The 144179-nt window shown below is 44.4% G+C and overlaps 5 protein-coding genes, 1 long non-coding RNA gene and 1 pseudogene across 13 annotated transcripts in view; all 7 read left to right on the top strand.

Annotated features, from left to right (window-relative positions):
• Positions 1-20019: 20019 nt before the first annotated feature.
• LOC106593855 (prolactin) lies at positions 20020-30206 on the top strand. The gene is made up of 5 exons (XM_082977226.1): positions 20020-20044; positions 21156-21499; positions 26560-26667; positions 27101-27280; positions 29235-30206. The coding sequence occupies exons 1-5, from the start codon at positions 20020-20022 to the stop codon at positions 29433-29435; spliced, it is 858 nt and encodes a 285-aa protein (XP_082833352.1). The 3' UTR covers positions 29436-30206.
• Positions 30207-30357: 151 nt separating this feature from the next.
• On the top strand, positions 30358-33308 carry LOC123743832 (prolactin-like; annotated as a pseudogene).
• A 15539-nt stretch (positions 33309-48847) lies between these two features.
• On the top strand, positions 48848-61838 carry LOC106609753 (uncharacterized). 3 transcript variants are annotated; one of them, XM_082977841.1, is made up of 6 exons: positions 48848-49122; positions 50268-51465; positions 51668-53005; positions 53205-53331; positions 53549-53629; positions 60014-61838. In XM_082977841.1, the coding sequence occupies exons 1-3, from the start codon at positions 48957-48959 to the stop codon at positions 51828-51830; spliced, it is 1527 nt and encodes a 508-aa protein (XP_082833967.1). In that variant the 5' UTR covers positions 48848-48956; the 3' UTR covers positions 51831-53005; positions 53205-53331; positions 53549-53629; positions 60014-61838. The 3 variants fall into 3 exon arrangements, with proteins under 3 accessions (XP_082833967.1, XP_082833966.1, XP_082833968.1); XM_082977840.1 differs by having other exon boundaries at positions 51668-53331; XM_082977842.1 differs by lacking the exon at positions 53549-53629 and having other exon boundaries at positions 51668-53331.
• A 4681-nt stretch (positions 61839-66519) lies between these two features.
• On the top strand, positions 66520-71135 carry LOC145850187 (uncharacterized). Of its 2 annotated transcripts, none has more exons than XM_014208745.3 (2): positions 66520-66811; positions 68818-71135. In XM_014208745.3, the coding sequence occupies exons 1-2, from the start codon at positions 66646-66648 to the stop codon at positions 69678-69680; spliced, it is 1029 nt and encodes a 342-aa protein (XP_014064220.1). In that variant the 5' UTR covers positions 66520-66645; the 3' UTR covers positions 69681-71135. The 2 variants fall into 2 exon arrangements, with proteins under 2 accessions (XP_014064220.1, XP_014064221.1); XM_014208746.3 differs by lacking the exon at positions 66520-66811 and adding an exon at positions 66825-67231.
• Positions 71136-73856: 2721 nt separating this feature from the next.
• LOC123743790 (uncharacterized) lies at positions 73857-88333 on the top strand. Of its 5 annotated transcripts, none has more exons than XM_045722359.2 (4): positions 73857-74401; positions 75731-75857; positions 76278-76334; positions 80582-88333. In XM_045722359.2, exons 2-4 carry the CDS (start codon positions 75851-75853, stop codon positions 81541-81543), a joined length of 1026 nt encoding a protein of 341 aa, XP_045578315.2. In that variant the 5' UTR covers positions 73857-74401; positions 75731-75850; the 3' UTR covers positions 81544-88333. The 5 variants fall into 5 exon arrangements, 3 of the variants coding, with proteins under 3 accessions (XP_045578315.2, XP_045578313.2, XP_045578314.2); XR_006770688.2 differs by lacking the exons at positions 73857-74401; positions 75731-75857; positions 76278-76334 and adding an exon at positions 78357-78649 and having other exon boundaries at positions 80582-81637; positions 81937-82020; positions 82154-88333; XR_006770687.2 differs by lacking the exons at positions 73857-74401; positions 75731-75857; positions 76278-76334 and adding an exon at positions 78357-78649 and having other exon boundaries at positions 80582-81637; positions 81937-88333.
• A 306-nt stretch (positions 88334-88639) lies between these two features.
• Positions 88640-118118, top strand: LOC106609682 (NUAK family SNF1-like kinase 1). Its single transcript, XM_045722353.2, has 7 exons — positions 88640-89412; positions 99366-99486; positions 104756-104907; positions 108286-108351; positions 108519-108638; positions 112861-112993; positions 113407-118118. The coding sequence occupies exons 1-7, from the start codon at positions 89104-89106 to the stop codon at positions 114528-114530; spliced, it is 2025 nt and encodes a 674-aa protein (XP_045578309.2). The 5' UTR covers positions 88640-89103; the 3' UTR covers positions 114531-118118.
• Positions 118119-142115: 23997 nt separating this feature from the next.
• Positions 142116-144179, top strand: part of LOC123743856 (uncharacterized) — a 3579-nt gene continuing 1515 nt past the window's right edge. The window contains exons 1-2 of the long non-coding RNA XR_006770723.2: positions 142116-142318; positions 142486-142605. This is a non-coding gene — a long non-coding RNA (uncharacterized LOC123743856). The remainder of the gene's footprint in view (positions 142319-142485; positions 142606-144179) is intronic.

Genomic DNA, 144179 nt, shown 5'->3' with positions numbered 1-144179 from the left:
GACTCTTGTTGGCTCCAACAAACGGGACACTAACCAGCTTACTGTACAGTTCACTGAACTCAGATGACACACCCCTCTCCCCTAATCCTGGGGCTGAAACCACCTCATACTGTAGACGACCTCAAGTGACCTGCAACAAAAACTGTCCAGAGGTTACCAGCACTACACAGCTGGTTCAAATGATCAAAGCTTGACGATGAGTTGATCATTTGAATCAACTGTCTAGTGCTAGGGCCAAAACCAAAATGTACACCCTTTTGGTCCCCAGGGACCAGGATTAAGAAAGACTGCCGTAAATTACAATTGCCACAATGTAAAATCCAGGAGGAGAACCATGCGTTGTGCCTCGTGCCTCATCTGACCTACAGCGAAAATGAAGGAGTTCAGCTCATCGTGCCACATGGATCATGTACCAATCTGATACCAGAGCCATGACTACATTGCCGTGACACCAGAGTGGCCCTTCCTTGAGACGAAAGGAGGCAACAGGAATTACAGGTCAATAACAGGTCATTGTCTCTGTTTAAAGGGTCTGCTAGTATCACAGCTAAATGCCAGACTAAATGGACTCATTAGATGTACTGAGTACAGGTACATTTAGTTTGTGACATTTTGCCAAATCTAGTTTGTCCTTTACATTTTTATGTTGTCAGTTTGTTCTCGTTCTGTCCTGAAAAACCAAAGTTCCAACCTTGGGTCTCCTGCACATCACAAGACTGTGTTAGCCATGCGTCGCAAAAATTCACAGGCATTATATCGGGGGAGCCAACCAGTTTTCAGGTCTCAGGCTATAAATGACACACAAAAAAACTCTCAAATCGTGCTGAAAGTCCCCTGCGCCCTAAGGCATAGGTTCCCAAATGATTTATGCTGTGACCTGCTTTAGACTTTTGGTATTTATGCTGTGCCCTATAATATAGCAAAACACATTATTCTAGACATGACAAAAATGTCTGGTCTCACATCCCTTGCCCATGACATGACCCAATAATAGGCAATCGGTCCAGAGCAGGGGCGGACTGGGACCAGAAATCTGCGAAGGCATTTCTAACATACCTGCGCTTGTTTTTTTACTCAAGGACCCCACACTGCTCCGTGTTCTCTTGAGGCCCCCATTATTAGGCAAATAATGATCCTTTTTGCACCAAAAAACTATTTAGACAGGTCTACTGGGCAAGAGATGGACCAGCCCATCTGGCATTTGCCAGAGTTTCCCATCTCTGGTCCAGACCAAACATTTGGGATTCCTCAAATATTTCACCTACTTTTGATACATTTATATTTTGGATAGTTAGTGACAAAAGTTGGATACTTAGTGACAAAAGGGGGGGTACCTAGCAGAGGAGACTGTCCATTATCATACCACCTCCTCCACCCAACCATTATCATACCCCCTCCTCCACCCAACCATTATCATACCCCCTCCTCCACCCAACCATTATCATACCCCCTCTTCCATTCTGGCCATTATCATACCCCCTCCTCCACCAAGACCATTATCATACCCCCTCCTCCACCCAGAACATTAACATACCCCCTCGTCCACCCAGACCATCATCATACCCCCTCCTCCATCCAGACCATTATCATACCCCCTCCTCCACCCAGACAATTATCATACCCCCTCCTCCACCTGGACCATTATCATACCCACTCCTCCACCCAGACATTATCATACTCCCTCCTCCAACAAGACTATTATCATACCCCCTCCTCACAGGCCATTATCATACCCCTCCTCCACCCAGCTCATTACCATAACCCCTCCTCCACCCAGACCCCCTCCTCCAGTCATACCCCCTCCTCCACCCAGCTCATTACCATAACCCCTCCTCCACCCAGACCCCCTCCTCCAGTCATACCCCTTCTCCATCCAACTATTACCATAACCCGTCCTCCACCCAGCTCATTAACATAACCCCTCCCATACAATTATCATACCCCTACTCCATCAGTCCATTATCATACCCCCTCTTCCACCTCGCTCATTGCCATAACCCATCCTACACATAGACAATTATCATACCCCCTTCTCCATCCAGACATTACCATAACCCCTCCTCCACCCATCTCATTTCCATAACCCCTCCTCCTCCCAAACCAAGCCACTGAAGAGGAAGAAACATAAAAGCCAGAGGCAGATATTTATCTTTCTTTAATGAAGGAGAAAATCTCATATGAATGCAGCCGTCTGCATCCCTCTGGCACGTGTGTGTGTATGTGTGTGTGTGTGCCGTCAAAAGGATAATATTTATTAATTTGGGGGAATATTTAGGAATTTGTTTTGGGTTGAAAAGCTTCTTTTGACATTTCATAAAGCGAACAATAAACAAATTCAAAGTGATGTGAAATTATTTGAGGAGTAATATCTGTGTGTGTGCCTGTGTGTGGGGGATCTAGCGTGTTTGTGAGTGGTTGTAATTGGCATATGATCCAATTGTGTGCAAACGTGCGTTCAACATCAAATCCAATGTAACCAGTTAAGCTCCTCCACATTGGGGAATTCACGCGCTGAATTCATGTGCTGCAAAATAAACAGGGAGTGATATGATTTTAATAAGGAGGAAAAGAGAGGGGGAGAAGGACAGAGAGAGAGACAGACAGTCAGACAGACAGACAGACAGAGAGGGAGAGAGAGAGACAGACGGAGATAGACAGACAGAGAGGGAGAGAGAGACAGATGGAGATAGACAGACAGAGAGGGAGAGAGAGACAGACAGAGATAGACAGACAGAGAGGGAGAGAGAGACAGACGGAGATAGACAGACAGAGAGGGAGAGAGAGAGAGACAGACGGAGATAGACAGACAGAGAGGGAGAGAGAGACAGACGGAGATAGACAGACAGAGAGGGAGAGAGACAGACGGAGATAGACAGAGAGGGAGAGAGACAGACGGAGATAGACAGACAGAGAGGGAGAGAGAGACAGACGGAGATAGACAGACAGAGAGGGAGAGAGAGACAGACGGAGATAGACAGACAGAGAGGGAGAGAGAGACAGACGGAGATAGACAGACAGAGAGGGAGAGAGAGACAGACGGAGATAGACAGACAGAGAGGGAGAGAGAGACAGACGGAGATAGACAGACAGAGAGGGAAGAGAGACAGACGGAGATAGACAGACAGAAAGGGAGAGAGACAGACGGAGATAGACAGACAGAGAGGGAGAGAGACAGACAGAGATAGATAGAGACAGAGACACTAACACACTGAAGCCTCAGGACCAGAACATCCAATCAATCAGAATAAAACAAATTACAACACAGTCAAAACAAAACTATATTGCTTATTGGGAAACCCAAGCACAAGCACAAAGCAAAATGCAGTGCTCTCTGGCCCTAAATCGACAGTACACCATGGCTAACTATTTGACCATGGTTACTGATCAAAACCTTAGAAAAACCTTGGCAAAGTACAGGCTCAGTGAGCACAACCTTGCCATTGAGAAGGGTAGACACAGGAAAACCTGGCTCCCTGTAGAGGAAAGTGACGCAGTGATGATGCAGTGATGCATGTGCCACTATCACGTGTAGCAGCGGGGATCTCTACACCTGCAGACTAACATGACTATCAGAAAAATCATGATCCAATCAGAACCGTAACACTGGCTAATCTCCATGGTTACCAAGGCTCAACTGTCACCAAATGTCAGTCAACAATCAATTGTGTTTTGATGAGATCAGAGACAAAATACTCAGGAAAAACTGGACAACAAGGGAACATGGACATGATATGAGAAACATACTGTATTTTACAAAATAGTCTGGTTTAAGGTCAGAATTGAATAGCTAAATGCCAGTACAGATACCGATAGAGGTGCTGTATTGAATTACCCCTCACAGCCCTTATCCTTTAGAAAATCTTGCATTGTTCAATATGCAATACAAAGCTTGTTGTCTAAAGTGTATTGGTTAGATAAGATGCCCCATCAAGAATGTCATAGGGTCATCCTTCAAGAAAATCTTGTGTGACTTTATTCGAATTTGACAAGAGACAACAGTAACTGACCACAGCCTAACTCTATCTTACACTCTCAATGTACCCCTCTCAACAAATACCTCCTCCAAGGGCCACCTCCTCAATTTTAGACCTCCTCCAAGGGCCACATCCTCTACTGGTGACTTCCTCCAAGGGCCACCTCCTCTACTGGCGACCTCCTCCAAGGGCCACATCCTCTACCGGCGACCTCCTCCAAGGGCCACCTCCTCTACCGGCGACCTCCTCCAAGGGCCACCTCCTCTACCGGCGACCTCCTCCAAGGGCCACCTCCTCTACTGGCGACCTCCTCCAAGGGCCACCTCCTCTACTGGCGACCTCCTCCAAGGGCCACATCCTCTACTGGCGCCCTCCTCCAAGGGCCACATCCTCTACCGGCGACCTCCTCCAAGGGCCACCTCCTCTACCGGCGACCTCCTCCAAGGGCCACCTCCTCTACTGGCGACCTCCTCCAAGGGCCACATCCTCTACTGGCGCCCTCCTCTAAGGGCCACTTCCTCCAAGGGCCACTTCCTCCAAGGGCCACCTCCTCTACTGGCGACCTCCTCTAAGGGCCATTTCCTCCAAGGGCCGCCTCCTTCAAGGGCCTTGTGCCCCTACATGCCATGACTTCATAAATTCTAAATTGCCTTTTGACCCTTTATGACCCACACACAATAGTGTCTTAGTACAAATGTAGCTCTCTTAGGCTACCATGAAAACTACCAAATACCCCCTCTATACTGTAACACAGTGGGCCATGTTCAGCTCAATACCTCTACTATACTGTAGCACAACAGGCCATGTTCACCTCAATACCTCTACTATACTGTAGTACAACGGGCCATGTTCAGCTCAATACCTCTACTATACTGTAGTACAACAGGCCATGTTCAGCTCAATACCTCTACTATACTGTAGTACAACAGGCCATGTTCAGCTCAATACCTCTACTATACTGTAGTACAACGGGCCATGTTTAGCTCAATACCTCTACTATACTGTAGTACAACAGGCCATGTTCACCTCAATACCTCTACTATACTGTAGTACAACGGGCCATGTTTAGCTCAATACCTCTACTATACTGTAGTACAACAGGCCATGTTCAGTTCAATACCTCTACTATACTGTAGTACAACAGGCCATGTTCAGCTCAATACCTCTACTATACTGTAGTACAACGGGCCATGTTCAGCTCAATACCTCTACTATACTGTAGTACAAAGGGCCATGTTCAGCTCAATACCTCTACTATGCTGTAGTACAACAGGCCATGTTCAGTTCAATACCTCTACTATACTGTAGTACAACAGGCCATGTTCACCTCATTACCTCTACTATACTGTAGTAGAAAGGGCCATGTTCAGCTCAATATCCCTACTATACTGTAGTACAACGGGCCATATACACCCCCCTACACACAGACATATACACCCCACTACACTCAGATATATACACCCTCCTACACACAGATATATACACCCTCCTACAGACAGATATATACACCCCCCTACACACAGACATATACACCCCCTACACACAGATATATACACCCCTCCTACACACAGATATATACACCCTCCTACACACAGATATATACACCCTCCTACACACAGATATATACACCCCCCTACACACAGATATATACACCCCCCTACACACAGACATATTCACCCCCCTACACACAGATATATACACCCCTCCTACACACAGATATATACACCCCCCTACACACAGATATATACACCCCCCTACACACAGATATATACACCCCTCCTCCACACAGATATATACACCCTCCTACACACAGATATATACACCCCCCTACACACAGTCATATACACCCCCCTACTCACAGATACAATTCACCCTCCTACACACAGATATATACACCCTCCAACACACAGATATATACACCCCCCTACACACAGATATATACACCCCCCTACACACATATATATACACCCTCCTACACACAGATATATACACCCTCCTACACACAGACATATACACCCCCCTACACACAGATATATACACCCCCTACACACAGATATATACACCCTCCTACACACAGATATATACACCCCCCTACACACAGACATATACACCCCCCTACACACAGATATATACACCCTCCTACACACAGATATATACACCCTCCTACACACAGATATCTACACCCCCCTACACACAGATATATACACCCCCCTTCACACATATATATACACCCTCCTACACACAGATATATACACCCCCCTACACACAGATATATACACCCCCCTACACACAGATGTATACACCCTCCTACACACAGATATATACACCCCCTACACACAGACATATACCCCCCTCCTACACACAGATATATACACCCCCTACACACAGACATATACACCCCCCTACACACAGATATATACACCCCCCTACACACAGATATATACACCCCTCCTACACACAGATATATACACCCCCCTACACACAGACATATACACCCCCAGACACACAGACATATACACCCCCTTACACACAGATATATACACCCCTCCTACACACAGATATATACACCCCTCCTACACACAGATATATACACCCCCTACACAGACATATACACCCCTCCTACACACAGATATATACACCCCCTACACACAGATATATACACCCCCCTACACACAGATATATACACCCCCCTACACACAGACATATACACCCCCCTACACACAGACATATACACCCCCCTACACACAGATATATACACCCCTCCTACACACAGATATATACACCCCCTACACACAGACATATACACCCCTCCTACACACAGATATATACACCCCCTACACACAGATATATACACCCCCCTACACACAGATATATACACCCCTCCTACACACAGATATATACACCCCTCCTACACACAGATATATACACCCTCTACACACAGACATATACACTCCCTACACACAGATATATACACCCCTCCTACACACAGATATATACACCCTCCTACACACAGATATATACACCCCCCTACACACAGATATATACACCCCTCCTACACACAGATATATACACCCCCTACAAACAGATATATACACCCCCCTACACACAGACATATACACACAGACATATACACCCCCCTACTCACAGATATACACACCCTCCTACACACAGATATATACACCCCCCTACACACAGATATATACACCCCTCCTACACACAGATATATACACCCCCTACAAACAGATATATACACCCCCCTACACACAGACATATACACACAGACATATACACCCCCCTACTCACAGATATACAGAGCCCCCTACACACAGACATATACACCCCCCTACAAACAGGTATATACATCCCCCTTACACACAGATATATACACCCCCTTACACACAGATACATACACCCCTCCTACACACAGATATACTGTATACACCCCCATACACACAGATATAAACCCCTACACACAGATATTCTGTATACAACCCCCATACACACAGATATAAACCCCTACACACAGATATTCTGTATACACCCCCATACACACAGATATAAACCCCTACACACAGATATTCTGTATACCCATTACACACATACATTGGGAAGAATAAGTATTTGATACACTGCCGATTTTGCAGGTTTTCCTACTTACAAAGCATGTAGAGGTCTGTAATTTTTATCATAGGTACACTTCAACTGTGAGAGACGGAATCAAAAATCCAGAAAATCACATTGTATGATTTATAAGTAATTAATTTGCATTTTATTGCATGACATAAGTATTTGATACATCAGAAAAGCAGAACTTAATATTTGGTACAGAAACCTTTGTTTGCAATTACAGAGATCATATGTTTCTTGTAGTTCTTGACCAGGTTTGCACACACTGCAGCAGGGATTTTGGCCCACTCCTCCATACGGACCTTCTCCAGATCCTTCAGGTTTCGGGGCTGTCGCTGGGCAATACGGACTTTCAGCTCCCTCCAAAGATTTTCTATTGGGTTCAGGTCTGGAGACTGGCTAGGCCACTCCAGGACCTTGAGATGCTTCTTATGGAGCCACTCCTTAGTTGCCCTGGCTGTGTGTTTCGGGTCGTTGTCATGCTGGAAGACCCAGCCACGACCCATCTTCAATGCTCTTACTGAGGGAAGGAGGTTGTTGGCCAAGATCTCGCGATACATGGCCCCATCCATCCTCCCCTCAATACGGTGCAGTCGTCCTGTCCCCTTTGCAGAAAAGAATCCCCAAAGAATGATGTTTCCACCTCCATGCTTCACGGTTGGGATGGTATTCTTGGGGTTGTACTCATCCTTCTTCTTCCTCCAAACACAGCGAGTGGAATTTAGACCAAAAAGCTCTATTTTTGTCTCATCAGACCACATGATCTTCTCCCATAACTCCTCTGGATCATCCAGATGGTCATTGGCAAACTTCAGATGGGCCTAGACATGCGCTGGCTTGAGCAGGGGGACATTGCGTGCGCTGAAGGATTTTAATCCATGACGGCGTAGTGTGTTACTAATGGTTTTCTTTGAGACTGTGGTCCCAGCTCACTTCAGGTCATTGACCAGGTCCTACCGTGTAGTTCTGGGCTGATCCCTCACCTTCCTCATGATCATTGATTCCCCACGAGGTGAGATCTTGCATGGAGCCCCAGACCGAGGGTGATTGACCGTCATCTTGAACTTCTTCCATTTTCTAATAATTGCACCAACAGTTGTTGCCTTCTCACCAAGCTGCTTGCCTATTGTCCTGTAGCCCATCCCAGCCTTGTGCAGGTCTACAATTATATCCCTGATGTCCTTACACAGCTCTAGGGTCTTGGCCATTGTGGAGAGGTTGGAGTCTGTGTGATTGAGTGTGTGAACAGGTGTCTTTTATACAGGTAACGAGTTCAAACAGGTGCAGTTAATACAGGTAATGAGTGGAGAACAGGAGGGCTTCTTAAAGAAAAACTAACAGGTATGTGAGAGCTGGAATTCTTACTGGTTGGTAGGTGATCAAATACTTATGTCATGCAATAAAATGCAAATTAATTACTTAAAAATCATACAATGTGATTTTCTGGATTTTTGTTTTAGATTCCGTCTCTCACAGTTGAAGTGTACCTATGATAAAAATTACAGACCTCTACATGCTTTGTAAGTAGGTGTCACGGTTGTCGAAGGGATTAGACCAAGGCACAGCGGGTTGCGTGCTCATCATTATTTTATTTATAGGTGAACACGAAAAAACAAACAAAGTACGACAGTTTCGCAGGCTATACACAGCAGTGCAAAAACAACTACCCACAAAGGGACAGGTGGAAAACAAGCTCCCTAAGTATGACTCTCAATCAGAAACAACGATGTACAGCTGTTCCTGATTGAGAGCCACACCAGGCCAACAAAGAAATACACAACATAGAAACCCTAGAATACAAAACAAGAACATAAACCAAAAACCCCGGAACACATAAATCCAACACCCCTCTACATACACACACACCCCGAACCATATAAAACAAATACCCCTCTACCTAAATACATAGCCCAAACCACATGAAACAAACACCCCCTGCCACGTCCTGACCAAACTATAATAACAAATAACCCCTATTACTGGTCAGGACGTGACAGCAGGAAAACCTGCAAAATCGGCAGTGTATCAAATACTTGTTCTCCCCACTGTATATACTGTATACACCCCTCTACACACAGATATACTGTATACCCCCTACACACATATACTGTATACACCCCTCTACACACAGATAAAGCATATACACCCCTACACAGATATACTGTATACACCCCCATACACACAGATATACACCCCTACACAGATATACTGTATACCCCAACACACATAAATACTGTATTCACCCCTCTACACACAGATATACTGTATACCCCCTACACACATATATACCGTATACACCCCTACACAAATATACTGTATACATCCCCTACACACAGATATACTGTATACCCCTACACACATATACTGTATACACCCCTCTACACACAGATATACCGTATACACCCCTACACAGATATACACCCCTACACAGATATACTGTATACCCCCTACACACATATACTGTATACACCCCTCTACACACAGATATACTATATACCCCCCCACACACACATATATATATATATATATATATATATATATATATATATATATATATATATATATATATATATATATATATATATATATATATATATATACTGCTCAAAAAAATAAAGGGAACACTTAAACAACACAATGTAACTCCAAGTCAATCACACTTCTGTGAAATCAAACTGTCCACTTAGGAAGCAACACTGATTGACAATAAATTTCACATGCTGTTGTGCAAATGGAATAGACAAAAGGTGGAAATTATAGCCAATTAGCAAGACACCCCCAATAAAGGAGTGGTTCTGCAGGTGGTAACCACAGACCACTTCTCAGTTCCTATGCTTCCTGGCTGATGTTTTGGTCACTTTTGAATGCTGGCGGTGCTTTCACTCTAGTGGTAGCATGAGACAGAGTCTACAACCCACACAAGTGGCTCAGGTAGTGCAGCTCATCCAGGATGGCACATCAATGCGAGCTGTGGCAAGAAGGTTTGCTGTGTCTGTCAGCGTAGTGTCCAGAGCATGGAGGCGCTACCAGAAGACAGGCCAGTACATCAGGAGACGTGGAGGAGGCCGTAGGAGGGCAACAACCCAGCAGCAGGACCGCTACCTCCGCCTTTGTGCAAGGAGGAGCAGGAGAAGCACTGCCAGAGCCCTGCAAAATGACCTCCAGCAGGCCACAAATGTGCATGTGTCTGCTCAAACGGTCAGAAACAGACTCCATGAGGGTGGTATGAGGGCCCGACGTCCACAGGTGGGGGTTGTGCTTACAGCCCAACACCGTGCAGGACGTTTGGCATTTGCCAGAGAACACCAAGATTGGCAAATTCGCCACTGGCGCCCTGTGGTCTTCTCAGATGAAAGCAGGTTCACACTGAGCACGTGACAGACTTGACAGAGTCTGGAGACACCGTGGAGAACGTTCTGCTGCCTGCAACATCCTCCAGCATGACCGGTTTGGCGGTGGGTCAGTCATGGTGTGGGGTGGCATTTCTTTGGGGGGCCGCACAGCCCTCCATGTGCTCGCCAGAGGTAGCCTGACTGCCATTAGGTACCGAGATGAGATCCTCAGAACCCTTGTGAGACCATATGCTGGTGCGGTTGGCCCTGGGTTCCTCCTAATGCAAGACAATGCTAGACCTCATGTGGCTGGAGTGTGTCAGCAGTTCCTGCAAGAGGAAGGCATTGATGCTATGGACTGGCCTGCCCGTTCCCCAGACCTGAATCCAATTGAGCACATCTGGGACATCATGTCTCGCTCCATCCACCAACGCCACGTTGCACCACAGACTGTCCAGGAGTTGGCGGATGCTTTAGTGCAGGTCTGGGAGGAGATCCCTCAGGAGACCATCCGCCACCTCATCAGGAGCATGCCCAGGCGTAGTAGGGAGGTCATACAGGCACGTGGAGGCCACACACACTACTGAGCCTCATTTTGACTTGTTTTAAGGACATTACATCAAAGTTGGATCAGCCTGTAGTGTGGTTTTCCACTTTAATTTTGAGTGTGACTCCAAATCCAGACCTCCATGGGTTGATAAATTGGATTTCCATTGATTATTTTTGTGTGATTTTGTTGTCAGCACATTCAACTATGTAAAGAAAAAAGTATTTAATAAGATTATTTCTTTCATTCAGATCTAGGATGTGTTGTTTAAGTGTTCCCTTTATTTTTTTGAGCAGTATATATATATATATATATATATATATATATATATATATATATATATATATATATATATATATATACATACATACATACATACATACATACATACATACATACATACATACATACATACATACATACATATATATATACACACACACACTGTATACACCCCTTACACACATACTGTATACACCCCCCTACACACAGATATACTGTATAGACCCATGCCCCAAAACCAAATACAACACACACACACACACACAAAACACCGCAGACACCACGCACACACCATCACAAAAACGCTTAACAATCATTGTCAGAGGCACGCACTGCAGGCTCCAATGACGCTGGTGGTTGATGTCATAAGGCTGTAGTCACAGATCTGAGTTAACCTTACAGCCCTTTTCCTGGAGCTATCGAGCATTTCACTTGACATTCTCACCCATGACTGTCTGACTACTATTGACATGTAGCCAATGCTGCCTCCAAGTCATGTCTGGTCAAACTTCTGTCACACTGCTTGTACAGCCGTGGCCAAAAGTTTTGAGAATGACACAAATATTAAATTCCACAAAGTTTGCTGCCTCAGTGTCTTTAGATATTTTGTCAGATGTTACTATGGAATACTGAAGTATAATTACAAGCATTTCATAAGTGTCAAAGGCTTTTATTGACAATTACATGAAGTTGATGCAAAGAGTCAATACTTGCGGTGTTGACCCTTCTTTTTCAAGACCTCTGCAATCCGCCCTGGCATGCTGTCATTTAATTTATGGGCCACATCCTGACTGATTGCAGCCCATTCTTGCATAATCAATGCTTGGAGTTTGTCAGAATTTGTGGGTTTTTGTTTGTCCACCCACCTCTTGAGGATTGACCACAAGTTCTCAATGGGATTAAAGGTATGAGGAGTTTCCTGGACATAAACCTAAAATATCAATGTTTTGTTCCCGAGCCACTTAGTTATCACTTTCGCCTTATGGCAAGGTGCTCCATCATGCTGGAAAAGGCATTGTTCGTCACCAAACTGTTCCTGGATGGTTGGGAGAAGTTGCTCTCGGAGGATGTGTTGATACCATTCTTTATTCATGGCTGTGTTCTTAGGCAAAATTGTGAGTGAGCCCACTCCCTTGGCTGAGAAGCAACCCCACACATGAATGGTCTCAGGATGCTTTACTGTTGGCATGACACAGGACTGATGGTAGCGCTCACCTTGTCTTCTCCGGACAAGCTTTTTTCCGGATGCCCCAAACAATCGGAAAGGGGATTCATCAGAGAAAATGACTTTACCTCAGTCCTCAGCAGTCCAATCCCTGTACCTTTTGCAGAATATCAGTCTGTCCCTGATGTTTTTCCTGGAGAGAAGTGGCTTCTTTGCGGCCCTTCTTGACACCAGGCCATCCTCCAAAAGTCTTCACCTCATTGTGCATGCAGATGCACTCACAAGCTCTGTACTGGTGGTGCCCCAATCCCGCAGCTGAATCAACTTTAGGAGACGGTCCTGGTGCTTGCTGCACTTTCTTGAGCGCCCCGAAGCCTTCTTCACAACAATTGAACCGCTCGCCTTGAAGTTCTTGATGATCCGATAAATGGTTGATTTAGGTGCAATCTTACTGGCAGCAATATCCTTGCCTGTGAAGCCCTTTTTGTGCAAAGCAATGATGACGGCACGTGTTTCCTTGCAGGTAACCATGGTAGACAGAGGAAGAACAATGATTCCAAGCACCACCCTCCTTTTGATGCTTCCAGTCTGTTATTCGAACTCAATCAGCATGACAGAATGATCTCCCGCCTTGTCCTCCTCAACACTCACACCTGTGTTAATGAGAGAATCACTGACATGATGTCAGCTGGTCCTTTTGTGGCAGGGCTGAAATGCAGTGGAAATGTTTTTGGGGGATTCAGTTCATTTGCATGGCAAAGAGGGACTTTGCAATTAATTGCAATTCATCTGATCACTCTTCATAACATTCTGGAGTATATGCAAATTGCCATCATACAAACTGAGGCAGCAGACTTTGTGAAAATTAATATTTGTGTCATTCTGAAAACTTTTGGCCACGACTGTATAGTTCCATGATTGTTGGTTGTTATTCTGGTTGCATGTTGGATGTTGCACGTTTTCTTATACAAGTACTTTCCACCTGTAGGTACAGCAAATTAATCATATGTCTAAACAAGGCTTCCAGACAAGGTGTTACGGCAATCATGTATAATAAGGGAAGCACAGCCATGAGCTGTCTAGTGAAACGAACCTACCAGACGAGCTAAATTACTTCTATGCTCTCTTCGAGGCAAGTAACACTGAAACATGCATGAGAGCACCAGCTGTTCCGGATGACTGTGTGATTATGCTCTCCATTGCCGATGTGAGTAAGACCTTTAAACAGATCAACACTCACAAGGCCGCAGGGCCAGACGGATTACCTGGACGTGTACACCGAGCATGAGCTGACAAGTGTCTTCACTGACATTTTCAACTTGTCCCAGACTGAGCAGACCACCATAGTCAAGCAGACCACCATAGTCCCTGTGCCTAAGAACACTAAGGTAACCTGCCTAAATGACTACTGACCAGTAGCACTCACATCTGTAGCCATGAAGTGCTTTGAAAGGCTGGTCATGGCTCACATCAACACCATTATCCCAGAAACCCTAGACCCGCTCCAATTTGCATACCGCCCCAACAGATCCACAGATGATGCAATCTCTATTGCACTCAACACTGCCCTTTCCCACCTGGACAAAAGGACACCTATGTGAGAATGCTATTCATTGACTACAGCTCAGCGTTAAACACCATAGTGCCCTCACAGCTCATCACTAAGCTAAGGACCGTGGGACTAAACACCTCCCTCTGCAACTGGTTCCTGGACTTCCTGACGGGCCACCCCCAGGTGGTAAAGGTTGGGAATAACATATCCGCCAAGCTGATCTTCAACACGGGGACCCCTCAGGGGTGCGTGTTAAGTCCCCTCCTGTACTCCCTGTTCACTCATGACTGCATGGGAGGCACGACTCCAACACCATCATCAAGTTTGCCGATGACACAACAGTGGTAGGCCTGATCACCGACAACGATGAGACAGCCTATAGGGAAGAGGTCAGAGACCTAGCCGTGTGGTGCCAGGATAACAACCTCTCCCTCAACGTGATCAAGGCAAAGGAGATGATTGTGGACTACAGGAAAAGGAGGACCGAGTCCTCCCCCATTCTCATTGACGGGGCTGTAGTGGAACAGGTTGAGAGCTTCAAGTTCCTTGGTGTCCACATCACCAACAAACTAACATGGTCCAAGCACACCATGACAGTCGTGAAGAGGGCACGACAAACCCTATTCCCCCTCAGGAGACTGAAAAGATTTGGCATGGGTCCTCAGATCCTCAAAAGGTTCCACAGCTGCACCATCAAGAGCATCTTGACTGGTTGCATCATTGCCTGGTATGGCAACTGCTCGGACTCCGACCGCAAGGCACTACAGAGGGTAGTGCGTACGGCCCAGTACATCACTGGGGTCAAGCTTCCTGCCATCCAGGACCTCTATGTTAGGCGGTGTCAGAGGAAGGCCCAAAGAATTGTCAAAGACTCCAGCCACCCTAGTCATAGACTGTTCTCTCTGCTACCACACGGCAAGCGATACCGGAGCGCCAAGTCTAGGTCCTAAAGAATTCTTAACAGCTTCTACCCCCAAGCCATAAGACTCCTGAACAGCTAATCAAAGGGCTTTCCAGACCCCTCTTTTATGCTGCTGCTACTCTCTGTTTATAATCAATGCATAGTCACTTTAACTCTACCAACATGTACATATTACTATGTACATGTTGGTAGACTAACCAGTGCCCCCGCACATTGACTGTGTACCAGTACCCATAGCGTCGCTATTGTTATTTTACTGCTGCTGTTTAATTATTTGTTACTTTCATTTTCTACTTTCTCAATAATCTGTCATCTACTTTCACTTAATACTTTTTTTCTTAACTTCTTAAAGCATTGTTGGTTAAGGGCTTGTAAGTAAGCATTTCACTGTAAGGTCTACACATGTTGTATTCGGCGCATGTGAAATAGCATTTGATTTGATTTGATTATGCCTTTAAATTATTTATTTTTTTACTAGCTCTGACTTTGCTGAGAGCTTCTTTATTGAGGAAAAATGTACTTATTATGACTGAGATATGTGCTTGTCCCACCAAGCTATATTGATGAACTGACTGTAAATCGCTCTGGATAGGAGCGTCTGCTAAATGACTACAGGGTAAGTGTACACTGAGTATATCAAACATTAGGAACACCTTCCTAATATTGAGTTGCAGAACAGCCTCAATTCGTTGGGGCATGGACTCTACAAGGTGTCGAAAGCGTTCCACAGGGAGGCTGGCCCATGTTGACTCCAATGCTTCCCACAGTTGTGTCAAGTTGGCTGGATGTCCTTTGTGTGGTGGACCGTTCTTGATACACATAGGGAACTTTTGACCGTGAAAAACTCAGCTGCATTGCAGTTCTTGACCCAAACCGGTGCAGCTGGCACCTACTACCATACTTCATTAAAAGGCACTTCAATATTTTGTTTTTCCCATTCACCCTCTGAATGGCACACATACACAATCCATGTCTCAACTGTCTCAACTGTCTCATCTACACTGATTGAAGTGAATTTAACAAGTGACATCAATAAGAGATCATAGCTTTCACCAGGATTCATCTGGTCAGCCTGTCATGGAAAGAGTAGGTGTTTTTAATGTTTTGTCCACTCAGTGTAAATGTAATCATCAAGTACATGTAAAAACAAATAGATATAATCATGTCAGTATCCTTAAAGTCACAATCTATGATTGCTACATCAATGTTTTATTTGTAAATTAATGATATAACTAAACCAATTGGGTATAGTAGAATATACCTTATAAATGGCTCGTGTTTTACTAATTTGTTTGTAAACAATGTAACTGTTATCAAACACTGTTAACTTCAAAATATAGTTAAAACTATAATTTTGATCGCATGGATAGACATTCCTTGTATCCATAGACCTGTCTATGAATTTGAGAGTGGTTACATTTATCCAGCCCCATCCCTAGGCTGTTTACACAAAAGGGATGCAGGGTGAGGCTTTTTTATAATTTGACCTACAGATTGCCCCTTTAAAGATCAATACTGCATTATTTCAGTCCACCAACAGCTCACCTAACTGTCACACACTCCAGTACACTACAGAACAGTACAGTACAGTACACTACAGAACACTACAGTACACTACAGTACACTACAGAACAGTACACTACAGAACACTACAGTACACTACAGTACACTACAGAACAGTACACTACAGAACACTACACTACAGTACACTACAGAACACTACAGTACACTACAGTACACTACAGAACAGTACAGTACACTACAGAACAGTACACTACAGAACACTACAGTACACTACAGAACACTACAGTACACTACAGTACACTACAGTACACTACAGAACAGTACACTACAGAACACTACAGTACAGTACACTACAGAACACTACAGTACACTACAGTACACTACAGAACAGTACACTACAGAACACTACAGAACACTACAGAACACTACAGAACAGTACAGAACACTATGATACACTACAGAACACTACAGTACACTACAGAACAGTACACTACAGAACACTACAGAACACTACAGAACACTACGGTACACTACAGTACACTACAGAACACTACAGTACACTACAGAACACTACAGAACACTACAGTACACTACAGTACACTACAGAACAGTACGGTACACTACAGTACACTACAGAACACTACAGAACACTACAGTACAGTACACTACAGTACACTACAGTACACTACAGAACAGTACACTACAGAACACTACAGTACACTACAGTACACTACAGAACACTACAGTACACTACAGTACACTACAGAACAGTACAGTACACTACAGTACACTACAGTACACTACAGAACAGTACACTACAGAACACTACAGTACAGTAAACTACAGAACACTACAGTACACTACAGAACAGTACACTACAGAACACTACAGAACACTACAGAACAGTACAGAACACTACAGAACAGTACAGAACACTATGGTACACTACAGAACAGTACACTACAGAACACTACAGAACACTACAGAACACTACGGTACACTACAGTACACTACAGAACACTACAGTACACTACAGAACACTACAGAACACTACAGTACACTACAGTACACTACAGAACAGTACGGTACACTACGGTACACTACAGTACACTACAGAACACTACAGAACACTACAGTACACTACAGAACACTACAGTACACTACAGTACACTACAGAACACTACAGCACACTACAGTGCACTACAGAACACTACAGTACACTACAGAACACTACAGCACACTACAGCACACTACAGTACACTACAGAACACTACAGTACACTACAGAACACTACAGAACACTACAGAACACTACAGCACACTACGGCACACTACGGTACACTACAGAACACTACAGTACACTACAGAACACTACAGAACACTACAGAACACTACAGTACACTACAGTACACTACAGAACACTACAGTACACTACAGAACACTACCGTACACTACAGAACACTACAGTACACTACAGTACACTACAGAACAGTACAGTACACTACAGAACAGTACACTACAGAACACTACAGTACAGTACACTACAGAACACTACAGTACACTACAGAACACTACAGTACACTACAGAACACTACAGAACACTACAGAACAGTACAGAACACTACAGAACAGTACAGAACACTATGGTACACTACAGAACACTACAGTACACTACAGAACACTACAGTACACTACAGAACACTACAGAACACTACAGTACACTACAGAACACTACAGAACACTACAGTACACTACAGTACACTACAGAACAGTACGGTACACTACGGTACACTACAGTACACTACAGAACACTACAGAACACTACAGTACACTACAGAACACTACAGAACACTACGGTACACTACAGTACACTACAGAACACTACAGTACACTACAGTACACTACAGAACACTACAGTACACTACAGTACACTACAGAACACTACAGTACACTACAGTACACTACAGTACACTACAGAACACTACAGTACACTACAGTACACTACAGAACACTACAGAACACTACAGTACACTACAGTACACTACAGAACACTACAGTACACTACAGTACACTACAGAACACTACAGTACACTACAGTACACTACAGCACACTACAGAACACTACAGTACACTACAGTACACTACAGAACACTACAGTACACTACAGTACACTACAGAACACTACAGAACAAGGACAGAGATTATACTGAAAACAATCAACAACAAGGTTTGCTTTCACTTACTGATCAATACATTGATCATTTAAATCAGGGATGTCAAAATCATTCCACGGAGGGCTGTGTCTGCAGGGTTTTGGTTTCAGTTAAAACATAGACTACCAGCTGAGGGGAGTTCCTTACTTATTAGTGACCTTAATTTATCAATCAATTACAAGGGAGGAGTGAGAACCTGCAGCCACTCAGACCTCCGTGGAATGAGTTTAACACGTGGATGAAGTCATCAGCATGTGAAAAACATGGGAGCTGGTCAGTGTGAATGGCAGTACCATACTACTGTACACTCTTAGAAAAAGGGTTCCAAAAGGGTTCTTTGACTGTACCCATAGGAGAGCCCTCTTTGGTTCCAGGTAGAACCCTTTTGGGTTCCATGTAGAACCCTCTGTAGAAAGGTTTTCTACATGGAACCCAAAAGTGTTCTACCTGGAACCAGAAAGGGTTCTTCAAACGGTTCTCCTATGGGGACAGCCATAGAACCCTTTAAGGTTCTAGATAGCACCTTTTTTCTGAGCATAGCCTATGCACTGAACTAGCCTAATGAATGACAGTGAGACTGGTGAAGGGGCTGGGGGGTGAGCTGAATGAGCATTTTCCCCTGTATCTGTCCTGATTTGTCCCGACCGCTTTGGGCTGTAAAGCCGACTTCCATCATGATCAGATGAAAAAAAAGAGAGAGAAAATTGAGGGCGAATGAAAACTCATGCAAACCTCTGTCTCACTCTCCTCCCCTCCTAAATGAGTGTGGTCATCACATGATGACAGAGAGAGAGACCCTTTCCTTAATACTCCTGGTCCCTTTAAATAGCTGAGTGTCACTGTACATCCTCCAGCTTCAAAACTACCACCAAGCAACACAGAATGTCCAGGAACAACATCAAACAAGGTAGCTACCTCTAAGAACAAGCCAGGGCAGTGCATGTATAGAGCAGGGATCAGGGATCAGGGATCAGGGAGCAGGGAACAGGGAACAGGGACCAGGGACCAGGGACCAGGGAGCAGGGAGCAGGGAGCAGGTAGCAGGGACCAGGGACTGAGGAGCAGGGAGCAGGGACCAGGGACCAGGGACTGAGGAGCAGGGAGCAGGGACCAGGGACCAGGGACCAGGGACTGAGGAGCAGGGAGCAGGGACCAGGGACCAGGGACTGAGGAGCAGGGAGCAGGGACCAGGGACCAGGGACCAGGGACCAGGGAGCAGGGACCAGGGAGCAGGTAGCAGGGACCAGGGACCAGGGACTGAGGAGCAGGGAGCAGGGAGCAGGGACCAGGGAGCAGGGAGCAGGGACCAGGGACTGAGGAGCAGGGAGCAGGGACCAGGGACCAGGGACTGAGGAGCAGGGAGCAGGGAGCAGGGACCAGGGACCAGGGACTGAGGAGCTATATATGCATGCCTCTGCCGGTGGAACTAGATCCTCTCCTCTGTTTACCACCTCTTCTTCCCTTTCTCTTTTCCTCTTCCTCACTCAACCTGTCAGTCACTATCCAGTGTCAGTGTTGTGTCTCTTCATCCTCTTCTCCTTCTATCCCTCTGTCAGTGTTGTCTCTCTTCATCCTCTTCTATAGGCTGGTGAGACAGGATCCAAAGCTCTCCCTCTATCCTGCCCTTTCCTCCTTCTCATTGCTCTTCTCATTGTCCCCCTCTACCTCCTGTCCTCATCCCTTCTCCCTCTATCTTTCCACCAGTTTGAGTGCTGCATCTGCCTTGTGAGACAGGATCCCATCCTCACCTCTCTCTGTTCCTCTTCTCACTCTCTCTCTGCCAGCTGCTCCTGACTGGCTGGCTGGTGAGACAGGATCCCATCCTCACCTCTCTCTGTTCCTCTTCTCACTCTCTCTCTGCCAGCTGCTCCTGACTGGCTGGCTGGTGAGACCGGATCCCATCCTCACCTCTCTCTGTTCCTCTTCTCACTCTCTCTCTGCCAGTGCTGCTCCTGGCTGGTGAGACAGGATCCCATCCTCACCTCTCTCTATTCCTCTTCTCACTCTCTCTCTGCCAGTGCTGCTCCTGGCTGGTGAGAGGATCCTGTCCTCTCCCTCTATTGCCATCCTCTCTCTCAACACCTTCAACCTCCTCTCTATTTCTCTAGTCCCTCTATCTCTCTCCTCTCCTCTTCTCATCATCCTCATCCTTCTCCCTCTCTCCCTCTCTCTTTCAGTGTGGGCTCTGCTCCTGGTGTTGGTGTGTGTGGAGCTGTGTGGCAGTGGCAGGGCGAGCGCGGCGCCTATCTGTGTCCACGGCCAAGCGGGGTGCCACTTCCTCTCCCTGGCAGACCTCTTTGACCGGGTCATCCAGCACAGTGCCAGGATGCACAGCATCTCCAGTGACCTGCACTCTGAATTCGTAAGTCCCCTTACCTTTCTCTAGTATGCTCAAGGTTACCTCTTTCTTTCTCTCGTTCTCTCCCTATCCCTCTCTGTATGTCTCTGTCACTAATGACACAGTCCTAGTCTCTTTCTCTCTCTCTCTCTGTATCTCTGTCACTAATGACACAGTCCTAGTCTCTTTCTCTCTCTCTCTGTATGTCTCTGTCACTAATGACACAGTCCTAGTCTCTTTCTCTCTCCCTCTCTGTATGTCTCTGTCACTAATGACACAGTCCTAGTCTCTTTCTCTCTCCCTCTCTGTATGTCTCTGTCACTAATGACACAGTCCTAGTCTCTTTCTCTCTCTCTCTCTGTATGTCTCTGTCACTAATGACACAGTCCTAGTCTCTTTCTCTCTCTCTCTGTATCTCTGTCACTAATGACACAGTCCTAGTCTCTTTCTCTCTCTCTCTCTGTATGTCTCTGTCACTAATGACACAGTCCTAGTCTCTTTCTCTCTCTCTCTCTGTATGTCTCTGTCACTAATGACACAGTCCTAGTCTCTTTCTCTCTCTCTCTGTATCTCTGTCACTAATGACACAGTCCTAGTCTCTTTCTCTCTCTCTCTCTGTATGTCTCTGTCACTAATGACACAGTCCTAGTCTCTCTCTCTCTCTCTGTATGTCTCTGTCACTAATGACACAGTCCTAGTCTCTTTCTCTCTCTCTCTGTATGTCTCTGTCACTAATGACACAGTCCTAGTCTCTCTCTCTCTCTGTATGTCTGTCACTAATGACACAGTCCTAGTCTCTTTCTCTCTCTCTCTGTATGTCTCTGTCACTAATGACACAGTCCTAGTCTCTTTCTCTCTCTCTCTGTATGTCTCTGTCACTAATGACACAGTCCTAGTCTCTTTCTCTCTCTCTCTGTATCTCTGTCACTAATGACACAGTCCTAGTCTCTTTCTCTCTCTCTCTCTGTATGTCTCTGTCACTAATGACACAGTCCTAGTCTCTTTCTCTCTCTCTCTCTGTATGTCTCTGTCACTAATGACACAGTCCTAGTCTCTTTCTCTCTCTCTCTGTATGTCTGTCACTAATGACACAGTCCTAGTCTCTCTCTCTCTCTCTGTATGTCTCTGTCACTAATGACACAGTCCTAGTCTCTTTCTCTCTCTCTCTGTATGTCTCTGTCACTAATGACACAGTCCTAGTCTCTCTCTCTCTCTGTATGTCTGTCACTAATGACACAGTCCTAGTCTCTTTCTCTCTCTCTCTGTATGTCTCTGTCACTAATGACACAGTCCTAGTCTCTTTCTCTCTCTCTCTGTATGTCTCTGTCACTAATGACACAGTCCTAGTCTCTTTCTCTCTCTCTCTGTATCTCTGTCACTAATGACACAGTCCTAGTCTCTTTCTCTCTCTCTCTCTGTATGTCTCTGTCACTAATGACACAGTCCTAGTCTCTTTCTCTCTCTCTCTCTGTATGTCTCTGTCACTAATGACACAGTCCTAGTCTCTTTCTCTCTCTCTCTGTATGTCTCTGTCACTAATGACACAGTCCTAGTCTCTTTCTCTCTCTCTCTGTATGTCTCTGTCACTAATGACACAGTCCTAGTCTCTTTCTCTCTCTCTCTGTATCTCTGTCACTAATGACACAGTCCTAGTCTCTTTCTCTCTCTCTCTCTGTATGTCTCTGTCACTAATGACACAGTCCTAGTCTCTTTCTCTCTCTCTCTCTGTATGTCTCTGTCACTAATGACACAGTCTTAGTCTCTTTCTCTCTCTCTCTGTATGTCTGTCACTAATGACACAGTCCTAGTCTCTTTCTCTCTCTCTCTCTGTATGTCTCTGTCACTAATGACACAGTCCTAGTCTCTTTCTCTCTCTCTCTCTGTATGTCTCTGTCACTAATGACACAGTCCTAGTCTCTTTCTCTCTCTCTCTGTATGTCTGTCACTAATGACACAGTCCTAGTCTCTTTCTCTCTCTCTCTGTATGTCTCTGTCACTAATGACACAGTCCTAGTCTCTCTCTCTCTCTGTATGTCTGTCACTAATGACACAGTCCTAGTCTCTTTCTCTCTCTCTCTCTGTATGTCTCTGTCACTAATGACACAGTCCTAGTCTCTTTCTCTCTCTCTCTGTATGTCTCTGTCACTAATGACACAGTCCTAGTCTCTTTCTCTCTCTCTCTGTATCTCTGTCACTAATGACACAGTCCTAGTCTCTTTCTCTCTCTCTCTTTATGTCTGTCACTAATGACACAGTCCTAGTCTCTTTCTCTCTCTCTCTGTATGTCTCTGTCACTAATGACACAGTCCTAGTCTCTCTCTCTCTCTGTATGTCTGTCACTAATGACACAGTCCTAGTCTCTTTCTCTCTCTCTCTCTGTATGTCTCTGTCACTAATGACACAGTCCTAGTCTCTTTCTCTCTCTCTCTGTATGTCTCTGTCACTAATGACACAGTCCTAGTCTCTTTCTCTCTCTCTCTGTATCTCTGTCACTAATGACACAGTCCTAGTCTCTTTCTCTCTCTCTCTTTATGTCTGTCACTAATGACACAGTCCTAGTCTCTTTCTCTCTCTCTCTGTATGTCTCTGTCACTAACGACAGAACCCACTATCAGGGACATGTTGAAAATGTCAGTGAAGACACCTGCCAGTTGGTCAGCACATGCCCAGAGCACACGTCCTGGTAATCCGTCTGGCCCCGCAGCCTTGTGTATGTTGACCTGTTTAAAGGTCTTACTCAAGTCAGCTACGGAGAGCATGATCACACAGTCGTCCGGAGCAGCTAATGCTCTCATGCATACCTCAATGTTGCTTACCTCGAAACGAGCATAGCAGGCATTTAGCTCGCCTGGTAGGCTTGTGTCACTGGGCAGCTCGCGGCTGTGCTTCCCTTTGTAATCTGTAATAGTTTGCAAGCCCTGCCACATAAGACGAGCATCGAAGTCAGTGTAGCATGATTCAATCTTAGCCCTGTATTGACGCTTTGCCTGTTTGATGGTTCATCGCAGGGCATAGTAGGATTTCTTGTAAGCTTCCGGGTTAGAGTCCTGCACCTTGAAAGCGGCAGCTCTGCCCTTTAGCTCTGTGTGAATGTTGCCTGTAATCCATGGCTTCTGGTTGGGGTATGTACGTACAGTCACTGTGGGGACGACGTCCTCGATGCACTTATTGATAAAGCCAGTGACTGATGTTGTGTACTCCTCAATTCCATCGGAAGAATCCCAGAACATGTTCCAGTCTGTGCTAGCAAAACAGTCCTGTAGCTTAGCTTCTGCTTCATCTGACCACTTTTTTATAGACCAAGTCACTGGTGCTTCCTGCTTTAATTTTTGCTTGTAAGCAGGAATCAGGAGGATAGAGTTGTGGTCGGATTTACCAAATGGAGGGCGAGGGAGAGCTTTGTACGCGTCTCTGTGTGTGGAGTACAGGTGATCTAGAATTTTTTTCCCTCTGGTTGCACATTTAACATGTTGATAGAGATTTGGTAGAACTGATTTAAGTTTCCCTGCATTAAAGTCTCCGGCCACTAGGCGCGCCGCCTCTGGGTGAGTGGTTTCCTGTTTTCTTATTTCCTTATACAGCTGACTGAGTGCGGTCTTAGTGCCAGCATCTGTCTGTGGTGGTAAATAAACAGCCACGAAAAGAATATCTGAATACTCTCTAGGCAAGTAGTGTGGCCTGCAATTTATCACAATATACTCTACTTCAGGTGAGCAAAATCTAGAGACTTCCTCAGATTTCGTGCACCAGCTGTTGTTTACAAATATGCACAGACCGCCCCCCACCCCCCGTCTTACCGGAGTGTGCTGTTCTATCTTGCCAGTGCAGCGTGTATCCCGCTAGCTGAATATCCATGTCGTCATTCAGCCACGATTCTGTGAAACATAGGACATTACAGTTTTTGATGTCCAGTTGGTAGGATATTCGTGATCGTACGTCGTCTAAATTATTGTCCAATGATTGCACGTTGGCGAGTAATATTGACGGTAACGGCAGCTTTCCCACTCGCCTTCTGCGGGTCCCCACGAGGCATCCCGCTCGGTGTCCCCTGTACCTGCGTTTCTTCCTCTTGCAAATAACGGGGATGTCGGCCCTATCGGATGTTTGGAGAATGTCCTGTGCGTCTTGCTTGTTGAAGAAAAAATCTTTGTCTAATCCGAGGTGAGTGATCGCTGTCCTGATATCCAGAAGCTCTTTTCTGCCGTAAGATACGGTTGCAGAAACATTATGTACAAAATAAGTTACAAATAACGCGAGAAAACACATAATAACACAATTGGTTGGGCTCCGTAAAACCTCTGCCATTTCTTCCAGCACCCTTTTTTTACTGGTTTCAATTTAGTAATAGGAAATTGCATGTTTAAAGTGATAGTTCACCCAAATGCCAAAATAACATATTGGTTTCCTTACCCTGTAAGCAGTCTATTGCCAAGGTAAGACAGCAGTCTATTGCCAAGGTAAGACAGCAGTCTATTGTCAAGGTGTAAGGGCTGTCTGAGGAAGTGGACCAAAATGCAGCAGAGTTAGTGTTCATCATCATTTAATAAAGAACGAACACTATACAATTTACAAAACAAGAAAACTGACATCCAAACAGTCCTGTCAGGTGAAACACACTAAACAGAAACAATTACCCACAACCACAAGGAAAAACACACACTACTATATAGGACTCCCAATCAAAGGCAACTCAACACACCTGCCTTCAATTGGGAGTCCAACACCCAACTCACATGTAACATAACAATCTCTGCCACGTCCTGACCAAAACTACTACAATTGCTCCCTCTGCTGGTCAGGACGTGACACAAGGTAAGACAGCGGTCTATTGTCAAGGTAAGACAGCAGTCTATTGCCAATATAAGACAGCAGTCTATTGCCAAGGTAAGACAGCAGTCTATTGTAATTTTATCATTTGGGTGAACTATCCCTTTAAAGGTTCTACAAGCTTTTTGTTTCTTTGCTTTCGAAGGCTTTGCTCTTCAGAGATGCAGCTCCTTTGACTCTCTGACCTTTTACTTTCTACCTACGTTTTCCCTGTCAACTCAATTCCTCTTTCGCTCCTTTCTTCTTCCCTCCTTCAGGAGCAATATGTTCTGCCAAGCAGAAATCATATTGGCAGGATAAACCGCCACTGCCATACAGCCACCATACTAACCCCTAATGGCAAAGAGAACGCGCAGAGACTGGCTGTGAGTCTTACAACTCTGTTTAATCAACTATTGTTTACCATAGTACTACCCCTCTCTGCTTCCTGTAATAACCTTGTCTGTTCCCTGATGGTACTACCCCTCTCTGCTTCCTGTAATAACCTTGTCTGTTCCCTGATGGTACTACCCCTCTCTGCTTCCTGTAATAACCTTGTCTGTTCCCTGATGGTACTACCCCTCTCTGCTTCCTGTAATAACCTTGTCTGTTCCCTGATGGTACTACCCCTCTCTGCTTCCTGTAATAACAGTGTCTGTTCCCTGATCGTATTACCCCTCTCTGCTTCCTGTAGTACCCATGTCTGTCTCCAGATGTAGACTGCTTCTATGTCTTTGCTTGTGTCTGTCTTCTCTCTTTCAACACTCAATAACCAACTCAACAAGAACATACAATTCTACTCTCTCTCTCTCTCCTCAGAGAGAAGAGTTAACAGAGGTGATTCTGAAGCTGTTGGTAGCATGGAAGGATCCTCTGTGGCAGTTCCACCAGAACATGGTTCACCAGGATGACTTCAACAACTTCAGCTCCAACAAAGCACTGGAGATGAGCTACATGGTGCACGAGCTCCGCAAGGGAGTCGAGAAGGTGGCTGATAGGGTAAGAGGAAGATGGGGGAGAACGTGGCTGATAGGGTGAGAGGAAGACGGGGGAGAAGGTGGCTGATAGGGTGAGAGGAAGACAGCAGGAGAAGGTGGCTGATAGGGTAATAGGAAGACGGGGGGAGAAGGTGGCTGATAGGGTAAGAGGAAGACGGGGGGAGAAGGTGGCTGATAGGGTAAGAGGAAGACGGGGGGAGATTGTGGCTGATAGGGTAAGAGGAAGACGGGGGGAGAATGTGGCTGATAGGGTAAGAGGAAGACGGGGGAGAAGGTGGCTGATAGGGTAAGAGGAAGACAGCAGGAGAAGGTGGCTGATAGGGTAAGAGGAAGATGGGGGAGAAGGTGGCTGATAGGGTAAGAGAAAGATGGAGGGAGAAGGTGGCTGATAGGGTAAGAGAAAGATGGAGGGAGAAGGTGGCTGATAGGGTAAGAGGAAGATGGGGGGAGATGGTGGCTGATAGGGTAAGAGGAAGATGGGGGGAGATGGTGGCTGATAGGGTAAGAGAAAGATGGAGGGAGAAGGTGGCTGATAGGGTAAGAGGAAGATGGGGGGAGATGGTGGCTGATAGGGTAAGAGGAAGATGGGGGAGAAGGTGGCTGATAGGGTAAGAGGAAGATGGGGGAGAAGGTGGCTGATAGGGTAAGAGGAAGATGGGGGGATAAGGTGGCTGATAGGGTAAGAGGAAGATGGGGAGAAGGTGGCTGATAGGGTTTGGGACGGTTGAGCTAGCATAGGCTAATGCGATTATCATGACGTTGTAAGTATCAAGAACATTTCGCAGGACATAGACATATCTGATATTGGCAGAAAGCTTAAATTCCTGTTAATCTAACTGCTCTGTCCAATTTACAGTAGTTATTACAGTGAAATAATACCATCCTATTGTTTGAGGAGAGTGCACAGTTATGAACTTGAAAAGTTATTAATAAACCAATTAAGCACATTTGGGCAGTCTTGATACAGGCAATGGTTCATTGGATTACTCTAAAACTTTGCATAAACACTGCTGCCATCTAGTGGGCAACATGTAAATAGCGCCTGGACTGGAAAAATTCATTATGGCATTTCTCTTGCATTTCAAAGATGATGGTAGAAATAAATACAAAAAAACGCATGTTTTTGTCTTAGTATTATCTTTTACCAGATCTAATGTGTTATATTATCCTACATTCATTTCACATTTCCACAAACTTCAAAGTGTTTCCTTTCAAATGGTATCAAGAATATGAATGTCCTTGCTTCAGGGCCTGAGCTACCGGCAGTATGTCATTTTAGGCTAAAATTGAAAAAAGGGGCAGATCCTTCTACATAAACATTTCTATTGACTGCAGCTCAATTCTAGAAAATAATCATCACTTAAATCCATCATTACTATTTGTTGTTTGATGATTACGTTGAATATTACCTATGGCTTTATGGAAGAGTTATAATGTGAAATGTCTCACAGATGACGAAGTGTGTATGTCACTAAATGAATCACAGAGATGGGGGGAGAAAAACAGAGAGACAGAGACAGAGACAGAGACAGAGAGAGAGAGAGAGAATACAAATAAGGCATAGTTAGCCTTGAGCATACATACTATAGTGACAGTGAGTGAGTGTGAGAGAGAGAATTAAAGAAAGATATAGATAGTGGGGGAGAGAGAAAGCAAATTAAAGCAAATAAGACAGAGTTAGCCTTGAGCATACTACAGTGAAAAGAGTCCTATAGCAGCTTGATCCATAGTGACATTGTGTAGACTGATGTTGACACCATCACTGAGTCAGTGACGAATGCAGATGCCAACCAGGATGTCACTAGACAATCCTCACTCTGCTACTGGGTTGGCATGTGATAGCTCACGAGAGAAGGCACACACACACACACACAGACACACCTCATAATGCAATATGTACAGAAAGTAAAATTCCTTGTCTCTGACAATCCACTGTCTGTGTCCCTCTCTCTCAGATGCAGCACCTGGGGATGATCAGTAACTCCCTGAGTGGCCTGTCCTCCCCTGAGGCCTTGGACCCCTCGTCAGACACCAGCGGAGAATCCCAGGCCATGAGCGACCACGACCTACTCTACTGCTTCAGACGGGACTCCAACAAGGTCCAGAACTACCTGAAGATCCTCAAATGCAGGATCGTACCTGAGAACGGATGCTGAGATGTTAAGACAAGACAAGAGGCGTGACTTTCACAAGCTACCGTGTCAATCAAGGAAATGGGACATCATCATCATCATCAATAGACATGATGATAAGACCGAGACAAGAGACTGGGACTGTGGCACTTTCCTCCTCCTGACAAATCCAACAATAACTTCCACCAGCGACAATCTCTTAATGTCTTCTATGTACTGTATATATTTCATGACACAGAGAAATATAGTACAGATGTAAAATCTTAATCTGATCACCCTGTTGAAGGAGAATTTTCCTGCAATGCAGCCAATTTTAAACATGTAGTGTATTTGAGGTTTCAAAAAGGCTTCTGAAGTTCATAATTTCCACTTTGAAATTTCATACTTGATTTTCCCTTACGAAAAATGTGTCAACCCCTACAAAAATTATCATTAATTATAATCCACATTTCCTGTTGCTGCAGGATTATTTTCCTGCTGTAGAAGACTGGCTCAAATGAAATCCTACACCTGTATGTAACTTATCTTGATGATGAAAACTTGAATTTTCTCTCAGAGTTTGGGGGGCAGAGCCACTGGAGTAGAATATCATAAATACTGCCATGACCATATTACCTTTAGGTTTAGAGTACATGCATGTTTCATATAATGAATCCATTTAATGTTTTAAATGTACATTTTCAAGAGGGAGAAGGGCTGTAACTCAGAAAGAAATTGATGGAAATTAACAAATATGTTGTTTATTTTTTATTCCTAAGACCAACTAGACATGAAATGTTCTTTAAAATAAATAAATCGTGCTAAAATCAGAACTCAGAACTCTATTGTGTGTGTGTGTGTGTGTGTGTGTGTGTGTGTGTGTGTGTGTGTGTGTGTGTGTGTGTGTGTGTGTGTGTGTGTGTGTGTGTGTGTGTGTGTGTGTGTGTGTGTGTGTGTGTGTATGCGCATGAGGTTTACTGGGTTTGACGTACCAAGACGACCACAGTGGTTTAAATAGAGTAGATGGTATGCTTGATGTCATATATGACATTGTTACACAGTATGTGCTAGTTTCTAGGCTATACGGTTTGAATGGTATGGAGTCATGAACCTACGTACATGTCATCTTGTTACATTAGATATACATAGGCCAGTGTTAGTTCTTCCATGACTTGTCTTCTCTCTCTCTCTCTCTCTCTCTCTCTCTCTCTCTCTCTCTCTCTCTTCCAGTGTGGGCTCTGCTCATGGTGTTGGTGTGTGTGTAGCTGCAGGGACAGGGGTAGGGCAAACACAGCGCCTATCTGTGCCCACGTTCAGGCGGGGTTCCACTTCCTTTCCCTGGCAGACCACTTTGACGGGGTCATCCAGCACAGTTCCAGGATGCATAGCATCTCCAGTGACCTGCACTCTGAATTCGTAAGTCCCATTATCGTTCTCTAATATGCTCAAGGAAATCCCCCTCTCTCTCCTCAGAGAGAAGAGTTAACAGAGGTGATTCTGAAGCTGTTGGTAGCATGGAAGGATCCTCTGTGGCAGTTCCACCAGAACATGGTTCACCAGGATGACTTCAACAACTTCAGCTCCAACAAAGCACTGGAGATGAGCTACGCAAGGGAGTCGAGAAGGTGGCTGATAGGGTAAGAGGAAGATGGGGGAGAACGTGGCTGATAGGGTAAGAGGAAGATGGGGGAGAACGTGGCTGATAGGGTAAGAGGAAGACGGGGGAGAAGGTGGCTGATAGGGTAAGAGGAAGATGGGGGGAGAAGGTGGCTGATAGGGTAAGAGGAAGACGGGGGAAGAAGGTGGCTGATTGGAAGATGGGTGTGTGGGGGGAGAAGGGTTGGGGGGGCTGTGTGTGTGTGTGTGTGTGTGTGTGTGTGTGTGTGTGTGTGTGTGTGTGTGTGTGTGTGTGTGTGTGTGTCTGTGTGTGTGTGTGTGTGTCTGTGTGTGTGTGTGTGTCTGTGTGTGTGTGTGTGTGTGTGTGTGTATCTATTACAATACATGACCATTAGTATGTGGACACCTGCTCGTCCAACATCTCATTCCAAAATCATGGGCATTTATATGGAGTTGGTTCCCCCCTTTGCTGCAATAACAGCCTCCACTCTTCTGGGAAGGTTTTCCACTAGATGTTGGAACGTTGCTGCGGGGACTTACTTCCATTCAGCCACAAGAGCACTAGTGATGTCGGGCACTGATGTTGGGCGATTAGGCCTGGCTCGCAGTCAGCATTCCAATTCATCCCAAGGGTGTTCGATGGCGTTTAGGTCAGGGTTCTGTGCAGGCCAGTCAAGTTCTTCCACACCGATCTCGACAAACCATTTCTGTATGGACCTCACTTTTAAGATTTCCCTTAAATGGAACTAAGGAGCCCGAATCAAGAAAAACAGCCCCAGGCCATTATTCCTCCTCCACCAAACTTCACAGTAGGCACTATATATTCGGGCAGGTAGCGTTCATGAAGCTCCCAAAGAACAGTTCTTGCGCTGACGTTGCTTCCAGAGGCAGTTTTGAACTCGATACTGAGTGTTGCAACCGAAGACAGATTACTTTTACACGTTACGTGCTTCAGAACTCAGCGGCCCATTTCTGTGAGCTTGTGTGGTCTATCACTTTGCGGCTGAGCCATTGTTGCTCAGAGATGTTCCCACTTCACAATAACAGCACTTACAGTTGACCGCAGCAGCTCTAGCAGGGCAGAAATTTGACCAACTGACATGTTGGAAAGGTGGCATCCTGTGACAGTGCCACGTTGAAAGTCACTGAGCTCGCCAGTAAGGCCATTCTACTGCCAATGTTTGTCTATGGAGATTGCATGGCGGTGTGCTTGACTTTATACACCTGTCAGCAACGGTGTGGCTGAAATAGCCGAATCCACTAATTTGAAGGAGTGCCCATATACTTTTGTATATATAGTGTATCTGATAACTAATGTATTATTATATTACCCACCAATTAAGTAATATTAATCTCTTTATGAGCTCATAATTATACAATGAACATTTCTACTGACTGCAGCTCAATTCTAGAAAATAATCATCACTTAAATCCATCATTACTATTTGTTGTTTGGATGATTAAATTGAAAATTACCTATGGCTTTATGTAAGAGTTATAATGTGAAATGTCTCACAGATGACGAAGTGTGTATGTCACTGAATGAATCACAGAGATGGGGGGAGAAAGACAGAGAAACAGAGAGACAGACAGAGAGAGAGAGAGAGGATACAAATAAGACAAATAAGACAGATTTAGCCTTGAGCATACAATAGTAAAAGTGAGTGAGTGTGAAGGAGAGAATACAAATAAGGCAGAGTTAGCCTTGAGCATACATACTATAGTGACAGTGAGTGAGTGTGAGAGAGAGAATTAAAGAAAGATATAGATAGTGGGGGAGAGAGAAAGCAAATAAAAGCAAATAAGACAGAATTAGCCTTGAGCATACTACAGTGAAAAGAGTCCTATAGCAGCTTGATCCATAGTGACATTGTGTAGACTGATGTTGACACCATCACTGAGTCAGTGACGAATGCAGATGCCAACCAGGATGTCACTAGACAATCCTCACTCTGCTACTGGGTTGGCATGTGATAGCTCACGAGAGAAGGCACACACACACACACACAGACACACCTCATAATGCAATATGTACAGAAAGTAAAATTCCTTGTCTCTGACAATCCACTGTCTGTGTCCCTCTCTCTCAGATGCAGCACCTGGGGATGATCAGTAACTCCCTGAGTGGCCTGTCCTCCCCTGAGGCCTTGGACCCCTCGTCAGACACCAGCGGAGAATCCCAGGCCATGAGCGACCACGACCTACTCTACTGCTTCAGACGGGACTCCAACAAGGTCCAGAACTACCTGAAGATCCTCAAATGCAGGATCGTACCTGAGAACGGATGCTGAGATGTTAAGACAAGACAAGAGGCGTGACTTTCACAAGCTACCGTGTCAATCAAGGAAATGGGACATCATCATCATCATCAATAGACATGATGATAAGACCGAGACAAGAGACTGGGACTGTGGCACTTTCCTCCTCCTGACAAATCCAACAATAACTTCCACCAGCGACAATCTCTTAATGTCTTCTATGTACTGTATATATTTCATGACACAGAGAAATATAGTACAGATGTAAGATCTTAATCTGATCACCCTGTTGCAGGAATTGTAGTGTATTTGAGGTTTAAGAAGGCTTCTGAAGTTCATAATTTCCACTTAGAAATTTCAGCCTTGATTTTCTCTTACGAAAAATGTATCAACCCCTGCAAAAACTACCATTAATTATAATCCACATTTCCTGTTGCTGCAGGATTATTTTCCTGCTTTAGAAAGCTGGCTCAAATGAAATCCTACACCTGTATGTAACTTATCTTGAAAATGAAAACTTGAATTTGCTCTCAGAGTTTGGGGGGCAGAGCCACTGGAGTAGAATGTCATAAATACCTCCATGACCATATCACCTTTATGTTTAGAGTACGTATATGATTGAAGTTCTGTACTTAGAAGAGAAATCGATGGAATTTCTAATGTTTTTTTTCTTCCATTTATAAGACCAACTAGACATGAAATCTTCTTTGAAGTAAACCAATAGGGACAAAAGCAGAACTCAGAATTCAACATTCTATTGTGATTGATTGTGTGTGTGTGTGTGTGTGTGTGTGTGTGTGTGTGTGTGTGTGTGTGTGTGTGCGTGCGTGCGTGCGTGCGTGCGTGAGTGAGTGAGCATGAGGTTTACTGGGTTTGACGTACCAAGAAGACCACTGCGGTTGAAATGGAGTTCCTGGCATGCTTGAGGTCATATATGACATATATATACTTTTTATTATATATTTTTATTGTAACCCTGGACAACCTGATTCAACTTGTCAACTAATCATCAAGCTCTCAATGAGTTGAATGAGGTGTGTTTGTCCAGGGCTACAACAAAAATATGTACTGTTGGGGGTACTGGAGGACTGGAGCTGGGAACCACTGGCCAAAGGTATCTGCAAAGTGTCATGGATGCAGGCTTTTACTCCAGCCGATGCTGCAACAAACTCAATCTAACTAATGAAATGTTGATTGAAGACTATGATTAGTTAAACAGTTGAATCAGACGTACTAACGCGTTGGCTTCTGTGGATCAGATTGAACACCACCTGGCAGAGGCAAAAAAAGGATTAAAGGACAAGTTCACTTTTTTGAACCAAATCTGTATTTTGGATAGCATGTTATAGTATTGTCCAGACACTTTTTCACTTGGTTTTGAGAAACGTATCGAAACAGCGATAGACTTCCTCATGCTTGTTCTGCAGTTGGAGGGGCACAGATAAAACATGAACAAAGGCTCCAAAAACACCCACATACTTATAGTGATGCAGGCCTTTATGTTGTACACATGACATTGTGTCATTCCAAACTTTAATTGCAATGTTATGTTCCATTCTGTTGGACTCGAGTGAAACTTCTCCGTCTAGCCAGGGCTTGCGCACGCTGAAAAGGTTACAGTGCTACAAGAAGTATCGCTGGAGTCCAACAGAATGGAATTTAGCATTGCGGAGAAGTTCGTAATGACACAATTTCATGATCAATGCATTTAAGCTCGAAGCTTTCACGTTGTCATGACGTTGGCCTGTGGGTAAGGTTTATGACCCCCCATAAATACCTTTCTCCCTTCCCTTCTCTCTCTGACTCTACTGAAGGACTTTTGAATAGCCTTTTTTAAACATAGAGAGTCTGGGAACATCAAACAAGTGGGGGGAAAGGAACCATATTTCGGTAATAGAACCAGTTGGAAATATACCAGGTACTTAATGAGTATGGATGTCAGTTTGGTTGTCATCTGAGACATTATGACTGATGACAGGACGACATAAACTGTACCTGGGAAAGTCTACACATTCTAGTTATCAGATTCACATGGAATTGTTGTGCAATTTAAATGTTTGATATTGAAACTGTTTGTTAGGAGTTTAAATGTAATTTTAGCTTCCAAATGAGAGAATTGGGTTTTCATAAGGAAAGAGCCCTTCTCAATCAGTGGCCCGCCCCTGTGAAGAGACAGGGGTTATAAACGATGAAACACACCCTTCTCCCCTCGCCACTATATAAGTCAGTGACAAAAACATAATCAGTCTGTTCCGGGTACGTGAGGTCTGCAGCCTCTGCATTAAAAGGACACACATGTCAAGTACAGAACTAAGCCAACCTCAGCGTGAGCCTTGGTTGTGAATGGTATGAACTTTGAACCCTTATTCACTACAGAAGTGATACTTCCTAGCCGTTGAGTTAGCAGCGGCCGCTGTAGACGTGGGCTAGGAAAGGACGGACGACAGATCTAATCTAACACACAACGAAGATACTACAACGTATCCATTTTACCACCAGTGACATTCTTCCGAGGACAGGAAGATCTCTGTTGGCCAACACGGCCAGCATCTACGACCAACCTACCGGAGCGCAGCTCAGAGTAAATATTTATTGCATTTTCCTTTTCCAAATGGCCGGTAATTTAGAATGCATAAGATTCTGTATTTACGATAGCAGAGCTGTTTCTGTGTTCCTCAGTCTTCCCGCTCTTTCATTCAAGCCCAACCCCCCTTTCTTTGTGTAACAAGCCGCCATGCCGGTTTAGCCCACTAGGGCACATTCTCCTATCATTTCCTTGTCACCATATCTGTTTTTGCATTTCTGTGAATTATTTAGTTTAGTAAATAAATGATTTTAAGACAATTGATGTATGGATGACTCATAGTGAAGACTGGGTTCGTGCAGATAACCAACAATTTACGACGTTTGGAATGAGATTGACGTGAGGTAAATAACACATCATTAATGGAGACAAATCGATCAGATATTATAATATCTGAAAGTTATATTAGGAAAATTATAACTTTGTAATCTGAATATTTTCCTTGGTGCCCCGACCTTCTAGTTAATTACAGTTACACGATTAATCAATTTAATCGCGTAATAATAATTACAGAGAGTTATTTGATAAACAAGTCTTCCATTTTAATGATGCCAAAGACACGACAACGTGCAGAGGCTATGCATGCAGCTGGGAGTGACTCAAACTCTGTGAGAGCACTGATGGTAACATTACACACCCTTACACTGAAAACCGTCATGCTGCTGAAACAAATGAATCCATATCCTTCCTAGGAGCTAGCTCCACTCTGGCAGCGCTGTGTCTGCGTCAGACGTCTCCTAGACACGCCTGGGGCTCCAGTGTGTGCCATGCAGAAGGAGAATAAAGCAGTGGGTATGACGCTCAGCCACGGTCCGGCTGCCTACTGACAGGCGGCTCCACTGATCAAAGGCGACTTCTCGTACTTCAGTCGGGAGTCATTGGCTCAGGCTGCCAGGCTTTTACTTTAACATATGTTTCCCAAGTGACGCAGGGAGCAAAGAAGACAGGACCCATAGAAACATGATGGAAGGGAACGAGGGACGACGCGCTAGGGGTTGGGTAGCGGAGAGGCGGAGGGGGGATCGGATGGGACAGGGGGAAGGGGCTGTTTGAGGACCGATGGGGAGCAGAAAGATGGGGAATGGGGGACAGGATGACACTGGCACACACTGTTTCTTAAACACTCAGGCACTTCCTGTGTCAGTCTAATTTGGGTCTGAGCTATGATCTCAATGCAAAGCAATGACAGGTTGCAAAATGAGCTAATATAAGCTCATATTGCGTCAGTCGCTCTTCACATTCATTAGCCAAGACAAAATGAAGACATTAAAATCAGTAATGACCTAAATTGCCATTGGAACATGATAATTGAAAAGCGTACAACAGACTCATCCAAACAGGTTATCATTAGAAAGTGCTGTGTGTGTGTGCGTTTGGTTTTTAGCTTCCCTGTTGGGACCAGAAGTCCTCACAAGGACAGAAAAACAAGGAAAATTCAGACAAGTGGGGACATTTTGCTGGTCCCCACAAAAAAAGGGGTTAGGTTTAGGGTTACAATTAGGGTAAAGGGTTAGGTTTTTTGAGTTAGGGGTTAATGTTAGGGTAAGGTTAAAGGGAAATAGGATTTTGAATGGGAATCAATTGTTTGGTCCCCACAAGGATAGTAAAACAAAGGTGTGTGTGTGTATGGCATGACTCATGCCATTGTTTTCCCTTAATCGAATGCCATTTGTTCCTTGGTCACCCAAGTAAACTAATTGAATGACGTCTTAACTTTACAAAACAAACCATTTTCTATGCCCTCACCATAGCAAACACCTACCCGTAGCACGTGCTCCAGCAGGTATATTTCACTGGTCATCCACAAAGCCAACACCTCTTTTGGCCACCTTTCCTTCCAGTTCTCTGCTGCCAATGACTGGAACGAATTGCAAAAATCACTGAAGTTGGAGACTTATATCTCCCTCACTAACTTTAAACATCAGCTATCTGAGCAGCTAACCGATCGCTGCAGCTGTACACAGCCCATCTGTAAATAGCTCATCCAACCAACTACCTACCTCATCCCCATATTTGTTTTGGTTTTTCTGCTCTTTTGCACACCAGTATCTCTACTTGCACATCCTCATCTGCACATATATCACTCCAGTGTAAATTGCTAAATTGTAATTACTTCGCCACTATTGGCCTATTAATTGCCTTACCACCTTACTTCATTTGCACACACTGTATACAGATTTTTCTATTGTGTTATTGACTGTACGTTTGTTTATCCCATGTGTAACTCTGTGTTGTTGTTTTTGTTACACTGCTTTGCTTTACCTTGGCCAGGTCGCAGTTGTAAATGAGAACTTGTTCTCAACTGGCCTACCTGGTTAAATAAAATAAAAAAAATAAAATAAAATAAAAATAGTCACACACACACACACAGGTTAGGACAGGATACATTTGGAGAGAGAGCGAGAGACACAGAGAGAGAGCGAGAGAAAGAGAAAGAGAAAGAGAGAGACAGAGGGCACAACTGAATGCTGAAGGGGCTCTGTTGTGACTGTCCTGTTGTGTGACTGTCTGGCAACATATTGTCATCAATACTTTACAACTGAACAAATGACCCAAGTGGTGACGACACTTCTCTGTCTCTCCCTCTCACTCTTTCTCTTCTCTCTTTCTGAGACCTGATTCCAAATTCACACGTCTGCCACTAGACAGCAGCACTTCACTGTTCCACTCAGAGTGCAAGGAGACTTGAAAAAAAATATTCTAATAATAATTTTTATTGAACCTTTAATGAACTAGGCAAGTCAGTCAAGAGAAAATTACTATTTACAATGACGGCCAACACTGGCCAAACCCGGACGACGCTGGGCCAATTGTGCTCCGCCTTATGGGACTCCCAAACCCGGCCGGTTGTGATACCGCCTGGATTCGAACCAGGGTGTCTGTAGTGACACCTCAAGCACTGAGATACAGTGCCTTAGACTGCTGCGCCGCTGCTAACACTACCTTTAAACAAACTAAAATATCCATGCAAGAATGTAATTATATAATGATGTGGTTTGGTTGCCCTTGCAGTCCTCCCACTACTACGCAGTTTTCTGTTGTGACTCATGTCATCATCGTGTTGTCCTTGTTCTGTCTTAGCTCCTCTTTACACCTCTGTGGATGATAACCCTGACAGTAGAGACGACCCCTCTGTTACCTTGCCAACTAAGGAACTGGCAGTGGATCAAACCATTGTGAGGCAAAGGGTGGGGGGGGTCGCGATCTTTTGAAACTTAAAAACGCGCTATTAAGTGTCTATAATCAGCACAATTGCTTTCATTGCGTATTATTAATATTATTTAAATTACATAGTTATGTTTCAGTGATATATTGGGGGGGACAAATCATATTTTTCCCAGGATGGGGGGGTCGTGTCCCCCCCGTCCCCCCCGGGATTTCCGCCCCTGGTATCAGTGTTGCTTCTGTCCTTCACCCCAACCTGGGCTCGAACCAGGGACCCTCTAAACACATCAACAACTGCCTCCCACGAAGCATCTTTACCTCCACAAAACCCACAGCCCTCGCAGAGCAAAGGAAACAACTACTTCAAGATATCAGATCGAGTAACGTCACTAATGTCAGGCCATTGCATTGGTTTTATTAGTCCTGATTCCTTTGACTAATCAAAATGGCTATTTAAGCTCTGAATATCAACTACCCAACTTGATCAGGAGTTATCACCAGCCATTTTGCAAGGTGTTTACACAGCGGGAAATGCAGAAGTATTTTATTTTTCGCTATGAAAAAAATGTACAGACACAGATAGCTTGTCAAAAATGTACAGATACAAACTTGAAACCACTGATCATGACAATGGGATGAAACTCCTGGACAACAGCTGTGATTGTCTATTCCATATTGTCCATTTTACTTTGACCGGTCCTGTTTTTAGGATATGTTGTTTGTTAACATGACAGCTCATTTGACAGCTGATTGGTTTCCATTTAGGTTAGGCTATTTGATTGGAGAAACCTGCATGATGTAAAAAATGTCCGTCTCATTACATTGTCATACATTTTATCTCCAGCCTGTAGGCTACAGAAAAGGCCACATACTCTTTCTACCATATCCTAAATCTACTATATTATTTATGTTAGAATCATTTTTTAACAGAACGTTGGTGGAGCTTCAGAGATGCATCTCTCCATCAGCACTCTGGAGAGGCCGGTGGTAATGGACAAGATAAATATTTTACGACCCTGGCTTTGACAAAGTGGACACTGCTTATCAAAGGGTGGTTCCACTTCGAGTCACTTTCATCAACCCCACATTCCCCAACCTCTTCTGTTTTCAGTGGTGGACATGTTTTCAGTGGTGGATCACACAGAACTTTCGGAAGAGCTAGAGAAGGAAATTGAACGTGACAAGAGTGAGGATGAATTAACTGCGGTGGAAAGTGTGGTGAAGACCTCCAAGTTTGAGCCTCGTCCTGATGATGACAAAGATGATTCTGGTCCAGTGGAAGTGAGATTTTTGGAGAGAATGTGGATATGGATCTTCTGTCAGATCCATATTTTGTGTCAGGCTGGGTGGAGAAGAGGTTGGAGAATGCAGGGTTGGTAAAACTCAAGGTTGAATCATGTAGAATCTTTGCGTTTCTGCCGTCCAGAGGGAGCATTACGCCGCACCACCTGACTAGGGATAAGAACTGTGACTTTCTTTCCTCTCCAGAGCAGGGCGCCATTGCAAGGAGTGATAACTGGAGTGGCATTAAGTGTTGAGGAGGATCAACTGAAGCTGAAGATGTGTAGGAATGTGTAGTATCGGTGGAAAAAGTTGTGTGTGTAAACTGTAGGGATACCCATGGTGCTGGAGATCAGAGGTGTCCGGTGAGAGAAAAGCAGGTTGAGGTTGCCAGGATCAGAGTAGTGCAGAAGGTGTTGTATGCTGAGGCAGTGAAGAGAGTATGGTATTCAGGTGAGGTTATCTATGAGATTATCGGTTTACTGTTGTGCGCATTCAGTTTGCATTCAGTTTGCCTACAAAATAGCTTTACACACATACCTCAATGGAATATTAAACTTTGTGTAACACAGAGCCGCAACAACATCAAAAACCAAAGCAATAGAGCGTGATAGGAATAATGTGCTTCAATAAGGTTGTTTTATTTGGCATTCGTGGCCATGGTTGTCAATTGTACTACAGGAATGTAACGTACATCGCAGAGGATAGATGTTGTGGTGACAGCTGCAGAGAAGTACTTGGGTGTATAAGATTTTACTGCAGAAGAGTTACAAGATGTTTTGAACGATCGTGTCCCATGTTTAAAAGGAAGAGTCCTAATAACCAAGGCTGAGGGTATCTCTAGGCTAACATATGTCGCTCTATCTTTATATCTTGATGGTAAAATAATCTATATGAAATAAAATAATAAGAGAGAGACCAGAAGCTGTTCAACTTTCTGTTTAGAAACCGTACCCATTACATTAGGAAAACTGTTGTAATGAACACTTCTGAGTATGGTGGGCTGGAATTCTCTGGACTGTACTACTTTAAATAATAATTTTAAGATCAATTGGATAAAACAGTTCCTAAGAAGACCCACTTGTATGTGGAACTTTATTCCTCATCATGTCTTCTCTGCTTTCAGTGGCCTTAACTTCATGTTGGTTTGCAAGTATAATATTGACAAAGTTCCAGTGAAACTCTGCTTTTCATCGGCAGGTTTTCTTGTCATGGTCCTTCATTTATGAGCATATATAATATCTCTGTGGATAGAAATTATGGAATAATCAGGACATATTGTATAAAAAAATACTTCTGTTTTTAGAATATTGGTTCCAAAATAATATCCTATTGGTGAGCCAACTGGTAAATGCAGAGGGTTTTCTACTTCATTATAAGAAATTCTTATCACTTTACAAGATCCCTGTGACCCCTAAAGATTTTGCAATTGTTTTAGATGCCATTCCCTCAGGTGTTGCTTTATTATTCAGGAACATGTCATGGCCTGACCCTCAGAACATACCTACGATTAACCCTGTTGACTCATCAGTAGGAAAGATTGCTACAGTAGCTACAGTATATGAGCCTTGTTTCAGCTGGATGTTGTATCTATACTTTATGTCATGCCTTATTGGAACGGTTTTACTGATTATCTGGAAAAAAGTTTGGATGTTGCCACACACATACAGATGAAGTCGGAAGTTTACATACACTTAGGTTGGAGTCATTAAAACTCATTTTTCAACTACTCCACAAATTTCTTGTTAACAAACTATACTTTTGGCAAGTTGGTTAGGACATCTACTTTGTGCATGACACAATACATTTTTCCAACAATTGTTTACAGACTGTATCACAATTCCAGTGGGTCAGAAGTTTACATACACTAAGTTGACTGTGCCTTTAAACAGCTTGGAAAATTCCCGAAAATGATGTCATGGCTTTAGAAGCTTCTGATAGGCTAATTGACATAATTTGAGTCAATTGGAGGTGTACCTGTGGATGTATTTGAAGGCCTACCTTCAAACTCAGTGCCTCTTCGCTTGACACCGTGGGAAAATCAAAAGAAATCAGTAAGACCTCAGAAAACAAATCGTAGACCTCCACAAGTCTGGTTCATCCTTGGGAGCAATTTCCAAATGCCTGAAGGTACCAGGTTCATCTACACAAACAATAGTACGCAAGTATAAACATCACGGGACCATGCAGCTGTCATACCGCTCAGGAAGGAGATGCGTTCTGTCTCCTAGAGATGAACATACTTTGGTGCGAAAAGTGCAAATCAATCCCAGAACAATAGCAAAGGACCTTGTGAAGATGCTGGAGGAAACGGGTACAAAAGTATCTATATCCACAGTAAAATGAATCCTATATCGACATAACCTGAAAGGCTGCTCAGCAAGGAAGAAGCCACTGCTCCAAAACCGCAATAAAAAAGCCAGATATATAATAACCAAGGCTGAGGGTATCTCTAGGCTAACATATGTCGCTCTATCTTTATATCTTGATGGTAAAATAATCTATATGAAATAAAATAATAAGAGAGAGACCAGAAGCTGTTCAACTTTCTGTTTAGAAACCGTACCCATTACATTAGGAAAACTGTTGTAATGAACACTTCTGAGTATGGTGGGCTGGAATTCTCTGGACTGTACTACTTTAAATAATAATTTTAAGATCAATTGGATAAAACAGTTCCTAAGAAGACCCACTTGTATGTGGAACTTTATTCCTCATCATGTCTTCTCTGCTTTCAGTGGCCTTAACTTCATGTTGGTTTGCAAGTATAATATTGACAAAGTTCCAGTGAAACTCTGCTTTTCATCGGCAGGTTTTCTTGTCATGGTCCTTCATTTATGAGCATATATAATATCTCTGTGGATAGAAATTATGGAATAATCAGGACATATTGTATAAAGGTACCAGACTACGGTTTGAAACTGCACATGGGGACAAAGATCGTACTTTTTAGAGAAATGTCCTCTGGTCTGATTAAACAAAAATAGAACTGTTTGACCATAATGACCATTGTTAGGTTTGGAGGAAAAAGGGGGAAGCCGAAGAACACCATCCCAACCGTGAAGCACGGGGGTGGCAGCATCATGTTGTGGGGGTGCTTTGCTGCAGGAGGGACTGGTGCACTTCACAAAATACATGGCATCATGAGGAATAGAATTATGTGGATATATTCAAGCAACATCTCAAGACATCAGTCAGGAAGTTATAGCTTGGTCACAAATGGGTCTTCCAAATGGACAATGACCCCAAGCATACTTCCAAAGTTGAGGCAAAATGGCTTAAGGACAACAAAGTCAAGGTATTGGTGTGGCCATCACAAAGCCCTGACCTCAACTCTATAGAACATTTGTGGGCAGAACTGAAAAAGCACGTGCGAGCCAGGAGGCCTACAAACCTGCCTCAGTTACACCAGCTCTGTCAGGAGGAATGGGCCAAAATTCACTCAACTTATTGTGGGAAGCTTGTGGAAGGCTACCTGAAACATTTGACCCAAGTTAAACCATCTAAAGGCAACGCTACCAAATACTAATTGAGTGTATGTAAACTTCTGACCCACTGGGAATGTGATGAAAGAAATAAAAGCTGAAATAAATCACTCTCTACTATTATTCTGACATTTCACATTCTTAAAATAAACTGGTGATCCTAACTGACCCAAGACAGGGAATTTTTACTAGGATTAAATGTCAGGAATTGTGAAAAACGGAGTTTAAATGTATTTGGCTAAGGTGTATGTAAACTTCCGACTTCAACTGTACCTATTTTTTAACAAAATTAAGGAAGTTTATTGAAAAATTATTCATAATATTATCCTGCTGTCGTGTCTTTGGCTATGCTGGATTAACTGATATGACATGCTATTCTATAAAATCCTTCCTCTGTAATTAATATTACCTGATTGAGCTAATCATGTAAATGTAATTAACTAGGAAGTCGAGGCACCACGAAAGTGTTTATAGAGCTGTTATCTTCCAAATAAACTCTTAAAGACCTGGTAATATTTTACATCAATAGCAGTCAATATTAATCGTCACCTTATTTCAGTCTCATCTGAAAGTTGTAAATTCTTGGTTATCTTCACGAACCCTGGCTAACAACTTGAATCAGCAATACAAAATTGGGTTTAATTATTTATTTCCTAAATACCTAACTAATCACACAGAATGCAAATTATGTCATACAGAAAACGTCCCTGGTGGACGGAACCTGTATAATGGTTTGTTACACAAAGAGAGGGGGTTGGGCTTGAATGAAAGAGCGGGAAGACTGAGGAACAAAGGGAGATGCTAAGCTTTCGTAAATACAGTATCTTATGCATTCTAAATTACCGCCCATTTGGAAAAGGAAAATGCAATAAATATTTACTTTGAGCTGCGCTTCGGTAGGCTGGTCGTAGATGCTGGCCGTGTTGGCCAACAGAGATCTTCCTGTCCTCGAAAGAATGTCTCTGGTGGTAAATTGGATATGTTGTAGTATCTTCGTTGTGTGTTAGACTGGATACGTCGTCCGTCCTTTCCTAGCCCACGTTTACAGCTGCTGTTGCTAACTCAACGGCTAGGAGGTCTCACTTCTTTAGTGAATAAGAGTTCAAAGTTCATACCATTTACAACCAAAGCTCACGCTGAGGTTGGCTTAGTTCTGTAGTTGACATGTTAGTCCTTTTTAACGTGTGGACCGTCGTCATATCGTCCTCGGAACACGTGGTTACATTGTCGTCAAGGGCTTATATAGTGGAGGGAGAGAAGGGTATGTTTCATAGTTTATAACCCATGTCTCTTCACAGGGGCGGGCCACTGATTGAGCAGGGCTCTAACCTTATGAAAACCCAATTCTCTCATTTGGATGATAAAATTACATTTAATCTTATCACAAATAGTTTCATATTCAAACATTTAATTTGCACAACAATTCCATGTGAATCTGATTACTAGAATGTGTAGACTTTCCCAGATACAGTTTATGTCGTCCTGTCATCAGTCATAATGTCTCAGATGACCACCGATCAGGCATCATATACATTAAGTACCAACCCATATTTTCAACTGGTTCTATTACCGAAATATGGTACCTTTCCCCCCACTTGTTTGATGTTCCCAGACTCTCTATGTTTAACAAAGGCTATTCAAGAGTCCTTCAGTAGAGTCAGAGAGAGAAGGAAGGGAGAAAGGTTTTTATGGGGGGGTCATAAACCTTACCCACAGGCCAACGTCATGACACTGCCAACCACTACATGAATTAGTTGAAGAAAAATACAAATTGTACCTTTTGTAATGACCACCCAGAAACGGTGTTGCATCTTTTTTGGCATTGTATTCATGTAAGGAATCTGTGACAAGAAATCAGTAGATTTATAATTAAACACATTTATGAACATTTAACACTATTATGGAGAGATGTACTGCTTGGATTCTTTACCTACGATAGAAATAATTTGAAACAATTTTATGTAATTCATTTCATAATTCTTTTGGGCAAATTTCATATTCACAAATGTAAATTTACAAACAAAACACCACATTTTCTTACCTTACAAAAATAAATTGAACTATATTTTAAGACAATTCAATATTCTCCCAACAAAAAAGCTGTTAGAATTACAACTGTGTGTATGTCCCTTAAAAACTTCTTTGGGATCGGTGTCCCTTCCATGGGACGGTTGAGCTAACGTAGGCTAATGCGATTAGCATGAGGTTGTAAGTAACATGAAAATTTCCCAGGACATAGACATATCTGATATTGGCAGAAAGCTTCAATTCCTGTTAATCTAACTGCACTGTCCAATTTTTACAGTAGCTATTACAGTGAAAGAATACCATGCTATTATTTGAGGAGAGTGCACAATTTTGAACATAAGTTATTAATAAACAAATGAGGCACATTTGGGCAGTCTTGATACAACATTTTGAACAGAAATGCAATGGTTCATTGGATCAGTCTAAACCTTTGCACATACAGGTACGGTTAGTGTTGGACTAGTAACCAAAATCTGTCGTTCTGCCCCTGAACACTGTTCCTAGGCCGTCATTGAAAATAAGAATTTGTTCTTAACCGACTTGCCTAGTAAAATAAAAAATAAATAAAATACACTGCTGCCATCTAGTGACCAAAATGTATATTGCACCTGGGCTGGAATAATACATTATGGCCTTTCCCTTGCATTTCAAAGATGGTACAAAAAAATACAAAAGAATGTTTTTTTTTTTTTCTTTGTATTATCTTTTACCAGATCTATTGTGTTATATTCTCCTACATTCCTTTCACAATTCCACAAACTTCAAAGTGTTTCCTTTCAAATGGTACCAATAATATGCATATCCTTGCTTCAGGGCCTGAGCTACAGGCAGTTAGGTTTGGCTATGTCATTTCACACGAAAATTGAAAAAGTGGGGTTGTTGTACCCCCTAGCCCCGCCCCTAGCCCCGCCCCTAGCCCAAATGTCCTTTGGATATTCTTTATATATACACACACTTGTGTTCCCCCATGTACTTTTTTGTATTGATTTGTTGTTAATAAAATTAAAATGATGGGGCAGAGCCTGTCTCTAGTCATAGATCACATTTATTTTGGGAGACTGCAAAATATGACATTTTCAAGACGGGATCAATATATTGTTTCAGGTGATAAATAAAACATATGTTTGAGTTACTTTTTCCTCAACTTGTTTCTCTGACTTTATAACAAGTCATGCACTGCAGAGGAGCTAGCTAGCTAGGTTGAAGATACCATTGTAGCTAGCGATCTCCACCTAATAATTATCATCAAAAACAATTACCATCACATGAACAGGAGGCAAAAGGCATAATACATAATTAACAGCCAATGTGTATTACTTAACATTACTATTCAAATAGTACTCACTTATAGGAATGGGTAATTGTTTACAAGTTGCTAGCTATCCCGTAAAGCCATCTTCTTCTGTGGTTTGGTAACTTCCTGTTCGTCAAACGGACTCTAGCTGGACTGAAGACGACGCAAACGCAAAGTTTTGAGAATTTCAAAGAATGCGCTGTCTGTCTCGCAACGGAGCCTCCAACCACAAGGGGGCGTTGCGTTTTCAATCCGTTGTGGACGTTCCCATTGAAATGCATAATATCTGGCACAAGGTAACAGAGTGCTTAGGGTAAAAGGCTCTGCATGGTCAATCTGACCTCTGCAGTGGCTGTGCCTGTGCAGAAGTCAGCTCAATTTGGCCTATTGCTGTTGCATGTTCGGATACAGCGATAGAATGTTGTTTTTGATAGACTTAAAACAGTATGAAGGAAAAAGGAAACCGCACACTGCTCTTGATAGTATCACTGATATTTAATAAGCTTACGTATCGGCCTCACGGCCTTCGTCAGAGCTTTTGTGAATTTTCTGAAAACAGCACCTCTATGTAGACCTTCTATTTTTCCTTTGCCTCCAACCCCTTTCCATGTGTGGAACGGATGTGGGTGGGGCTAGGTCTACATAGAGGTGCTGTTTTCAGAAAATTCACAAAAGCTCTGACGAAGGCCGTGAGGCCGATACGTAAGCTTATTAAATATCAGTGATACTATCAAGAGCAGTGTGCGGTTTCCTTTTTCCTTCATCCTGTTTCAACTGTTGCCATGCACCTGGAATACGATTGCTCAGATGTGCGAGTGCCTTTTGAATTTTGATAGACTTAAAACAAAACTATCCCAAACCTTAACCCTTACCTTAACCATTCAGACATAATGCCGAACCTTAAGAATTCAGAGTTAATGCCTAAACTTAACCTTAAACACTTCTACATTTGACATTTGAGACACATGGATGAACGTCTAATTCTGAACTGCAACTGTGAGAGCTTGTTGTTACACAGACACAAACACCATATCCTTCTATGGAACATGCCAAACTCATTCCATGGAGGGCCGCTCCTCACTTGTACTTGAGCGATGCATTAAGGTCACTAATTAGTAAGGAACTCCCCAAACCTGGTTGTATAGAGCTTATTTGAAAGCAAAAAACAAAAACCTGGACCCTCCATGGAAGTCATAGCTATTCTTAATACCACCAGTCAGGTTTCAGGTACATTATTATTTTATATTTATTTTTACATTCTTTGTAAGTAAAGTTTGATTTGATTCAAGTGATGATGTAATGATCAAATGGATGTTTTCCAGAAAATAGTGTTTTTTTCAGCCTAATTTCAATAACATTATTTCTTTATAATTGCTCTTGATAACTGCAGTCTCTGGTTTAGTGCATGCTAGTCCATCACTTCCAAGCCATTGCAGGTCTGTTAATTTAGTTCATGCAAGAAATTATCATCCTAGATTACTTTATGACTTAATATAACCATTTCCTGTTTCCCCACATGTGTTATATATTTCCATCAGTGGAAGCTGGTGGGAGGAGCTATAGGAGGACAGGGTGATTGTAATGGCTGGAATGGAATAAACGGAATGGATGTGTTTGATACCGTTCCATCCGTCCTCCTGTAGCTCCTCCCACCAGCCTCCATTATCGTTGGTCTGTAGCGTGTAGTAAAAAACCCATCCACATGGTGATGCTGTGGTGTTTTTATGGGCTCGCCACCCGCTGACAAAAACAGGAAAAGACAACCCGGAAGTAAAACTTCGAGCGGGTTTGTTTTGTTCTTGCCTCGTGAACGTATACATACTAGCAGAATACCCAACTCTCAGTCCCTGAAACATGTCTAAACTACAGTTGTTTCGTATGTTCTTAAACGAGCGTTTAACAGCGGCAGCTGTGGAGATTTTCGGGACAGTTGAGCAAACGGTAGTGGAGTACCAGGAGGAGAATGATCGGCTACGGAGACTACTGCGGGTCACACCGGATATAAAACGATGCAGAATAGGTTCGTATGTAGATCTACTGATTTGCTAGCAGTTCTGCTTCATAAATAAACTTTTTAGGCGGTCAGTGATCACCATTTCAATATGCTTTATTAACTGTTACCACAGTTTCTAAACCCCGAGGCTCAACATCGTCAGACTTCCGGGAACGTTTGCGAAGCAAGACTCGGCAGACCAGACCGGGGTTTGAGAAGTCAATGAGAAAAGTGAACTATCACTCCTTAGTTGTTCATTTTCTCGATTTCTAAAGACACAACCCAGATTCAAACAAATGTTTTAAGTAGGTGAACATGTCATTACTACAACCTTATGAAAGTGCCAAATTGACACGTTTTTATGTTCGTCAAAAACGACTGAGGGGGTGCCTAAGAGTTGACCGCTTGCACATGCGCAGTTTGGCGGGAGACGAACGTTGACGTTCTCACCAGGGGTCTGTCCATTTCGTTTGAACCAGAATTTTCTGCGAATTAGATTAGCTAGCTAACGTCGTCATGACATTGCCCTACAGGCGTGATCTGGGATTTCTATTGGAGAATCAGTTAATACATATCTTCCTACCTAACCATCTTTTTCTAATACCAGTGCTAAAACATATTCTCATTATATATGAACTTGTATTATGTTTTACATGAGTAATAACTAGCTTATTATCTAACGTTTATTGATAAGTAATTGAAAGTAGATTCTAGTTGATCAATTTTTCAATTGGAATTTTTGTTAACTTGAATCTACTTCCCCAGAGGCCTTCATTGAAACAATAATAAAGTGTGGTCACCCTGCCTCTATTTTTGGTAAAAGGTGAGGAATGAGCCTGGAGAAATGTAACCACTCTCAAATTCATAGACTGATTAATGGATGCAAGATGACCATCCATGATGTCAACATTATAGTTTTAACCATGTTTTGTGGCTATTTTTACATTGTTTACAAACATTGGAGTAAAACAAGATAATATTTTGCGTTGTGATGGGGGACGACAGTTGAACTGAGCTCAGGAGGCATTTATACATTCTATTCTTCAACAATCATTTATAACTCAAAACAGTTATGTAGCAACTAAGGATTCTAGCTTTAACTTCTAATGGACCCCAACCCTGATGTCTAAAAGCTGTATAGAGAACCTCTGCTCCTCTCTCCTTTCCTCCAGATTCCCTGCAGCTCTCTCTCACTGTCTCTGAAGAGGAGGTTCTCCCTGAGCAGCAGCACTGTGAGCAGGAGTGGAGCCCCAGTCTGGGGCAGGAGAACCCAGAGCTTCCACAGATTAAAGAGGAACAGGAGGAACTCAGGACCAGTCAGGAGGAAGAGCAGCTTCAAGGGCTGGAGGCTGATATCATTGAGTTCAAATTTACTCCTTCCTGTGTGAAAAGTGAATGTGATCAGGAGGACCCACTTCAGCCCTTCACTTCTCCCCAAACCCAGACTGTGGAGAACAGAGAGTGTGACCCTAAACAAGTGGATCTCACACCTTTTGTTACTGTGACCCACCTAAAGGGTCTCCACATTCCCTGTGACCCTCCAGATAACCACAACGGTGCCTCCCGCCAAAGCTCAGCCGTAATCAGCGACCCAGTAGGACTTAACAGCAACCCGCCATTGGATCCCAGCTCATCATTGAATCCAAACCCATCAATAGGTGAACACTGTTCCAAACCCAGCACCACGTCTACAAAAACTCACCACTGCAGTGACTGTGGTGAAATGTTTGCTCTGAAAGCTGACCTGAAGAGGCATGTGACTCTTGCCATGCAGAGACCCAGTGAATGCCGCTTCTGCAACAAACGCTACAACTCCAGCTGTAAACTGAAGGCCCATTCCCAACTCTGTCGCGGTAGGAAACCCTGCACCAGCCCTGTTTGTAGCAAGACCTTCAAACTCAACGCAGATCTGTCCAAGCACATGAGGATTCACACTGGGGAGAAAACATTTAGTTGTGGTTACTGTGGGAAGGGCTTCAATCGCAAGGGGAACCTTACTGATCATATTCCTATTCACACAGGGGAGAAAGCATTTAACTGTGCTGACTGCGGGAAAAGATTCAGTCAGAAGGGGACCCTACGGAAGCATAGACTGACTCACACTGTAGAGAAACAATTTATCTGTGGAGACTGTGGGAAAAGCTTCTATCAGAAGGGGGACCTAAGTAGGCATATACGGACTCACACAGGAGAGAAACTTTTTATCTGTGGTGACTGTGGGAAAAGCTTCAATTTGAAGGGGAACCTAAAGAAGCATGAACTGACTCACACAGAAGATAAACCATTTAGCTGTGGTGACTGTGGGAAAAGCTTCAATCACAAGTCTAACTTACTGACGCATGTTAAAAACATCCACAAAGGAGGAAAACAGTATGAAATCTTAAAGAAGAACTATTTAGTCACAAAATTAGAATAAAAAGGCAGGATGTGGACAATACACGGTCATAGACTCACATCCGGTGGTTGGTGAAGGACGATACGATGATACCTCTCCTAGGGATCTGCTCTCCATGCTTCAGGATTAAAGTTCCTCTGATCTATTCTATTGGTAACCTGCTGTTTCTCTCCACAGTGCTCTCTGCTACTCTCTGGTCTACATGGAGGGCCGAGCTACTTTACATCTGTCTGGAAGGAGAGATGGAGGTCACAGAATGAGGGTTCTAGTCTCAACACTTTCCAAGGCTTTAGAGGAAAATACAAACTTTTCAGGTCATGTGACAACTGCCATCCTCTAACAGTGGCACTGCTAACACGTTTGTTAAATGTATGCCCTTTGGATAAAAGCTTCTGCTAAATGGCATATACAATGGAGTCTGATATGATTGACGTCCTTGATAAATATGAGCAATAATGACTGTATAAAATAAATAATTCAAATGCTGAGCTATTTTGTGTGCTTAAAAAAATTGGGAAAGTATATTATTTTATATGAATACAAATGTTCAGAAAAATAATACCTTTTTTTCTCTTAGAAGAGTAATGGTAAACATTAACACCCCTGAATATTCTAATAAATAAAGTAGACAAAATACTACATCAATCCTGTGACTCTACGAACTCTACAAACGTTTGTTTTGGTTTCAGATTATTTTGTGCCCAATAGAAATGAATGGTAAATAATGTATTGTCATTTTTGAGTCAGTTTTATTGCAAATAAGAATACCTTTTGGGGGAAAATTGTATTAGTATAAAATAATACCTTATAGCAAAGTATTTGAATGATTTATTTTGTACAGTCATTATTGCTAATCTTTATCAAAGATAATTTTATAATAATTTTAGATCCCACTGTATTATGAACTCAGTGGTGACACTTCTGCTTTCCTACCACTAAAGATGTCTCCCCACTAGATGGCACTGTTTAAGATGTCTCCCCACTAGATGGCACTGTTTAAGATGTCTCCCCACTAGATGGCACTGTTTAAGATGTCTCCCCACTAGATGGCACTGTTTAAGATGTCTCCCCACTAGATGGCACTGTTTAAGATGTCTCCCCACTAGATGGCACTGTTTAAGATGTCTCCCCACTAGATGGCACTGTTTAAGATGTCTCCCCACTAGATGGCACTGTTTAAGATGTCTCCCCACTAGATGGCACTGTTTAAGATGTCTCCCCACTAGATGGCACTGTTTAAGATGTGACTGCAGTATCCCTGTATATCAAACCTGTTAGTCATTTCATCTTATTTTCCAGAGACCTATGAGGGCATATTGTAAAATAAATCATTGCTATAAATCATAAACCATTACTAAACACATGTTATTACAGCCAAACAGGACCATGCTAAGCTGAACCAGACATGACTGACCATGGGAATGAGGGAATATGTTATAGATGTTGTGTACTGTGGGGTCAGAGGTGACTAAATCAGGATTAGGTTCACAACACCAGGAGAGTCAAAGTAAACAGGTGTGTGTTATCCAGATTGACCACAATGTGGAGGAGTGGGACTTTAACTGTATGCATTAGTCTACTACAATAGAAAGAGGTGTAGACTGGGTATCTGCTTAAATGTTCCCAAAAGGAGGACATCTTTCATTCTATACATACAGGCTTCTAGACTAATGAATGTTGAGTAAATAAAACTAAACACATGTTTGCTCCTCAGTGTCCCTCTGATTAAGAGGTGTCTGCATGACATCCTACTACAGCAAAAGGAAATCAGCTAGCTGGCCAATGAGGTGGATCTATTACACTAACAAGGATCCTTCCAGTAGCCTACAACAACATGAGAAGTGAGAATGTCTATTGTATATTTCATCCCTCTTTCCTTCCCTGTGTGTGTGTGTGTGTGTGTGTCTCTCACTCTCAGCCAGACCGACCAGACATGACTCAACTTTCTTTTTCATTGGTTTAATCTATAAAGGTTACCTTTAAGCATGCCATTTGTTCCCCAGTCTCCCAAGTGAACTAATTCAGTGACATACAGTATGTTCTCTCTCTGATCCTCAGGAGAGAGTGTTTGGTTACCACAGGACCACTGGCTAGAAGAGCAGTAGGTTACAGGCCTATAACTATCAGGATGGGCATACTGTAGGTATACATGCATGGGTACTGACTGTGTGTTTGTGCATACGTGTCCAGCCAGCTGTGTATTTACATTTTAGTAATTTCCTAGACACTCTTGTGCAGAGTAACAATTAGTGCATTCATTTTAAGATGGCTAGGTGAGACAACCACATAGTGTCATGAGTAAAAATGTACTAACTGTTTGAGTGTCAACAGTTGGACTCAACAGTGTAAAGCCCTGTTCCCATGAATTATGTACTCTCAGTCTGAGTGGAACACAGTGAAGTGCTTCCTTCTAGTTACTGGCGTGAAGTTGTGGGTAAAATAATGATGACAATATGTTGCCAGACATTCGCACAACAGGACATCAGAGAGGGATAATCAAATTCATTCATGAAGCCCTTCTTACATCAGCCGTTGTCTCAAAGTGCTATACAGAAACCCAGCTTAAAACCCCCCAACAGCAAGCAATGCAGATGTAGAAGCACGGTGGCTAGGAAGAACTCCCTAGAAAGGCTGGAACCTAGGAAGAAACCTAGAGAGGAACCAGGCTATGAGGGGTGGCCAGTCCTCTTCTGGCTGTGCCGGGTGGAGATTATAACAGTACATGGCCACAGATGTTCATTGATGACCAGCGGGGTCAAAAAAAAATAATAATCTCAGTGCTCATAGCCGAGCATTCAGAGTTGGAGATAGCAGGTGCGGTAGAGAGAGAGAGTCGAAAACAGCAGGTCCGGGACAAGGTAGCACGTCCAGTGAACAGGTCAGGTTTCCATAGCCACAGGCAGAACAGTTGAAACTGGAGCAGCAGCACGACCAGGTGGACTGGGGACAGCAAGGAGTCATCAGGCTAGGTAGTTCTGAGGCATGGTCCTAGGGCTCAGGTCCTCCGAGAGAAAAGAGTTAGAGGGAGCATACTTAAATTTACACAGGACACCGGATAAGACAGGATAAATACTCCAGATATAACAGACTGATCCTAGCCCCCTGCCACATAAACTATTGCAGCATAAATACTGGAGGCTGAGACGGGGGTTCGGGAGACGCTGTAGCCCCGTCCGACAGTACCCCCGGACAGTGCCAACCAGGCAGGATATAATCCCACCCACTTTGCCAAAGCACAGCCCCCACACCACTAGAGGGATATCTTCAAACCACCAACTTACTACCCTGAGACAAGGCCGAGTATAGCCCACATAGATCTCCCCCACAGCACAAACCCGAGCGGGGCGACAACCCGGACCGGAAGATCACGTCAGTGACTCAACCCACTCAAGTGACGCACCCCTTCTAGTGACGGCATGGAAGAGCACCAGTAAGCCAATGACTCAGCCCCCGTAATAGGGTTAGAGGCAGAGAATCCCAGTGGAGAGAGGGGAACTGGCCAGGAAGGGAATGGGAGGAATGGGATATTCGGGAGGTTCTGGGTCAAGGTTTGGCTTTTTCAAGAGAGGCTTTATTACTGCCACTTTTAGTGAGTTTGGTACACATCCGGTGCATAGGGAGGCATTTATTATGTTCAACATAGGAGGGCCAAGCACAGGAAGCAGCTCTTTCAGTAGTTGGAATAGGGTCCAGTATGTAGCTTGGGATCTAACATTAAGTAGCCCTATTTTGAGATGTGAGATATCACAATCTCTTTCAATAATGACAGGAATGGAGGAGGTCTTTATTCCAGTAAGATTGCTAAAGCGAACACCGCCATGTTAAGTTTTGCCCAACCTAGATCGAGGAACAGACACGGTCTCAATGGGGATAGCTGAGCTGAATACACTGACTGTGCAAGTGGCAGACTCCACTAAGCTGGCAGGCTGGCTAACAGCCTGCTGCCTGGCCTGTACCCTAGCTCATTGAGGAACTAGAGGATTTAGAGCCCTGTCTATGTTCATAGATGAGATGAGAGCACCCCTCCAGCTAGGATGGAGTCCGTCACTCCTCAGCAGGCCAGGCTTGGTCCTGTTTGTGGGTGAGTCCCAGAAAGAGGGCCAATTATCTACAAATTCTATCTTTTGGGAGGGTCAGAAAACAGTTTTCAACCAACGATTTAGTCACAACAGTGCCCCCTCAGTATTCAATTGTGCCCTCTCCTGTTTCTCTCTATCAGTGGAGGCTGCTGAGGGGAGGACGGCTCATAATAATGGCTACAATGGAGTCAACAGAATGGCATCAAACACAAAGATGTGTTTCCATGTGGTTGATACCACTCCATTGACTCCATTCCAGACATTATTATGAGTCATCCTCCCCTCAGCAGCCTCCACTGCCTTAGATCTAGCACACCAAATACATCAATAGTTTAAGCATTTGTTTCAGAACAGTGATTAAAATATATTTTTCGCAATACTGACCAAAAAAAAATCTATCTTAAGGGGGTTAGCCAGCAGTGACGGAGTTGACAACAAATACTAAAAACAGACAAACTCAGCAAAAAAAAGAAACGTCCTCTCACTCTCAACTGCGTTTATTTTCAGCAAACTTAACGTGTAAATATTTGTATGAACATAACAAGATTCAACAACTGAGACAGAAACTTAACAAGTTCCACAGACATGTGACTAACAGAAATTGAATAATGTGTCCCTGAACAAAAAGGGGGGGGGGGGGCAAAATCAAAAGTAACAGTCAGTATCTGGTGTGGCCACCAGCTGCATTAAGTACTGCGGTGCATCTCCTCCTCATGGACTGTACCAGATTTGCCAGTTCTTGCTGTGAGATGTTACCCCACTCTTACACCAAGGCAGCTGCAAGTTCCTGGACATTTCTTGGGGTAGATCCGGGCTCTTCGTTGGCCATGGCAGAACACTGACATTCCTGTCTTGCAGGAAATCACACACAGAACGAGCAGTATGGCTGGTGGCATTGTCATGCTGGAGGGTCATGTCAGGATGAGCCTGCAGGAAGGGTACCACATGAGGGAGGAGGATGTCTTCCCTGTAACGCACAGCATTGAGATTGCCTGCAATGACAACAAGCTCAGTCCAATGATGCTGTGACACACCGCCCCAGACCATGACGGACCCTCCAAATCAATCCCGCTCCAGAGTACAGGCCTCGGTGTAACGGTCATTCCTTCGACGATAAACTTGAATCCGACCATCACCCCTGGTGAGACAAAACTGCGACTCGTCAGTGAAGAGCACTTATTGCCAGTCCTGTCTGGTCCAGCGACGGTGGGTTTGTGCCCATAGGCGACGTTGTTGACGGTGATGTCTGGTGAGGACCTCCCTTACAACAGACCTACAAGCCCTCAGTTCAGCCTCTCTCAGCCTATTGCGAACAGTCTGAGCACTGATGGAGGGACTGTGCGTTCCTGGTGTAGCTCGAGGAGTTGTTGTTGCCATCCTGTACCTGTCCTGTAGGTGTGATGTTCAGATGTACCGATCCTGTGCAGGTGTTGTTACACGTGGTCTGCCACTGCGAGGATGATCAGCTGTCTGTCCTGTCTCCCTGTAGCGCTGTCTTAGACGTCTGACAGTACGGACATTGTAATTTATTGTCCTGGCCACATCTGCAGTCCTCATGCCTCCTTGCAGCATGCCTAAGGCACGTTCACACGGATGAGCAGGGACCCTGGGCATCTTTCTTTTGGTGTTTTTCAGAGTCAGTAGAAAGGCCTCTTTAGTGTCCTAAGTTTTCATAACTGTGACCTTAATTGCCTACTGTCTTTAAGCTGCTAGTGTCTTAATGACTGTTCCACAGGTGCATGTTCATTAATTGTTTATGGTTCATTGAACAAGCATGGGAAACAGTGTTTAAACCCTTTACAATGAAGATCTGTGAAGATATTATGATTTTTACGAATTATCTTTGAAAGACAGGGTCCTGAAAAAGGGACATTTCTTTTTTTGCTGAGTTTATTTTCATGATCTGATGTCATGAGCCAGCTGGCCAGGGGGAAGTGTGGTTGGTTTGTTTAAAGGTCCTGAACTGTCATTATGAAAATGTACTTTTTCTGTCATGGCTAACAACCAGGAAGTTTGAAAAGACAGGCTGTTGGCAGGGAGCTTATATTCATGAGCTCGTCTTGACTGACAGCTCTTTGAAACGCCTATGTCAAGCAACTTGGATGCATTGTTGCAGTAACAAAAATCTCAAGCAGATTTGGTGATGCACAATGCAACTCAAACAACATTGAATTTGCATCAATGATATCCTTATTTTTTTTGTACATCTCCTGTTTTGTTGGAGTTCACAGCAGCACTGTCGGATGAGTTGACTTGACAACTACGTCTGAGTTTTGAAAGACACTTTTCCCCCCTTTTGTTCCATACTAGCTGAAGACCTACATAGCCAGTAACTAGCTAATACCAGATACAGATGAAAGGGGAAACATGTAAGTATATTTGCCATAGATGAATAGACTAAATGATATTTGCTGACAGCCTACAGTCAAATTTTGTCACCAGAAGAGTAGCTCTCTGCTTTGAAAATGTTACGCAAGCCTCGAAGCACCGGTGTTGTGCAACTTGGTCTCAGAACAATTTGTAAGATTTGGTATATAATCCGTTCCCAACATTTAGTATGATATATTACTTTAGGTTAAGTTATGAATGTCATAGCCTTCGTACAATATCATATGAATTAGAGAAGCTATTGTATCATACGTCTTACCTGGTCGGTCAATAGCACATGAATTGGATGACCTAGCTTATCATTCGTATTTGAGGAGCTCTATAGTATTATTATTCTCTGAGACCAGGTTGCTTGTTGCATCATAACAACAGGAGAATTATGCAGAGAATTGACATTGGTGGTTAGGAGAACTAACGACAAAGGTTAGGAGAATTTACGTAGCAGGTTAGGAATTAATTCGGTTAAAGTTAGGGGAAGGTTTAGCTAAAATGCTACAGTTGTCCCCGACACAATTCAAAGGGAATTGTTGAAATCAAAACCCCAACCCTCTAAATCACGACGAACTCTTGTACTCAAATCTCACAACTCAGTTTTGGAAGATACTTTATGACCAAAATTACCTACCATTATGGCACAGGAATAAATGTTTCTGACTTATGTCAATGTCACATGCTGTTTTCAACGAGAGAAATTGGTTCTTGAGTTCAGTTCTGCTTTAAGATGCATGTTAGAAATAGGCGGGGTTTATGACTGTGGCTGTGCCAGCTAGTGACGACTGTCTAAAGTCTCTATAGAGAACCTCGAATATGAGGTAGGCATCTTACATTCCACTTCCCTTTATTGCCTCAAAATGCTATTTTTTTCTAAAATTGTGAATCCATGCCATTATGTAGCAGGATGTGAGTGTGACAAAAGCTTATCATATATCCTACTAAATGAAATGAATTATTAGAACCACAATGTGCAGATAGTGTGGTTTCACATCAAATAAATCAAAATATTGTGCTTTTGCCGTGATTCGACCCTGTCTTATCGTTAGTGTTCCATGGTTCCCAACCCTACCTGCTGAGCTACTGCTCAATTGTTGTAACTTAAAAAAATAAAAATTATAAATACGCTGTAATCTCACATTTTGCAACACACGTTTCTAAAAAGCATGTGATCAAACAAAGCTTCGGACATCATTGATTACGGGGTAATTTACATTTTATACAAGCATCAGCTGTACTTTTGTAAAGGATCAGACTGCTTTGAAAATGTTACACGAGCCTCGAAGCACTGGTGTCATTTGGTATGTAAATCCGTTCCCTATATTTAGTATGATGTATTACATTTGGTTACATTATGAATGCCATAGCCTTCATACAATATCATATGAATTAGAGAAGCTATAGTATCATACGTCTTACCTGGTCGTACAATAGCATTCTAATTAGTTGAGCTAACTTATCTGTATTTGAGGAGCTATAGTATTATACGTCTTTCTCTGAGACCAGTTTGCTTGTTGCATCATACCAACAAAGGAGAATTATGGGGAAAATTTACATTGGGGGTTAGGAGAACTAACAACAAAGGTTAAGAGAAAACTCTAGGGAGTTTTTCCTAGCCACCGTGCTTCTTTCACATGCATTGCTTGCTGTTTGTGGTTTTAGGCTGGGTTTCTGTACAGCACTTTGAGATATCAGCTGATGTACGAAGGGCTATATAAATACATTTGATTTGGTTAAGGTTAGGCGAAGGGTTAGCTAAGATACTACAGTTGTCTCCAGCACGACTCAAAGGCTATTGTGGAAATCTAAACCCAACCCTCAAATCTCACAACTCTGTTTTGGAAGATACTTTATGACCAAAATGTACCAACCATTTTGACACTGGAATATATTTTTCTGACATATCGATGTCACAAATGCTGTTTTCAATGAGAGAGATTTGGTTCTTGAGTTCAGTTCTGCTTTAAGAAGATGCATTTTAGAAATAGGCGGGGTTTATGACTGTGGCTGTGCCAGCTAGTGACGACTGTATAGATAACCTCTGCTCCTCTCTCCTTTCCTCCAGACTCCCTGCAGCTCTCTCTCACTGTCTCTGAAGAGGAGGTTCTCCCTGAGCAGCAGCACTGTGAGCAGGAGTGGAGCCCCAGTCTGGGGCAGGAGAACCCAGAGCTTCCACAGATTAAAGAGGAACAGGAGGAACTCAGGACCAGTCAGGAGGAAGAGCAGCTTCAAGGTCTGGAGGCTGATTTCAAATTCACTCCTTCCTGTGTGAAAAGTGAATGTGATCAAGAGGACCTACTTCAGTCCTTGACTCTTCCCCAAACCCAGACTGTGGAGAACAGAGTGCATGACCCTAAACAAGTGGATCTCACACCTTTTGTTACTGTGACCCACCTTAAGGGTCTCTACATTTCATGTCACCCTCTATATGATCAAAACAATGCCTCTAGCCACAGCTCAGCCGTAAGCAGTGACCCAGTAGGACTTGACAGCAGCCCATCATTGGATCCCAGCCCGTCATTGGATCCCAGCCCGTCATTGAATCCCAGCCCGTCATTGAATCCCAGCCCGTCATTGAATCCAAACCTATCAATAGGTGAACACTGTTCCAAACCCAGCACCACGTCTAGAAAAACTCACCACTGCAGTGACTGTGGTGAAATGTTTGCTCTGAAAGCTGACCTGCAGAAGCATGTGCCTTTCTACAAGAAGAGACTCAGTGAATGTCGCTTCTGCAGAATACGCTACGACTCCACCTGTACACTGACGGCCCATATCCTTCTCTGTCACAGTGGGAAGTGTGGTGACTGTGGGAAAAGCTTCCATCGCAAGCAACACTTAACAATGCACATGGTGACTCATACAGGAGAGAAACCATTTAGCTGTGGTGACTGCGGGAAGAGTTTTAGTCAAAAGGGGACCCTAACCTTGCATATTCTTACTCACACAGGAGAGAAACCATTTAGCTGTGGTGACTGTGGGAAAAGCTTCACTCGGAAGGGGACCCTAAAGATGCATATACGGACTCATACAGGAGAGAAACCATTTAGCTGTGGTGACTGTGGGAAAGATTTCAGTTATAAACAGACCTTGTCTTTACATATGCTGACTCACACAGGAGAGAAATCATGACTGGGGAAAGCTTAAGTCAGAAGGGGAACCTAAGGGACCATAAACTGATTCTGTAACATCTATTTCTCCCTCCAGACAGATGTAAAGTAACTAGACCAGAGAGTAGCAGAGAGCACTGTGGAGAGAAACAGCAGGTTACCAATAGAATAGATCAGAGGAACTTTAATCCTGAAGCATGGAGAGCAGATCCCTAGGAGAGGTATCATCGTATCGTCCTTCACCAACCACCGGATGTGAGTCTATGAGCGTGTATTCAGTCTCTCAACACTGTCTGAGGCTTTTTAGAGGAAAATACTGCCTTTTCAGGTCATGTCACAAGTCTGACTGTGGCACTTCTAATGAACTCAGTGCTGACACTTCTCCTTTCTCCCCACTAGATGGTACTGTTGGACATGTTACCCATTACTAAACTACACACACACTGTATTATAGCTAAACAGGACCATGCTAAACTGAACCAGACATGACTGACCTGGACAGGACTGACCATAAGGGGATGTCATAGAATAAATGGTGTGTACTGTGGGGTCAAAGGTGACTGTAAAATGATTTGGTTGTCAACACCAGGAGTGTCAAAGTACAAATGTGTGTTATTCAGATTTATCCCAATGTGGAGGAGTATACATTACTACAATAGAAAGAGGTGTAGACTGGTTATCTGCTTAAATGTTCCCAAAAGGAGGACATCTTTCATTCTATACATACAGGCTTCTAGACTAATGAATGTTGAGTAAATAAAACTAAACACATGTTTGCTCCTCAGTGTCCCTCTGATTAAGAGGTGTCTGCATGACATCCTACTACAGCAAAAGGAAATCAGCTAGCTGGCCAATGAGGTGGATCTATTACACTAACAAGGATCCTTCCAGTAGCCTACAACAACATGAGAAGTGAGAATGTCTATTGTATATTTCATCCCTCTTTCCTTCCCTGTGTGTGTCTCTCACTCTCAGCCAGACCCACCAGACATGACTCAACTTTCTTTTTCATTGGTTTAATCTATAAAGGTTACCTTTAAGCATGCCATTTGTTCCCCAGTCTCCCAAGTGAACTAAATCAGTGACATACAGTATGTTCTCTCTCTGATCCTCAGCAGAGAGTGTTTGGTTACCACAGGACCACTGGCTAGAATAGCAGTAGGTTACAGGCCTAGAACTACATGCATGGGGACGGACTGTGTTTGTGCGCACATGTCCAGCCAGCTGCGTATTTACATTTTTGTCATTTACTAGACACTCTTATCCTCTAGGGGCTAGGGGGCAGTATTTTCACGGCGGATGAAAAACGTACCCAATTTAAACAGGTTACTACTCTGGCCCCGAAAATAGAATATGCATATTATTACTAGAGTTGAATAGAAAACACTCTGAAGTTTCTAAAACTGTTTGAATGGTGTCTGTGAGTATAACAGAACTCATATGGCAGGCAAAAAAACAGAACATTTGAATCAGGAAGTGGGAGAATTTAGAAATGTAGTTTTTGTTTTGAATCCCTTGGAAAACTACAGTGACATAGGATTTACGTTACACCTCCTAACTCTTCCATTGGCTGTCAACAATCTTCATGAACTGGTTTCAACCGTCAGCTGTTACCGGGCAGATCATTTTGGCTCAGTCAATCATTGGCCAGTCTGAGGAGAGGTGTCTTATGATGCGCGTGGACGTGACGTCATCGTTTTTATATTTTTCTTCTGGGATGAATAGCTATTGCCGGTTGTAAAATTATCGCAATTTTACGTTTGATTGTAAACATCGTTTGACGTGTTTCTACAAACGGTAATGGAACTTTGAACATTTCGTCTATGGATTTGCATCCACGCCACATGGCATTGTAAAGTGTTCTTGTGGAAGTGGGTGCCCATCCGAGTGCATTCTGCCAAAGATCAGCAAAGGTAAGTAAATATTTTGAACATATTGTTAGAGATTTGTCGACGCCGTGGTTGTAGGCTAACTGTATAGCTTAGCATTGAAGGCTAAGTTCTGTACTCAGAATATTGAACAATGTGCTTTTTCCGTAACGTTATTTTGAAATCTGACAAAGTGGTTGCATAAAGGAGTAGATTATCTCTAATTCTTTAAATAATTGTTATACATTTTTTCAACGTTTATGAGTTCTTCCGTAAATTAAATGTGCCTATTCACCGGAGGTTATGGGGAGAAAACATTTTCTGAACGTCATGCGCCAATGTAAAAATTGGGTTTTTGGATATAAATATAAACTTAATCGAACAGAAAATGCATGTATTGTCTAACATGATGTCCTAGGAGTGTCATCTGATGAAGATTGTCAAAGGTTAGTGCTTAATTTTAGCTGTATATCTGGTCTTGTGATGGCTATCGTGCTTGGAAAATGGCTTTTGCTGAGGTCCTATGCTAAAATATTCTAATGTTTTTCTTTCACCGTAAAGCCTTTTTGAAATCGGACAATGCGATTGGATTAACGAGTAGAGTATCTTTAAAATGCTGTATAATACTTGAATTTTAATTTTGAGATTATTTTGTTTTGAATATTGCGCCGTGCTATCTCAGTGGTTGTTGTCCAACCAATCGCGTTATCGGGATTGTTTCCTCAAGAGATTCAGAGCAACAATTAGTGCATTCATCTTAAAATGGCTAGGTGAGACAACCACATGTCACAGTTGTAGTAAGTACATTTTCCCTCATGACACTAACTGTTTGAGTATCAACAGTTGGACTCAAGTGTTAAGCTCTGTTTCCATGACTTATGTACTTGCAGTCTGAGTGGAACACAGTGTAGTGCTGCCGTCTAGTGACTGACTTGTGAAGTTGTGGGTAAAGTAATGATGACAATATGTTGTCAGACATTCGCACAACAGGACAAAGCAGCACAACAGGACATTATAGAGAGATAGTCACAACACTCTCCTGTTTCTCTCTCTACTAGATCTCCTAGTATCCTGTGGAGTGAAACGGAAGTCAGTGTTCTGGTAACAGTATTCTCTCTCTTCTCACTTGCACGCTAGCCCGTCCTGTCCTGTGCATGAGTGACTGCCTTGGGGGCAAAGTCGGGTTCCTTTTGGAAGGTAAAGTGAATAAATCCCTTTTGGAATGCACAGATGTGTGATAAAGCTCGCCAAAATCAAGGTGGACAGCTCAGGGGTTCTTGAAAGTCGGAACAATTCTTGTCCAGCAGGAAACTTTATTTTTGTAGTTGAAAAATATGTATTTTCTTGCATTATTTGAGAAAAACAATGTAGGGGAATTTTATAATATTTTTCATATTAATTTCCATGTCTGCTCTTTGCCCTTGTCCGGAGCAAAGGATCCCAATTTCAAACCCTCAGGGTTTAAAATTCTAAAAACGAGCAATAATGAATATTAACTGAAAAAGTATAATATGTAGATCCTTGCAATAACCGTGTCTGACTTTAAATAATAATTCTCTCAAAACTGTGATTCCTAGAAAATTGTGTCTGGAGATTTGGTCAACTCATTCAGATTTGTCTAAAATTAATAAATTAATCAGGAATGAGCAAGGACCCCTTCTTCATCTCCTCATTACATGTAGTGCAACAAGACCAGTGTCTTATGTTATAAACTTTTAATAGATTTAACCAAACAATATTGAAATCACCATGGTCACAACCATAAACTATCAACTCCGTCTCCCTGATAGAATATTATATTTGGTTCAAACATGTTGAAGCAGCTGAGGAAAAAGAAAATTGCTACTTTGCATACCACTTGAAGGAAGTAACATAACATTTTTGTCAACTCTGTAAAACATCAGATTTTGTCTGACGTCTACTCTGTCAGAGTGCTGAAAGATCTGTTTTTAGTCTTGATTTTCAAATGAAGAATTTTCTGTGTTTTACAAATATTTGTATGGACTTATTTTTTGTGGCACAAATAAGTCTGTCTTTAGTATTTGTTGTCAACTCCGTCACTGCTGGCTAACCCCCTGGAGATAGATTTTTTTGTTGGTCAATATTGAGAAAATATATTTGAATCACTGTTCTGAAACAAATGCTTAAACTATTGATGTATTTGCTGTGCTAGATCTAAGGCAGTGGAGGCTGCTGAGGGGAGGATGGCTCATAATAATGTCTGGAATGGAGTCAATGGAGTGGTATCAACCACATGGAAACACATCTTTGTGTTTGATGCCATTCTGTTGACTCCATTGTAGACATTATTTATGTTGGGCTCCCAAGTGGCACAGCGGCATAAGGCACAACACCTCAGTGCAAGAGTCATCACTGTAGTACCTGGTGCATCACATCATCCGACCATGATTGGGAGTCCCATAAGACAGCACACAATTGACCCAGCATCATCCAGGTTTGGTCGGGGTAGGCCGTCATTGTAAATAAGAACTGACTTGAGAATTTGTTCTTAACTGACTTGCCTAGTTAAATAAAGGTTAAATTAAAAATATATGTATTATTATGAGCTGTCCTCCCCTCAGCAGCCTCCAGTGATCTAAGGGATAATTTTTAACTTTATAAATGTTGTTTTATGTTCTCAAACTATAAAGATATGCTAAAATGCGAACTAAATTAGCCCTAGAGCATTATATAGTGCAGGGATGGGCAACTTTGATGAGGGTGGGGACCACAAAAAATATGCACTCATCATGAAGTTTTAGAGTTAATTTTGTGCAATTCTACACATTTTGCCAAGAGCCGGAGAGAAAGTTTGCTGCAATTCTACACATTTTGCCATAGGGTGAAGGGAAATGTTTGCAGTTTTTAATATATTATCTGAGTGAGACCAAATCAAAAAGGTCCCGCCATCCGGTTATTGGACCATGATTACTAAGTTTAGATAGCTGGCTGCTAAACTCATTTCCTTGTCTAAAAATATTTTGCTGACATGGCTAATTGAGTGACTGTCAGTGGCTGACATAAGAGAGAAACTGCTGATGCACAACCAAATTTCAATATTGCACCTTGTGTATTTTACTACATTACATTAGATAGTCTAACTCTCAACAATAAGTTGACTGACTTTTTTTTAAATGTATATACTTTTTACAAAAATTGATCAGAGGGCCTTCAAAAGGTCGGGTCACCAGTTGCCCATTCCTGATATAGCGCTATAAAATAAAACAAAACGTTTGGAGATTTGTATTACATATTTGAATAATTTAATGTTAGAATGAAATAATCAAGACCTGTAAACACTTGTTGGACAATGTAAAAATGAAAATGCCTTTTATGGTGTCTAATGAAGTTCACATAAATCCAGTTAGTTGCATTTTCAGAAAGAAATTTAAGAATTATGAGGTTATTTGGGCCATCAAAATGTATATTTCATATGTTGTTTAATATTAAGAAAAATATTTGTGTGAAAAAGGCAGTTTGTCCCGTCTTTCAAGAATCCCTGAGCTTCAGTATCTATTCCCAGTATCATTGGTCTGTAGCGTGTAGTAAAACCCCATCACCATGGGGACGCTGTGATTTGTTTCTGGACTCATTATCCGCTGATAAAAACAGAACAAAACGGAAGTAAAACTGGAGGGTTTGGTTTGTTTGTGACCACAACTTTTTCATCGAGGACGAAGCTATACTAGCGTAATACTCAACTCTCAGTCGACTGAAACATGTCTAAACTACAGTCGTTTCGTGTGTTTTTAAATGAGCGTTTAACGGCGGTTGCTGCGGAGATTTTGGGTGCAGTTGAGCAAACGGTAGTGGACTATCAGGAGGAGAATGATCGGCTACGGAGACTACTGAGGATCACACCGGAGATACAACTATGTAGGATAGGTTCGTATGTAGATGTAGTGATAGTTACACTGAACAAAAATATAAACGCAACATGCAACAATTTCAAAGATTTTTCTGGGTTACAGTTCATATAGAGACATTTAAATAAAATCATTAGTCCCTAATCTATGGATTTCACATCACTGGGAATATAGATATGCATATATTGGTCACAGATAGCTTAAAAAACGGTAGCGTGGTTGATCAGAAAACCAGTCACTATCTGGTGTGACCACCATTTGTCTCATGCAGTGGGACATCTCCTTCACATAGAGTTGATCAGGCTGTTGATTGTGGCGTGTTGAATGTTGTCCCACTCCTCTTCAATGGCTGTGCGAAGTTTCTGGATATTGGCCGGAACTGGAACTGTCCTACATGTCGCTCCTGAACATCCCAAACATGCTCAATGTGTGACGTCTGGTGAGTATGCAGGCCGTGGAAGAACTGGGACATTTTCAGCTTCCAGGAATTATGTACAGATCCATGCAACATGGCTGTGCATTGTCATGCTGAAACAGGAGGTGATAGCAGCAGATGAGTGGCATGACAAAGGGCCTCAGGATTTCGTCACAGTGTCTCTGTGCATTCAAATTGCCGTTGTTCAAATTGTGTTTGTCTGTAGCTTATGCCCATACCATAACCCCACCGCCACCTGGGCACTCTGTTCACAACGTTGATATCAGCAAACCGCTCGCCACTATGACGCACGGCTAGCGGTACCGGAGTGCCAAGCCTTCTAAACAGCTTCTACCCCCAAGCCATATGAGACCTGAACATCTGATTAAATGGCTACCCAGACTATTTGCATTGCCCCCCCCCCCCCCCTCCTCTTTTATACTGCCTACATGTACAGTTGAAGTCAGAAGTTTACATACACCTTAGCCAAATACATTTCAACTCAGTTTTTCACAATTCCAGAACGCGTCTCCTTCCTGAGCGGTATGACGGCTACGTGGTCCCATGGTGTTTATACTTGCATACTATTGTTTGTACAGATGAACGTGGTTCCTTCAGGCATTTGGAAATTGCTCCCAAGGATGAACCAGACTTGTGGAGGTCTACAACAACCTCCAATTGACTCAAATGATGTCAATTAGCCTATCAGAAGCTTCTAAAGCCATGGCATCATTTTCTGGAATTTTCCAAGCTGTTTAAAGGCACAGTCAACATAGTGTATGTAAACTTCTGACCCACTGGAATTGTGATACACTGAATTATAAGTGAAATAATCTGTCTGTAAACAATAGTTGGAAAAATTACTTGTGTCATGCACAAAGTAGATGTCCTAACCGACTTGCCAAAACTATAGTTTGTTAACAAGAAATTTGTGGAGTGGTTGAAAAACGATTTTTAATGACTCCAACCTAAGTGTATGTAAACTTCCGACTTCAGCTGCAGGTATGCGTGTCAGCTTTGACGTTGGTTTTGCACATAGGCGTTAAACTAGACATCGGGTCAATGCCGATGTTGGCATTTTTAGCTAATATCGTCTGATTCCGATATGCTTACCGATATATCGTGCATCCCTAGTTCAGATAATTGATTTGAAAAAAAACGTATTTCAAAACTCTGTTGCGCAGTGGTTAGTCACGGACTTTAAATGCCTAAATAGTACGAATATGCATCATACCAACAAAGGAGAATTATGGGGAGAATTTACATTGGGGGTTAGGAGAACTAACAACAAAGGTTAAGAGAATTGGGTTAAGGTTAGGCGAAGGGTTAGCTAAAATGCTACAGTTGTCCCCAGCACGACTCAAAGGCTATTGTGGAAATCTAAACCCAACCCTCAAATCTCACAACTCCGTTTTGGAAGATATTTTATGACCAAAATGTACCAACCATTTTGACACTGGAATACATTTTTCTGACAAATATCGATTTTAAAATAATTAAATATCGATTTCTAAAATATTCATTTTAGAAATAGGCGGGGGTTTATGACTGGCTGTGCCAGCTAGTGACGACTGTATAGATAACCTCTGCTCTTCTCTCCTTTCCTCCAGATTCCCTGCAGCTCTCTCTCACTGTCTCTGAAGAGGAGGTTCTCCCTGAGCAGCAGCACTGTGAGCAGGAGTGGAGCCCCAGTCTGGGGCAGGAGAACCCAGAGCTTCCACAGATTAAAGAGGAACAGGAGGAACTCAGGACCAGTCAGGAGGAAGAGCAGCTTCAAGGTCTGGAGGCTGATTTCAAATTTACTCCTTCCTGTGTGAAAAGTGAATGTGATCAGGAGGACCCACTTCAGCCCTTCACTTCTCCCCAAACCCAGACTGTGGAGAACAGAGAGTGTGACCCTAAACAAGTGGATCTCACACCTTTTGTTACTGTGACCCACCTAAAGGGTCTCCACATTCCCTGTGACCCTCCAGATAACCACAACGGTGCCTCCAGCCAAAGCTCAGCCGTAATCAGCGACCCAGTAGGACTTAACAGCAACCCGCCATTTGATCCCAGCTCATCATTGAATCCAAACCCATCAATAGGTGAACACTGTTCCAAACCCAGCACCACGTCTACAAAAACTCACCACTGCAGTGACTGTGGTGAAATGTTTGCTCTGAAAGCTGACCTGCAGAGGCATGTGACTCTCTACAAGAAGAGACTCAGTGAATGTCGCTTCTGCAGAATACGCTACGACTCCACCTGTACACTGACGGCCCATATCCTTCTCTGTCACAGTGGGAAACCCTGCACCTGCCCTGTTTGTGGCAAGACCTTCCAACTCAAAGGAGATCTGTCCAAGCACATGAGGATTCACACAAGGGAGAAATTATTTAAGTGTGACTGTGGGAAAAACTTCACTCAAAAGTCTAGTTTACTGACGCATGTGAAAGAATTCCACAAAGGAGGAAAACAGGATGAAAACTGAAAGAAGAAAGAAAATTAGGACAAAGATCTATTTAGTCACAAGATGAGAATTAAAAAGTCAGTATGTTGACAATATTCTGAGTACACGCTCATAGACACAAATAGCTGGAATAAGTAAATGGAGTCAATGAGAGAAAAGTCATATCAACTGATGACTAAATTAGCAGTGCAGATGGCACTATTTTGTTAAGTGCAGAGATGTATTATAGGTATGTGTAGAGGACGTCTGAAATTCTATAGATTTTGTGGCGCAGCAGAAAGATCAGCATACCCCAAATCCAGAGGTTGTGAGTTCAAATCCCAGGTGGGGTCATATTGAAAAGTCTGTACTAAGTGATCATTTGTCATGGCCGTTGGCCTGTGGGTAAGGTTTATGACCCCCCCCCCCCCCCCTATAAATACCTTTCTCCCTTCCCCTCTCTGAATCTACTGAAGGACTTGAATATCCTGTGTTATTAAATATAGAGAGTCTGGGAACATCAAACAAATGTGGAAAGGTACCACATATTTTGTTAATAAAACCAGTTGGAAATATGCTTGGGAACGTAATGAGTATGTATGTCAGTTCGGTTGTCATCTGAGGCATTATGACTGATGACAGGACGACATAAACTGTATCTGAGAAAGTATACGCCCTCTAGTTATCAGAGTCACATGGAATTGTTATGCAATTGAAATGTTTGATATTGAAAATGTTTGTTAGGAGATGAAATGTAATTTTAGCTTCCGAATGAGAGATTTGGGTTTTCATAAGGAAAGTGCCCTGCTTGATCAGTGGCCCACCCCTGTGAAGAGACAGGGGTTATAAACGATGAAACACCTCCCTCCCCCTCTCCACTATATAATCCTTTGACGAAAAGATAACCAGGGGTTCCAGTACGTGAGGTCTGCAGCCTCTACGTTAGAAGGACACACATGTCAACTAAGCCAACCTCGGCGTGAGCTATGGTATGAACTGGTATGAACTTTGAGCTTATTCACTACAGAAGTGCTACTTCCTTGCCGTTGAGTTAGCAGCGGCCGCTGCTTACGTGGGCTAGGAAAGGACGGACGACGGATCCAGTCTAACAGACGGACGAAGATACCACCACGTATCCAATCGACCACCATTGACATTCTTCCGAAAACAGGGAGATCTGTTGGCCAACCCGGCCAGCATCTACGACCAATCTACCGAAGCGCAGCTCAGAGTAAATATTTATTGCATTTTCCTTTTCCAAATGGGCGGTAATTTAGAATGCATAAGATAATGTATTTACGATAGCATAGCTGCGGTTTCTCTGTTCCTAAATCTTCCCACTCTTTCATTCAAGCCCAACCCCCTTTCCTTTGTGTAACCAGCTTTCATACAGGTTCCGTTCACCAGGGGTGAATTCTGTATGACATCATTGTATTCTGTGTATTTGTAATTCTGTGTGATTAGTTAGGTATTTAGTAAATAAATAATTAAACCCAATTTTGTATTGCTGATTCAACTTGTTAGCCAGGGTTCGTGAAGATAGCCAAGAATTTACAACTTTCATTATGAGACTGAAAATAAGACAAGGGTTAATATTGACTGTTATCGATGTAAAATATTACAAAGTATTTTAAGAGTTTATTCGGAAGATAACGGCTCTATAAACGTTCCTCCGTGGTGCCCCGACTTTCTAGTTAATTACATTTACATGATTAGCTTAATCAGGTAATATTAATTACAGAGAAATCATTTTATAAGTTAGCATGTCATATCACTTAATCCGGCATAGCCAAAGACACGACACATGTCAAATGTAATTAAATTGTCACTGATTACTATTTTATTTTTTTACACAATTTTTGCTAAACTCTGTATCACTAACCTTAACAGAATACATGGTCCCAAATAAAATACAATTGTATTGGTCACATACGTGTTTAGCAGATGTTGTTGCGAGTGTAGCGAAATGCTTGTGTTTCTTACTCCAACCGTGCAGTAATATCTAACAATTCACAATAATACACAAACTTAAAAGTAAAACAATGGAATTTAGGAATATATAAATATTAGGATGAGCAATATTGGAGTGGCATAGACTAAAATACAGTAGAATAGAGTACAGTATATACATATGAGTAAAGCAAAAATGTCAACATTATTAAAGTGACTAGTGTTCCATTATTAAAGTGGCCTGTGAATTCAAGTCTATGTATGTAGGGCTGCAGCCTCTAAGGTTCAGGGTGGAAGCCGCCCAAGAGAACTTTCTCAAATATGTGGGTGTAAAACACTATGTTAAAAGCACTGTGTGTGTGTGGGTTGCTGGCCCTAGCATTGCCAAAAGACAAAGAGCTGTGACTGGATCAGTGGTTCACCCAATCAGAGCCTTGATGGTCTTAGCAACAGTAACAAGGGGTGATATGTAATGAAATGAGTGTGCGCGTGCCCTGGTAAAAAACATTTTTTGGGGGGGCGGGGGTTCTTTCTGAACATCAGGTGACGTTCCCAGGAACTAGACAAAAACCTCCAGGAGATCATGACCCAACGTTCCAAGAACCTTCAGGGACCATGGCACAGCATCCCAAGAAAGTCATAAAAACGTCTTCGGGACCAACCGGGAACTAGACAAACACCTCAAGGGGACCATGACAGAACATCCTGACTACTTTAGGCAACCATTTTGTGACGTCCCGGGAGGTCCAAACGACTCATTATTGTTTACAGGGAAGTTGTTATTCATTTAAAAAGTTGCTTCTGATCTGATAACATAATAACCACCGGAAAACATAATAAGATTGGTTAATAATAATCAAGTAAAGTGTTAACTGTGTGAGTATTTGTGTATCAGTGAGTTGGTGTTGTGATTGACAGTGGGTGGTGGTATGTGCATTAAATTGAGGGCAGTACTGCATAAAGCATTGATTTTGTTATTACATTATTCATTAAAAAAATGTGTTATTCACTGGTTAATGTAATAACTTAGTAAATTCATTGGAAAAAGTTATTACGTTTACTGGCAAGTTATTACATTAACCAGGTTTAACACATAAAAACGTTAAGTTATTACAAATAGAACATGTATTACATTTACCAGTGTTATTTCATTTACCATTGTTCCATTAATTACTGAACTTAATTTATTAACCCACGTTTTATCATAATTACAGTGAGGGAAAAAAGTATTTGATCCCCTGCTGATTTTGTACGTTTGCCCACTGACAAAAATGATCAGTCTATAATTTTAATGGTAGGTTTATTTGAACAGTTAGAGACAGAATAAATGATCTCAAGCTGCCTTGAGATCATTGACAAGATCCTCCCGTGTAGCTCTGGGCTGATTCCTCACCGTTCTCATGATCATTGCAACTCCACGAGGTGAGATCTTGCATGGAGCCCCAGGCCGAGGGAGATTGACAGTTCTTTTGTGTTTCTTCCGTTTGCGAATAATCGCACCAACTGTTGTCACCTTCTCACCAAGCTGCTTGGCGATGGTCTTGTAGCCCATTCCAGCCTTGTGTAGGTCTACAATCTTGTCCCTGACATCCTTGGAGAGCTCTTTGGTCTTGGCCATGGTGGAGAGTTTGGAATCTGATTGATTGATTGCTTCTGTGGACAGGTGTCATTTATACAGGTAACAAACTGAGATTAGGAGCACTCCCTTTAAGAGTGTGCTCCTAATCTCAGCTCGTTACCTGTATAAAAGACACCTGGGAGCCAGAAATCTTTCTGATAGAGAGGGGGTCAAATACTTATTTCCCTCATTAAAATGCAAATCAAATTATAACATTTTTGACATGTGTTTTTCTGTATTTTTTTCTGTTATTCTGTCTCTCACTGTTCATATAAATCTACCATTAAAATTATAGACTGATCATTTCTTTGTCAGTGGGCAAATGTACAAAATTAGCAGGGGATCAAATACTTTTTTCCCTCACTGTATTGATAGAGAAGATGTGTCAGCGGTATTTTGCGACGGGGGAACACTGACTGGATCAAGAGTACCCCCCCTACCCTCCAATTCTCCCTAGTAAGTGGTTCCTTCCAAGGTGCACCACGGAGCAAAGACATGCTAGATAGTCTAGCGCAGGGATTGGCCCTCCTTTTGAAGGCCCTCAACTCCCCCCCCCCCCCCCCCCCCCCCCCCCCATTTTTTGTTTTAATTGTCGGGGTCTCAAGTTAACTCAAGTGGCGAGTTAGAATAGTACAAAACACAAGATGCCATTCTGTAGTTTGGTTGAGCATCAACAGTTTTTCTGTTGTTATCTCCGTCACTGATAGTCACTCATTTAGCCCATGTCAGCTAACATTTTTTAGACTGGTAAATTAGTCTAGCGGCTAGTTATCTAAACCTGTAGTAGTCATAGTCCCTGTTAGTGAGCATTTCTCCTTTGCCAAGATAATCCATCCATCTGACAGGTGTGGTACATCAAGAAGCTGATTAAATGGCATCATCATTACACAGGTGCACTTTGTGCTGGGGACAATAAAAGGCCACTCTAAAATGTGCATTTTTGTCACACAACACAATGCCACAGATGTCTCAAGTTTTGAGGGAGCGTGCCACTGGCATGCTGATTGCAGGAGTGTCCACCAGAGCTGTTGCCAAATAATTTCATGTTAATTTCTCTACCATAAGCTGCCTCCAATGTCGGTTTAGAGAATTTGGCAGTACGTCCAACCGGCCTCACAACCGCAGACCACGTGTAACCACGCCAGCCCAGGACCTCCACATCCGGCTTCTTCCCCTACAGGATCGTCTGGGGTGGGTGGGTATTGAGGAGTATTTCTGTCTGTAATAAAGCCCTTTTGGGTGGAAAAACTAATTGGCTGGGCCTGGCTCCCCAGTGGGTGGGCCTGTCTGCCAAGGGGGTTGGCCTATGCCCTCAAAGGCCCACCCATGGCTGCACCCATGCCCAGTCATGTGAAATCCATAGAATATGGCCTAATTAATTTATTTCAATTGATTGAATTCCTTATATGAACTGTAACTAAAATCGTTGAAATTGTTGCATGTTGCGTTTATATTTTTGTTTAGCATGGCGGCTGGCAAGGTTGCTAGACTTTAGAAATTACTAAAATAGCTTTAATTATTAGGTTATTTAAGCAATAAGGCCCGAGGGGATGAGTTATATGGCCAATATACCATGGATAAGATTTGTTCTTAAGCACGATGCAACGCGGTGTCTGGATACCGCCCTAAGCCGTGGTAGATTGGCCATATACCACAAACTCCCAAGGTGACTTGTTGCTATTATGAACTGGTTACCAATGTAATAAGACCAGTTAATAGTCGTTTTTTGTCATACCCATTGTATACGGTCTGATATACCATGGCTTTCAGCCAATCAGAATTCAGGACTCGAACCACCCGGTTTATAATGTCTGATACACCACAGCTTTCAGCCAATCACTATCCAGGACCCAAACTACTCGGTTTATAAGATACTATATACCAATGTAGCAGTTGTACTAAACTCCCAAGGCCTACAAGTTCTTAAAGAATCAATGACCATTGAACAGGCAACGAGTTCTGCTTAGATAACCTACGCAGAAAAATATACATATTGCCGTAATGATTATGACTCTAGCTTGCAGGAAAAGGCAGTTTCAGGTGTTAAAAACATGCTTCATTCTCTGGACCATGCCCCCTCGAACCTCACGTACTTCGTGCCCCCTCTAAAATAATGGGTGCATGATGCCCCTGACTCTTACCAATTACTAAACACATTACAACACACACACTGTATTAATGCCAAACAGGACCATGCTAAGCTGAACCAGACATGACTGTCCATGGGAATGAGGGAATATGTTATAGATGTTGTGTATTGTGGGGCCAGAGGTGACTGTAAATCAGGATTAGGTTCACAACACCAGGAGAGTCAAACTAAACAGGTGTGTGTTATCCAGATTGACCACAATGTGGAGGAGTGGGACTTTAACTGTATGCATTAGTCTACTACAATAGAAAGAGGTGTAGACTGGGTATCTGCTTAAATGTTCCTAAAAAGGAGGACATCTTTCATTCTATACATACAGGCTTCTAGACTAATGAATGTTGAGTAAATAAAACTAAACACATGTTTGCTCCTCAGTGTCCCTCTGATTAAGAGGTGTCTGCATGACATCCTACTACAGCAAAAGGAAATCGGCTAGCTGGCCAATGAGGTGGATCTATTACACTAACAAGGATCCTTCCAGTAGGCTACAACAACATGAGAAGTGAGAATGTCTATTGTATATTTCATCCCTCTTTCCTTCCCTGTGTGTGTGTGTGTGTGTGTGTGTGTGTGTGTGTGTGTGTGTCTCTCACTCTCAGCCAGACCCATCAGACATGACTCAACTTTCTTTTTCATTGGTTTAATCTATAAAGGTTACCTTTAAGCATGCCATTTGTTCCCCAGTCACCCTAGTAAACTAAATCAGTGACATACAGTATGTTCTGTATGTCACTGAAGTAATGATGACAATATGTTGCCAGACATTCGCACAACAGGACAAAGCAGCACAACAGGACATTATAGAGAGATAGTCACAACACTCTCCTGTTTCTCTCTCTACTAGATCTCCTAGTATCCTGTGGAGTGAAACGGAAGTCAGTGTTCTGGTAACAGTATTCTCTCTCTCTCTCTCGCACGCTAGCCCGTCCTGTCCGTGAGTGTGACTGTCTTGGGGGCAAAGTCGGGTTCCTTTTGGAAGGTAAAGTGAATAAATCCCTTTTGGAATGCACAGATGTGTGATAAAGCTAGCCAAAATCAAGGTGGACAGCTCAGGGATTCTTGAAAGTCGGAACAATTCTTGTCCAGCAGGAAACTTTATTTTTGTAGTTGAAAAATGTGTATTTTCCTGCATTATTTGAGTAAAACAATGTAGGGGAATTTTATAATATACTGCTCAAAAAAATAAAGGGAACACTTACACATCCTAGATCTGAATGAAAGAAATAATCTTATTAAATACTTTTTTCTTTACATAGTTGAATGTGCTGGCAACAAAATCACACCAAAATAATCAATGGAAATCCAATTTATCAACCCATGGAGGTCTGGATTTGGAGTCACACTCAAAATTAAAGTGGAAAACCACACTACAGGCTGATCCAACTTTGATGTATTGTATTGTGCCTGTATGACCTCCCTACAACACCTGGGCATGCTCCTGATGAGGTGGCGGATGGTCTCCTGAGGGATCTCCTCCCAGACCTGGACTAAAGCATCCGCCAACTCCTGGACAGTCTGTGGTGCAACGTGGCGTTGGTGGATGGAGCGAGACATGATGTCCCAGATGTGCTCAATTGGATTCAAGTCTGGGGAACGGGCGGGCCAGTCCAAAGCATCAATGCCTTCCTCTTGCAGGAACTGCTGACACACTCCAGCCACATGAGGTCTAGCATTGTCTTGCATTAGGAGGAACCCAGGGCCAACCACACCAGCATATGGTCTCACAAGGGGTCTGAGGATCTCATCTCGGTACCTAATGGCAGTCAGGCTACCTTTGGCGAGCACATGGAGGGCTGTGCGGCCCCCCAAAGAAATGCCACCCCACACCATGACTGACCCACCGCCAAACCGGTCATGCTGGAGGATGTTGCAGGCAGCAGAACGTTCTCCACGGCGTCTCCAGACTCTGTCACGTCTGTCACGTGCTCAATGTGAACCTGCTTTCATCTGTGAAGAGCACAGGGCGCCAGTGGCGAATTTGCCAATCTTGGTGTTCTCTGGCAAATGCCAAACGTCCTGCACGGTGTTGGGCTGTAAGCCCAACCCCCACCTGTGGATGTCGGGCCCTCATACCACCCTCATGGAGTCTGTTTCTGACCATTTGAGCAGACACATGCACATTTGTGGCCTGCTGGAGGTCATTTTGCAGGCCTCTGGCAGTGCTTCTCCTGCTCCTCCTTGCACAAAGGCGGAGGTAGCGGTCCTGCTGCTGGGTTGTTGCCCTCCTACGGCCTCCTCCACGTCTCCTGATGTACTGGCCTGTCTCCTGGTAGCGCCTCCATGCTCTGGACACTACGCTGACAGACACAGCAAACCTTCTTGCCACAGCTCGCATTGATGTGCCATCCTGGATGAGCTGCACTACCTGAGCCACTTGTGTGGGTTGTAGACTCCGTCTCATGCTACCACTAGAGTGAAAGCACCGCCAGCATTCAAAAGTGACCAAAACATCAGCCAGGAAGCATAGGAACTGAGAAGTGGTCTGTGGTCCCCGCCTGCAGAACCACTCCTTTATTGGGGGTGTCTTGCTAATTGCCTATAATTTCCACCTGTTGTCTATTCCATTTGCACAACAGCATGTGAAATTTATTGTCAATCAGTGTTGCTTCCTAAGTGGACAGTTTGATTTCACAGAAGTGTGATTGACTTGGAGTTACATTGTGTTGTTTAAGTGTTCCCTTTATTTTTTTGAGCAGTGTATATCCTTCCATTTGTCCAAGAGTATTTCTCATCCATTTTGATCTAATGCTGCTCAAGCAATGATATTCAGTCGACTCCAGATAAGTGCATTTTCTATACCTGCAAACTCTGTGTTAAGTAGATTACAGTGTTTTGTCAGCCCCATTTCAATCGCATGTCTTTATAATTGCTCTTGATAATGGCATTCTCTGGTTTAGTCCCAAGCATACACTAATAATAACACTATTACTCAAACTTTCCTAACGTAGTTATCTATTTCCATTATAATTGGTCTGTAACTTGTATTAAAACCCCCCACCCACATTGTGGCGCTGTGTTGTGTTTATGGGCTCTCCACCCGCTTCTAAAAACAGAAAAATAAAATACGGAAATAAAACGAAGTGTGTTTGTCACCATCGTTCTTTCTTCAACTCTCAGTCGACTGAAACATGTCTAAACTACAGTCGTTTCGTGTGTTTTTAAATGAGCGTTTAACGGCGGTTGCTGTGGATATTTTGGGTGCAGTTGAGCAAACGGTAGCAGAGTACCACGAGGAGAATGATCGGCTACGGAGACTGCTGCGGATCACACCGGAAATACAACTATGTAGGATAGGTTCGTATGTAGATGTAGTGATGGCTAGGTAGATAACGCAATAAATAAACTGTTTAGGTTTTAAGCGATCTGCATTTCAATATGTTTTATTAAAGCTTGGTCGCAAATGGGTCTTCCAAATGGACAATGACCTCAAGCATACTTCCAAAGTTGCGGCAAAATGGCTTAAGGACAACAAAGTCAAGGTATTGGTGTGGCCATCACCAAGCCCTGACCTTAATCCTATAGAACATTTGTGGGTAGAACTGAAAAAGCTTGTGCGAGCAAGGAGGCCTACAAACCTGACTCAGTTACACCAGCTCTGTCAGGAGGAATGGGCCAAAATTCACCCAACTTATTGTGGGAAGCTTGTGGAAGGCTACCCGAAATGTTTGACCCAAGTTAAACCATCTAAAGGCAATGCTACCAAATACTAATTGAGTGTTTGTAAACTTCTGACCCACTGGGAATGTGTTGAAAGAAATAAAAGCTGAAATAAATAATTATCTCTACTATTATTCTGACATTTCACATTCTTAAAATAAACTGGTGATCCTAACTGACCTAAGACAGGGAATCTTTATTAGGATTAAATGTCAGGCATTGTGAAAAACGGAGTTTAAATGTATTTGGCTAAGGTGTATGTAAACTTCCAACTTCAACTGTATATATGAATGGACAAAACCATTGATCACGTAACATCATTCATTCCTATGTGAATACTCAACAGCGCATATGAAGCCAAAAAAGTAGTTTAAGATTTAGTCTCATGGAGACATAACATGAGCAGTTTAAGCTACTCCAGGAAGTGACGTTGCAGGCTAGCTTAGTGCTGCCTCTCATTGAGTAAATAGGTACTGCAGGCTACTTAATTTTTTTTTGCGTGCGATTTAATAATAATTGGTTTAAGGACACACATCTGGTGTATTAAAAGCAATTATTGGTACAATGATTGTCTTAAAAACATTTTTTATTTACACAAAGATTGACCATGAAAATCGCCATTATTCTATTCACTTTAATGTGGGATCCTGTTCTGCTAACAATGCCTGCACTACCGTGGTTGGCCTTGAACTTCCATGGCTTCAATGTGCAGTCGTTCTCCCCTGGGGTGCGTTCAGTTCATGTGCTACGTTGCGGAACGGTTTATACTAAACGACTGGTTTTCCCAAAACTTTCTTGTACGTTCTTGACTGGCTTTGAGATACTTTACTTCCGTTCGGTGGGTGTGCCAGGGTGTGGCTTGAAGCAATGAGTGATGTATTTAAAGGGCAGCGGTACATTTTGAACCCACAACCCAACCCATCCCCGTTTTTCAACTGGTCGCTCAGTATGGTGACGTTTTTGTTCAATTGAGCGGTCTATTATGTTTTAATGTACTGAACGTAGCCCTGGTTAGACCCGATGACGTGTTTCTGCACTTAGCTAGCTAACGTCGCCATGACATCGCCTACAGGCGTGATCGGGGATTTCTTTTGGAGAAGCGGTTTCTACATCTCTTCATACCAAACCATCTTTGCTAATACCGTACATGGAAACAAACATTGTCACAAAAACCAGGAAGTGATTTTGAATTCATAAATTTAAAAGATTATAAACTTTTGAAATAAGTAGCATATTATCTTCAGTTTATTGAGAAGTAATTGATTGTAGATTCTAATTGTTCAATTATTGAATTGGAATTTTTGTTTACTTCATGAATCTACTTAAAGCTAGAGTCCTTAATTGAAACAATAATAAAGCAGGGTTACCCCGCCTCTGTTTTGGTAAAAAGGTGAAGATGAGCCTGGAGAAATGAAACCACTGTCAATAGACCGAGCTATGGCTGCAAGGACTGACCATCAAAACATTTTATGTAGCAACTAAGGATTCTAGTTTTAACTTTGAATTGACCCCAACCCTGATGTCTAAAAGCTGTATAGAGAACCTCTGTTCCTCTCTCCTTTCCTCCAGACTCCCTGCAGCTCTCTTTCACTGTCTCTGAAGAGGAGGTTCTCCGTGAGCAGCAGCACTGTGAGCAGGAGTGGAGCCCTAGTCTGGGGCAGGAGAACCCAGAGCTTCCACAGATTAAAGAGGAACAGGAGGACCTCAGGACCAGTCAGGAGGAAGAGCAGCTTCAAGGGCTGGAGGCTGATATCAAATTTACTCCTTCCTGTGTGAAAAGTGAATGTGATCAGGAGGACCCACTTCAGTCCTTGACTCTACCCCAAACCCAGACTGTGCAGAACAGAGAGAGTGACCCCAAACAACTGGATCTCACACCTTTTGTTACTGTGACCCACCTTAAGGGTCTCTACATTCCCTGTGACCCTCCAGATAATCAGAACAATCCCTCCAGCCAAAGCTCAGCCGTAAGTAGCGACCCAGTGGCACTTGACTGCAGCCCACCATTGGATCTCAGCCCACCATTGGATCTCAGCCCACCATTGGATCCCAGCCCACCATTGGATCCAAGTCCATCAGTGGTGGAACACTGTTTCAAACCCAGCACCACGTCTCGAAAAACTCACCGCTGCCATGACTGTGGTGAATTGTTTGCTCTGAAAGCTGACCTGCAGAGGCATGTGACTCTCTACAAGAAGAGACTCAGTGAATGCAGCTTCTGCAGAATACGCTACAACTCCACCTGTAAACTTAAGGCCCATATCCGCCTCTGTCACAGTGGGAAACCCAACACCTGCCCTGTTTGTGGCAAGACTGTCAAACTCAAAGTGGAGCTGTCCAAGCACATGAAGATTCACACAGGGGAGAAATTTTATTGTGGTGGCGACTGTGGGAAGAGCTTTAATCGCAAGTGGGCCCTAGCCACGCATATACAGATTCACACAGGAGAAAAAACATTTAACTGTGCTGACTGCGGGAAAAGCTTCAATTTGAAGGGGAAACTTAGGAAGCATATACATACTCACACATGAGAGAAATCATTTAGCTGTGGAGACTGTGGGAAAAGCTTCAGCCAGAAGGGGACCCTAACGGCGCATATACGGACTCACACAGGCGAGCTGTGATGTGTGTGGTGAAAGCTTCACTCGAAAGTCTAACTTACTGATCCATGTGAAAAACATCCACAATCATGAAAACTGAAAGAAAACATAAAATTTGGACAAAGAACTATTTAGTCATAAGATGAGAATAAAAAGGCAGGATGGGGACAATACTCTGAGTACACGCTCATAGACTCACATCTATTGGTTGTTGGAGGACGATACGATGATACCTCTCCTAGGGATCTGCTCTCCATGCTTCAGGATTAAAGTTCCTCTGGTCTCTGATCTATTCTATTGGTAACCTGCTGTTTCTCTCCACAGTGCTCTCTGCTACTCTCTGGTCTACATGGAGGGCCGAGCTACTTTACATCTGTCTGGAAGGAGAGATACAGGTCACAGAATGAGGTTTCTAGTCTCAACACTCTCCAAGGCTTTAGAGGAAAATACAAACTTTTCAGGTCATGTGACAAGTGCCTTCTTCTCTGACAGTGGCACTGCTAATTAACTCAGTGATGACACTTCTTCTTTCTCCCCCTAGATGGCACTGTTTGAGATATGATCCCCATCACACCATCTCTGTTGTATGTAAAACTTGTTAGTCATTTGAAATCATTCTTCACAGACCTATGACGTTATAATGTTAAATGAATCAACACTGTTACCCATTAATACTACACATTGAAACAGACACACTGTATTACAGCCAAACGGGACCATGCTTAACTGAACCAGACATGACTGACCTTTCCTGGACTGACCGTAAGGGGATGTCATATATGGTGTGTATTGTGGGGTCAAAGGTGACTGTAAATCAGGATTAGGTTCTTAACGTCTGAGTGGTATACTACGAAGCAAGCTAAATCAACTCAGGGTTTTCTAAAGCTAACCAGCTTCAGTTAGCTTCACATTCCAGCTCAGGTTTCATCAATTAGGGGGAGTGATGAGCTCTACAGCAGAGTCTCACAACTCAATCGCTGGTTGAAAACTGTTTTCTGCCCCTCCCAAAAGATAGAATTTGTAGATAATTGGCCCTCTTTCTGGGACTCACCCACAAACAGGACCAAGCCTGGCCTGTTGAGGAGTGACGCACTCCATCCTAGCTGGAGGGGTGCTCTCATCTTATCTACGAACATAGACAGGGCTCTAACTCCTCTAGCTCCACAATGAAATAGGGTGCAGGCCAGGCAGCAGGCTGTTAGCCAGCCTGCCAGCTTAGTGGAGTCTGCCACTAGCACAGTCAGCGTAGTCAGCTCAGCTTTCCCCATTGAGACCGTGTCTGTGCCTCGATCTAGGTTGGGCAAAATTAAAAATGGCGGTGTTCGCTTTAGCAATCTCACTAGTATAAAGACCTCCATTCCTGCCATTATTGAAAGAGATTGTGATACCTCACATCTCAAAATTGGGTTACTTAATGTTAGATCCCTCACTTCCAAGGCAGTTATAGTCAATGAACTAATCACTGATAATAATCTTGATGTGATTGGCCTGACTGAAACATGGCTTAAGCCTGATGAATTTACTGTGTTAAATGAGGCCTCACCCCCTGGTTACACTAGTGACCATACCCCCGTGCATCCGGCAAAGGCGGAGGTGTTGCTAACATTTACGATAGCAAATTTCAATTTACAAAAAAAAAAACAATGACGTTTTCGTCTTTTGAGCTTCTAGTCATGAAATCTATGCAGCCTACTCACTCACTTTTTATAGCTACTGTTTACAGGCCTCCTGGGCCATATGCAGTGTTCCTCACTGAGTTCCCTGAATTCTTATCGGATCTTGTAGTCATAGCAGATAATATTCAAATTTTTGGTGACTTTAACATTCACATGGAAAAGTCCACAGACCCACTCCAATCATCGACTCAGTGGGTTTTGTCCAACATGTCTCTGGACCTACTCACCGCCACAGTCATACTCTGGACCTAGTTTTGTCCCATGGAATAAATGTTGTGCATCTAAATGTTTTTCCTCATAATCCTGGACTATCGGACCACCATTTTATTACGTTTGCAATTGCAACAAATAATCTGCTCAGACCCCAACCAAGGAGCATTAAAAGTCGTGCTATTAATTCTCAGACAACCCAAAGATTCCTTGATGCCCTTCCAGACTGCCTCTGCCTACCCAAGGACGTCAGAGGACAAAAATCAGTTAACCACCTAACCGAGGAACTCAATTTAACCTTGCGCAATACCCTAGATGCAGTTGCACCCCTAAAAACTAAAAACATCTGTCATAAGAAACTAGCTCCCTGGTATACAGAAAATACACGAGCTCTGAAGCAAGCTTCCAGAAAATTGGAACGGAAATTGCGCCGCACCAAACTGGAGGTCTTCCGACTAGCTTGGAAAGACAGTACCGTGCAGTATCGAAGAGCCCTCACTGCTGCTCGATCATCCTATTTTTCCAACTTAATTGAGGAAAATAAGAACAATCCGAAATTTATTTTTGATACTGTTGCAAAGCTAACTAAAAAGCAGCCTTCGCAAATGGAGGATGGCTTTCACTTCAGCAGTAATACATTTATGAACTTCTTTGAGGAAAAGATCATGATCATTAGAAAGCAAATTACAGACTCCTCTTTAAATCTGGGTATTCCTCCAAAGCTCCATTGTCCTGAGTCTACACAACTCTGCCAGGACCTAGGATCAAGGGAGATACTAAAGTGTTTTAGGACTATATCTCTTGACGCAATGATGAAAATAATCATGGCCTCCAAACCCTCAAGCTGCATACTGGACCCTATTCCAACTAAACTACTGAAAGAGCTGCTTCCTGTGCTTGGCCCTCCTATGTTGAACATAATAAACGGCTCTCTATCCACCGGATGTGTACCAAGCTCACTAAAAGTGGCAGTAATAAAGCCTCTCTTGAAAAAGCCGAATCTTGATCCAGAAATTATAAAAAACTATCGACCTATATCGAATCTTCCATTCCTCTCAAAAATGTTAGAAAAAGCTGTTGCACAGCAACTCACTGCCTTCCTGAAGACAAACAATGTATACGAAACGCTTCAGTCTGGTTTTAGACCCCATCATAGCTCTGAGACTGCACTTGTGAAGGTGGTAAATGACCTTTTAATGACGTCAGACCGAGGCTCTGCATCTGTCCTCGTGCTCCTAGATCTTAGTGCCGCTTTTGATACCATCGATCACCACATTCTTTTGGAGAGATTGGAAACCCAAATTGGTCTACATGGACAAGTTCTGGCCTGGTTTAGATCTTATCTGTCGGAAAGATATCAGTTTGTCTCTGTGAATGGTTTGTCTTCTGACAAATCAATTGTAAATTTCGGTGTTCCTCAAGGTTCCGTTTTAGGACCACTATTGTTTTCACTATATATTTTACCTCTTGGGGATGTCATTCGAAAACATAATGTTAAATTTCACTGCTATGCGGACGACACACAGCTGTACATTTCAATGAAACATGGTGAAGCCCCAAAATTGTCCTCGCTAGAAGCCTGTGTTTCAGACATAAAGAAGTGGATGGCTGCAAACTTTCTACTTTTAAACTCGGACAAAACAGAGATGCTTGTTCTAGGTCCCAAGAAACAAAGAGATCTTCTGTTGAATCTGACAATTAATCTGGATGGTTGTACAGTCGTCTCAAATAAAACTGTGAAGGACCTCGGCGTTACTCTGGACCCTGATCTCTCTTTTGAAGAACATATCAAGACTGTTTCAAGGACAGCTTTTTTCCATCTACGTAACATTGCAAAAATCAGAAATTTTCTGTCCAAAAATGACGAAGAAAAATTAATCCTTGCTTTTGTTACTTCTAGGCTGGACTACTGCAATGCTCTACTTTCTGGCTACCCGGATAAAGCACTAAATAAACTTCAGTTAGTGCTAAATACGGCTGCTAGAATCCTGACTAGAACCCAAAAATTTGATCATATTACTCCAGTGCTAGCCTCCCTACACTGGCTTCCTGTTAAGGCAAGGGCTGATTTCAAGGTTTTACTGCTAACCTACAAAGCATTACATGGGCTTGCTCCTACTTATCTTTCCGATTTGGTCCTGCCCTACATACCTACACGTACGCTACGGTCACAAGACGCAGGCCTCCTAATTGTCCCTAGAATTTCTAAGCAAACGGCTGGAGGTAGGGCTTTCTCCTATAGAGCTCCATTTTTATGGAATGGTCTGCCTACCAATGTGAGAGACGCAGACTCAGTCTCAACCTTTAAGTCTTTACTGAAGACTTATCTCTTCAGTAGGTCCTATGATTAAGTATAGTCTGGCCCAGGAGTGTGAAGGTGAACGGAAAGGCTGGAGCAACGAACCGCCCTTGCTGTCTCTGCCTTGCCGGTTCCCCTCTTTCCACTGGGATTCTCTGCCTCTAACCCTTTTACAGGGGCTGAGTCACTGGCCTACTGGTGTTCTTCAATGCCGTCCATGGGAGGGGTGCGTCACTTGAGTGGGTTGAGTCACTGACGTGGTCTTCCTGTCTGGGTTGGCGCCCCCCCCCCTTGGGTTGTGCCATGGCGGAGATCGTTGTGGGCTATACTCGGCCTTGTCTTAGGACGGTAAGTTGGTGGTTGGAGACATCCCTCTAGTGGTGTGGGGGCTGTGCTTTGGCAAAGTGGGTGGGGTTATATCCTGCCTGTTTGGCCCTGTCCGGGGGTATCATCGGGTGGGGCCACAGTGTCTTCTGATCCCTCCTGTCTCAGCCTCCAGTATTTATACTGCAGTAGTTTATGTGTCGGGGGGCTAGGGTCAGTCTGTTACATCTGGAGTATTTCTCTTGTCTTATCCGGTGTCCTGTGTGTATTTAAATATGCTCTCTCTAATTCTCTCTTTCTCTCTTTCTGTCTTTCTCTCGGAGGACCTGAGCCCTAGGACCATGCCTCAGGACTACCTGGTATGATGACTCCTTGCTGTCCCCAGTCCACCTGGCCGTGCTGCTGCTCCAGTTTCAACTGTTCTGCCTGCGGCTATGGAACCCTGACCTGTTCACTGGACGTGCTTGTTGCACCCTCGACAACTACTATGATTATTATTATTTGACCATGCTGGTCATTTATGAACATTTTAACATTTTAACATCTTGACTATGTTCTGTTATAATATCCACCCTGCACAGCCAGAAGAGGACTGGCCACCCCTCATAGCCTGGTTCCTCTCTAGGTTTCTTCCTAGGTTTTTGGCCTTTCTAGGGAGTTTTTCCTAGGGAGTTTTTCCTAGCCACCGTGCTTCTTTCACATGCTTTGCTTGCTGTTTGGGGTTTTAGGCTGGGTTTCTGTACAGCACTTTGAGAATATCAGCTGATGTACGAAGGGCTATATAAAAATAAATTTGATTTGATTTGAAATTTGATCAATACTATGACAGTGGATATTGCTTGTCCGCCTGCCGCTAACTCTAGCAGGCTTGTAGCTGCGCTTCCACGTCACACATGGTTAGTCGAACGCCAAACTCTTCGTTGAGACAATGCTGAAAAATCAACCCATGTGCAAGTCAGTGCCACAGTTTCATTTGTGAAGAAATCAAAATGAAAGAAAATTTATTTTTACAAATTCAGCAGACTATGGTGTGAAATAGGCTTTTAGAAGTGCTGTCTTTATTTGATTACTTAATTAATTAATGCCGTCTTTGGTGTGCTTATCGCTCCTTATTCTATGTGTGGAACAGCTTGTTGTGTTGTGACCTCTGACCCTGTCAATTTGACTGTTAAACTCATGGGTACACTAGCAATGGCTGGCAGTCTTGACTTGAATAGGAACTACCATCTATGGTTGGTTGTGGCTGTCAGTTTGTCTTTTGCACATTTCTAAATACAATAGTGTGAAAAAACATAGTTTGGTAAGCAAATGCTGTTGTTACTTTTTGCTTTATTTGTTTTCATTTGAAATTGTCAAAATTAAGTAAGGTACTGAATTGTAACCCAGAAATGATTTGATATTGAGATAAAAACAGCTGCATTAGACCTTTAAATGCTCTCCAAAGGAGGACATATTGTCATTCTATTCATAAAGGCTACTAGCCTAATGAATAAATAAAGGTAAACCTATGTTTGTGCATCAGTGTCCCTCTGCCGAAGAGATGTCAGTATGACATCTTACTATAGCAAAATGACATTGGCTAAGGCTAGCTGGCCAGTCAAGTGGATCTATTACACTAACAAGGATCCTATCAGTAGGGTACAACAACATGAGAAGTGAGAATGTATATTGTATTTCTAATCTCTCTCTCTCATTCCCTTCCTGTGTGGGTGGGTGTAAATGATTTCTCTAGGGACTACAGGAGGGCCTGGTTTACCATTAGGTAGTCTGAGCACCCATAGGCACACCATGTTCAAGAGGAGTGTCACCATGTTAAGTAATTACACACATCGCCTGCTACAGAGCTATAGGACAAACCAAGGTCGCCTCATCTCAAGGTTGGAATGCATTTACTGGAGAATTCTACAGAGAATTGACTAATATTGTCACGCCCTGACCTGAGAGAGAGGGTTTGTTTCTCTATGTGGTTAGGTTAGGGTGTGGGGTGGGCATTCTATGTTTTTGTATTTCTTTGTGTTGGGCATAGTATGGTTCCTAACCAGAGGCAGCTGTCTATCGTTGTCTCTGATTAGGAACCATACTTAGGCAGCCTGTTTTTCCTGTGGGTTTTGTGGGTAGTTGCTTTCTGTTTAGTTTGACGGAACTGTTGGCTGTCATTTTGTTTATTTTGTCTAGTGTTCGTTTTCATTAAAAAATAACGATGAGCACTCAACACGCTGCGCCTTGGTCTCCTCTATATGACGCCAGTTACAAATATAACCCTTTATCAAAATAAGAGCAGGGCTAGTAATACATTCATACTTTTCTAACATTGTCTTTTGCTCCAAGTTTGCTTGTTCTTTCAACAGGCAAAGCCAGCACAGTGTACAATACTTGCTTTTAGCCCATGTCTCTCTTTCTAATAATACACACAAAAGGCAATCATGGAAAGGGGACAGTATGGGTCTAGACCCCACCCCCCTCCTGCCGCTACTGGCTCCAGCTCCTTACACCTCTCTGACAAAAAGAAACAGCGAAAGGGAGAGAGGGCGTATGAAAGAGAGTCGATGAGAAACAAACCCGAACAGCTCTGTGTGTCACACTCGAATACATCGCATCCACAGGTATGACCTAGGCGCGGATCGTCGCTGTCAAGACAAGCGCAACAAATCGGAGAGAGCAATTACGCATGGTTCTGATAGAGAATGAATGCGAAGCTGTATCCAACAATTCCAAAACGCCCGGTTGGTCTCATTTTGCTACCATTAAAGCGTCAATAGGATTACCATAAGGGAGCGACCAAAACGGAGCACAGTAGAAACGTCTTTACAATTGAGGAATAAGAGATTTTGCTCCAATGATTGAATAATTTACTTTTAATCAAAACACAAATATTTGTATATATTTGGAGGTGTATTTCCAAGGACACATACATTAAAGCACGGATAGCCGTCATTAGGTCCACTTGGATTTGATCATATTGACACTTTATTAGTTATCCTGATGGAAACTGCTTCAAAAGCTCGTCGACTATCCAATGTGTCCACGGCATCTAACGTGTCCAATGTGTCCGCGTCCAGCGCTGGGACTGAGGTAGGACAGAGCGATGTGCAGATTTGGGGGGACAGACCTTTACCTGTCGACTACCTTGGTGACGTCTCGATCCTGGATGACGGAAGATGGTCGAACTCTAGCGTGAAGAAACATCACCACAAGCACAACCTGAAGCACCGCTACGAACTGCTGGAGACACTGGGGAAAGGGACATACGGCAAAGTGAAGAAAGCCATCGAGAGACAATCCGGCAAAGTGGTGAGTTTTAGACTCACTTTTAGACTCAGCGCCAATAAAACGAGTGTGACATTTGGAACTTTGTGTGTTACAACAAATTAATAACACCAGTATAATGTAGGTTGTGATGTAAGAACATCAAAACACAGCGTCTGGCAACTGAATATAGTGACATTTTGGTGTTTCATTGATAAATATTCATAAACACTCCCATGTGCATGGTGTGTCAATCAGAAATCAATTGAGAATTCCCTGATGATGTTATGTGGGATTTCAGCTTTCCAATTTAAATTCAGAAATGAGCCGATTTAATGTGGTTTTATGGCCATAATTACACACTTGGCTTCAGGAGACAAAATCGGTTGTATTGCCTCAGAGGTCACACTGCTTATACAAGATGAGTCAAAGGTCAGTTTAAAAATACATTGGGGCCCATGTAGCTACATGTAGTTTCCATTTATAACATGTGTTTTCAGTGTTACCAGACCTCAGAAGAATGAGTCTCTTGTCTAATTCTGTTGACTTTAACTTGTGAGTTTTGATGAGCTGAGATGCATGAGTAAAAATGAAAGTTTTGTCCCAATGAACATGAACTGACAAATCCATGTAATAATCCACCTTGAACCACCTTCCCTGTAGCCATGACATGTGAATTATAGGGATATTTCAGGTATTTTGTTGACTAGTACTAAAATAGGTCTAGTGGGTTATTCAACCTCTGTACTGTGTGAAGAGACAGTAGGAGGGGGAGAGAGAGCAGAGAGAGAGAGAGCGATACTGAGGGTATTATTTGACCTCTGGTCACCCCCTGGCTGGGCAACTAGAACTTTCCAAGTGTGAGGTATGCAGGAGGAAAGTAGACAGTCTGGTGTGTGTGTTTCCTCGTTCTGACTAACACCTAGGTGTGAAGGAAGCAGAGGCTCTTGGAGAGGTTACGTGTGGGGTACACACACACAACCCCACATATATATACATACACGCCGAGAGCTTCTCACTTGGTCGCTGAATTGATGAGGTACCTAATGACGAGAGAGAGAGAGAGATTCTCACTGGTTATCCTGTAAAGCCAGGAAGCGCAGACCCCACATAGCCTCCAATACATTACCCTTCTGTGTGTGGGCTCTGTCAGGCATAGAAATGCCTCCCTGTCCATGTCTAGGAGGTCTGGAGACATGCCTGTTTCAGGACACCCTGCTTACTAGACAGAGAGAGAGGATGAGCCAGTGAGTGAACACACACTCACACAGACAATACAAACAGAAGTCTGGATGGAATAGTTTGGGGATTTTTAGGCCGCGGTGACTCATTGAGATTAGCTGCTATAAAACCACCAGCATAGCGTACAGTCTCCTGGCTGCTACCATGCAAGAGTCTTCAGTCTCCTGGCTGCTACCATGCAAGAGTGTTCAGTCTCCTGGCTGCTACCATGCAAGAGTCTTCAGTCTCCTGGCTGCTACCATGCAAGAGTGTTCAGTCTCCTGGCTGCTACCATGCAAGAGTGTTCAGTCTCCTGGCTGCTACCATGCAAGAGTGTTCAGTCTCCTGGCTGCTACCATGCAAGAGTCTTCAGTCTCCTGGCTGCTACCATGCAAGAGTCTTCAGTCTCCTGGCTGCTACCGTACAAGAGTCTTCAGTCTCCTGGCTGTTACCGTACAAGAGTCTTCAGTCTCCTGGCTGCTACCGTACAAGAGTGTTCAGTCTCCTGGCTGCTACCGTACAAGAGTCTTCAGTCTCCTGGCTGCTACCGTACAAGAGCATTCAGTCTCCTGGCTGCTACCATGCAAGAGTGTTCAGTCTCCTGGCTGCTACCATGCAAGAGTATTCAGTCTCCTGGCTGCTACCATGCAGAGTGTTCAGTCTCCTGGCTGCTACCATGCAAGAGTGTTCAGTCTCCTGGCTGCTACCATACAAGAGTGTTCAGTCTCCTGGCTGCTACCATGCAAGAGTGTTCAGTCTCCTGGCTGCTACCATGCAAGAGTGTTCAGTCTCCTGGCTGCTACCATGCAAGAGTCTTCAGTCTCCTGTCTGCTACCATGCAAGAGTCTTCAGTCTCCTGGCTGCTACCATACAAGAGTCTTCAGTCTGCTGGATGCTACCGTAAAATAGAAGTCAGTCTCCTGGCTGCTACTGTAAAAGAGCAATCAGTCTCCTGGCTGTTACTGTAAAAGAGAAATCAGTCTCCTGGTTGCTACCGTAAAAGAGCATTCAGTCTTCTGGCTTCTACCATACAACAGCATTCAGTCTCCTGCCTGCTACCATGCAAGATCGTTCAGTCTCCTCGCTGCTACCATAAAAGGGCATTCAGTCTCCTGGCTGCTACCATACAACAGAGTTCACTCTCCTGGCTGCTACCGTAAAAGAGCATTCCGTCTCCTGGTTGCTACTGTAAAATAGCATTCAGTCTCCTGGCTGCTACCGTAAAAATAACATCCAGTCTCCTGGCTGCTACCGTAAAATAATATCCAGTCTCCTGGCTGCTACCGTAAAATAACATTCAGTCTCCTTGCTGCTACTGTAAAATAACATCCAGTCTCCTGGCTGCTACTGTAAAATAACATTCAGTCTCCTGGCTGCTACTGTAAAATAACATTCAGTCTCCTGGCTGCTACCGTACAAGAGCATTCAGTCTCCTTGCTGCTACCGTAAAATAACATTCAGTCTCCTGGCTGCTACTGTAAAATAACATTCAGTCTCCTGGCTGCTACCGCACAAGAGCATTCAGTCTCCTGGCTGCTACCGTACAAGAGCATTCAGTCTCCTGGCTGCTACCGTACAAGAGCATTCAGTCTCCTGGCTGCTACTGTAAAATAACATCCAGTCTCCTGGCTGCTACCGTACAAGAGCTTTCAGTCTCCTGGCTGCTACCGTACAAGAGCATTCAGTCTCCTGGCTGCTACTGTAAAATAACATCCAGTCTCCTGGCTGCTACCGTAAAATAACATTCAGTCTCCTGGCTGCTACTGTAACATAACATTCAGTCTCCTTGCTGCTACCGTAAAATAACATTCAGTCTCCTGGCTGCTACTGTAAAATAACATTCAGTCTCCTGGCTGCTACTGTAAAATAACATTCAGTCTCCTGGCTGCTACTGTAAAATAACATTCAGTCTCCTGGCTGCTACCGTACAAGAGCATTCAGTCTCCTGGCTGCTACCGTAAAATAACATTCAGTCTCCTTGCTGCTACCGTAAAATAACATTCAGTCTCCTGGCTGCTACTGTAAAATAACATTCAGTCTCCTGGCTGCTACCGTACAAGAGCATTCAGTCTCTTGGCTTCTACCGTACAAGAGCATTCAGTCTCCTGGCTGCTACCGTACAAGAGCATTCAGTCTCCTGGCTGCTACCGTACAAGAGCATTCAGTCTCCTGGCTGCTACTGTAAAATAACATCCATTCTCCTGGCTGCTACCGTACAAGAGCATTCAGTCTCCTGGCTGCTATCGTACAAGAGCATTCAGTCTCCTGGCTGCTACTGTAAAATAACATTCAGTCTCCTGGCTGCTACCGTACAAGAGCATTCAGTCTCCTGGCTGCTACCGTACAAGAGCATTCAGTCTCCTGGCTGCTACCGTACAAGAGCATTCAGTCTCCTGGCTGCTACCGTACAAGAGCATTCAGTCTCCTGGCTGCTACCATGCAAGAGTCTTCAGTCTCCTGGCAGCTACCGTAAAATAACATTCATTGGGACTCTGAGTCAGTCAATCATGATACACATAGTTGAGTCGACATGTGTGTGTCTGATCTGTCTCTCTCACTGACTGACTGAACGTTTGTGTTCCCACCCTGAACCTTTTTTCCCAAAAGAGACATAAAACACAGTCATATGGTGGAGGGTTGAGAGAGCCTTTAGATTGAATGTTATGTAATTATGCAGCTTTCCCTGGCCTGGCCTGGCCTGGTCTGGTCTGGTAATGTTGTTATCAAGGCAGTGAGAGGAGCAGGTTGACAGGGTCAGCCAAGCAGCAGGAAGGGAACACTTCTATGTTGACCTGTCAGGGTGTGTAAGTGTGTGTGAGTGTGTGTAAGTGTGTGTGAGTGCCTGTGTTCTGCGCCAGCTTCTCTGAATAGATTGGTATTTCAGAGACAGGTCTAAGGAGAGAGAGAGAGAGAGAGAGAGACAGAGATAAGAGGGGGGGGGGGGGGGTACCAGCTGGGCTAGTCTGGTGTATACATCACAATAAACCCCCAGTAGCATCTCTCCTCTCCAGCTGGGTTAGTCTGGTGTATACATCACAATAAACCCCCAGTAGCATCTCTCCTCTCCAGCTGGGCTAGTCTGGTGTATACATCACAATAAACCCCCAGTAGCATCTCTCCTCTCCAGCTGGGTTAGTCTGGTGTATACATCACAATAAACCCCCAGTAGCATCTCTCCTATCCAGCTGGGCTAGTCTGGTGTATACATCACAATAAACCCCCAGTAGCATCTCTCCTCTCCAGCTGGGTTAGTCTGGTGTATACATCACAATAAACCCCCAGTAGCATCTCTCCTCTCCAGCTGGCTAGTCTGGTGTATACATCACAATAAACCCCCAGTAGCATCTCTCCAGCTGGGTTAGTCTGGTGTATACATCACAATAAACCCCCAGTAGCATCTCTCCTCTCCAGCTGGGTTAGTCTGGTGTATACATCACAATAAACCCCCAGTAGCATCTCTCCTCTCCAGCTGGGCTAGTCTGGTGTGTACATCACAATAAACCCCCAGTAGCATCTCTCATCTCCAGCTGGGCTAGTCTGGTGTATACATCACAATAAACCCCCAGTAGCATCTCTCCTCTCCAGCTGGGCTAGTCTGGTGTATACATCACAATAAACCCCCAGTAGCATCTCTCCAGCTGGGCTAGTCTGGTGTATACATCACAATAAACCCCCAGTAGCATCTCTCCAGCAGTGTTAGTCTGGTGTATACATCACAATAAACCCCCAGTAGCATCTCTCCGCTTATCATTCTCATCAACCCTGTGTTTAACATTATCTGTAATGACCATGCTGTGAATAGCAGCACCTGCTATGGTGAGCCTCCTTTCCACTCCACTGCACTGATGCAGGGCATACCCTTTCCCTAATTTCTTCATCAACCAGTCTGCCTGTAAACCAACACATCTGGTTTCTACCACAGACAAAGTCCTGGTTTGTATCTGTGACAGCTCTTCTTCTCTTATAGCTCGAGGCTAAAGAGCACACATGAACACACACACACACACACACACCACTGAGCCCAGTCGCCAGCTGTTGTATGGCCCAAACGGTGGTTGTGACTAACGATCCATAACCCTGGGCTGGAGGGGTAAGGGTGTGTCCGTCCTGTCTACCCAGCTGTACAGTAGGCAGGGATCACCATTCACTATCACCACAATAGACTATTCATGAGTTCAGAGTTGCGTCCCAAATGGCACCCTTCGGTCCAGAGTAGGGCACTATGTAGGGAATAGGGTGCCATTTGGGACATATACTAGACTTTGACTGTAGTTAAGGAAGGACTTAGAACCTATTCAATATAGTTCTGTTCTCTGTATTTCCTTTAATAAATTATAATATGCAACTGTAACCACATTCTACACTCTGTTTATAACCCATAAACATTTAAAAAAATATATATATTTAATTGGACACTTAACCATAACACATGATTTGTTACCATAACACATGATTTGTTACTATATTACATGATTTGTAACCATAACACATGATTTGTTACTATATTACATGATTTGTAACCATAACACATGATTTGTTACCATATTACATGATTTGTTACTATATTACATGATTTGTTTGGCAGCATGAATGAAGGATGCTTTGTTGCGAAATAGGAAGCCAATTCTAGATTTAACTTTGGATTGGAGATGTTTGATGTGAGTCTGGAAGGAGAGCTTACAGTCTAACCAGACACCTAGGTATTTATAGTTGTCCACATATTCTAAGTAAGAACCGTCCAGAGTAGTGATGCTGGACGGGCGGGCAGGTGCGGGCAGCGATTGGTTGAAGAGCATGCATTTAGTTTTACTTGTATTTAAGAGCAGTTGGAGGTCACGGAAGGAGAGTTGTATGGCATTGAAGCTCGTCTGAAGGGTTGTTAACACAGTGTCCAAAGAAGGGCCAGAAGTATACAGAATGGTGCCGTCTGCGTAGAGGTGGATCAGAGACTCACCAGCAGCAAGAGCGACATCATTGATGTTACTATATTACATGATTTGTAACCATAATACATGATTTGTTACTATATTACATGATTTGTAACCGTAATACATGATTTGTTACTATATTACATGATTTGTAACCATAATACATGATTTGTTACTATATTACATGATTTGTAACCGTAATACATGATTTGTTACTATATTACATGATTTGTAACCATAATACATGATTTGTTACTATATCACATGATTTGTAACCATAATACATGATTTGTTACTATATCACATGATTTGTAACCATAATACATGATTTGTTACCTTAACACATGATTTGTTACTATATTACATGATTTGTAACCATAATACATGATTTGTTACCATATTACATGATTTGTTACTATATTACATGATTTGTAACCACAACACATGATTTGTAACCATAATACATGATATGTTACTATATTACATGATTTGTAACCATAATACATGATTTGTTACTATATTACATGATTTGTAACCATAATACATGATTTGTAACCATAACACATGATTTGTTACTATATTACATGATTTGTTACTATATTACATGATTTGTAACCATATTACATGATTTGTTACCATATTACATGATTTGTAACCATAATACATGATTTGTTACTATATTACATGATTTTTAACCATAACACTTGATTTCTAGACATCCAAGGCACCATTGTTTTGAAACAATGCTGAGTCTAGAGGCAGACGTCTTAGTAGCCACCTAGCCTCACTTTGTTAGGAAAGTGGAAATCCAATGTACCACATACAGGGCATTACCAATACTAATATCATTCCATATGATGTAATAGAGTCTTATCAGACGTGTTGCATAATGTTCTGATACTGCTACTGCCAGCCTGCCACTATGTCTTCTGAGAAGGGGGGGATATTTTACTTCCATACACTTGTTTGCGTCCCTTATGGCACCCTATTCCTTATATAGTGTACTACGTTTGACTAGCTCGGGTATAAAGTAGTGCACTATATAGGGAATAGGGTGCCATTTGTGACACACATTTTGTCAAAGGGGAGATAAAAAACTCCCTAAAAAGGAATGATGGAGGATATGGTGCCATGAGTGACGCAGGGAATAAGGAAGTACATCTCACTGGAACTTCCTGTCCCTGTCGGCTGACTCATAACCCCCCCCACCCCCCCCACCCCTCCCACACACACACAAAAATATGCTGGGGATATTTCCTGTCCCATTTAACAAGGCTAATGTCATCCCACTGTGTTCATTATGAGTGTGACGTGTGGAACCAGCATGGTCTGTCTGAGATACTGTAGAGCAGTGGTTCCCAACCCCAGTCCTCCACTTCCCTCAACAGTACACATTGTTGTTGTGGTCCTGGACAAAAACCACCTGATTCCTCATTGAGGGCCTGATGATTAGTTGACAAGTTAAATCAGGTGTGCTTGTCTGGGGCTACAATAAAAATGTGTACTGTTGAGGGTACTGGAGGACTGGTGTTGAGAAACACTGGTGTAGAGTACTGTTACTTCTATACTCTATCTGTTCCACAGTAGGACACACGTAACTCTGATTAGAACTATTTATGTGGCTCTCAAGACATTGGGAGCCCCACACACACACACACACACACACAGACACACACACACACACACACACACACACACACACACACACACACACACACACACACACACACACACACACACACACACACACACACACACACACTGCGCTGTGAAAAATGGAACATGTATTTGTATCTAACCTCATTTAGCATCTGTTGTCTCCAGTGGGCTGGCTGCGTGTCCTTCCATAAACCTAGTTTCTCTCTTCAAGGTTGTGGTAAAACTTCACCATCCATCCTCTCCTCCTCCTCCTCTGAGAGAGAGATATTCTTGAGGGTCTTGGCCCAGTTAGAGACACAGCCAGGTTATTTTCCACTACCAGAGGACGGGACACTGCTTATGAGCTTTATTGTGAGACCTAGAACAATCAAAAGTTTATGAGCACATAAGAGTAAAATAGTATTTCTTTCCTCTCGCAGGGGACTGGACAAGTTTTACGACTCTTACAAGACCTGAAACAATAAACATAATTACAAAAGGGAATTGACCACACAAAAGTGAAAATATACCACAGAGATAAACAATGAAACAGTATTACTGTTACTGTCAATTCATCGCTTCCTATCGCCGCTGTATCTGTGGAGAGCCATGAGACTGGCAATGGACAATACTACTCTGTTGAAGACCTGAGACCTGAACCATGCTGCCCCTCTGACCTCACTGACCCAGGGCAGGATAATACTCTGTTGAAGACCTGAGACCTGAACCATGCTGCCCCTCTGACCTCACTGACACAGGGCAGGATAATACTCTGTTGAAGACCTGAGACCTGAACCATGCTGCCCCTCTGACCTCACTGACCCAGGGCAGGATAATACTCTGTTGAAGACCTGAGACCTGAACCATGCTGCCCCTCTGACCTCACTGACCCAGGGCAGGATAATACTCTGTTGAAGACCTGAGACCTGAACCATGCTGCCCCTCTGACCTCACTGACCCAGGGCAGGATAATACTCTGTTGAAGACCTGAGACCTGAACCATGCTGCCCCTCTGACCTCACTGACCCAGGGCAGGATAATACTCTGTTGAAGACCTGAGACCTGAACCATGCTGCCCCTCTGACCTCACTGACCCAGGGCAGGATAATACTCTGTTGAAGACCTGAGACCTGAACCATGCTGCCCCTCTGACCTCACTGACCCAGGGCAGGATAATACTCTGTTGAAGACCTGAGACCTGAACCATGCTGCCCCTCTGACCTCACTGACCCAGGGCAGGATAATACTCTGTTGAAGACCTGAGACCTGAACCATGCTGCCCCTCTGACCTCACTGACCCAGGGCAGGATAATACTCTGTTGAAGACCTGAGACCTGAACCATGCTGCCCCTCTGACCTCACTGACCCAGGGCAGGATAATACTCTGTTGAAGACCTGAGACCTGAACCATGCTGCCCCTCTGACCTCACTGACCCAGGGCAGGATAATACTCTGTTGAAGACCTGAGACCTGAACCATGCTGCCCCTCTGACCTCACTGACCCAGGGCAGGATAATACTCTGTTGAAGACCTGAGACCTGAACCATGCTGCCCCTCTGACCTCACTGACCCAGGGCAGGATAATACTCTGTTGAAGACCTGAGACCTGAACCATGCTGCCCCTCTGACCTCACTGACCCAGGGCAGGATAATACTCTGTTGAAGACCTGAGACCTGAACCATGCTGCCCCTCTGACCTCACTGACCCAGGGCAGGATAATACTCTGTTGAAGACCTGAGACCTGAACCATGCTGCCCCTCTGACCTCACTGACCCAGGGCAGGATAATACTCTGTTGAAGACCTGAGACCTGAACCATGCTGCCCCTCTGACCTCACTGACCCAGGGCAGGATAATACTCTGTTGAAGACCTGAGACCTGAACCATGCTGCCCCTCTGACCTCACTGACACAGGGCAGGAGAAGCCAGAGACAGTTCTACTAAACGCTGAGCTGTTGTATTGACCCAGTATTGATCATCTGTTAGTCTCCCGTGACAGACGATAACATTTAAACGTCTGTGAATGTCATCAGGTCCTGTCAAAATACAAGGGTCACTCCAATACAACATGTTCACAGTGGACTCAGATAACTGTGTGTGAAGTCATCTGTTATCACACTCTAATCAGTGATCACACTTCTGTTGTGTGACCTGTGTGTGATCTGCCATCAGTGTGTGATGATGTGATGTTCTCTCTCTCTCTTCTGTCAGGTGGCCATTAAGTCCATCAGGAAGGAGAAGATCAAGGATGATCAGGACATGGTTCACATCCGCAGAGAGATCGAGATCATGTCCTCCCTCAAACACCCTCACATCATCTCCATCTACGAAGGTAGGTCTGAGAGAGAGAGAGACAGATAGGGAGAGAGACAGATAGGGAGACATGGAGAGAGAGAGAGACGGAGAGAGAGAAAGAGAGACAGAGAGAGGGAGACAGAGAGAGAGACATGGAGAGAGAGAGAGACACCGAGGGAGAGCAGTTCATTTGTTTGTCTTTGCACATACTGCACTGTACAGCGAATCAGAAGGGAACATTGGGGAGATTCCACTGAAGATTCCTCATCCCTCTGTCTCCACTATCGCCAAGCCCAACATCTGTGGATGTTTACTATGATGTTGGCTGCTTACGTAGGAACAGGGAACACACACACACACACACACATACGACTGAGAGACCAAGTGTAACCCAAAACAAACCCAAATAACACTCAAATAGCAACACATGTAATAACATAGACTTGTATTTGTATTTTAAGTACATCTGTCTGGATAATTTGAACATTTGAGTATATTTGGATGTGAAAGCCGTCAGTGTCTTGTTGCCTTGCTGGTGTGTGTCTCATTGTGAAACCACAGAGGTTCTGTGAGGGCAGCCAGCAGTACCATCTCTGTGTTCTGTACAGTATCTGTCATCAACTATACAACAGAGTCTTTAACGGATGAATACTACATGTGCTTATTGTTGTGGTTTGGACCGAGCCCAGAAAGCCCTAGAAACCTATAGACACACACTTAATCAAGTTTATACAGCCTCGCCCCCGGTGTCACCTGAATGAGAGAGATAGAGAGAGAGAAAGAGGAGGAGGGAGAGAGAAAGAGGAGAGAGAGAGAGAGGAGGAGGGAGAGAGAGAGAGAGAGAGAGAGAGAGAGAGAAGAGAAGGGAGAGAGAGAGAGGAGGAGGGAGAGGAGAGAGAGAGAGGAGGAGAGAGAGAGAGAGGAGGAGGGAGAGAGAGAGAGAGAGAGAAGAGAAGGGAGAGAAAGAGGAGGAATAGAGAGAGAGAGAGGAGGGAAGAGAGAGACAAGGGAGAGAGAGAGGAGGAGGAGGGATAGAGAGAGAGAAGAGGAGGGAGAGAGAGAGGAGGAGGGAGAGAGGAGAAGGAGGGAGAGATTGAGACAGAGAGAGAAAGAGAATGAGAGGGAGGAGGAGGGAGAGAGGACGGAGAGAGAGAGGAGAGAGAGAGAGAGAGAGAGGAAATAGGAAATAGAGAGAGAGATAAGCGGAGGGAGAGAGGAAGAGGAGGAAGAGGAGAGAGAGAGGAGAAGAGAGAGAGAGCAAGGAGGGGGAGAGAGAGAGAGCAAGGAGGGGGAGAGAGAGAGAGGAGAAGAGAGAGAGAGAGGAGGTGGAAGAGAGAGAGAGGAGGAGGGAGCGAGAGGAAAAGGAGAGAGATGAGAAAGAGGAGCGGGAGAGAGAGAGAGGAGGAGGGAGAGAGAGGAGAAGAGAGAGGCAGGGAGGAGAGAGAGTTTCCAGTGTATCCAGTTCTGTAGTGAAGTAAAACTTGTAAAAAATAGTAATAGTAAAGTACAGATAGTACTTTAAAGTATTTTTACTGAAGTACTTTACACCACTGCCTTTGTCACCCTTCACGGTGGCAAGGTTAAAGACATGATGTATCCAGTTCTACAGGCCTATGTCACCCTTCATAGTGGCAGGGTTGGAGACATGATGTATCCAGTTCTACAGGCCTATGTCACCCTTCATAGTGGCAGGGTTAGAGACATGATGTATCCAGTTCTACAGGCCTATGTCACCCTTCATAGTGGCAGGGTTAGAGACATGATGTATCCAGTTCTGTAGGCCTATGTCACCCTTCATAGTGGCAGGGTTGGAGACATGATGTATCCAGTTCTGCAGGCCTATGTCACCCTTCATAGTGGCAGAGTTGGAGACATGATGTATCCAGTTCTGCAGGCCTATGTCACCCTTCATAGTGTCAGAGTTGGAGACATTATGCATCCAGTTCTGCAGGCCTATGTCACCCTTCATAGTGGCACTGTTGGAGACATGATGTATCCAGTTCTGCAGGCCTATGTCACACTTCATAGTGGCAGGGTTAGAGACATGATGTATCCAGTTCTACAGGCCTATGTCACCCTTCATAGTGGCAGGGTTAGAGACATGATGTATCCAGTTCTGTAGGCCTATGTCACCCTTCATAGTGGCAGGGTTGGAGACATGATGTATCCAGTTCTGCAGGCCTATGTCACCCTTCATAGTGGCAGAGTTGGAGACATGATGTATCCAGTTCTGCAGGCCTATGTCACCCTTCATAGTGTCAGAGTTGGAGACATTATGTATCCAGTTCTGCAGGCCTATGTCACCCTTCATAGTGTCAGAGTTGGAGACATTATGTATCCAGTTCTGCAGGCCTATGTCACCCTTCATAGTGGCACTGTTGGAGACATGATGTATCCAGTTCTGCAGGCCTATGTCACACTTCATAGTGGCAGGGTTGGAGACATGATGTATCCAGTTCTGCAGGCCTATGTCACCCTTCATAGTGGCAGAGTTGGAGACATGATGTCTTTGGACTCCCAGTGTTTTGGGGCCTGACCAGTCTCATTCATTAGTCTCTATGTTTAGACTAGAGGGGAGAGGGCCCACCTCTGAGTCTACTAGCCTGTATCTAATACGGATTAACTGAACTAGCTAGGTAATTACATTGAGGAGTGGCTGGAGATGACTGCCATAGGTCGCAGCTAGCAGACAGACTGAAGGCCAGACAGTCAGACGCATACAGATGGGCAGAATAAGACACACACACACACACACACACACACACACACACACACACACACACACACACACACACACACACACACACACACACGCACACACACACACACACACACACACACACACACACACACACACACACACACACACACACACACACACACACACACACACACACACACACACACACACACACACACACACAGTGGAACCAGCCCCCTGTAGTTTTCTGGTTCCACAGCAACAGCAGCAGATGAAGTGTCCAGGAGTCAGAGAAAGTTCAGGTTCAGTCCTGGCTAGCCAGCCCACAACCAGCACTGTAGAGATCCTTCCTTAGATGTCAAAACACTGTCGAACACAAACATGATAAATGATGAAGAAAGTTATCACCTGACCAATATAAATACCCTTTATTTTATCACATAAACGGTCTACAACGGTCAGTTCGTGGGGAGTTTCCAGGAGCTCTGGACCTGAGTCAGCTGTTGTTATTGTGCAGAGCCATATAGTGTAGAAGGAGAATAGACAGGTCCTCTGGCAGCCTACTATCGACTGACAGGCTACTGTCGCTTAGCTCCAGGTCAGGTCCAATGGAAAGAGTTCAGGATCTGGGAGAGGACAGACAGACAGACAGACAGACAGACAGACAGACAGACAGACAGACAGACAGACAGACAGACAGACAGACAGACAGACAGACAGACAGACAGACAGACAGACAGACAGACAGACAGACAGACAGACAGACAGAGACACAGAGACACAGGGACACAGGGACACAGAGACACAGAGACACAGAGACACAGAGACACAGAGACACAGAGACACAGAGAGAGAGAGACCAACAGTACTCTCCTGTCCTGGGCGAGGACATGACTCAGATATCACAGTGTTCCTCAACTATAGCAGGGTAGAGCAGTGTTCCTCAACTATAGCAGGGTAGAACAGTGTTCCTATACACTAGCAGGGTAGAGCAGTGTTCCTCAACTATAGCAGGGTAGAACCGTGTTCCTATACTATAGCAGGGTAGAACAGTGTTCCTATACATCCCGCAGGGTAGCACAGTGTTCCTCAACTATAGCAGGGGTGGAATAGTGTTCCTCAACTATAGCAGGGTAGCACAGTGTTCCTCAACTATAGCAGGGTAGCACAGTGTTCCTATACTACAGCAGGGTAGAACAGTGTTCCTATACTACAGCAGGGTAGAACAGTGTTCCTATACTACAGCAGGGTAGTCGGTGTTCCTCAACCCAAGCAGGGTAGAACAGTGTTCCTATACTATAGCAGGGTAGAACTGTGTTTCTCAACCATAGCAGGGTAGCACAGTGTTCCTATACTATAGCAGGGTAGAACTGTGTTCCTATACTATAGCAGGGTAGAACAGTGTTCCTCAACTATAGCAGGGTAGAACAGTGTTCCTCAACCCAAGAAGGGTAGAACAGTGTTCCTCAACTATAGCAGGGTAGAACAGTGTTCCTATACTACAGCAGGGTAGAACAGTGTTCCTATACTACAGCAGGGTAGTCGGTGTTCCTCAACCCAAGCAGGGTAGAACAGTGTTCCTATACTATAGCAGGGTAGAACTGTGTTTCTCAACCATAGCAGGGTAGCACAGTGTTCCTATACTATAGCAGGGTAGAACTGTGTTCCTATACTATAGCAGGGTAGAACAGTGTTCCTCAACTATAGCAGGGTAGAACAGTGTTCCTCAACTATAGCAGGGTAGAACAGTGTTCCTATACTATAGCAGGGTAGAACAGTGTTCCTCAACCCAAGCAGGGTAGAACAGTGTTCCTCAACTATAGCAGGGTAGAACAGTGTTCCTATACTATAGCAGGGTAGAACAGTGTTCCTATACTATAGCAGGGTAGCACAGTGTTCCTATACTATAGCAGGGTAGAACAGTGTACCTATAATATAGCAGGGTAGAACAGTGTTCCTATACTATAGCAGGGTAGAACAGTGTTCCTATACACTAGCAGGGTAGAACAGTGTTCCTATACTACAGCAGGGTAGAACAGTGTTCCTATACCATAGCAGGGTAGAACAGTGTTCCTATACTATAGCAGGGTAGAACAGTGTTCCTATACACTAGCAGGGTAGAACAGTGTTCCTATACTATAGCAGGGTAGAACAGTGTTCCTATACTATAGCAGGGTAGAACAGTGTTCCTATACTATAGCAGGGTAGAACAGTGTTCCTATACTATAGCAGGGTAGAACAGTGTTCCTATACTATAGCAGGGTAGAACAGTGTTCCTATACTATAGCAGGGATGAACAGTGTCCCTATTCTAAACAGTTAACAGTTAACAGCATTAAAACACAACAATGTGAACATTATCAGTGACCTCGCCGTTGAAACACAGAAGCAAGATCACCAGTTGTGCTAAATTGGCGACAGTATGTCTCTCTGTGTTCTGTATTTACTCCAAAGGGCCCCATTGTTGAAACTGTGGACCCTGGTCAAAAGTAGTGTTCACTATATCTGGAAATACAGGGCTATTTGGGATGCAACCTGAGATGCGTTTGCTGATTTCAAACTCATCCCATCCTGATGTTGTCCTCTGTGTATGTCCTTGTGTCCAGTGTTTGAGAACAAGGACAAGATAGTGATCGTGATGGAATACGCCAGTAAGGGAGAGCTGTATGATTACATCAGCGAGCGACGGCGGCTGAGCGAGAGAGAGACACGACACTTCTTCAGGCAGATTGTTTCTGCCGTGCACCACTGTCACAAGGTAAGAGATACGCTGATCTGAAGTCTGTTTTACTCTCTTCTGTATGGTAAAGGCTAGGACCTGTGGAAGGCTGAGCTGATCCTAGGTCTGTGCCCTAAGCCAAAGGACATTTCTACAAGGAAGAGCTATGTAGCCACAGGACCCTACAGCAGATGACCCTACAGCAGACCAGAGTACAGTACCCTACAGCAGACCAGAGTACAGTACCCTACAGCAGACCAGAGTACAGGACCCTACAGCAGACCAGAGTACAGGACCCTACAGCAGACCAGAGTATAGTACCCTACAGCAGACCAGAGTACAGTACCCTACAGCAGACCAGAGTACAGTACCCTACAGCAGACCAGAGTACAGGACCCTACAGCAGACCAGAGTACAGGACCCTACAGCAGACCAGAGTACATGACCCTACAGCAGACCAGAGTACATGACCCTACAGCAGACCAGAGTACAGTACCCTACAGCAGACCAGAGTACAGGACCCTACAGCAGACCAGAGTACAGGACCCTACAGCAGACCAGAGTACATGACCCTACAGCAGACCAGAGTACAGTACCCTACAGCAGACCAGAGTACAGGACCCTACAGCAGACCAGAGTACAGTACCCTACAGCAGACCAGAGTACAGGACCCTACAGCAGACCAGAGTACAGGACCCTACAGCAGACCAGAGTACATGACCCTACAGCAGACCAGAGTACATGACCCTACAGCAGACCAGAGTACAGGACCCTACAGCAGACCAGAGTACAGTACCCTACAGCAGACCAGAGTACAGGACCCTACAGCAGACCAGAGTACAGTACCCTACAGCAGACCAGAGTACAGTACCCTACAGCAGACCAGAGTACAGTACCCTACAGCAGACCAGAGTACAGGACCCTACAGCAGACCAGAGTACAGGACCCTACAGCAGACCAGAGTACAGGACCCTACAGCAGACCAGAGTACAGGACCCTACAGCAGACCAGAGTACATGACCCTACAGCAGACCAGAGTACAGTACCCTACAGCAGACCAGAGTACAGGACCCTACAGCAGACCAGAGTACAGGACCCTACAGCAGACCAGAGTACATGACCCTACAGCAGACCAGAGTACATGACCCTACAGCAGACCAGAGTACAGGACCCTACAGCAGACCAGAGTACAGGACCCTACAGCAGACCAGAGTACAGGACCCTACAGCAGACCAGAGTACAGTACCCTACAGCAGACCAGAGTACAGTACCCTACAGCAGACCAGAGTACAGTACCCTACAGCAGACCAGAGTACAGGACCCTACAGCAGACCAGAGTACAGGACCCTACAGCAGACCAGAGTACAGTACCCTACAGCAGACCAGAGTACAGTACCCTACAGCAGACCAGAGTACAGGACCCTACAGCAGACCAGAGTACAGTACCCTACAGCAGACCAGAGTACAGGACCCTACAGCAGACCAGAGTACAGGACCCTACAGCAGACCAGAGTACAGGACCCTACAGCAGACCAGAGTACAGGACCCTACAGCAGACCAGAGTACAGGACCCTACAGCAGACCAGAGTACAGTACCCTACAGCAGACCAGAGTACAGGACCCTACAGCAGACCAGAGTACAGTACCCTACAGCAGACCAGAGTACATGACCCTACAGCAGACCAGAGTACAGGACCCTACAGCAGACCAGAGTACAGGACCCTACAGCAGACCAGAGTACAGTACCCTACAGCAGACCAGAGTACAGGACCCTACAGCAGACCAGAGTACAGGACCCTACAGCAGACCAGAGTACAGTACCCTACAGCAGACCAGAGTACAGGACCCTACAGCAGACCAGAGTACAGTACCCTACAGCAGACCAGAGTACAGGACCCTACAGCAGACCAGAGTACAGTACCCTACAGCAGACCAGAGTACAGGACCCTACAGCAGACCAGAGTACAGTACCCTACAGCAGACCAGAGTACAGGACCCTACAGCAGACCAGAGTACAGTACCCTACAGCAGACCAGAGTACAGGACCCTACAGCAGACCAGAGTACAGGACCCTACAGCAGACCAGAGTATAGTACCCTACAGCAGATCAGTTAGCTCACACAATAAGACACATAATTGCCCTTCTGTGCCCATGTAGCAGCCCATCCCCCAACCTCCACCCTCCCCTTCCCTCAGGCCCTCTCCACCTCCAGGTTGAGTGCTGTTCCCTGGGGAGATGGAGAGAGGGTTGGCCCTTTGTCCTCCACAGTCCCTACAGCTGGAGGCTATGACTGATGTCATTACTGTAGGTCCTGTTGGAGTGATGTCATATCCCCAGCTGGGAGAGACTGAGGGTGCATCCCAAATATAGTGCACTACTATGGGCCCTAGTTAAAAAAGTGTGCATTATAAAGGGAATAGGATGCCAGCTGGGAGAGGATGACTGACAGATAGGGCTGGCTACAGCTGCTGGTGACATCCTGGTGAGGGAGTTGTCGGGGGGCAACCGTGACATCCTGGTGAGGGAGTTGTCGAGGGCAACCGTGACATGGTGAGAAGGGAGGAGCCGGACATAGAGATACAGTAGGTTAGGACAGGGCAGAGCTGCAGTGACAGACTGAAGGAAGTGTGGCAGAGTATAGACTTCCCCTGCTTCCTCCCTACAGATAGAGAGACAGGGAGGGAGGGAGGGAGGGAGGGAGGGAGGGAGGGAGTGTGTGAGAGTTAGAGAGAGAGTTAGAGAGACACACAGAGAAATGGCGAGAGAGAGAGGTCAACCACATCTGCCTTCCATGGTTAAGTGAATTATCAACACACAGTGCATGGTCAAACTGTTCATGTGGTTCCTCTGGTTCATGTCGAACCATGACCACACTTCCTGTCACTGGCTGAACTCCAAATGGCACCCTGATCCCTACATGCTGCACTGACTACTGCACTCATCTGGCCCAAAGTAGTGCACTATGTAGGGAATAGGGTGGCATTTGAGATGTGGATCCTGTGTCCCACATGTTTAATGGCTGTTTATGTAAATGTTTAGTGTGTCACCCAACAACACGAGAGATGTTTATGAGAATACATTTTATCATTGAAATGAATTAAAGATGCTAGATTTATATAGAACATGTGCCACTTGAAAAGAACCATTGCGGATGAGCTCACCAAACATGGTAGACAAAAGAAAGGTGCGCATGTGTGTGTGTGTGTGTGTGTGTGTGTGTGTGTGTAAGCGGGCGTGTGTGTGTGTATGCAGGTGTGTGTGTGTGCGCAGGTGTGCGTGTGTGTGTGTACGCGGGCGTGTGTGTGTATGCAGGTGTGTGTGTGTGTGTGCGCAGGTGTGCGTGTGCGTGTACGCGGGCGTGTGTGTGTGTAAATGGGTCACAGTTTAATTAGACTTGTCCTGTTTTGTCTTTGTAGAACGGAGTGGTGCACAGGGATTTAAAACTGGAAAACGTGCTGCTGGATGAAAACTGTAATATCAAGGTAAGATCTTTGACTTCGTAGAGATGTCAATCTCTTGTCTTTCATATGCTGTACTTCAACACAGCATCTTAGGGATAGGGACAGTCTCTTTACAGGTGCAATCAGGGATCTGCGAGTCTTATCCAAGGGTAATTTAACGTTGATTGTCATGCTCTTCTCTCCTCCAGATTGCTGACTTTGGTCTGTCCAACCTTTACCACAAAGACGAGCTCCTTCAGACGTTCTGTGGCAGCCCTCTGTACGCCTCACCAGAGATCGTCAACGGCAGGCCCTACCATGGTCCAGAGGTACACACACACACACACACACCAGTGGTTCTCACCAGTGGAAAATCCCCAGATCAAATTCCCCCTTACAATTGGATAAGGGAAACACTGAAGGGAACCCCCATCCCAAAAAGTACTCTTGCTCCCTGGGCCTTCTGGGTTTGTCCTTAAGCTGACAAGTGAAGGTAGTTAACACCCGTTCCTGTCTTGGAGGAAGTTTACTCACACACACATTTCTCCCACACACACACACATTTCTCCCACACACACACTTCTCCCACCATGACACTTTCACACACACGCACGCCCGCCCGCCCGCACAAGCACACACACACACACACACACACACACACACACACACACACACACACACACACACACACACACACACACACACACACACACACCACACACACACACACACACACACATCCTGTCAGGCCCAACCAGCCAGGCTTCACAGCCACTTCCCCAACAGCCAGCCCAGGTCAGCTCACTCATCTGTTACCAAACATAGACCCAGAATGACTGTGACTCCAGGATTTCACTGAGTCCCATCATTTCATGAGACATTAGGAGCCGCCCCTCTCCCACCCTACAGTAAATATTACATAATGACCCCTACACCACCTGACCCTGTGTCACCCCTCCCCTACTCCCATCTCCTTTAGCTTCCTGACCCTGTGTCACCGCTCCCCTACTCCCATCTCCTTTAGCTTCTTGACCCTGTGTCACCCCTCCCCTACTCCCATCTCCTTTAGCTTCCTGACCCTGTGTCGCCGCTCCCCTACTCCCATCTCCTTTAGCTACCTGACCCTGTGTCACCCCTCCCCTACTCCCATCTCCTTTAGCTTCTTGACCCTGTGTCTCCCCTCCCCTACTCCCATCTCCTTTAGCTTCCTGACCCTGTGTCACCCCTCCCCTACTCCCATCTCCTTTAGCTTCCTGACCCTGTGTCACGCCTCCCCTACTCCCATCTCCTTTAGCTTCCTGACCCTGTGTCACCCCTCCCCTACTCCCATCTCCTTTAGCTTCCTGACCCTGTGTCTCCCCTCCCCTATTCCCATCTCCTTTAGCTTCCTGACCCTGTGCCCCCCCTTCCCCTACTCCCATCTCCTTTAGCTTCCTAACCCTGTGTCACCCCTCCCCTACTCCCATCTCCTTTAGCTTCCTGACCCTGTGTCACCCCTCTTCTACTCCCATCTCCTTTAGCTTCCTGACCCTGTGTCACCCCTCCCCTACTCCCATCTCCTTTAGCTTCCTGACCCTGTGTCACCCCTCCCCTACTCCCATCTCCTTTAGCTTCCTGACCCTGTGTCACCGCTCCCCTACTCCCATCTCCTTTAGCTTCCTGACCCTGTGTCTCCCCTCCCCTACTCCCATCTCCTTTAGCTTCCTGACCCTGTGTCACCCCTCCCCTACTCCCATCTCCTTTAGCTTCCTGACCCTGTGTCACCCCTCCCCTACTCCCATCTCCTTTAGCTTCCTGACCCTGTGTCACCCCTCCCCTACTCCCATCTCCTTTAGCTTCCTGACCCTGTGTCACCGCTCCCCTTCTCCCATCTCCTTTAGCTTCCTGACCCTGTGTCACCGCTCCCCTACTCCCATCTCCTTTAGCTTCCTGACCCTGTGTCACCCCTCCCCTACTCCCATCTCCTTTAGCTTCCTGACCCTGTGTCACCCCTCCCCTACTCCCATCTCCTTTAGCTTCCTGACCCTGTGTCACCCCTCCCCTACTCCCATCTCCTTTAGCTTCCTGACCCTGTGTCTCCCCTCCCCTACTCCCATCTCCTTTAGCTTCCTGACCCTGTGTCACCCCTCCCCTACTCCCATCTCCTTTAGCTTCCTGACCCTGTGTCACCCCTCCCCTACTCCCATCTCCTTTAGCTTCCTGACCCTGTGTCTCCCCTCCCCTACTCCCATCTCCTTTAGCTTCCTGACCCTGTGTCACCCCTCCCCTATTCCCATCTCCTTTAGCTTCCTGACCCTGTGTCACCGCTCCCCTACTCCCATCTCCTTTAGCTTCCTGACCCTGTGTCACCCCTCCCCTACTCCCATCTCCTTTAGCTTCCTGACCCTGTGTCACCCCTCCCCTACTCCCATCTCCTTTAGCTTCCTGACCCTGTGTCTCCCCTCCCCTACTCCCATCTCCTTTAGCTTCCTGACCCTGTGTCACCCCTCCCCTACTCCCATCTCCTTTAGCTTCCTGACCCTGTGTCTCCCCTCCCCTACTCCCATCTCCTTTAGCTTCCTGACCCTGTGTCACCCCTCCCCTACTCCCATCTCCTTTAGCTTCCTGACCCTGTGTCACCCCTCCCCTACTCCCATCTCCTTTAGCTTCCTGACCCTGTGTCACCCCTCCCCTATTCCCATCTCCTTTAGCTTCCTGACCCTGTGTCACCCCTCCCCTACTCCCATCTCCTTTAGCTTCCTGACCCTGTGTCACCCCTCCCCTACTCCCATCTCCTTTAGCTTCCTGACCCTGTGTCACCCCTCCCCTATTCCCATCTCCTTTAGCTTCCTGACCCTGTGTCACCCCTCCCCTACTCCCATCTCCTTTAGCTTCCTGACCCTGTGTCTCCCCTCCCCTACTCCCATCTCCTTTAGCTTCCTGACCCTGTGTCACCCCTCCCCTACTCCCATCTCCTTTAGCTTCCTGACCCTGTGTCACCGCTCCCCTACTCCCATCTCCTTTAGCTTCCTCCCCTACTCCCATCTCCTTTAGCTTCCTGACCCTGTGTCACCGCTCCCCTACTCCCATCTCCTTTAGCTTCTTGACCCTGTGTCACCCCTCCCCTACTCCCATCTCCTTTAGCTTCCTGACCCTGTGTCACCGCTCCCCTACTCCCATCTCCTTTAGCTTCCTGAGAAAAGCCCTTCCTCGGTTTGACACAGCCTGTCAAAGAGGCCGAGACCGACAGAGTCCCAGCCAACAATCACAGCTCTAGACACACACACACACACACACACACACACACACACACACACACACACACACACACACACACACACACACACACACACACACACACACACACACACACACACACACACACACACACACACACACACACACACACACACACACATTCTGAGGTTATGGAGTCAGGGGAGTAGACTTCCCATAGACTAATCATCCATTGTTTCCCAGCTAGCTGTGATTCCTGGAGATAATCTCAGCTAATCAGAGAATACAGCTTGTGTCCCAAATTAAACCATACTCTCTATGAGCCCTGGTCACTACATAGGGAATAGGCTGTCATTTGGGCCCGAAGCCTAAGGTTTATACCTCAGAGCCAAAGGCAACCTCATCAGAACAGAACCCAATCACTTAAGTCACAGACCTTGACATGGCTTTTACGACAGCAATCAGTGTGTAAAGAACGGAGTGTTTGGAGAAGATACAGCATCTTGTTATTGTTTCTGTTGAAACACATTAAAGGGCCATTATCTTAGCCAGCAGACGGGTGTGAAAACAGTAGGAAGTGAACCAATGACAAACCAACAGTAGTAAATCAGCAGCCTTGGGGAATGTGTGCTACTGAGGCCACCATACAAGAACGCTTTGGAGAAACTATGTGTTGTCTACCTATCACAAAGGTGTTGTATTGTAACTACCAGTGTGTTGTGATTCCAGGTAGACAGTATTGTAACTACCAGTGTGATGTGTTTCCAGGTAGACAGTAATGTTTCCAGGTAGACAGTATTGTAACTACCAGTGTGTTGTGATTCCAGGTAGACAGTATTGTAACTACCAGTGTGTTGTGTTTCCAGGTAGACAGTAATGTTTCCAGGTAGACAGTATTGTAACTACCAGTGTGTTGTGATTCCAGGTAGACAGTATTGTAACTACCAGTGTGTTGTGATTCCAGGTAGACAGTATTGTAACTACCAGTGTGTTGTGATTCCAGGTAGACAGTATTGTAACTACCAGTGTGTTGTGTTTCCAGGTAGACAGTATTGTAACTACCAGTGTGATGTGTTTCCAGGTAGACAGTAATGTTTCCAGGTAGACAGTATTGTAACTACCAGTGTGTTGTGTTTCCAGGTAGACAGTATTGTAACTACCAGTGTGTTGTGATTCCAGGTAGACAGTATTGTAACTACCAGTGTGTTGTGTTTCCAGGTAGACAGTATTGTAACTACCAGTGTGTTGTGTTTCCAGGTAGACAGTATTGTAACTACCAGTGTGTTGTGATTTCAGGTAGACAGTATTGTAACTACCAGTGTGTTGTGTTTCCAGGTAGACAGTTGGGCCCTTGGAGTGCTTCTCTACACCCTAGTCTATGGGACCATGCCCTTCGATGGGGAAGACCACAATAAACTAATCCGCCAAATCACCAATGGAGAGTACAGGGAACCTACACAGTCCTCAGGTACTAGTTTAACTATGTTGCTGTCCCCTCTTTCTTTCTCTCTCTGTAGCTGTCTCCTCTCTCTCTCTGTAGCTGTCTCCTCTCTCTCTCTGTAGCTTCCTCTCACTCTCTCTGTAGCTGTCTCCTCTCTCTCTCTGTAGCTGTCTCCTCTCTCTCTCTGTAGCTTCCTCTCACTCTCTCTGTAGCTGTCTCCTCTCTCTCTCTGTAGCTGTCTCCTCTCTCTCTCTGTAGCTGTCTCCTCTCTCTCTCTGTAGCTGTCTCCTCTCTCTCTCTCTGTAGCTGTCTCCTCTCTCTCTCTCTCTCTGTAGCTGTCTCTTCTCTCTCTGTTTGTCTCCTCTCTCTCTCTGTCTGTTAAATAATTCCATAGATTGCTGCTAAAGTCTCTGTCCTCCTGACCTTCCACTCTCTCCCAGATGCTCGTGGTCTGATCCGCTGGATGTTGATGGTTAACCCGGAGCGTCGAGCCACGGTGGAAGACATCGCCAACCACTGGTGGGTCAACTGGGGCTGGAAGACCACTGTGTGTGACTGTGACATCCAGAAGGACAACACTGGCTGCACCTCTTCTCCAACGCTAGCACGCTTTATCGACTGGCAGAACCGCACCACAGAGTCACCCAGGGTGGCGCCAGTCAAGCCTCCCCGCTTGGAACCCCCCGCCGTACCCCCCCACGCTGGTCGCCAACGCCTGAGGAAGTGCAGGAAGGAGAATGATAGCGGAGCGCTCCACCATCACACCGCGTGGGAAGACAAAGACAAACCAGGACTGAAGAGGCCCAAGGGGATCCTGAAGATGCATGTGTCTGAGCAGAGGTCCCACAGCCTGGGGGAGATCGAGCTGAGTCGCTCCCTGCACTTCCATGAGGGAAGGGAGCTGCCCTCCAGCCCCGAGAGGGATGAGGAGGAGGACGATGATCAGGATCGCCTGGGGGTCTCGCCGGCCAAGATGGTGCCCACCCTCCCCAAGAAGGGCATCCTGAAGAACAACCAGCAGCGGGAGTCTGGCTACTACTCCTCTCCAGAACGCAGTGAGTCCTCTGAACTGCTAGGGGGCAGCACCTCCATGGCCCCACCCGCCAGCTCACCAACAAAGAGGTCCATGGGGAGAAAGGGCATATTGAAGCGTAATGGGAAGTACGGCAACTCCACTTCCTTCCACAGTGGCTTGTCCAATATGGGCTACCATGGAGAGACTCAGGGGGACTCAGGCCTCTCTCGCAGCCAGAGTAGACCCTCCAGTATTGTCTGTGAGGAGATGGGTCTCTCCAGTGTTCCTCCCTTAATGGGAATGGATTGGTCTCCCTCGTCCCCGCAGCCCAACGTCAGGGCCTGTATGTCGGCTGAGGATCTACTCCAGCTGGCAGGCTTCAGACGGGGCCTCCAGACAGCTGCAGGGGGGCTCCATGGGGGGAAGGTGGGGACCCGAGGGACACCAGGGTCTCCTGGGGACGACGGCAGCTTCTCTCTGCTAGGGGACATGGACGATATGACCCAGGTCTACCAACACGCCCTGGACATCAGCAGCAAACTGACCTAGGGGAGGTGGAGTTAGGGGAGTTAGGACGATGGGAAGGGACATGGGAAGGACAGACACCCACACTTGAACCCTCATTTCTGTATTAGGACTGGCCACGTGTGTTGTGAACTAGGCGTTCCAGCCATCTTAACGTACTGAATCTACCCTCTCAGACACAGTGCTGCTGTCAATGTTTATATGTTTAATAGAGCTAAATAAGTATTGTATTATATGTCAGTCAGAGACACAAACCATGCTGTGGTGAAGCTCATGGAAAACCTCCATTAGGTTTCCTGAAGAATCTTTAGAAGAAGGACTGTTGTTTCTGAATCCATGGACTTATCTCATTGTAATGGACAGTTAGGACTACTGTTCATGTTATCTCATTGTAATGGACAGTTAGGACTACTGTTCATGTTATCTCATTGTAATGGACAGTTAGGACTACTGTCCATGTTATCTCATTGTAATGGACAGTTAGGACTACTGTCCATGTTATCTCAATGTAATGGACAGTTAGGACTACTGTTCATGTTATCTCAATGTAATGGACAGTTAGGACTACTGTTCATGTTATCTCAATGTAATGGACAGTTAGGACTACTGTTCATGTTATCTCAATGTAATGGACAGTTAGGACTACTGTTCATGTTATCTCATTGTAATGGACAGTTAGGACTACTGTTCATGTTATCTCATTGTAATGGACAGTTAGGACCGTGTGTTATCTATTTATATTGTTGAAACAGACATATATTGCCTGTGTGTTTTGGTCATTTCAAGACGTACTGTATGTAACCATCAAGGAATGGTACTGTATAATAGTAGTGCTTGATTGAATTGACATGAATGCCATACGTGATATTTGTCCTAATCCAGCATCACAGTGGGAAGGTTTAAGAGCAAACCGTGTGTATTGATATAAGTCTACTGTATGGGCCGTCCAAAGGAAGTGCCTTTATTAGTGCTATGTTATCATGTACTGTATTTCCTGAAGGTTTATGGAGGAACAGTTAGATAACCAACAAAACTCACCACATTAGACACTACTATAAGGAGACGATTCACAGAGCTGTGACCACGCACTCTCCTGAGTCTAAACAACCAGGACTTGTTCATGTTCGTAACCATTTGGTTTCGCAGTTGTTTTGGAAATGGGACTGAAAGACAGAACGACTGAAAGAACAAAAGAAGGGTGGATAGACTTGTAGTCAAAACTTAAGTAGAGTCACAGAGTTGTGGCTACAAGCTCTCCAGTCTACATGATTAGGTCATGTGTAGGTCGTATGATATTGAACTGTAGTTGTTTTAGAAAGAGAAATAGTGAAAAAAACAAGGGGTAGATAGACGTGAGTTAGTGGGAGGGATTAATGGGTTGGTTGTGGAGGTCTTGTTTGTGGAGGGAAGTTGGGTACTGGCCAAGGCTGTTACACCTCTTCCTCCCCAGACTGAAGACTCAGAGTGGAGCGAGAAAAGAGGGGGCTGAGAGAGAGAGAGAGAGAGAGAGAGAGAGAGAGAGAGAGAGAGAGAGAGAGAGAGAGAGAGAGTAGCTTAGTGTAGCTGGGAAAATAAAGGGCTAGAAGAGAGAGAGAAAGAAAGAGAGAGATAGTAGCTTAGTGTAGCTGGGAAAATAAAGGGGTAGAAGAGAGAGAGAAAGGTTGGGTGAAAAAAAGGTAAAATGGAAAGAATGTTTGGAAGGGTAAAAGGAATGTTATGTTTCAGCTTTAAGTTGGGAAGATATACAGTTCAACACATTGCAGCTGAAAGTCATTACAGTCACTGTAGCTGAAAGTCATTACAGTCACTGTAGCTGAAAGTCATTACAGTCACTGTAGCTGAAAGTCATTACAGTCACTGTAGCTGAAAGTCATTACAGTCACTGTAGCTGAAAGTCATTACAGTCATTGCAGCTGAAAGTCATTACAGTCACTGTAGCTGAAAGTCATTACAGTCACTGTAGCTGAAAGTCATTACAGTCACTGTAGCTGAAAGTCATTACAGTCACTGTAGCTGAAAGTCATTACAGTCATTGCAGCTGAAAGTCATTGCAGCTGAAAGTCATTACAGTCATTGCAGTCACTGTAGCTGTAAGTCATTGCAGCTGAAAGTCATTACAGTCACTGTAGCTGTAAGTCATTGCAGCTGAAAGTCATTACAGTCACTGTAGCTGGCACTACACAACCTTGATAGAACAGCAGTGAACAGCAGCTCACTGTGAGTGTTACATATGGATGGCCTTCTCTCTCTACAGCCTGTGTGCTGCTGGACCAGTTATATGTGCTCTATGAAGCGTGGCTTGGTGAGAGGGTGTGACCTTAAGTACCACTCTAGAACAGAAACAACCCAGGCAATATGTTTCAGTGTGTTTGGGTTTCTCAAACACCACACGGTTGTTTAAATGTCTGGGTTTGTGTCCCAAATGGTACCCTATTGGTTACTTTTGAACGCAGCTCTATGGGCCCTTTGTGAAAAGGAGTGCACTACATAGGGAATAGGTTGCCATTTGGGACACAGACCCAGACATTTAAACAACCGAGTGGTGTCCGAGAAACCCAAACACACTGAAACATATTAGTGTTGAGAAATCAATGGAGCCCCACTGTGGAAATGTCACATATGCCAACGGATAGCTCATCAAAATAAATCAAAATCAGCCAATGAATGCTTCTGAAAGGTCAGGGGTCTTTATGGCTCAGGGCCCAGGGTGTTACCATAACAACCCACAGTCTTGTTAAGTATTGTTTAGCCTTTTTGTATTGTATGGACTGAAAGTGTATTTTTTAACTGGATTTTACAGTGCTGAAAAATGATACTATGTTAGTATTTTTGAAAGGATTTGTTTTTTATCATGCTTCTGTTTTTGATTTTTCCAAAATATAGAAACATTGAATGGTTTTATTTTATGGGCAGAGGATGTGTACCAGGTCTGCTTTAATAACTGGAAGGGGTCCTGCCTCCTATGAAAACAGGGTTAGCGGTATGTGTGTGTGTATAAGGGACTGAAGAGGTTAAAGTTCAACAACAGTAAGGAACAGATCGTAAACACACAAGTGATTCTCTGGGAGTCGTAAGATTGAAAACACGCACACATGCACGCACGCACGCACGCAGGCACACACACACACACACACACACACACACAGCTACGTAGACTGTAATGGAAAAGAAAGGGGTGCCATCAAGTCTCAACAGGTCTAAGAGCCCCCAAGCTGCCCTCTGCCTAACTAGACAAAACAGATGTTAGCCTACATCTGTTTGTTAAAATATGTCATATAACTATAGGAAAACTTGACTAGATATTATCTTATGATAAAGTATTATAATGTTATTTAAGCTTTATTTTGCTGCTGTCTATTGATAGTGAAGTTATTACTGTACTGTAGTTACTATCTTGTTATAGATGGTTCAACCTGGATCATGCTTTTGTTTGTTACCATCACAGATGTGCTGTTCTGGTTTTTATAAAAACTGTTTCAGATTGTGTAATAGCATTGTTCTCTACTGCGTATTGCAGTGGAAATCATGTTTGTAGTCAGGAGAGTGAGGAAACCACAGATTCTCACAATATCTTCTTTCTGCATCATCTCAAATAAACAGCTCCATTTAAAAGTGAAGTCTCTTGTCTTCTCTGGTGTGTGTTCTTGCGTGCGTCTATTAAAGTCTTCCCATGCTGACTCTAGTAAAAGTCTCCCTCAGCAAAGGAAAATAAGTACTCCATGTCCCTTGTTCTCCATGTTCCTACATCTACACACCCACCATGTTCCTCTTACACTACCTAGTTGTCAAAACAACTTTATTATAGCTGCTAGCTTTGTTTTCTCTGATAGCCAGCAGGAAGAAGACATTTCACAGACCAGGCCAGTCCATATTTCGCACTGAGTAATGGCATTCTTTTGCTCCAACAATTTTTCCAAAGGTTGTTGAGAAGACAAAGCAGAAGGAGGGGTATTTAACACAGGTATTTAACACAGGAGGGGCTAGGTGTAGACTACAGTATGTAATTTAACACAGGAGGGAATAGGTGTAGACTACAGTATGTAATTTAACACAGGAGGGGATAGGTGTAGACTACAGTATGTAATTTAACACAGGAGGGAATAGGTGTAGACTACAGTATGTAATTTAACACAGGAGGGGCTAGGTGTAGACTACAGTATGTAATTTAACACAGGAGGGATAGGTGTAGACTACAGTATGTAATTTAACACAGGAGGGGCTAGGTGTAGACTACAGTATGTAATTTAACACAGGAGGGAATAGGTGTAGACTACAGTATGTAATTTAACACAGGAGGGGATAGGTGTAGACTACAGTATGTAATTTAACACAGGAGGGGATAGGTGTAGACTACAGTATGTAATTTAACACAGGAGGGAATAGGTGTAGACTACAGTATGTAATTTAACACAGGGGGGGATAGGTGTAGACTACAGTATGTAATTTAACACAGGAGGGGATAGGTGTAGACTACAGTATGTAATTTAACACAGGGGGGATAGGTGTAGACTACAGTATGTAATTTAAAACAGGGGGATAGGTGTAGACTACAGTATGTAATTTAACACAGGAGGGGATAGGTGTAGACTACAGTATGTAATTTAACACAGGAGGGGATAGGTGTAGACTACAGTATGTAATTTAACACAGGGGGGATAGGTGTAGACTACAGTATGTAATTTAACACAGGGGGGATAGGTGTAGACTACAGTATGTAATTTAAAACAGGGGGATAGGTGTAGACTACAGTATGTAATTTAACACAGGGGGATAGGTGTAGACTACAGTATGTAATTTAAAACAGGGGGATAGGTGTAGACTACAGTATGTAATTTAACACAGGAGGGAATAGGTGTAGGTTACAGTATGTAATTTAACACAGGGGGGATAGGTGTAGACTACAGTATGTAATTTAACACAGGCGAGAATAGGTGTAGACTACAATATGTAATTTAACACAGGGGGGATAGGTGTAGACTACAGTATGTAATTTAACACAGGGGGGATAGGTGTAGACTACAGTATGTAATTTAACACAGGAGGGGATAGGTGTAGACTACAGTATGTAATTTAACACATGGGGATAGGTGTAGTCTACAGTATGTAATTTAACACAGAAGGGATAGGTGTAGACTACAGTATGTAAATTAACACAGGAGGGGATAGGTGTAGACTACAGTATGTAATTTAACACAGGAGGGGATAGGTGTAGACTACAGTATGTAATTTAACACAGGGGGGATAGGTGTAGACTACAGTATGTAATTTAACACAGGAGGGGATAGGTGTAGACTACAGTATGTAATTTAACACGGGGGGATAGGTGTAGACTACAGTATGTAATTTAACACAGGAGGGGATAGGTGTAGACTACAGTATGTAATTTAACACAGGAGGGGATAGGTGTAGACTACAGTATGTCATTTAACACAGGGGAGATAGGTGTAGACTACAGTATGTAATTTAACACAGGAGGGGATAGGTGTAGACTACAGTATGTAATTTAACACAGGGGGATATGTGTAGACTACAGTATGTAATTTAACACAGAAGGGGATAGGTGTAGACTACAGTATGTAATTTAACACAGGGGGATAGGTGTAGACTACAGTATGTAATTTAACACAGGAGAGAATAGGTGTAGACTACAATATGTAATTTAACACAGGGGGGATAGGTGTAGACTACAGTATGTAATTTAACACAGGGGGGATAGGTGTAGACTACAGTATGTAATTTAACACAGGAGGGGATAGGTGTAGACTACAGTATGTAATTTAACACATGGGGATAGGTGTAGTCTACAGTATGTAATTTAACACAGAAGGGATAGGTGTAGACTACAGTATGTAAATTAACACAGGAGGGGATAGGTGTAGACTACAGTATGTAATTTAACACAGGAGGGGATAGGTGTAGACTACAGTATGTAATTTAACACAGGGGGGATAGGTGTAGACTACAGTATGTAATTTAACACAGGAGGGGATAGGTGTAGACTACAGTATGTCATTTAACACAAGAGGGGATAGGTGTAGACTACAGTATGTAATTTAACACAGGAGGGGATAGGTGTAGACTACAGTATGTAATTTAACACGGGGGGATAGGTGTAGACTACAGTATGTAATTTAACACAGGAGGGGATAGGTGTAGACTACAGTATGTAATTTAACACAGGAGGGGATAGGTGTAGACTACAGTATGTCATTTAACACAGGGGAGATAGGTGTAGACTACAGTATGTAATTTAACACAGGAGGGGATAGGTGTAGACTACAGTATGTAATTTAACACAGGGGGATATGTGTAGACTACAGTATGTAATTTAACACAGAAGGGGATAGGTGTAGACTACAGTATGTAATTTAACACAGGGGGATAGGTGTAGACTACAGTATGTAATTTAACACAGGAGGGGATAGGTGTAGACTACAGTATGTAATTTAACACAGGAGGGGATAGGTGTAGACTACAGTATGTAATTTAACACAGAAGGGATAGGTGTAGACTACAGTATGTAATTAAACACAGGGGGATAGGTGTAGACTACAGTATGTAATTTAACACAGGAGGGGATAGGTGTAGACTACAGTATGTAATTTAACACAGGGGGGATAGGTGTAGACTACAGTATGTAATTTAACACAGGAGGGGATAGGTGTAGACTACAGTATGTAATTTAACACAGGGGGATAGGTGTAGACTACCGTATGTAATTTAACACAGGGGGGATAGGTGTAGACTACAGTATGTAATGTAACACAGGGGGGATAGGTGTAGACTACAGTATGTAATTTAACACAGGGGGGATAGGTGTAGACTACAGCATGTAATGTAACACAGGGGGATAGGTGTAGACTACAGTATGTAATTTAACACAGGGGGATAGGTGTAGACTACCGTATGTAATTTAACACAGGGGGGATAGGTGTAGGCTACAGTATGTAATTTAACACACGGGGATAGGTGTAGACTACAGTATGTAATTTAACACAGGGGGATAGGTGTAGACTACAGTATGTCATTTAACACAGGGGGGATAGGTGTAGACTACAGTATGTAATTTAACACAGAAGGGGATAGGTGTAGACTACAGTATGTAATTTAACACGGGAGGGGATAGGTGTAGACTACAGTATGCAATTTAACACAGGAGGGGATAGGTGTAGACTACAGTATGTAATTTAACACAGGGGGGATAGGTGTAGACTACAGTATGTAATTTAACACAGGGGGGATAGGTGTAGACTACAGTATGTAATTTAACACAGGGGGGATAGGTGTAGACTACAGTATGTAATGTAACACAGGGGGATAGGTGTAGACTACAGTATGTAATTTAACACAGGGGGGATAGGTGTAGACTACAGTATGTAATTTAACACAGGGGGATAGGTGTAGGCTACAGTACGTAACAGGAGAAGAGAGAGAATGGACATGTTCTGTTATCAGGACTTAGTGAACTACAATACAAGACAGAGGGGCGTCCCAAAAATGCACCCTATTCTCTCTATATATATATTTTATTTGTTTTATTTAACCAGGCAAGTTTATAAGAACAGATTCTTATTTACAATGAGGGCCTACACCGGCCAAACCCGGACAACGCTGGGCCAATTGCGAGCTGCCCTATGGGACTCCCAACCATGGCCAGTTGTGATACGGCCTGGCATTGAACCAGGGTGACGCCTCTAGCACTGAGATGCAGTGCCTTAGACCGCTGCGCCACTCGGGAGCCGCTTGGGAGCACTACTTTGGACCAGTTTTGACCAGAGCTCTGTAGTGCACTACATCGGGAATAGAGTGTCATTTGGGATGCAAATTAAGACAGAGTGGGAACTTGTATAAACTCTAGTGGACTAGTGTTTTCCCCTGGAGTGAACACCAACAGAGGAGTGAAAAGGGCCAAGTCTGAAGGTAGTCACTCATGCTCCTGTCTGGAGAAACAGACACTGTAGGCTAGCAGGACATGCTCCTGTCTGGAGAAACAGTCACTGTAGGCTAGCAGGACATGCTCCCGTCTCGAGAAACAGGTACTGTAGGCTAGCAGGACATGCTCCTGTCTGGAGAAACAGTCACTGTAGGCTAGCAGGACATGCTCCCGTCTAGAGAAACAGGTACTGTAGGCTAGCAGGACATGCTCCTGTCTGGAGAAACAGTCACTGTAGGCTAGCAGGACATGCTCCTGTCTGGAGAAACAGTCACTGTAGGCTAGCAGGACATGCTCCTGTCTGGAGAAACAGACACTGTAGGCTAGCAGGACATGCTCCTGTCTGGAGAAACAGTCACTGTAGGCTAGCAGGACATGCTCCTGTCTGGAGAAACAGACACTGTAGGCTAGCAGGACATGCTCCCGTCTAGAGAAACAGACACTGTAGGCTAGCAGGACATGCTCCTGTCTGGAGAAACAGACACTGTAGGCTAGCAGGACATGCTCCCGTCTGGCGAAACAGACACTGTAGGCTAGCAGGACATGCTCCCGTCTAGAGAAACAATCACTGTAGGCTAGCAGGACATGCTCCTGTCTAGAGAAACAGACACTGTAGGCTAGCAGGACATGCTCCCGTCTAGAGAAATAATCACTGTAGGCTAGCAGGACATGCTCCCGTCTGGAGAATAAGGCACTGTAGGCTAGCAGGACATGCTCCCGTCTGGAGAAACAGTCACTGTAGGCTAGCAGGACATGCTCCCGTCTGGAGAAACAGACACTGTAGGCTAGCAGGAAATGCTCCTGTCTGGAGAAACAGACACTGTAGGCTAGCAGGACATGCTCCCGTCTGGAGAAACAGTCACTGTAGGCTAGCAGGACATGCTCCCGTCTAGAGAAACAATCACTGTAGGCTAGCAGGACATGCTCCTGTCTAGAGAAACAGGTACTGTAGGCTAGCAGGACATGCTCCCGTCTGGAGAAACAGGCACTGTAGGCTAGCAGGACATGCTCCCGTCTGGAGAAACAGACACTGTAGGCTAGCAGGACATGCTCCTGTCTAGAGAAACAATCACTGTAGGCTAGCAGGACATGCTCCCGTCTGGAGAAACAGTCACTGTAGGCTAGCAGGACATGCTCCTGTCTAGAGATACAGGCACTGTAGGCTAGCAGGACATGCTCCTGTCTAGAGAAACAATCACTGTAGGCTAGCAGGACATGCTCCTGTCTAGAGAAACAATCACTCTAGGCTAGCAGGACATGCTCCTGTCTAGAGATACAGGTACTGTAGGCTAGCAGGACATGCTCCCGTCTGGAGAAACAGGTACTGTAGGCTAGCAGGACATGCTCCTGTCTAGAGATACAGGCACTGTAGGCTAGCAGGACATGCTCCTGTCTAGAGAAACAATCACTGTAGGCTAGCAGGACATGCTCCTGTCTAGAGATACAGGCACTGTAGGCTAGCAGGACATGCTCCTGTCTAGAGAAACAGATACTGTAGGCTAGCAGGACATGCTCCCTTCTGGAGAAACAGGCACTGTAGGCTAGCAGGACATGCTCCTGTCTGGAGAAACAGTCACTGTAGGCTAGCAGGACATGCTCCTGTCTAGAGAAACAGGTACTGTAGGCTAGCAGGACATGCTCCTGTCTAGAGAAACAGGTACTGTAGGCTAGCAGGACATGCTCCTGTCTAGAGAAACAGATACTGTTAGCTAGCAGGACATGCTCCTGTCTAGAGAAACAGGCACTGTGGGCTAGCAGGACATTCCACATGCAGGGCTGGGTCTGGTGGGTCTGAGGTTGAAAACAGAGAAAGTAAAATAATCACAGGAACACACACACACACCAGGAACCCAAGCAGGCCCAGGGCCAGTAGTAACAGTACAGTGGAGTGTGTAAGTGTGTGTGTAGGTGTGTAGGTATGTGTGTGACAGTGGTCGTTTTAGAGGGCCGGTTTAAAGGGCTGGTTTAATGGGCTGGTTTAAAGGGCTGGTTTAAAGGGCTGGTTTAAAGGGCTGGTTTAATGGGCTGGTTTAAAGGGCTGGTTTAATGGGCTGGTTTAAAGGGCTGGTTTAATGGGCTGATTTAAAGGGCTGGTTTAAAGGGCTGGTTTAAAGGGCTGGTTTAATGGGCTGGTTTAAAGGGCTGGTTTAAAGGGCTGGTTTAAAGGGCTGGTTTAAAGGGCTGGTTTAATGGGCTGGTTTAAAGGGCTGGTTTAAAGCTTTAGCATGGGTGGGTTTCTTCAAACGTCTCTGAGAAGACTGGTCTCTTTCTACCACTGACTGAGTTCTGTAGAGATAGCCTGGTCCCCGGTCTGTTTGTGCTGTATAGCCAACTCCTATTGTCATATACAGCAAACACCGCAATGACCATACGAGCTGGCAACACAGCACAAACAGATGTGGGCCCAGGCTTCTGTAGAGCTCTCAATCTAGTAGCAGGGAAGGAATCTGGAGCTCAATTTATCACCCCTCCTCCAACCCAGCCCAACCCAAGCTAACCCCTAAACCCTGGAACCAGTGACCACACCATTAAGCATTTCTCTATGAACGTCAAACACGTTTCCGTGGTGATCTTTCTATTTTTAGCTGCTTCTATGCTGGCGATGTTCGGGAATTGAGGTATTTGGTTCTGACTGGCTGAATGGGTTGTCTCCGGTTGTCTGGACTACTACACAATTAGGAATGTCTCTGGCATACGATCAAGAACCACTACAGAGGGGGGTGGGGGGAGGGAGAGAGAGGGGGGAGAAGAGGAGAGAGAGAGAGAAAGAGAGAGAGAGAGAGAGAGAGAGAGAGAGAGAGAGAGAGAGAGAGGGGGGAGAGAAGAGGAGAGAGAGAGGGGGGAGAGAAGAGAGAGAGAGGGGTGGGAGAGAAGAGGGGAGAGAGAGAGAGAGAGAGAGGAGAGGAGAGGAGAGGAGAGGAGAGGAGAGGAGAGGAGAGGAGAGGAGAGGAGAGAGGAGGGAGAGGAGAGCGAGGGGGGAGAAGGGGAGAGGAGAGAGAGAGAGAGGGAGAGAAGACGAGAGGAAAGAGAGGAGGGAGAGAGAGAGAGAGGGGAGAGAAGAGGAGAGCGAGAGAGAGAGGGGGAGAAGAGGAGGAGAGAGAGAGAGAGAGACACACACTAATCTTGAGCATAGTGTTTTTGAAGGGAGGAGGGTGATACCACTCAGAATGGGAGTAGTTAGTGAAATATGGTGTTGAACCCAAAACTGACTACAGATCAGTAATGAGACGCTGGTGCTGTCTGACTGTCAGTCTTTGCCCTACTTCATACACAGCTTGGCTGATACTGTACATAAATAGCTGATGCATACATCCACAAAGGTCCTGCCAAAGTCAACAACCACACACATTCTCTGTCACTGACATGAGTTAGAAATTGACCCTATTCATATTACATCCAGGTTCAACCTGTCCATATATGGAATCTCAGCAGTCACCAACGAACAACAGGGGTGTCCAAAACTGCATCCTGTTCCCTATAGGGTGCACTACTTTTGGACTACTTTTGGCCCATTGGACTCAAAAAGTAGACTCTATGGAGGGAATAGGGTGCCATTTGGAACATATCCAGGTTAAGGAGGACATTGGGTTCCTGACCTAGCCTCGTCACTAAGGAATGGAAATTCCAAGAGTTCCTAAGTTGCCCCAGGTTACAGGAGAACTGACCTCAGATATTCAGGAACTCTGATAGCCATCTAACATTCCAAACGTTCTGACAGGAATCAATAGACTGTTTGGTTGTTCACTCTAACTGGCCAATCAGCAACCAAGACAGGGGCTGACGTATGAAGGTATGGACCATGGGCCATGTGAGTGTTGGGCAGAGAGAGAGAGGTGTGTGTGTGTGTGTGTGTGTGTGTGTGTGTGTGTGTGTGTGTGTGTGTGTGTGGTGTGTGTGTGTGTGTGTGTGTGTGTGTGTGTGTGTGTGTGTGTGTGTGTGTGTGTGTGTACGTGTCCATGCCTGATTCTATGTGTCTGTGGGGTGTTGTTCGTCTGTCTGAGCTCTCAGGATAGTTACTCAGTATCAGCTGGTAATCCTTCTTTCCTACGAACAGAGGTGTTCTTTCAATGTGGCCCCCTTAGAGACCTCCTGGAGACCCCTTGAAAACCCCTCCACTGAGGGGGAGAGGTGACCCGTTCACCACATGCGTAGAGGAACAGAAGAAGTCATTCTGGTCATCCTGCACCATCTACACTGTTAGATTTGGTTTGACCTAAAGCATCCTCACCCATTATTCACACACACATCTACCCTGTTATACCTGTTACCATGGAACCATGACCTGGGACTTAGCTGTTATACCTGTTATCATGACCTGGGACATAGCTGTTATACCTGTTACCATGGAACCATGACCTGGGACTTAGCTGTTATACCTGTTACCATGGTACCATGACCTGGGACTTAGCTGTTATACCTGTTACCATGGTACCATGACCTGGGACTTAGCTGTTATACCTGTTACCATGGTACCATGACCTGGGACTTAGCTGTTATACCTGTTACCATGGTACCATGACCTGGGACTTAGCTGTTATACCTGTTACCATGGTACCATGACCTGGGACTTAGCTGTTATACCTGTTATCATGACCTGGGACATAGCTGTTATACCTGTTACCATGGAACCATGACCTGGGACTTAGCTGTTATACCTGTTACCATGGAACCATGACCTGGGACTTAGCTGTTATACCTGCTACTATGTTACCATGACCTGGGACTTAGCTGTTATACCTGTTACCATGTTACCATGACCTGGGACTTAGCTGTTATACCTCTTATCATGACCTGGGACTTAGCTGTTATACCATTTATCATGACCTGGGACTTAGCTGTTATACCTGTTACCATGACCTGGGACTTAGCTGTTATACCTGTTACTATGTTACCATGTTACCATGACCTGGGACTTAGCTGTTATACCTCTTATCATGACCTGGGACTTAGCTGTTATACCTGTTACCATGGTACCATGACCTGGGACTTAGCTGTTATACCTGTTACTATGTTACCATGACCTGGGACTTAGCTGTTATACCTGTTACCATGGTACCATGACCTGGGACTTAGCTGTTATACCTCTTATCATGACCTGGGACTTAGCTGTTATACATGCTACAATGTTACCATGACCTGGGACTTAGCTTTTATACCTGCTACTATGTTACCATGACCTGGGACTTAGCTGTTATACCTGCTACAATGTTACCATGTCCTGGGACTTAGCTGTTATACCTGCTACTATGTTACCATGACCTGGGACTTAGCTGTTATACCTGTTACCATGTTACCATGACCTGGGACTTAGCTGTTATACGTCTTATCATGACCTGGGACTTAGCTGTTATACCTGTTATCATGACCTGGGACTTAGCTTTTATACCTGTTATCATGACCTGGGACTTACCTGTTATCATGACCTGGGACTTAGCTGATGTATGTTTTACCATGACCTGGGACTTAGCTGAGGTGTGTGTTATCATGACCTGGGACTTAGCTGGGGTATGTGTTACCATGACCTGGGACTTAGCTGAGGTGTGTGTTATCATGACCTGGGACTTAGCTGGGTTATGTGTTACCATGACCTGGGATTTAGCTGAGATGTGTTATCATGACCTGGAATTTAGCTGAGGTATGTGCACGTCTGTCACGAACGTTGTAGTAATGATCGGACCAAGGTGCAGCGTGGAATGGTTTCATCATCTTTATTTGAGTGAAACGCACAGAAAACAATAAAGAGCAAAACGAAACGTGACGCCAATGTGGTGCTCGCAGGCAACAATACATAGACAAGATCCCACAACAAACAGGTGGGAAAAGGCTGCCTAAATATGATCCCCAATCAGAGACAACGATAGACAGCTGTCTCTGATTGGGAACCATACCAGGCCAACATAGAAATACAAAAACTAGAGTACCCACCCTAGTCACACCCTGACCTAACCAAAATAGAGAATAAAAAGGCTCTCTAAGGTCAGGGCGTGACAACGTCTTTGGATTATTTTTGTTTTTATAAAATATTACATTTAGAGAGTTTAATCACTTAACATTAATGTATGAAGTATTTCCACAAATATTCTGCTGTGACTCCTGAAGAGCAGGAGTCACCGACCTGACATAGCAACCCTTCTCTCTCTGTTCTTAAGAGTAAAGTGGTGGGAAAAGTATCCAATTGTCATACTTGAGTAAAAGTAAAGATACCTTAATAGAAAATGACTGAAGTAAAACTGAATGTCACCCAGTAAAATACTACTTCAGTAAAAGTCTAAAAGTATTTTGTTTTAAATATATTTAAGTATCAAAAGTAAATGTATTTGCTAAAAAATATATACTTAAGTATCAAAAATAAAAGTTAAAGCATAAATCATTTCAAATGACATATTTGTAACGCGGGTCGTATAGAGGGGACCAAGGCGCGGCGTGATGAGTGCTCATGATTATATTTTAATGAAAAAATGAAACACTTTACAAAGGAACAAAAACGACAGCAAAAAGTTCCGTCATGTAACAACCACAAAACGGAAAACAAGTACCCACAAAAACCCAGGAAGAAAAACCCCTACTTAAATATGATCTCCAATCAGAGGCAACGAGGACCAGCTGCCTCCAATTGGAGATCAACCCAAAAAACAACAACATAGAAATAGAAAACCTAGAACACAAACATAGAAACAGAAAACATAGAAAAACACAAAACACCCCTTGTCACGCCCTGACCTACTCCACCATAGAAAATAACCTCTTACTATGGTCAGGGCGTGACAATATTAAGCAAACCAGAAGGCACAATTTCCCTGTTTTAGTTAGGGGCACACTCCAACACTCATACATAATTTACAAACAAAGCATTTGTGTTTAGTGAGTCTGCCAGATCAGAGACAGTAGGGATGACCAGGGATGTTCTCTAGAGAAGTGCGTGAAATGGACAGTTTTCTTATCCTGCTAACCATTCAAAATGTAACGAGTACTTTTGGGCGTCAGTGAAAATGAATGGAGTAAAAAGTACATTATTTTCTTTAGGAATGTAGTGAAGTAAAAGTAAAAGTTGTCAAAAATATAAATAGTAAAGTAAAGTACAGACACCCCAAAAAACGACTTAAGTGTTACTGTACTTTAAAGTATTTTTACTTAAGTATTTTACACCACTGCATACCAACCCTTCTCTCTCTTCTTACTGACCAAGTGCTGGTCCTACATTCCTCCCCATCACTCTGACATGCCTGCATACTGCTGTCACGAGGCCAACCACTCTTATCAGTAAAATAAGGAGCTATAGACAGCTAGGAGAGGCATGGAGGTGTGTATGTATGTATGTATGTGTATGTGTGTGTGTGTGTGTGTGTGTGTGTGTGTGTGTGTGTGTGTGTGTGTGTGTGTGTGTGTGTGTGTGTGTGTGTGTGTGTGTGTGTGTGTGTGTGTGTGTGTGTGTGTGTGTGTGTGTGTGTGTGTGTGTGTGTGTAAACCCTGGTAATCTGTCTAGCTGGATAAGGCTTTCACGTCTCTGCAAAGCTCTCATCACGCTCTCATTGTAAAGCTCACACATGACAACAGTCCCCTTCTGGCCGGCACCATAATCATTACCACATCACTCATGCATGTTCTGTGCTATGCCAGGTCTGCCCATGATGTTTTCAAAGAGCTTGCTATACCATACAGTATATTTTTATTGGTGTATTCACATTTTTCTTTTCTTACAAGGATCTGCACAGTAGTATTGTAGACAGTGTTGTATTCCAGGACTCTGATTCAAGCTGTAGTGACTTGACTTATGACACAGATAGTTGGTGCAATAGGGTGAAGGCAAACATACATGATATTTTAGGCTTCAGTATTTCTGCAGTAGTGGAGATAACACATTCTGTCTTGAACAAGGCTACATCTTCTAATAGTAGACCCAGATCTAGGGGCTGATGTTCAGGAATTTACTAACTTCTTGGACCCAGTCCGACAGTGTCATAGCATCAGACCACTGGAATGTGTGTTTGTCCTTCACCATCTTAGATACATGTAATATAACCTGAAATATGAAGACAGAAAAAACTGGTGAATGAGAATAGAGGTAGGTATCACATTCCAGGGCATTGACTTGTGAGAGATGAGATTCGGCTTCACTAATCAGAATCTATATATCTATCTATGCTATGCAGGCAGGAGGGTAGGTGGGTTGATGAGTGACTGATGATTAACCTTTAACCTGTAAGTGTAGAAAATAGATAATTCCTCCATTGACAGTACTTTGTTCCCATGGCAATAGTGACTATTTGAGCATTCTAAGGAGTTGACATGTGCTGACATCTCTCTCCTCTTCACTCACAGAGACTGGGCTGATAGTGTAGAGAGGCAGGCTGAAGGGGTAGATGGGAGTTTCTGCTATGCAAAGCCCTCTGCCTCCAGAGGGCTTTGGCCTAGATTCAATCAGGTCAAGCTTTAACCGATGATAGCCGACGCCCTCATAGCTGATGTTTTGGTGGTGTTGATAGAAGAATTTGTATGTTCAGATTTAATGACTAAAGTATTCCACTCTAAAACCATATAACTTTGTGAAATGTATTAGGATTATAAGGCTATAATAATGTGTTAGAGTCATAATTCTATAAAGGTGTGTGACTAGGCCTTTGTGTTACTATTTTGCAAGATGGTCTGGGTAAAGTTGAGACATTCTAGACCAACTGGGCTGACTTGTAATAAAATAGGCCCCAACCTAGGTGGGGGAGAAACTGGTGGGCTTGTAGAAGATTAGATGATATATGTGAAAACCTGGAATGTGAGGTCAGTGGAAGATACTGTTTGTTTGAACAGGGAGTAGCCTGAAGATAAGTGTGTGTGTGTGTGTGTGTGTGTGTGTGTGTGTGTGTGTGTGTGTGTGTGTGGTGTGTGTGTGTGTGTGTGTGTGTGTGTGTGTGTGTGTGTGTGTGTGTGTGTGTGTGTGTGTGTGTGTGTGTGTGTGTGTGTGTGTGTGTGTGTGTGTGTGTGCATATAAAAAGACTGTGTCCTCATTTTTAGGCAGAGCCCTCATGAATAAACTTTTTTATTCTTGTAGATTGGGACTCAGTCTTTTTCATTCAACCAGAACTTTACAAACTCTGAGTTACAGACTGAGTAGTTTAATTGAAGTTCATTTGGAACCTTGAGAATCTAGAAATTATTTTGACAGGTGTTGGAGGTGGAACTGCTGTCTGATTGGTGAGCAGCTGCTCTTGATCATTGTCACAAAGCCACACCCACCCCACTCACGTTAGAAAATCAAGTGTAGGCTATAAAGAACTAATGATCAGCCTAATCATTAAACTAAATCAGGAAGATTTCTATCAGCCTAATGGAGGTGTACAGTGGCTTGCAAAAGTATTTACCCCCCTTGGCATTTTTACTAATTTGTTGACTTACAACCTGGAATTGAAATATATTTTTTAAAAATTGCGTGGGGGGGGTTGTATCATTTGATTTACACAAAATGTGAAACAAACAAGAAATAAGACAAAAAACTGAAAACTTGAGCGTGCATAACTATTCACCCCCCCAAAGTCAATACTTTGTAGAGCCACCTTTTACAGCAATTACAGCTGTAAGTCTCTTGGGGTATGTCTCTATAAGCTTGGCACATCTTGCCACTGGGATTTTTGGCCATTCTTCAAGGCAAAACTGCTCCAGCTCCTTCAAGTTGAATGGGTTCCGCTGGTGTACACAATCTTTAAGTCATACCACAGATTCTCAATTGGATTGAGGTCTTGGCTTTGACTAGGCCATTCCAAGACATTTAAATGTTTCCCTTTAAACCACTCGAGTGTTGCTTTAGCAGTGTGCTTAGGGTCATTGTCCTGCTGGAAGGTGAACCTCCGTCCCAGTCTCAAATCTCAGGAAGACTGAAACAGGTTTCCCTCAAGAATTTCCCTGTATTTATAATTCTTTCAATTCTGTCCAGTTTCAAAGTTCCTGCCGATGAAAAACATCCCCACAGCATGATGCTGCCACCACCATGCTTCACTGTGGGGATGATGCTCTCGGGGTGATGAGAGGTGTTGGGATTGTGCCAAACATAGCGTTTTCCTTGATGGCCAAAAAGCTCAATTTTAGTCTCATCTGACCAGAGTACCTTCTTCCATACGTTTGGTGAGTCTCCCACATGCCTTTTGGTGAACACCAAACGTGTTTGCTTATTTTTTTATTTAAGCAATGGCTTTTTTCTGGCAACTCTTCAGTAAAGCCCAGCTCTGTGTAGTGTATGGCTTAAAGTGGTCCTATGGACAGATACTCCAATCTCCGCTGTGGAGCTTTGCAGAATTTAATGGCGCTCTGTGGGATGTTCAAAGTTTTGGATATTTTTCTATAACACAGCTCTGATCTGTACTTCTCCACAACTTTGTCCCTGACCTGTTTGGAGAGCATCTTGGTCTTCATGGTGCCGCTTGCTTAGCTGTGTTGCAGACTCTGGGGCCTTTCAGAACAGGTCTATATATACTGAGATCATGTGACACTTAGATTGCACACAGGTGGAATTTATTTAACTAATTATGTGACTTCTGAAGGTAATTGGTTGCACCAGATCTTATTTAGGGGCTTCATAGCAAAGGGGGTGAATACATATCCACTTTTCCGTTTTTTTCTTTTTTGAATTTTTTGAAACAAGTAATTTATTTCATTTCACTTCACCAATTTGGACTATTTTGTGTATGTCCATTACATGAAATCCAAATAAAAATCAATTTAAATTACAGTTTGTAATGCAACAAAATAGGAAAAACACCAAGGGGGATGAATACTTTTGCAAGGCACTGTACATTACATTTCTCATTCCAGTGTTTCAACTGGTTAACAAGGCTGCACGGAATTTATTGAATAGAGCCCTTAGATGCCTAATGCACTCAGTGTTATGACTAGAGGTGACCAGACCCCAGGACCACTCAGTGTTATGACTGCAGGTGACCAGAACAGACCCCAGGACCACTCAGTGTTATGACTGCAGGTGGCCAGACCACAGGACCATTCAGTGTTATGACTGTAGGGGACCAGACCCCAGGACCACTCAGTGTTATGACTGCAGGGGACCAGAGCCCAGGACCACTCAGTGTTATGACTGTAGGGGACCAGACCCCAGGACCACTCAGTGTTATGACTGCAGGTGGTCAGACCCCAGGACCACTCAGTGTTATGACTGCAGGTGGCCAGACCCCAGGACCACTCATTGTTATGACTACAGGTGGCCAGACCCCATTAACACTCAGAATGAATGAATGACACAGGCTGGAAGACAACAGGAAATTAACCACTTGTAATGTTGCCAATGCTCCGATGAAAGAAGCAACCATAACTGTTAATAAACACAGGAGTCACTGTCTCCTATTGGTGTCGGAGGTATTTAGAATTGTTTATTTTTTTTATTTAAAAAGGCAAGTCAGCTTAGAACAAATTCTTATTTACAATGACGGCCTACCCCGGCCAAACCCAGACAACGCTGGGCCAATTGCGCGCCGCCATATGGGTCTCCCAATCATGGCTGCATGTGACACAGCCTGGATTCGAACCAGGGACAGTAGCAACCAGTGCCTTAGACTGCTGTGCCACTCGGGAGCCCCAAGGTTAATAACTGTTGCCCCTCTAAATACAGTACTACCTTCATATTACCTACAGGACAGTAGAAAAGGGCATGTTTAGGCCCATTGAAGAGAAAATAATCATGAAAATCACCAGACCTTGTATTGTTGTTATTTTATTGTGTTACTTTATTCTGTGTTTTACTTTAGTTTATTTAGTAAATATTTTCTTAACTCTATTTCTTGAACTGCATTATTGGTTAAGGGCTTGTAAGTAAGCATTTCATTTCATCAAAATAACATTTCATTTTATCAGACGCAGGTACTAGCAGACAGGATGTAGTTTTATTGGCCTGGCACAGATATGTGGGTGTCAGCATTCACCCATAAAGGCACCAGATTAAATCACATAATTCTCTTCACCTGTTTGGAATAGAAACAGTTGTTGTTTGTGTTATTGTTTATGTAGGGGATATCCTGTTTTCATAAAACCCACATTTCTTAGGGCAAATGTTTCCTCCGATTTCGCCATGGTGAAGGAGTTTTGGTTTGATATTCTAAAAAGAACATTGTGATCTCATCTTACATAACCTTCCGAACCATCTATTTGTGTCCCAAATGGCACCCTATTCCTTACATAGTGCACTACTTGTGACCAACGCCTCATATGTTTTAGTGCACTATGTAGGGAATAGGGTGCCATTTGGGATGGGAGCTGTGCATGTTTACGTGAGCTATGTTGACAGTGTGTGCTCAATTCTATTTCCACATCTGCTATTGTTTAGCTGAAGCGTCTTCTGAATAAATTATATCACCTTAGAGGTATTCTTTAAAAGATGTTCCAGTTTAGCAATGATATTACACTACACACACATGTGGTTGTGACCAGAGCACATTTTATATTTCTGATTGATTGTTATGAAATCTAATTGGGTTGGTATGTACTAGAGGAGAGATGTGGGGCCTTGGTAATGGTCTGCTCTCACAACCTTGTAACACTACATTTCTGTCCCTCTGTGTGTTTGTCTCTCTCCCTCCTTCTCTACCTCCCTCCAACTCTCCATCCTTCTCCACCTCCCTCCAGCTCTCTATCCTTCTCTACCTCCCTTCAACTCTCCATCCTTCTCTACCTCCCTTCAACTCTCCATCCTTCTCTACCTCCATCCTCCATCTCTCCCTGACATCCAATGACCTTGCACCTCAGTGTGTTCCATATAAAGCCATGTATGGTGCGTGTGTGGATAACTTCTCCCTCTCTATACATGCATGATGTCAACCACTGAACCACCTGAGAGTTGAGGGAATTACAGAATGTAAAAGATAGGCAACAACTCAACCAGGGTCAAACAGTGCTCAGTGCAAGGCTGCTGTCATTCCACCTACAGCACTCCTCTTGTCCATTCACACTCATACTGTATCAGTGATGCAAACCACCTGTCTGTGAGCCGCGACAACATATTTTGGAGAACCTAAATATGCATTGTGGCAGACCAGGGGGTTTGGTCAAGACGTTTACACAGATCAGACACGGACAGAGTATGATTAGCTCGGTTTCAAGGGTGTTTATTAATAAAATAATCAAAAGAAAAGGATAGGGCTCCCCATGAGACCCTCTCCAGGATACCGTATACTGGGCTCTGGGTCTTGCTGTATCCTGTCGGGCACAAAAATTCAACTCCCTCGTCTTAGCGTGGGCACCGTCTCTAACTACACGGAAGTCACCTTACTTCCCCCTGTCCTCCCTTGTTTGTTGCCCTTCTGGCAGCTTTATGGGCCTTCCACAGCTGGTGAGCAATCCGCCCTTGATTACTCACCAGCTCCCAATCAGCCACAATTAGTCCTGGAGAGCCCGTCGAGACCTGGCACGTCCAGCAGATAGAGCCACCGGCTCGTGATGTATACTCCATCTGTTACCAGGCCTCGACGAGTCTCCCCCCTGGTGGCTGCCCTGCTGTACGCCACAGCATGTATTTTCAGTATGCATGACCAAAAATGTTTCAGAAAGAGGGATGTTGATGTTTTCAATTCCTGTTGTCCAGAATGACGGTCCGATATTGATTAATATATGTTGTCCAGAATGACGGTCCGATATTGATTAATATATGTTGTCCTGAATGACGGTCTGATATTGATTAATATATGTTGTCCTGAATGACGGTCTGATATTGATTAATATATGTTGTCCTGAATGACGGTCTGATATTGATTAATATATGTTATCCAGAATGACGGTCCGATATTGATTAATATATGTTGTTCAGAATGACAGTCTGATATTGATTAATATATGTTGTCCAGAATGACGGTCCGATATTGATTAATATATGTTGTTCAGAATTATATTGTATGCCTGACATCGTGTAGACTCCTACTAGAGCATGTCCAGATTTTCCAGATTGTCTTTAAATAACATACAGGGTGCTGGCACCAAATGAAATGGAAAGCCAAACAATTCATTCACTCCTTTCTGATTACCTGCGTCCAAAACACACTCATTGTTATGGCAGTCATATTTTCCATAGCACCTTGTCAATCATGCTAGGAAAGGATTTGATTGTATACAATGATGAATTTCATGGAACATTGTCAAAGATCCCAGATTGGCAAAAATGTGTAAATAAACATGTCAAAATTCATGAACATGAACACAGAAACTGATCGAAAAACTGATCGTTGGAGAACATTCATGCATACTGTACATCTCTCAATATTTTTTACAAACAGACAATTCAATGTGTATCTTATTAATCATATTTTATTTTTAAATCAAAGATACATACAACTCAATGTCTTAAGCATCGCAGAAAACACCACAGTCGATATATTTCAGTAGCAAATCAAAACCTTTATAAAGGATTGTCACATTGTTATCAAAACATACAATGTTTTTCTATTTTACTTTAGAGAATGTAAATCACTGGAACTGTTAACATCTATTCATTAACAATTTTACTGAATAAAAAAGCTGAATTTTGACTTTGTAATCAAATGCTAATTTTTGATAACAATTGTTACTCTGCTTCCTAAGCGCAGATCAGAAAGCCGGTGAAGGTGGTATGGTGAGCCCCGTCATCATAGACCTGATGTTCTGCTTTAAGACGTGTGTAGACCTCTTCACCTTCCTTCAGCTGCAGGGTGACACCATTGGATCCACTGTCTTCTCCATCATGTGGTGTGCTATGGTCAGTCACAGTCACCATAAGTTGTCCTCCTTTGTACAGGGACACTCTTCTATGTTTGGAGGTGAATCCAAAGGCAGTGTACCTGAAGTAGTAGATTCCACTCACCGGCGCCTTAAAGATGCCAGTCACCGGACTGTAAGCATTGCCAGTGTTGGTGAAGACATGCTTGTAGACCAGGGTGATGTCAGTATTGTATGGTCCTTTGGTTTCAGACAGTGAAGCTGAGAAGGCTACCTTCGGTCTCTCTCTGTTCTCTCTCTTCAGTTCCTCCACGGTGGCTCTCAGCTCTTGGAGTGCAGAACTCTGTTTCTCCACTGTGGCTCTCAGTGATAGCAGTAGGTCTTTCTGTTCCTCTACCTGGCACTCACTGGCTGTCAGGGTGGCTTCCATGACTGTTTTAGATAGAGACCTTCAGAAACAAGTTGACTCTGTAACGGAGAAGAATTGAGTCTGTGGTCGAGGTCGAGGTAACAGCTTTATGCAGAGTGCTCTGGGGTACAAGCAGTCACATCAAAATGCAAAGGCTAGTACAAATGGAAACTTCTTCGATCTTGAGGTTATATGCGTTGACTTAATTAAGTATGCATTCATCACTTCAGTGTCACAATTATGTAAATTCTCTTTCATAAAACATGAGTTTCTTGGGAACAGGATGAACTTCTGGTGAGTAGGAGGTTTGTGTATTTAACGTTACTCAGTGAGATAAGGGGAAGTGCAGAAAGGTCATATTCTGTTCAAACATGTTGTTGGATGTTAATATTTCCAAGGAAACCGGATGAACTTCTGGTGACCGTTTTTCTGCCTATTACGGGGAAATCAGTGGCGGATTAGGTACAGGGGACATGGGCAGCCGCCCAGGGCAGCATCTTGCCGGGGACCTCACGGGGCATCCGCACCAATTTATTTGGAAAGGTGACATTTGCGCAATCGTTTTTCTATCGCTCATTTTCACGCCACGTCAACGATATCATGTCACCATGTGGGACTGTGGGTCAATTAACCTTGTCGGAGTGGGCGCCCTGATTCTAGTTTGTGAGCTAGGCAGGCTACTGGGAAGGTCTCCCACTCAGAAGTACGAGATGGGGAGGGGGAGCGGAGGTAGGTTGACCTCAGGTCTCCCCACTGGAAGACAGAGGTAGGGGGACGGGGGTAGGTTGACCTCAGGTCTCCCCACTGGAAGACAGAGGTAGGGGACGGGGGTAGGTTGACCTCAGGTCTCCCCACTGGAAGACAGAGGTAGGGGGACGGGGGTAGGTTGACCTCAGGTCTCCCCACTGGAAGACAGAGGTAGGGGGACGGGGGCATGTTGACGTCAGGTCTCCCCACTGGAAGACAGAGGTAGGGGGATGGGGGTAGGTTGAGCTCAGGTCTCCCCACTGGAAGACAGAGGTAGGGGGACGGGGGTAGGTTGACCTCAGGTCTCCCCACTGGAAGACAGAGGTAGGGGGATGGGGGTAGGTTGAGCTCAGGTCTCCCCACTGGAAGACAGAGGTAGGCGGATGGGGGAATCTATCAAATAGCGCATCTCTAACTGTGTACAGTACTAATGCAATTAGTAAAATCAGTCACACTATGAAACATTACCAAATAAACCCCAATTCATTCATAATACTGTGAATATATAGTTTCACAGACATATTGTTGTTTGTTTTTCTGGTTTGTGTGAAATGGTTAAGATTAATATAAAACCAGTCTGCACACCACCAAGGTGAATTGGTTTAGTCTTGACTCTTGGTTGATAGTGTTGGGGGATGGGTAATGTATTGATGCTCGAGTGACAAATCAACAGAAATTGATTAAAAGGGGGGGGGGGGGGGGGGGGGGGGCATACAAGCTCGAACCACCACTGGGTGAAATGGTCTGTCTGTGTTGCATTGTGTCCTGTACATGTTCTGCATTTATGGAGAAACAGACAGTTGGTGGTGTTCTGATGAGGCCCGTGTTCTTCTTTTAAATCATCTGATCCTTAGAGCCAGGAAATACATGTAATGACATTCAATGCAGTGGCAAACTGTTTTCTCTTCTCTTTCTTCAGAAATGTTGTTTGTCACCGTTTTCGGTTTGTGAACTTGATGAGCAGCAATTCAACTGTAAATTTCTTAATAGACCAATAAGAAAGAAAGTTCCAAACCTCTCTGCCAATAACAGCTGGTTTTCAGTTTTCCACTCCCTTCTCAGACCACTCCCAGACTGTCCTAGTAAAATTCTTGCTTGAGAAATATTTTTTTGCTAACAATTTACTTTTGTCAGTTTAAACGGAAATCTATTACAGTAAGGTCCTAATTGCTACACATAAATGATTTGATATTGAGATAAAAACGGCTGCATTGGGCCTTTAAGAACCCCACCCGCTACCCCAAACCTCACCATCTTATAATAGTACCAACACCCCCCCCCACCTCACCATCCTATAATAGTACCAACACCCCACCCCCCACCTCACCATACTATAATAGTACCAACACCCCACCCCCCCACCTCACCATCCTATAATAGTACCAACACCCCACCCCACCCCCTCACCATCCTATAATAGTACCAACACCCTCCCCCCCACCCCCCCACCTCACCATCTTATAATAGTACCAACACCCCACCCCCCACCCCCACCACCTCACCTCACCATACTATAATAGTACCAACACCCCACCCCCAATCTCACCATCCTATAATAGTACCAACACCCTCCCCCCACCCCCCCACCACACCATCCTATAATAGTACCAACACCCCACCACCCACCATCCTATAATAGTACCAACACCCCACCCCCCCACCTCACCATCCTATAATAGTACCAACACCCCACCCCCCCACCTCACCATCCTATAATAGTACCAACACCCCACCCCCCCACCCCCCACCTCACCATCCTATACTAGTACCAACACCCCACCCCCCCAACACACCATCCTATAATAGTACAAACACCCCACCCCCCACCCCCCACCTCACCATCCTATAATAATACCAACACCCCACACCCCACCCCCCCACCTCACCATCCTATAATAGTACCAACACCCCACCCCCCCACCTCACCATCCTATAATAGTACCAACACCCCACCCCCCCACCCCCCACCTCACCATCCTATAATAGTATCAACACCCCACCCCCACCACACCATCCTATAATAGTACCAACACCCTCCCCCCACCCCCCCACCTCACCATCCTATAACAGTACCAACACCCCACCCCCCCCCCACCCCCCACCTCACCATCCTATAATAGTACCAACACCCCACCCCCCCACCTCACCATCCTACAATAGTACCAACACCCCACCCCCCACCCCCCACCTCACCATCCTATACTAGTACCAACACCCCACCCCCCCAACACACCATCCTATAATAGTACCAACACCCCACCCCCCACCCCCCCACCTCACCATCCTATAATAGTACCAACACCCCACCCCCCCCACCCCCCACCTCACCATCCTATAATAATACCAACACCGCACCCCCCACCCCACCCCCCCACCTCACCATCCTAAAATAGTACCAACACCCCACCCCCCCACCACACCATCCTATAATAGTATCAACACCCCACCCCCAACCCCCCACCTCACCATCCTATAATAATACCAACACCCCACCCCCCACCCCACCCCCCCACCTCACCATCCTAAAATAGTACCAACACCCCACCCCCCCACCACACCATCCTATAAAAGTATCAACACCCCACCCTCCACCACACCATCTTATAATAGTACCACCCCCCCACCCCCCACCTCACCATCCTAAAATAGTACCAACACCCCACCCCTCCACTACACCATCCTATAATAGTATCAACACCCCAATCCCCCACCCCCCACCTCACCATCCTATAATAGTACCAACACCCCACCCCCCACCTCACCATCCTATAATAGTACCAACACCCCACCCCCCCACCCCCACCCCACAATCCTATAATAGTACCAACACCCCACCCCCCACCTCACCATCCTATAATAGTACCAACACCCCAACCCCCCACCTCACCATCCTTTAATAGTACAAACACCCCACCCCCCCACCTCACCATCCTATAATAGTACCAACACCCCACCCCCCACCATCCTATAATAGTACCAACACCCCACCCCCCCACCCCCCACCTCACCATCCTATAATAGTACCAACACCCCACCCCCCCACCCCCCACCTCACCATCCTATAATAGTACCAACACCCCACCCCCCCACCTCACCATCCTCACCATCCACATGGTGAGGAGGGAGGAGCCGGACATAGAGATACAGTAGGTTAGGACAGGGCAGAGCTGCAGTGACAGACTGAAGGAAGTGTGGCAGAGTATAGACTTCCCCTGCTTCCTCCCTACAGATAGAGAGACAGGGAGGGAGGGAGGGAGGGAGGGAGGGAGGGAGTGTGTGAGAGTTAGAGAGAGAGTTAGAGAGAGAGTTAGAGAGAGAGTTAGAGAGACACACAGAGAAATGGCGAGAGAGAGAGGTCAACCACATCTGCCTTCCATGGTTAAGTGAATTATCAACACACAGTGCATGGTCAAACTGTTCATGTGGTTCCTCTGGTTCATGTCGAACCATGACCACACTTCCTGTCACTGGCTGAACTCCAAATGGCACCCTGATCCCTACATGCTGCACTGACTACTGCAGTCATCTGGCCCAAAGTAGTGCACTATGTAGGGAATAGGGTGGCATTTGAGATGTGGATCCTGTGTCCCACATGTTTAATGGCTGTTTATGTAAATGTTTAGTGTGTCACCCAACAACACGAGAGATGTTTATGAGAATACATTTTATCATTGAAATGAATTAAAGATGCTAGATTTATATAGAACATGTGCCACTTGAAAAGAACCATTGCGGATGAGCTCACCAAACATGGTAGACAAAAGAAAGGTGCGCATGTGTGTGTGTGTGTGTGTAAGCGGGCGTGTGTGTGTGTATGCAGGTGTGTGTGTGTGCGCAGGTGTGCATGTGTGTGTGTACGCGGGCGTGTGTGTGTATGCAGGTGTGTGTGTGTGTGTGCGCAGGTGTGCGTGTGCGTGTACGCGGGCGTGTGTGTGTGTAAATGGGTCACAGTTTAATTAGACTTGTCCTGTTTTGTCTTTGTAGAACGGAGTGGTGCACAGGGATTTAAAACTGGAAAACGTGCTGCTGGATGAAAACTGTAATATCAAGGTAAGATCTTTGACTTCGTAGAGATGTCAATCTCTTGTCTTTCATATGCTGTACTTCAACACAGCATCTTAGGGATAGGGACAGTCTCTTTACAGGTGCAATCAGGGATCTGCGAGTCTTATCCAAGGGTAATTTAACGTTGATTGTCATGCTCTTCTCTCCTCCAGATTGCTGACTTTGGTCTGTCCAACCTTTACCACAAAGACGAGCTCCTTCAGACGTTCTGTGGCAGCCCTCTGTACGCCTCACCAGAGATCGTCAACGGCAGGCCCTACCATGGTCCAGAGGTACACACACACACACACACACCAGTGGTTCTCACCAGTGGAAAATCCCCAGATCAAATTCCCCCTTACAATTGGATAAGGGAAACACTGAAGGGAACCCCCATCCCAAAAAGTACTCTTGCTCCCTGGGCCTTCTGGGTTTGTCCTTAAGCTGACAAGTGAAGGTAGTGAACACCCGTTCCTGTCTTGGAGGAAGTTTACTCACACACACATTTCTCCCACACACACACACATTTCTCCCACACACACACACACACTTCTCCCACCATGACACTTTCACACGCACGCACGCCCGCCCGCCCGCACAAGCACACAAACACACACACACACACACACACACACACACACACACACACACACACACACACACACACACACACACACACACACACACACACACACACACACACACACACACACACACACACACACATCCTGTCAGGCCCAACCAGCCAGGCTTCACAGCCACTTCCCCAACAGCCAGCCCAGGCAAGCTCACTCATCTGTTACCAAACATAGACCCAGAATGACTGTGACTCCAGGATTTCACTGAGTCCCATCATTTCATGAGACATTAGGAGCCGCCCCTCTCCCACCCTACAGTAAATATTACATAATGACCCCTACACCACCTGACCCTGTGTCACCCCTCCCCTACTCCCATCTCCTTTAGCTTCCTGACCCTGTGTCACCTCTCCCCTACTCCCATCTCCTTTAGCTTCCTGACCCTGTGTCACCCCTCCCCTACTCCCATCTCCTTTAGCTTCCTGACCCTGTGTCTCCCCTCCCCTACTCCCATCTCCTTTAGCTTCCTGACCCTGTGTCACCGCTCCCCTACTCCCATCTCCTTTAGCTTCCTGACCCTGTGTCACCCCTCCCCTACTCCCATCTCCTTTAGCTTCCTGACCCTGTGTCTCCCTCCCCTACTCCCATCTCCTTTAGCTTCCTGACCCTGTGTCACCCCTCCCCTACTCCCATCTCCTTTAGCTTCCTGACCCTGTGTCACCCCTCCCCTACTCCCATCTCCTTTAGCTTCCTGACCCTGTGTCACCCCTCCCCTACTCCCATCTCCTTTAGCTTCCTGACCCTGTGTCACCCCTCCCCTACTCCCATCTCCTTTAGCTTCCTGACCCTGTGTCACCCCTCCCCTACTCCCATCTCCTTTAGCTTCCTGACCCTGTGTCACCCCTCCCCTACTCCCATCTCCTTTAGCTTCCTGACCCTGTGTCACCCCTCCCCTACTCCCATCTCCTTTAGCTTCCTGACCCTGTGTCACCCCTCCCCTACTCCCATCTCCTTTAGCTTCCTGACCCTGTGTCTCCCCTCCCCTACTCCCATCTCCTTTAGCTTCCTGACCCTGTGTCACCCCTCCCCTACTCCCATCTCCTTTAGCTTCCTGACCCTGTGTCACCGCTCCCCTACTCCCATCTCCTTTAGCTTCCTCCCCTACTCCCATCTCCTTTAGCTTCCTGACCCTGTGTCACCGCTCCCCTACTCCCATCTCCTTTAGCTTCTTGACCCTGTGTCACCCCTCCCCTACTCCCATCTCCTTTAGCTTCCTGACCCTGTGTCAC

The sequence above is a fragment of the Salmo salar genome, chromosome 07, assembly GCF_965601325.2.
Source record: "Salmo salar chromosome 07, fSalSal1, whole genome shotgun sequence".
In the NCBI taxonomy this organism is placed as follows: domain Eukaryota; kingdom Metazoa; phylum Chordata; class Actinopteri; order Salmoniformes; family Salmonidae; genus Salmo; species Salmo salar.
Note: the sequence above shows the minus strand (reverse complement) of the source record. Positions and strands in the feature narration are given on the sequence as shown.

Bases quoted from the DNA above. Each gene is read 5' to 3' on its own strand.
- LOC123743790 (XM_045722357.2), top strand. From the start codon at position 78,484: ATGTCTAAACTACAGTCGTTTCGTGTGTTTTTAAATGAGCGTTTAACG. The intron at 78,650-80,581 runs GTTCGTATGTAG...CCTTTCCTCCAG, and splicing joins AATACAACTATGTAGGATAG to ACTCCCTGCAGCTCTCTTTC.
- LOC106609753 (XM_082977841.1), top strand. From the start codon at position 48,957: ATGTCTAAACTACAGTTGTTTCGTATGTTCTTAAACGAGCGTTTAACA. The intron at 49,123-50,267 runs GTTCGTATGTAG...CCTTTCCTCCAG, and splicing joins TATAAAACGATGCAGAATAG to ATTCCCTGCAGCTCTCTCTC. The intron at 51,466-51,667 runs GTATGAAATCTT...TTCTCTCCACAG, and splicing joins ATCCACAAAGGAGGAAAACA to TGCTCTCTGCTACTCTCTGG.
- LOC106593855 (XM_082977226.1), top strand. From the start codon at position 20,020: ATGTCCAGGAACAACATCAAACAAG. The intron at 21,500-26,559 runs GTAAGTCCCCTT...TCCCTCCTTCAG, and splicing joins GTGACCTGCACTCTGAATTC to GAGCAATATGTTCTGCCAAG. The intron at 27,281-29,234 runs GTAAGAGGAAGA...CCTCTCTCTCAG, and splicing joins TCGAGAAGGTGGCTGATAGG to ATGCAGCACCTGGGGATGAT.
- LOC106609682 (XM_045722353.2), top strand. From the start codon at position 89,104: ATGGAAACTGCTTCAAAAGCTCGTCGACTATCCAATGTGTCCACGGCA. The intron at 99,487-104,755 runs GTAGGTCTGAGA...CCTTGTGTCCAG, and splicing joins CATCATCTCCATCTACGAAG to TGTTTGAGAACAAGGACAAG. The intron at 108,639-112,860 runs GTACACACACAC...TTGTGTTTCCAG, and splicing joins GGCCCTACCATGGTCCAGAG to GTAGACAGTTGGGCCCTTGG.
- LOC145850187 (XM_014208745.3), top strand. From the start codon at position 66,646: ATGTCTAAACTACAGTCGTTTCGTGTGTTTTTAAATGAGCGTTTAACG. The intron at 66,812-68,817 runs GTTCGTATGTAG...CCTTTCCTCCAG, and splicing joins GATACAACTATGTAGGATAG to ATTCCCTGCAGCTCTCTCTC.